We start from the raw sequence: 129518 nt of genomic DNA on the forward strand, positions 1-129518 counted from the left end.
TAATTCTTCACTGCGTGTTGTTAAACCTTCTGATCTATATAAAGTGGGACAGCCTGTTAGGCTTTAAGAATAAAGGAAAGATATGCACTTTTTTTTAAATTAAGGAAAGGTTTTACTCTTTCTGCATGAGCCATTCTCTTCATGCTGTGTGAAACTATATATAAACTTCTCCAAGTTTGGAAATAGGAAGGTTTGCCAACAGTAAGAAAAAGAAAAGTACAGTGAAAATCAAAAAAAAAAAAAAAAAAAAACCTCTCACAGACTTCATGTTGTCAGTGTCAACATCTAAAGTTCAGATTTAGTCCTGTTTTTCTGACCTGCTGTTATTTTTTGCACAGCCCCAAACAGTCGCACCGACAAAAGCATCGACCCGTCTTTCCTCTTTGAACTTCTTGAGAAATTCAGCATGAGATGTTTTGAACTTTCATGCAAAACAGACAGATGTCAGAGAAGTCGGAAATGCAGAAATTATTGTGAATTCAAAGAAGTGTTTTGTCTTCTCTTCCCTCACTCAAACTCAACAAACTCGGTCGCGTTGTTTCGGTTTAAAGAGGAAAGCACCAAGTGTCAGTGTGAGCGCTGGCGCAGCTGCAGTGTACCTGCAGTTGTTACCATAGGTGGCAAGGACGCACATCATCCTCACCAAACCTCCGCTGGCTCTTCCTCGAACATGAATGGCTTTGAATGTATTCAATGAATTTGAACGCGTTATCTAAAGACACACAAGTGACACAAAAGGAAACAGGGGTGATGATTTGATCGCTTCCCATTTCATCTCATGGGGATGGGAATTGCGCACTAGTGGACACTTTGGATGGACTGATCGCCTCCAAGCTGTCACTGAACGTCTTGGAGGTCGCCTTTTACGCGCACGCACCTGAAACGTCTTCAGCTCCTGCGCGCCTCGTCCCCCGGTTGATGCCGAGGATCATGACCATGAACGGTGACCAGCAGTCGGTTGCCACGGCGCCGCTGGATCTGCGCACCACTCACCGAGAGCGTGGGAGCGCCGGCCCGGGGACTCCTCCGGACTGCAAAGGTCGCGCCGGGGACGCTCGTGTGACGGGCGGCTCACCTGCACCTCCTGCGAGCACAGGGACGGACACTCTGGAGATACGCTGCCCGGTCAGAGGCGCACTGCCGGGCTCAGAAACCGGCGCTCCTCGCAAACGACCAGCGGACGGATCCTCCTCCTGGCTTCCTTTTAGGAAACGCCGGTTTCACGTCGAACCGGAGAGCCAGAGGCAGTCACCGGCTCCAGCACAGAGCGAGGATCGCTGTTCCCCTGCGGTCGGAGCAGACTTAACATCCAGGGAAAGTTTTCCCGGTCGAGCCGCGGATGAAAGCAGAGTCAGCGCAGCACCAGTGACTCCCAGGCGGAATGAAGAGCCAGCACACAGCCCAAATGGTTTTCCCATACGCATTTTGCACCCCTTTGATTACGGTAAGCGTTCATTTTTTGTGCATTTTAAGCCCCAAAATGCAACAAGAACAATGTCTGAACTTTGTTATGCTGCAGAGTTTTGCAGTGATTTCTATAAAGTTCTCATCTGATGTATTTTATTTGCTGTTTTCCAAGGAAACTCTTATTTTGTAAGAACAAATAATCTATCTACAGGTGACATTTATATGCATACATGGTGAATGGTAAGACTAAGTTAGAGACACAGTTGAGAGTTCAAAGATGAACACACATGCGCTCTCTACATGATATCTCTTGTATTACTTGCACAATGTTAAAGCTATTTTTACAACAGTCCAGCACAGCTCCCCCTCCCCCTTCCTCAATATCTTAAGTCATTAGTGTGTGACAGATGTAAGAAATGACAGTGGAGTTGCAGTTCATGTTGCAGTTACTCTACTGAATCAATGAGAAAATGTCCAGTCAGCAATTCTGCAGCCATTCTCCCTCAGTCAGTCTCCTGCACTAACAAAACTAGCTCACTAATAGCTAAATAGGATGCATGCACACACACATGCATGCACAGTTAGACAAAAAATAGACGTGCCAGCCTTTTCATTTATCATGCATCAAAATCATTTTCTTCTTTTTTTCTTTTTTTGTCTTCCTCTCTGCCTCCCACTTGTCTGTCTCTGCCTCTGTCCTCCTCAGGTCCCATCCCAGTCTACTGTTTGCCCCCCGTCCCAGAGCCGAACCACCCTCTGGCCCACCAAACCGAAAACCTGCTGGCGGGCATCGCTCTGGCCACACGTCAAGATGAAGATGGAGACACGTATGTTGATCTTTTTGGGTTGGAAGTTAGGACATCACTCTTCTTGGTGTATAATTTAATCACCTCTCACATATCCAAGCCACTGATGCATAAAGTGAACTTAAAAGATTACTGTGATTCATCCGCCTCGCACATCTTCAAAATCGTTTCATGCCGGGCTGCGCTGACAGGCGACACGTTGCACAATTCACACATCTGAAATCATCAATCAAATCACACATTCATAAGTATTCATGAGATTTCCCAGCTCACGTTTGAGCCACTGTACATAATGAGCCAGAGATTAATAGTTTTAGTTTAATGTGCACAAAATTCTGCTTGGAAGTGGTGACACACCAGTTGCAAACTTGCTAAATATGAAAGTGGCACACAGTTTAAAGTTGATGCTTTGCAGAAAGGTCAATTTCAAGGTCTAAGCTTGATGCATATTGTGTAAAAGGTCAGACTTCTGCTTTAAACTGAGATACATAACTATCTGTACCTTGATGTCCTCGGTGGTGGCAAGAAGGAATTGGATAGATGTTTTCACTACCATAAAGATGGAATGTGGATGTGAATAGCAGGACAAACAGATCTTAAACATACTACAAGGAACTTTTAACTGGTTATGAAACCGTCTCAATTTGACACTAATTCCTTTATTTGACCTCTTTAAGCAAACAAGGAAATCTGATAAATCATAGAATGAGAGCTGTTTTTCATGGTGGAGTGCTGAGGATGAATTGAGGAGTCTCACAGGCTGACGAAAGTAACTGCTCTGTAGTCTGCTGTACCGTACGGCACTTAAACAACGTTTTTGTTGGTGTTGTTTACTATTCGACGACCCCCTCCTGAGGTACAATGTGGCTAGGAGCTAGCTGGTTAGCATGCTAACTTCAGTAGATAGCCCTGCAACACAATACATAGACATAGAAAAATTATGTCTTCACATTCTGTTGATAATTTTATGTTAATTTTTGAATGTTTTAAACCAAAAATTGAACATATTGCACCTTTAACCTTCAGTAACATAAAAAAATGGCAGATTATATAAAATGTCAATATTTGTACAGTATTTCAGCTAACTTCCCAGTTTTCACACACAATGTGTGCTTGTTTGCCGATTCATGCATCTGGTAAGTGTCTCTGGAGCTGCATTCTCAAATTGGTCCTTGCATGAACCAGTAAAATACAGCAGATATTATGTCTTGTAGAAGTAGCAAGTGACAGAGACTGAAGCAGCTAAATGGAATTTAGGTATCAAAATTGGCGCTTTTAGGTCTTTGGCATGTTAAAATGTCCTGCATGAAATAGTCCAATGACATTTTAGTCTGTATCATAGCTTCTTACCAGCCAATGAAAGACTGTAAACTATCTTTTCAGGGGAAGCTGTTCCCAATGTAAAAATGTGATCAGACCTGTGCCAAGGCCAATAGTTGCTCTCCCATAACATTCAAATCTGCAAGCGCAAACTTCACAGCCAGAATTATGCTTGTTGAATTATGCTTGTTCCTGTGATCCTTCATCTCTCGTGAAGTTTTCCGGGTTTTCCCATGAATACACTGTCCCCAAGTGTACTACTTTACTAGGCCAAATGCCGTATCTCGCAATGTTAACAAAAGCACCCCGTGATTCGGATCTGCTCCAAAACTTAATGGGTCCTTCCTTGCCCCATGCTCCATCTTAGTTAGCATGAATATTGGAGCAGTATGTTTTCTGTAATCCTGACAAACAGACAAACCAAACTGAAAACATAACCTCCTTTGCTGAGGTAACAAGTGAATACAAGTGACTCATTGGGTTGGATCCAAACAGCACTAGTCTCAGCTAGTGACGGTCTGACCTCATAAACAAAGCGCTTGGCGTTGCATAACCTGGATGTGGTTTGTGAGACGTTTGTGTCGTCTGAGTTTATTTGTTATAATCTCTGTGACTCACCTGGTTCTGCAAAGTGAACAGGTACAGTCAGTGTCCCTCACATGCCAAACCAAATTCTTTCTCTGTTGTTTCACTTCCTATGAGGAAAGCTGGTGTAGGGTAGATTAGGAATGATTCCCCTGGAAACCAAAGCACTTGAGTCTGAGCTGCTTGATTAAATAGACATTGCATGTATGTGTGTGTTTGTGTGTCTTGAACAAACTATAATTTTACGTCGACTAGTATCGTAGGGTGTAGGATGGTTGGGGGGGGGGTTAGGGATGAGAATACTGTGCACAAGACTCTGGAGGAGTTTTCAAGACCACATGAAAATGCAAATATTAAACTTTAACGCATGATTACTTAAATCCACCCACACACTAACTGTAATGTCAAACTGATACAAGAAAACACACACACACACACACACACACACACACACACACACACACACACACACACACACACACACACACACACACACACACACACACACACACACACAATCATGTGACTGAAAACACAAGCATGTCCAAGAATTAAATGGCACTTTGATGTGGCGGTTTCAAAAAGTATCAGCATCATTTGCATCCATTTGACAAAAAACTCGTGATGACCAACATTTAGCCGAGCCATAAGTCCCGTGTTATCTTCTTCAGAGACTCACAATCACTGGAAGGTATCGGTTATTAACAGACAGAGATGAGTAAAGAAGGTGAAAGTAATATATGTTGACTCTTACTTTTTATACTGGCCAAGGTATGAATCTGCATATTTTTCAGACCATGTGGCGTCTTTAACACTGCTGCCCAATAGCCATAATTTATTTTTCATCTTCAATTGCTGTATCATTACAATTAAGTGTAGACACTCCACACTGGAACATTGTATAAAGTATGTTATCCAACTCGACAGTGTAAACATAAAGCTGAAATAAATAAATGATATAAACATTTTCTCATTAGCGGTTACAACAAGGCTGCAGTGCAGAGCCTTTTCACAAAATCTAACCCCTTTGTAATGAAGTCGAGAATGTGGCTAGCTTGTGTAGGGCCTCCTTGTTGCTTTGCGGTTGTTTGAAACTTTGTGTAAATTCTGCAGAAAGAAACATTATCAGCCCCCCTGTCTTTTTCACACTGTCTTTATGTATATGAGTGTATGTGTGCGTACATGCGTGTATGCATAATTTGACTGATGTTGTCGAGCACGCGCTTGCTGACGTCAATTCGTCGCTCATCCTCGGTTCTCAGCGTCTCTGAGCCCCTTTAGTTTCGGGAAAACCAGTGAGTGCTCAGTTTTTAAACACGATTGCGGTTTTTCTCAGGTGTCTCTGTCTCTCTCTTTTCTTCACTGTGTTTTTAAATGAATGGGCTCAAAAAACCCAAACATCCGCTCCTCACTTCCTCATTTACCGCTTTCTTTCTATCAGCTTCATCTCTCTCTCTCTCTCTCTCTCTCTCTCTCTCTCTCTCTCTCTCTCTCTCTCTCTCTCTCTCTCCATTTATGTGTCACTTGCACACACAGTCATTCGTACTTGTAGTGTGCAGATGTGTGTGTTCAGCTCCTACAAATGAATTTCTACATGCTTCCAGTCAGTCAGTGCATTTACCTGCACACGAACACTGAGCTAGCAAACAAGAGCCTGGGAGAAACATCTTTACTGGGTCATCATTTTACCTGCTGACCTAGATCATTTCAGATTACTATGGCATGTAGTTGAAATGTATGTCTATCAAAAATACTGTACAATAATCATAGTATTGGGTATAAATTGATTCTTTTACAGTATTTTAATTCTGCACATGTACCAAACCAGATGTAAACCTTCAACTTCAAGACCTTCAAGAAAAATACAAAAACAAAAACATGACTAAAGGTCTACAGCCACACTAGTGACTCTGTGAGGTTATGCACAGCCATAGTGATGCTTTGAACTGAATGCTAACATCAGCATGGTAACATGATCCCAATGATAGCATTCAGGTCATGATGTTTAGTGGGTAATGTTTTGATGTCATTCAAAAAATACACAAGACGCTGGACAGAAGCAAAAGTCAAAAGTAAAAGCAAGAGTCCGCACACTAGATAATGCTCCTTTTGGGCTTAAACGTCATTTTCAGACAGCCTAACGTCTGAAGACGGACTAGGGCGCAAAAGGTCACTCATGGAGGTAATAACTGTGCATGGGAGCATTATCCAGAGTGCTCTGTTTTTGTACTTTTAGCAGGTAATGTTTACCATGTTCACCTAGCGTGCTGGCCACATTATTATTATATGCATTTTTGATTTTGGTCATAAACCAAAGTAAAATGGTAAATGGACTTAGTTTACAACAGGCCTCTCATTCACACACACTCACACACTGATGGCAACAGAGCTGCCACGCAAGTCGCTTGCCCGTCCATCAGGAGAAGTCTAGGTTTAGTGTCTTGCCCAACGACACTTTGACATGTGGGGTAGGAGGAGCTGGGGATTGATCGAGTGGACGACTCACTCGACCGCCCTAGCTGCAACTTTCCAAAGGTTTTGGAAAAAAACAAAAACATTTTGGCATGATGGAAAGTCAGGGGATCACCAAAGTGATTCAAATTCATCCTGAGCCATTTGATAGTCAAATGCCGACCTCATGCAGCGCTAAAGAAAAAGTCAGGGGATCACCAAAGTAATTTGAATTCATCCTACAAATTCCATGACAGCCCATCCGTTTTGATCTTCATCAAGGAGGTTATGTTTTCAACCATGTCCGTTTGTTGGTTGGTTTGTCAACAGGATTACACAAAAACTACTGGACAGACTTCCTTAAAACTTGGATGGTAGATGGGTCTTGGCCCAGAATAGACCCTAATAACTTTTGGTGCAGGACGGATCAAGGAGTTTTTTTCTCACTTACTTAATGTTGTGAGATAAGGCGTTTTTCGACCTTTCCATTAACTTGAGTGCAATTTGATGTTGATTCTAGAACCGGTGAGCTGAAGCAGTCAGGGGTTGTTGAAATTTAGAGTGATACAGGTCTATCAGGTTTGATATTGAATTTGGCTTGATTGAATTAAAGAGCTGTTGGGCCGTGGCAGAGGTATGTGCTCTACTAGGTGACATTCTAGTTTGTAAAATGTCCTTCTCCGACATGTTTTGCTGTCACCCAACACCGTCCGACTGATGTTTGGAAGAGTGAACATGAGTCAGTACTAACTATGAACAGTATTCACTTGTGAGCCCAAGAGTTCTGTGGACCTTCATGACATGATATTTACAGATTAATGATTCATATCTTCTGAGCACTGAGCTCAACTGATCCCCCATAAGGGAAGCTCAACAAATAGTTGCTTTTAAATAGGAGCTTTGGAGTGGCGTCACAAATTCGACTCACTCAACTATGGGGCAGTGTTGAATAAATAAAGGTAAACAAAAAAAAACAATTGTCTGACTGACTCAAGGTTAAAAAAGAATGTGTTGCTGTAGATTGCACCATGATAGCTATATAGACTGTTGTAGATGTGACCCTTATGATGAATGTAGAAAACAGATCCCACAAAACAATAAACTGCTCGCTCCAGGTTTGCTCGCACACATTTCCCCCATGAATACCTTTATCCCACCATCTTTTTGCGACGAGTATGGCAGACAGTACAATGTGACCAAAGACGTCATTTCTTGTTAACTGGACTGAGGTGCGTCTGCTTCTCGTTTGTTTACTATTCACACACATGCACACACACACACACACACCGAGACATCACCTCATGCTCAGCTGGTCCACAGACCACAGGATATGTTAGGCTTCAGTCTGATCATGTCATCTCCCGTACCAAAAAGGATACCGCATGAGGCTGCCTTCTCTCTCTGGCTTCTCTTTTTTTCTCACTGTCTCTTTTCTTCTCTCTCTGTGTTAATGCTGCGGGCTCGGGACTCCTGTCTGCGTCAGTGCTGCTGTGCTTGAGGTTATCTGGGGCTGTGGTCTGCCCCACTTCCAGGAACTAGAAACAGTACAGTTTCAACTTAAGAGAAAAGGAGAGAGATGGATGCAGATAGAAGAGAGTATAACAAGAGAGAGAGAGAGAGAGAGAGAGAGAGAGTCATTTTAGGCCTCTATGAAGGCAGCTATTGAAGATGCTAATTGAGCTCAGTGCTCAGCAAGATGAGCTTTGATTCAGCAGTTGTTCACACTGAAAAACTACAGTACAAGTTGACTTTCTGTTGATCAGAGCATATAGTCATACCTGAACACCCTGCAACCATATCTGACTGTGGATAAACTGTGTCATGATCGGTCACTCCAATCACTGTAGGATTTATTGGTGAGACACTGGCTTTTTATAGGCTGGTAACATGTACAGTAAATTATGATAAATATAACTTTGATGATGCATATTCTGTCACTGTGCTGAGCTCAGTTACAGGAACAGGGACCAGCTGAGGAAAGGGCCACCACGCTCACTCCTGTTCCAATGTACAGTTCTGCTTTTTCTGCTGTTCGCTCTGGTGTCAGGAGCAAATCATATGATTGTTTATTGCAGTTGCAGTTCCAACATGCAGTAGCACATAAGTTTTTGTTTTATTTTCACACACACTGCAGAGTTGATGCCTACGCCTGCTCATGCATGTGCATAAAAATGCTTGCATGTGATTTGCATTTCTCTTTAATATCATTTAATTATATACACAGGCAGCAAGTTTTTTTTCCTCTGCAACCACCAAGCGAAGGTTGGCATGTGCTTATCCTTGAATTTAAGAGACCACAGGCATTATTCTGTTCATACTTGCCTTCATGAAGCTGTTAAAGAATTTGAATATAGAGATTGTGTAAGCTGTTTTTTTTTTGATTGGTGAGATGATTAGAGTAATGTGATACTGTGATAAGGTAGATAGAGAAATATGTAGATGCGTACATACATATGTGAAGAACCTTTCCTTGGACTGCACGCCAGTTTCGATAAATGTGCAGGAAACTGTAGAAAGTGTGTGACAATGTAGAACGTAGCATGAGTGTTTTCTCAGAGAGGTTTTATTAATTTTTTTTCAGGCAGGAAATTACCGTCGTTAATGACTCCATGTCACTGGGACACATCACTGAGAGGAAGTGTTGCAAATGCTTTTGTCATTGTAAGAACGTATTTTCTGACCTCAAATTCTGTGCAAGGGTACTTTTAACTTCTCTAGAAGCGTCCCTGTTTCCTGTCGCACGGTTGTACTGTATGTCTGATTATGACTTATCCATTGGATGAAGCTAACTGAGTGAACCTACAGAAAGCCCCTGTGAGAAACCATACAGCTTAATGGCTGGATTCTCACAGCACACACAGCAAGATAAAGAATGCAGCCATTGTTACTGACAACAGGAAGTGACATAAAACCAGTCGAGCTCTTACTGGAAGTTGCTTCTTCTGACAGAATGAAAAAGAAAAAAAATTAAAACTGCTACACTGTTTTCTATAACATGCCCTCCCCCCTGCTTTTTTTCTGCCTTTCCCTGTCCTAAACTTTGGCCTGTGTTTGTTCTTTCGCTTCACGTAGAGACCGCAGATAGTGGTTTCCCCCTTAGTCTTGATAAGGGTGTGATAAGAGCCCTGTGAGTCATGCCTGTACATCTGTGGAGCTACTTGGTACAACTGTCAGCAGGATCATTTAGATCAAGTGATTTCGTAGAATCTGCTGCTTCTGATCACAAAAAATGAAGTTTTTCACACGTTAAGTTTAAAGGCCATGATGAAAATGTGTGATTTTCATCTGAAATGAAAGTGAATAATGAATATTAAAGTAGTAGTTCAATAGCTGCTTAGCTTAGAATACCCAGAAATGGGGAGCTGGCCTGGCTCTGTCTAAGGTAACGAAATCCTCCTACTAGCACATGAAAAGTTAACTTATGAAAAAGGATTATGGGCTGCTCTCTCAGTGGTGGCAAACTACAACTCTGGAAAAAATTGAATGTGAAATACAAACGCCTTTATTTCATGAAGAGTACCCTTGTCTTAGACCATAGCCCTGGACATGTAGAGGACCAAGATGTTCGCCAGAAGTGGATCAAGACATTATTGATTAATTATTATTATTATTATTATTATTGTAATTTTGACCCTCAATTTGACCTGCACTTGGCATTTTGTTGCCTGGTGATTAATGAAATAATCTTGAATATATCTTTCCTGTGATGAGTAAATGCTGTTTTTGATTGACTATGGTAGCTATCTAGTACAGTAACATTTGTATATTACACACTTCATCACATGAAATGTGTCTAATATATAAAATCTGAATAATGTTCAGATAACCATACATATAAGGTACCTTCATCAGTAACTGAGGGCCACTGTCTAACGTCTTTAATCCAACTGCCCATGCTGCTGTCACTGTCAACAAGCAGCAGCAGACACTGAGCTGCCACTGCAGTAATGGTGGTGAAGCTAAACGTCGGAACAAACAAATTGTTCGGTAAAGTGTAAAAACGAAAAAAACAAACAAAAAAAAAACGTCACTGTGAGGTCGCAAGGCAACCAGCTGAGACTCCATGAAGTCTCTGCTTCGGGACCACAAACAGTCCAGCTAATGACCCCCGTATAACAGCAACCTGTAGTTCTTAGACTTGTTATTCAAAATGTAATGTGACATGGGGCGACCTGTAGAGCGCAACTGACTTTATTACTACCATAAGGGAAAGTTATTTGTAGTTCACTGGGTTCACAGCAGTTCACAGACATAAGTTTTGAACAAAAAGTATAACTGACATCGTCGGTCATGCAGCACATCCTCATAATCACATCACCAGCATCTCTATGTCAGAGATAGGTGACATAGGTCAGTCATTTTCTACTTCAGTCATGAAGTAATTTCCAAGAGTGTCAGTGGGTCACAATGTCAGGAAAACCTGTGACCCAGTTAAATACTGGTTACTTAATTAGTTAGTTAGTGGGAAATTCTTCATCTGTCTGTTTGTTTGTGTATTCATTACAGAGCTCTTCATATAGCTGTGGTGCAGGGGGAGTTGACCATCGTCTACAAACTGATCCAGCTCCTGTTGTGGGCTCACAGAAGCCTTGATATCTACAACAACCTCCGTCAGGTAATGCAATTGACAAATTTGTCACATTTCTGTCCATTGGAGCACAAATGCAAGATCTCACAGCTGCTATTATTACTTTTACAGATGCAGAATTCAAATCAACAGTTTGAAATTTGACGCAAAGTTTTGTTGTCCTTTTTCAAATGTGGCACCCATCCAATCCACAGAAAGATTTCTTCAATGTGTCAGTTCAATTTGTAACACGTATGGAAGAGGTCTCAGAATTAGTCAGTGTAACATTATGAAAGATAGACGCAGAATAGAAGAGCGAACGGGGACTTCTGCCCCGTCAACCACAGCATGTAAAACACATTCCCCTGCCTCACCCTTCTGATAACAGTAACATGGAAAAGAATGAAAGAGGAAGTGCCTTGGTTTCCTCCTTGCCTTGCAGCGCGTTATCGCATACTCTTACAGTCAGGGCGGTTGATGGTTATGCAGTGGAATTCACCCTTCCTGGTCTCTCTACCTATACTTGCCACAAGCCAAAGCCATACACATGCTGGGAAGGACTAATCGTCTTGTCCAGCAATCTGTTTTGTTTTGTACATGGTTTTTCTAGTACTCAGTGTGCCTATAGGAAGGGGTTTTTCAGGGTTTGCATGCTGGATTTACAATATTGTGAAATTCAAAGGAGAGAGTCAGGATGATTAAGCTGAGCAAACTCCCATGAACTCTCATGAACTCTGCAGTCATGTCTCACGTCTAAAACCACATGAACAGGATGGAAAATTACACGACAAAGGTTGCAAACATGCCACTTTTAACTCTACTCCAGCATATCATTTGCTTTTTTCTTGCATATAAACAGTCTGCAGTCTGACTGAAGCTCTTCGCCCAGGGCAACTTTGGCAGTTTGCAATGATATTAATGGAAAATGGATCCAATGGATTTAGACTGACTGAGGTGACTAATGTGACTCTGCCCTTCAGCTTCCTACATAGTAACCTCAACATAAGAGAGAACGCTAGAGTGGTGCTTTATGGGAATGTGTACAAGAAGTTATCTTGTGTTTCACAATTCAGGGCTCTCCAAACCACTGACATTAAGTCAACACTTCCACATTATCTCTGCCTCCATCATATCCAGTAGGTATGAGCATTTTTAAGCAATTTCCATATTTGAGTACTGGCATTAAATTATTATCAAGTACTTGACTACTCGCAAAAAAAATCCAGGGTAAGAATGGGGTCCGAAATGAACAAACAAGATAAGGGTTAGGGGTAGCAACACATCTTAAACACCCCTGTGAATAGTAACGGCAGCCTTGTCACCACTTTGCAGCTCAGCGATGCGATTTCCTCACACATCTTCTCATCTTGAGTAGATGTTTTTCCCAAGAAACACCATCAGCTCGCCAAGCAAATCTAAAGTCACCATTTCTATGCTGAGCTGGCTAATCTTCTCTGTCCTGGTGGCATCACGATGAAGCGTGCTAACATTCCTAGCAAATGAGTTGATGAGAGATTGCATGTTATCGGTCTCAGAGTTCCTGTTGTTACACGGTGGTCAGACATACACTGATTCCATAACTTGCCCACTGCCCCAACTGTTATTTAGCTTTTTTAAAAATCAATACTTAGTCAAACGACGGACATTACTATTACAAACTGCTGCAGGCGTCGAGTCAGTGCAGCAGCAGAGTCGCAGCACAGAGTAACAGTTCATAGTTCACTTGTAATGTGACGAAAGTGAGGAGAGTTGACGAGACAAAACGATGGCGGAAGATTTGTTGTCAGAGTGAAAAGCAAAAGCGCCTATTTGGCAATATTTTGGATTTAAACCTAGTACTAATAGGGAACATGATAATGCTTATGTGGGAAGCCTGTCGCCAGCAGCTCTTCGTCTAACAGCTCCTTCTTGTTCTGTTAGTCCCACAGACTGAAGAAAACTACAACCTGACACATTTTAGATTGAACCGCTGTCGACAAATGCGGAAAATTACCGTTGTTTTGCTCTGTAGACACATTTATAGACACATCCTGTGACTAGGCTACTTCAAAATAAAAGTCAAGTCGTGTTTCACCAGGTAACTGCTTTTAATGCGAAGCTGCAGCTGTAGGAAATGTTTAATTTGCATTTGCAGTACATTAACACAGCGCTCTACAGATAGTGAGTGTCTTTTCTTGTAAAAAGCCTGTGACCTAGCTCTTACCCTTGTTGTCACAAGCTTATTAGTCAGTGAGAAAATTTCAAACACAATGATACACAACTTTAATGTTATAAAGCTTGCACTGCACATTAATGGTAGTTATTTTGTTGAAATTATTCCTCAAAAAACTAAAACATCATTCTTATACCTGCTGGTTGCCATTCTGCCTGTAACAGCAGGTTGTGTGATGTCCGACCGAAAACGTTGAATGTTACTAAGCGCAGATCTATCATATTTTCTATATGGATCTTTGTGAACATTCATAGATTGCAGTTGGAGCACTGTGTCCTGTTCAGAAGGTGTAAACGTTTAATATAGAGCAGGGTCAGTTTACTTTTGTATTTATTATTTCAAAAAAATTTGATTACTCTGTGAGTTAAATGAATACTGATGTCCAAATGGAGTACTCGAATACTTGAGTAATCATGCTCATCCCTAGTCTCTACCTCCTGCTCTGCATTCTGCCAGCTTTCTGTCTTTCATCCTTCAACAGAATAGTACCTGAGCTGTGCAGAGCTTTAGTTCTCAGGGCTGGGGTTTCACACCACACAGGACACCACGGGCTCGCTTACCAGAAATAACGCTGGTGCTATCATCGGCTCTCGTCTTTCCTCATCTCTGAGGCTTGACAGCAAAGGCTTTTGATATCCTGTGTGTGAAAATGCATGCACGCGACACACATACACAGACTCACTTTTCACACACTCACATGTATTATGCCAAATGCAGTTATAACCAAAAAGGGAGATTTTCGGGCTCAGGTCCCGTCACAGTCATTTGCCTACCAGATAGTGTGGTTTTAGCTCAATACGAGGTAAAAAGACTTCATCAAAGTGAGGCCAGGGAACTTTTTTTTTTTCATTTTTCGAAACACAAAGTTTACCAGACGGACCCGAACACATTTTCTGGCACTGACCAACTTCCCAGAGACCAACAAAAAAACAAAATACAGCTTTTCCAATATTGATGACAAATCCTGAGTTTCTGTGGTTTTGCATAGGGAACTTTCTGACAGAGTGTTACTATCAGTACCGTAATTGAACAATAGTGCAAGTGTCAGTGCTTGATTTGCCTTCCACTCCGAGCACTACTATGATGATAGAGACAGCTGTTTGATACTCCCACACTGGTCATGCATTCAGTGTGGCTGCACAAACACACGCCGTAGTAGTTTTATTTTTTCTGTACTTGCTACAGCCTATTGTGCAGTGCAAGGCACTGACACTAGTTGCGTTTGGGGACTGAATCCCCAGGGGCCGCCCACACTAAAAGATGCACTAATGGTCATGTGCTTTAGATTAAAAACATTCACTAAATTGCACGTGTTACTGCTCCAATGCACTATGCAGATGATGCGCAACAATTCACTAACAGGAGAATGGTTCACTGTGCTGTTGAAATCTTTTAATTCAGATTCATGTCAGTTCATATGAAACTCTCGCATTGTTTATATGCATGCTGCTGGTGTGTGTGTGTGTGTGTGTGTATGTGTGTGTGTGTGTGTGTGTGCATGTGCATGCACAAGCAAGACATCTGTGTGTGTTTGTGTGTGCTTTAGTATCCTTGTTCCGAGAAGTCACATGACCACACCCCCCCCTCCCTACTTCGTTTCTCAACATACCTTGTGCTGAGGGTAGTTTACAGGGACTTTCCCTTGCTTGCGCGTGTCTCTCTCTCTCTCTCTCTCTCGCTTTCTCTCTCTCTCTCTCTCTCGCGCTGTCTCTCTATCTGTCTCGCTCTCTCACTACTGTCTCTTTTTTCATATCTCTCGCTGCATTAATCGTGTGAGAATTTAAAGTTCTTAACCATAACTGATGAACTGGCTGATGCTATCAGTCTAACTGTCAACAACACTGACGCATGAGGGTATGACGTTTATTTGTGCATCAGCACTGGCTTTACCTTGTAGTGTTCTCTGCAGAAGAACAGCCTCTGTCTCTAAGTGTTGCCTTCCACCTTCCTTTGTGTTTGGCACTGCTGACTGCCCCGGGCTGTTCTTCATGCCCCAAAAAAACCTCCTCTCTTCTCTCATCTTTTCACCTCCTTCATGTTGATCCACTCATTTTGCAGGAATGCAAGTGTGCGAGGACAGACCCAGGGGAAAGAGAAGGGATTTTCCCTTGTTATCCTGTCTTTCCCCTGTACTCCCCTCTGCCATTTCCGTTTCTTCCTCATTCCTCCGTCTCTCCACCCTGCTCCCCCCCTAACTCCCTTCCCAGCCTTCCTCTTATCTTTGTCGGATTTTTGTTTTAGTCACTCTGAAATCCTTTACAGGAAGCCACAGCTAGACTCTGCCAACTCTGAGAGGTCTATTTTGAAGGCCTTAAAAGGCCTTATTGTGGAAGGTGATTTGTTAAGTTCTGGAAATTAGGTAGAGGATACTACCATACAAGCTTCATTAGTGTGTTGTGGGGTCAGAATAGTAGTATGGCTTTTTCACAATGTTGGTTCAACAGTGAATGCTGATTATAGGAAGTCCAAAGACACATTTTACAGGGGAATGTGTGTGTGTGTGTGTGTGTGTGTGTGTGTGTGTGTGTGTGTGTGTGTGTGTGTGTGAGTCACAGGATTCAGGGAAACAGGAGCTGAGGGAGGAACACTGGCATTGACACACTGGAGGAATTCCACAAAGACGCTCTCCCACTATTAAACTACTTTTTTTGATAGTCTTTACTGGAACCCCTTACGCACACTCGCACACGCACGCACACACACACACACACACACACACACACACACACACACACACACACACACACACACACACTCTTGTACAGTAGCAATATAGCAAAAGTGAAACTCGGAGCAACTATCTGTTCCTGATTGCTGTGTTTATTGTGTAACTTGAATAAAAGCTAAAAAGTCCAGGTTTAAAGACTTCCCTTTATGATTCAACTTCTTTGTTCACCATTGCTTAATTTAAACAGCAGGTTGTCAATGACTCCATGGTCAGAGTTGACATAATTGTCAACAGGATGATACATGCTGACCTAACCCAAAGGAACATCCTATATTGCTCAAGTGATTTCATTAAGCTTCATCAAGGCAAGCACCCGGTGAACTGTTTCTTTCTCGGAGCAGGTTCCTCCTTCTTTTGCATTAATCACACAGCCTCATGCGAGGGTTGTTGCTGTTGTTTGCTTTGTGAAATACGGTGCAAAGGTCTCATCTGTGACAGTCAGTCACTTTGGTTTAATCGCTAACAACTTTGAATTTTGGCACTGTGTGTGTGCATGTGTTACTGTATATGTGAAGATTGGCACATAATACCTGTGCCCACACCTCATGATCTGATGTGTAATAACAATAATCATACAAGACACAGTTCCTTGTTTATTTTTGTTAGGCGTTGGCCCGTACTTACCGGCATTGTTTCTCTGACCTTTAACCCGTCAAACAGGTTGGAGATGAAAAGAGGATTTACTAGAAATAATAAAACTCTTCCTCCAATCTCAGTTACAAGATGTTGGAGATTTTACAAGTTTTTTTTGTTTATACCGTGCCACATTTCCTGTCAGGTATTCATTATTTTCCCCGTATGGGTTATGTTTTTGCAACTCTTAATTTGACTGTCTGTCTGCCAGCAGAATATCTCAAAAACTGAAACGCTCCCTCAAGTCAATAAAATTGTTTTTATTTTTGTCCCTACACTTAAATGTTAAAGTTTCACTGTGTGGATGTATGTGCAGAGTTTGACACTAGAGGGATGTGTTCACTAGGCATAGGACAATAGGAAAAGTTCATGTAACTGTTATCCTGACCAAAATAATTGTGATTGACGATATTATCAGGATAATCATTAACATATGCTTAAAACTCTGAAAAATGGCACAAAAACTAGAATCACCTTACCTTACATTACCTAAGAAAAAATATTTTTATTGTATGAAAGATAGGACACCCCTCCATATCTCAAAATGAATCAAGAAAGCAAGTCACTTCAAGTCACTCATGTGAGGATGTTAACAAATAATTCCGATAATGGAAATTTATAATAATGGCTAGAGATTGCTAACAGTATAGGACAGCTAGCATGGCTCATCCAGAGGTAACGAAATCCACCTGCGAGCACAGAGCCCAAAAATACTCCAGCAAATGATCCTGTAAAAAAAATGGTGAATTGTTGTTTTAATACATTCAAACAATATACAACGTGATAATTAGTGAGCTTTGCAGGTGCTAGTAAATTAATTTTGTAATCTTAAAACCAAGCCAGACCAGCTGTTTCCCCCTGTTTTCAGTCTTTATGCTAAGCTAAGCTAACTGTCTCCTGGCTCTTGCTTCATATTCACCATACAACCAATAGTGGCATCGGTCTTCAGATTTCACGCTCCATCAGATAACAAATAGGTGTAGCTCCCCAAATGTCAAACTGCTCCTTTGGGGAGTGACCAAATGATTAGATTTGGTGGAAATCCGGATCTGGGATTTCCACTATTAGATGAGCATCTTTAGTCAGAACAATGACACTAAAACAGATACTTATTTCGAAATAATGGCATCTATACAGGATACGAAATCTATTCATCTCAGATTTTAAGAGATAGGAATGATGTCTTTGATGGAAATGGTGAGTGGGAGCATTGTTCAACATTAGTTGGGGAGTTCACGCTTTGTGAATGCAGTGTAGTGTGTGCTGCAGTGTGAAAAATGAAAACTATTTTGAGAGACAGTGTATGGCTTTTTGTGGTTATGGACCTCAATACACTGTTTTGTCTAAGCTGCAATTTTCTCTCTCATCCTCCCCATCAGACGCCCCTTCATCTGGCAGTAATAACCCAGCAGGCAAACATGGTGGACACTTTGTTGAGGGATGGGGCCGACCCCGCTGCCTTGGACCGTAACGGCCAAACAGCGATCCACCTCTGCTGTGAATACGACCAGCGTGACTGTCTATCTGTTGTCCTCTCCCACTCCTCATCCTCCATATGCCTGGAGATCAGAAACTATGAGGGTAAGTTGTGGTCTGCTGAAGAAGCATCTTGGTATGTATTGTGTTGAAGATGTTATTGACAAAGATCTGGGATGACTCATTAGCTCTTCTCATGAAGTTATCGCACAAAGCCTTTTTATGTTTGTAACCATTTCCTCCTCAGTGATTTCCCTGTGATTAACTTGATAAATACATGTCAAGTCATTATCAAAAGAGAGTTTGGTACATTGGTATATAATAAAAAGACATCTCAGCATTGCTGACTTGTAGAAAAGAATTGTGTCCCAGTTTACATTTACATCTATTGCTTTTATAAGAGTTGTTTGCAATACATTTACAAGAAGTAAAATGATAAAATAAGTCAGCAACCATCAACATGGTGATCAAACCACTCAGACTGTTATAACAAAATGAATTGCTTTGAAGACAATGATCCTCTATCCAGTCTGGTAACATAATAAAGTGCTACAGGAATGAGTCCTAAAACCCGGAACCCTGTTAGCATTTTTGCACCTCCGGTTCCTGAGTGTCATTTTTGAATTGGTTTTTGGTTAGATACCTAAATTAATACCTATGTGATTGTCATGTTTTGTTCTGCAACATAAAATACATAAGTCTTATTAGTACATTAGACTACAGAAGTCGTAGTCTTCAGGGACATTAAACGTTATACAGCCTAACTTTGGCTTTCTACTTCTGGTGATCACATTTACGCTTCAAAAATCATAGAAGTGGTGTTCATAAGTGAAAATGATCTTCCTGATTATAATGTGTAACTGTCATAATCTTTTTCTGCAATAAACTGAAATCCAATGGAAAAATCTCACTTTGGTCGAGGGTACAAGGGCGATGCCAACTTCCAGGTTAGCCTACAAAAATATGTCATCCCTGCAGCACTCTATAACAACCCCATAGACTACCTTACTAGTGTTTATGCATAACAGTGTGTTGGGCGATATAAGAAATGTGAACCCTCTTTCAGGTACGTAGCTTGTTTTGGGTGTGTAGGCGGACAGAGAAGAGGGCACGTCCTTCCTCTGTGGTTTGGTGTAACGTCACATCTCAAATCTCCTTCGTGTATCTGAACAGGAGACATTTTTACTGTGAAAATAAGTGTGGGTACAAGAGAAAGCCCCCAGAATACACACAGGCTGTGTGTCTACAATGGGTACTGTCTATGAGTAGTTTTGGGGCTGAGTTGTATGAGATCAGATGTGTTAACGTGCCAGACACAAACAGAAATGTAGTTTGAGTGACAATATTCTGCAAATTCACTGGTATCTCAAAAAAGGACTGACAAAGATGAAGACAAATGAACATATCACACCATTTCTGAGCTCTCTAGACTAGCCTCCGGTGTGTCATATGACTGAACTTTGGATGCTCCTGCTGGTCTACAAATCTTTCAGTAGAAGACATCTCTCGGCCCCTCAGGTCATCTGCAAACCCACAAAGTCACAGAATTAAAGGGGGGACTACTGATGAGTTGATCAGGCACTTCAGGAGCAGTGTGTGGGAGAGAGGAGCTTTTGTAGGTGTGGACTTGGCCTTTTTAACTCTCAAGATCTTTTCTACCTACAGTATATAAAACCCTCAGGAAAAAAACCCTCCTTTAAATGTCTCACATCCTTTAATACTTAAGGAAAGACTCAAAGAGTATATACTTTGTGTGGAGTTAGTATAGTATACTTTATCGACAAACAGTATGTATAACCTTGTTTGTGTGTGTTAAAAGGTTCTGCTTTGTCACTGTTCTCAGGTTTGAGCCCTCTTCATCTGGCTGTGCTGCGTGGCCACAAAGATTTGGCCAGAATGCTGCTGGATGCAGGAGCTGACATCAATGCTATGGTCAGTCCCTTTGTTTCACTGACTCATCTCTGACTAAGTTTCACAACATCAACTTTTTTGTTTTACATTTACCGTCTTCGCATCCTCTGACTTTTCCCATGGTGCTTTTTTTCTAATCAGGACATCAAAAGTGGTCAGAGTCCTCTCATGCACGCGGTGGAGAGCAATAAGGCAGACATGGTCCACTTCCTCATTGAGGTAACAAGGGTGTGTGGGTAGGGAGGAGGGAGGGGAGAGACAGGTTGTGACTCAGCTCTATTTGATATGTTTGATTTTCTCTTTCCAGCTCATCACTGAGTTTGCCATTCTTTTCTAGTTTATAGATAAGACCTTCAAAGAACCGGAGCAAAAATATTCATACTTCAGCTTTATTATCAGAGCTTGGGAGACATGTTGCTCATGGGCAGAATTATCTTTTCTCCTTCTTTCATCGCCCTCTGATCTAAATCTCCTTGGATCTATCTTTGGTTTCACTTTCCATGCTGAAACTGCGTCCACTCTGGTTTTCTTTATGAATCACATCTGTGTCAACTTCTCTGTTTTTCTGTTGCAGAGTGGCTGTAATGTCAACAGCCAGTCGTATAGCGGGAACACGGCCCTGCACAGCGCCTGTGGCAGGGGGCAGGTGGACACGGTGAGGTTGCTGCTGAAGAGCGGAGCAGACAGCAGCCTTAAGAACTACCACAACGACACCCCTGTGATGGTGGCCAAGAACAAGAAAGTGAGCAAGGAGATGACAGAAAGGGAAAATATGCATTATAAAGCAGACCTGCATTATAAAACTACCACTTTTACTGTATTGTTTGTTTTAGTCAAAAAGCCTTTGAGTCTAGCCTTTGTGACCGTCTTGAAACAATGATGGAAAATCCCATTTATTTTCTACTTCACTTACATCAGAATGAATGCAAAGAGTTGCAAAATCTGCTTGACTCAGCTTTGATTAGAATAGTGGGAAGGAATAGTTACAGTCATAATTGGAAAGTAAATGTGCATACCCTTCCCTCTAGAGGTCAGACCTGGATGGTGCAGTGTTTTCTCCACTAGTAGGAGTTTTTAAAAAAAAAATTTTTTTAATTGTAGATCACTGTGACACACAGACAAGGTTGTAACAGAATGTAAATATTTTGCAGATAGCAGATGTGTTACGAGGGAGAGGCTCCAACCAGATAAGAGTTCAAGATCAACTCTGTGTGTCTGTCTCACCACATGGGAGTAACTTAACGGAAAATGGTAAGAGCATACACAGAAGTTCACACAAGGGGTGGGCGGATCAATCCCCAAAGTGTTCATACTACGGATATGCACTCTTGTTTTGAATAAAATGGATCCGTCACATGTTAAATCACTTTCTCTGCACGTGTTAACTCTGGGTAGTGCTGCAATATTTGCATCTCTGCTGCTGTTGTGTGTTGCGCACATTGATCGCTTCTTTAGTTCGGATAAGTCACATGACGAGCATTTGTTATTTATCATTAAAAACTGTCTTGTTAAAATGTACTACAAGGTGTTTTTTACTGGTCATGAAACAGTCTCAAATGAATACTCATTCCTGTATATTATATACTGCCACTGGGTTGGATAACTGTGGAAGCCCTAAATGGCCATGGGTCGAACATATTATTTCCTCAATTTTCCCCGTGATAACGAGTTAAATTTTAGTTTTCTTGTCTTTTTTGTTTTCTCAAGAGTTATTTGTGTCATTATCATGGAATATCAAATATTGTTGTCCTGAGATTACGAGATAAATTAATCCAGTGTCATGAGAAAACAAAGGGTCATCCCTCTTATTGCTTATAGGTTATTGTTTGTGTGATGTTAATGTTATCTGTGATACAGACATAAAAAAATGTTTTATTTATCACGGAAATCAATGGAGGAAAGAACATGTCTGACCCATGATGGTTTAGGGTTTCCATAGATAACTACGATCCTGGCCCTCGTACTCGGAGTCAGATCATAAAACAACTCTGTGGCGTGTCCACTCCTCGTTCACACACAAGCACACGGTCACTAAAATCACAGTATTTCATTTGTACTCTTTGTCTCTCCTTCAGGGTCCCCATCTCCCAACCATAGCCGTGGATGTTCGCCTCTGACCACACCACACACCCTTAATCGTAGCTCCTCCAGCTCTCCAAAGACTCCATCGCTTTTCCATCCATTTTTCTAGCGCAAAGTTATTGTCCAGCGCAACTCGCAACTACCTCCACACAGCCAACCACCAAAGAGGCTTCACTGCCTGAAGGGGACATTCGGGAGAGACGGTTCAGCCAATGGGATGAAAAGCCTGCACCTGGTATTAGACTTCCCTACACGCTGGCCGTCTTTTCCTGGGCTGCATGACAAGAGACAGTCATAGTTGGCAGCTCTTCTTGGGTATCGATGCCTGGACGGAGTGTGCCTGCATCCTGCCTGCTCATCCAGCTGCTGTTGTGGGCACTCCACTAATGACTGGGAGCAAACTGGTGACCTACAAGCTGCTGCAGCGATCAGCTGGATTTCTCTACATGGACCAGAAATGTGCCACTGCATGCAATTAGGGCTGAACATAGAGAACTGTTTTGGAACAGAAATGATGGACCTAAGCCCTTTAAAGTGTTTTGACCTTTACTTCAGTAGAAAGATAGAAGGAAATGAAGGGATTACATGCAAGAAATGTGCCAACGTGGACTAGAACTGGGAAAGTTTTGTCTTTTAAATATCCAGTCTGCTCACTGTGAGGCTTGCTGATGTACATAACTTTACATGCTTAATATTGCACAGTTAAATGCCTTTCTTTCTGCTATTTTTTATAATGTTCGTCAACATTATCTTCCAGGTCTGTTTGTGTGCATGCGTGTTGTTGTATCACTGTATAAAGTTGAAGATATTTTTATATAAAAGTCGTCCAACAGGTTCACTTGTGGCTTGTTTTTTTTGTCAGCTCGTCCCACAGGAGCGTTTGGGAATTTGAAAGCAGGGCTGTGATTGGTCAGTAGGAGGTCCTCGGGCGCAAACAGCCAGCCCAAAAACGAACGCGCGGCCATGTTGAATTTCCGAGATTCTGAAAGAAGAGACAAAAGAGCGACAACTCGGTGGATTTCTGGAAACAGCGAGTATCTACCAAACTTAATGAAACTGCCGATATAACATTAAGCAACGACACAGCGAGGAAGACTTTGGGTGGATGTAGCAAAGCGAATGTAGCATCTTACTCCGACTGGGTAAATAACCATTTCTCAAGCATATCGATTAGCGTATCCGTTGATGTTAGCACGCACGAGCTAAGCTAACACTAGCATGCTAACTTGGTCGTTTGGTCAGGATGAATAAAAAAGTTTTGAACCGACAGCCACGAACCGTGAATACCCAGAAAAGGCTGCTTTGTGAACAACGCCTCTCGGTTAACCGTCTGAAAATATATCTCTACCTCACAAACGCACGTAAGACCGAACGTTTAGCCACTTGCTAACGTTAGCCAGATTGTTAGAGCCACGTTGCTATGCACAAAGTTTTTAACGCCGCTTCCAGACATGCTAATTGACTTCTTTAAAGCTAACTTTGCTGTCGATCATTGACAACGAAGTGTTCATGAAAGAGTACCCACGGATTAATGTACTCATGATTGATTTTACTGTGTATTGTGTTCAAAAAGTTAAATGTCCAGTGGCTAACTTTCAACGTAACTCAAGTTGTCGAGTTGAGCTACCAAACGCTAGTCGTTAGCATAAGTTAGCATTAGGTCAAGCTAGCTCTCACCCGTGGGATCACAACAAAGCCACACTGGCAGGTTTTTAATCGCCATTTCTTGTCAATATTAGCATTTGTCTCGGTATTTTTCACTATTTTCATATTGCTGTCATAAAGCTACCTGGGTAACGTTTTTTGTTTTACTTTTAAAACTAGTTTTGTTGTTGCTGACATTTGATGGTTTGCTGAATATGCTTTTGTGTGTTTTTTAGTTTGTTAAAGGTGTACAAATCTAAAAGTGTGTTTTTGCTCTTCTGTGATTTTGACTAACGTTAGTTTATGTTGCCGATTGTGCTTTTTATTTATTGGTTCGCTTGTTAATGCTCTAAAATTAATTGTTTGTTCCCTGGCAGGTAACCTGGATTGTTTGTTGGACTGGCAATCCCCAAAGCACTTTGCAGCCTGCCATCTCAACTGTTGCTGCAGAAGAAAAGGAAACTGGAACAAGTTAACCACAGACATTTAAAGTGGGCTGTCCATGATTTCTGGAGTGATTTTTCTGAGCCAGTATTGAGCCCCAGCAAAGACATTTGAAGACTTTCAATGTCCAAGGAACAAATTATAAGAAAAGTCTGAGACGTGACCAAGCAGATCCTATTGCTTCTTGCTTCTCGCCATTTTGAATGTATAAACCTAGCACTGGGACTTAAAAAGCCAAGCAAAGATTCCTGAAGAACACAGCGACATTTCTGGATCATCATTACAGCAAGGATCAAAGGACTCTTGACAAACTATTTGAAATAAAATAAGAGGTTATTTTGGTCACATATTTGATTTATTTATTCATATGAATGTTACTTTCTCCCTTTTTGGAGAGTGGTCTTGTAAATAGACAGAATTCATACACAGACTTCTTCTTTTCAAGAGGTCTGAACGTCAGATTGTGTACACAATACATTCTTAAGAGAGGAAAGAGAGAGAAAAAGTTTTATTTTTTCAGCTTTTAGGGTTTTTTTACACACGGGTGCATTAATCAAAACAGTTGAAAGAAAAAGACGCAAATATAAATATAACACACTGAGGGAAAATTGCCAGTCGAGACGTTGAACCCATGGCTACAGCAAGAACAGCAAACCCAGCGCCAATGATTGGATTGAATAAACCAGCAAATGGGCAGTTCAGAGGACAGACTAAGCCAGCTGGGCAACTGCCAGGACTCCTTGCACCTGCCCAACAGCCCAGCGGCCCCATGAGAATGACCGGCATTCCTCAGAGCAGTGGGGGCATCAAGTGAGACACTGGTTCCATACATTCTGTCACTTCTGCGTCGAAAGAAATTTAGATTACCGTTAGATTTTGTGTCAGTTAATCACTTCTGCAGTTTCACTACTTACATTGGAAATCAAAATGTAAATGCAAATGTAATTCTTGACAAGATGACAAAGCTTCGAATAAGTATTTCTAGCACAAGAAAGTTGAACACAAATTTTGGGAAATTCCATTACTTGTGAAGCTAAAGAAAAATTGCTAACGCCTGTAGGGGCTAGCTTCCCAGGCTCTGATTTAATATACATGAAAAACAGTTCAGGGCTTGAAGACCCTTGAGTTTGTGGTTCAGTTATTTCAAAGCTGCTCTAAAAATGTTATGTTATTTATTGAGACTTGACGATGTTAATTCTTACCCTTTACCAAGGTTTGGTGATGACTGGAAGAAATGCCTGGAGCTTCCTCCAAAAGATACCCGGATGAGAACTTCGGTAAGCTGACTTGGATTCACTGATTATAAATCATTGTCTTTTGAATTGATTTGGATTCACTAAATGTGGGGTTGGCTGCTAATGCTGTCACATCAGCAAGGACTTTAGATCCTTTTAAACGGTACTCTCCTTTTCTGCTCTTGTCTACCAGGATGTGACATCAACCAAGGGAAATGAATTTGAAGACTACTGCCTGAAGCGGGAACTTCTAATGGGGATCTTTGAAATGGGATGGGAGAAACCCTCCCCTATCCAGGTAAATAAATCAATGAGAGCTGAGTGCAATCTTGATTGTGACGTAAGCTTGATTTGTGAGACACCTTGAGGCTGCTTTAAAATCTACCAACAAGCCATTTTGACTTTTGACTCATTTATTAAATTAATTACCATTGCTTTATTTCAGTTCAGGATTCCAGTCACCAAAAATATAGTTATTCACTCTCCTAAGACATTTGGCTATACTGCTCACCAACCACTTTATCTTGCATGTAGCAATGCTACACGGGCTAGATTTGCAGCATTCTCTAACCAGCCACAGGATCCTACCACTCCAGTTTAACAACATACTTCTCAATTTAATGGGGGAGCGTATGCTTTCCCTGTTAAATCTGAACAACAGTTTGCCCAATCTTATGTGGGGCTATAGATGCTGTGTGTGAATCTTGCTCATTGTACTAATTGGACTTGTCTGTCTGCCAAAAGGAGGAAAGCATCCCCATCGCTCTGTCAGGCAGAGATATCTTGGCTCGGGCAAAGAATGGTACAGGAAAAAGTGGAGCCTACCTCATCCCTCTCCTGGAAAGAATAGACCTGAAAAAGGATTTCATCCAAGGTGAGTTTCTGCTGCCTCTGCCAGATGGTGCCATTTTTGGAACAGTTGCAATGTGACAGATATACATTTCTGAAGGGCTTATTTTTGAGTGTTGTACTTGAATATTATATTGATGTTTATGGAGTAAATATTTTAATTTCCTTGTTCAACAAGCCGTAGTCCATGACCACTGCACTGTTCTACTGCATACCCAGTTCTCTCTACTGTTGGTGAAAAGGAACTGAAATGTAGTTGTGAGCATCACTTTAATTTCCCCCATGCATCCCACCAACCCTTGCATTTCATCAGCCCTTCCCATTTTTGTCTCATTCCAGCCATAGTATTGGTGCCAACAAGAGAGTTGGCCCTACAAGTGAGCCAAATCAGCATTCAGATCAGCAAGCACCTCGGAGGGGTCAAGGTCATGGCTACCACAGGTGGCACCAACTTGAGGGATGACATCATGCGTCTTGATGAGACAGGTACTTGTCGTGCTGTTTAACGTTCAAGGAATTGAACAGGGCTGTTTCCATAAAGAAGATTGTAGATAAGTGTTCATGGGATGTTTTAAATCTTGTCACTCTGGCTCATTTGCATTTTTCTTTGAAATTGTTTTTTGCTATATTTTTTTTTTATCAAAGCCATTTTTATGTCAACAGCATTACTCCACATGCAACTGAATGACAAAACCCTTGTTGACCACAGTTAAGCATAAGCATATGGAACTGACATGCTGTTTGTACCTCCTCCCTAATAGTGCATGTAGTGATTGCTACACCGGGCAGGATACTGGACCTGATCAAGAAGGGTGTGGCAAAAGTGGAGAGGGCCCAAATGATAGTGATGGATGAGGTGGGTTTGACTCTTAATCTCAGAATCCACTTTTCAATATGGTTGACTGTGTTTTTAACATGCCTTACTTTTAATATCTCTTCAGGCAGATAAACTGCTGTCCCAGGACTTTGTGGTCATAATCGAAGACATTATCAGCTTCTTTCCAAAGGAACGTCAGATCCTGCTTTACTCTGCCACTTTCCCCATCAGTGTGCAAAAATTCATGGTGAGAACTTAAAACAGCAATTTGATTCTCTGAAGAGGTGAAAATTATGAATCTTGTTTGCACTTCATGATACACTTTGAATGTCTTGTCCAGAGCAAGCACCTGAAGAAGCCTTATGAGATCAACCTGATGGAGGAGCTGACATTGAAGGGCATCACTCAGTACTATGCCTATGTGACTGAAAGACAAAAGGTCCACTGTCTCAACACACTCTTTTCGAGGGTGAGTGTTCAGTGCCTACCAGTTGCACACTGAGAGCCTTAAAAACTGCACCATTTTAGGGATTAACTCTATACCTGGCTGCCCTCTCTGGTTAAGTGATTTTATTCATACACTATTGATTTGAGTTTGACACCAAAAAAGTACAGAATCATCATAAAAAGATGGCTCTGTAAAACTGCACATATTGTGATTTTTAGTGATAGGACTCTATCATATTGCTAACAGTTGCAAAGTATTCTCTTTGAGAGAGATTGTCTGTTATATTAAGGCAATGATTACATACAATATAAATAAAACTCGATTTAAAAATCAAAGACAACAGAATAAGAAAAGTAGATCCACATGCAGTATATTCAGGCAAAGAACCAAGGATGTGCATGTGGCCTGCAAGCTGCCGTCTGGTCACCCTAGCATAAACTGTAGCTTTGGTAGACCCATAGGATGCCTGAGACGAAGCATAAAAAATGTATTATTCCTGAAGGCATCAATAATCATAAATCTATATCTTTCTATTACAGCTTCAGATCAATCAGTCGATCATCTTCTGTAACTCCACCCAGAGGGTTGAGCTACTGGCCAAGAAAATCACCCAACTGGGCTATTCTTGCTTCTACATTCATGCAAAGATGATGCAGGAATACAGGAACCGCGTGTTCCACGACTTCAGGAATGGATTGTGCAGAAACCTGGTCTGCACAGGTGAGTGAAGAGGGTTGTGCATTTTAGAAAATGAAGTGGAAATTTAAATCATGCGTGGCCAGCCGGTTTAACATTGTTTATAATTTTCGTAGATCTTTTCACAAGGGGAATCGACATCCAGGCTGTGAATGTGGTCATCAATTTTGACTTCCCCAAAAGCGCAGAGACCTACCTGCACCGCATCGGCAGATCAGGTGAGACTTAAAACAATAACTTTAGGTTACAGCTACCATATCAAGGTCGACTTCATGACAGTACTTAATACCTGCGTTATGTCTCTTCTTCCTCAGGGCGTTTTGGTCACCTGGGTCTGGCCATCAATCTGATAACCTCAGATGACCGCTACAACCTGAAGAACATCGAGGATCAACTGGTCACTGAAATCAAGCCCATCCCCGGCAGCATCGACAAGAGCCTGTATGTGGCAGAGTTTCACTCTGTTGACCCAGATGATGATGATGATGATGGCGGCATCGAAGATGGAGCCAAAATCAAGGAACTGTGAACAGTCTGAATGAATGGTCAGTTCTTCAAACAGCTCAAACAGCCATGACTGAAAATAAACTATTAAGATTAAGTGTTTTGGTAAACTCAATTAAACCATCTTTATTGTTGGTCACATCTTCTTTAGAGCAGGAGGTTTCTTTACTCTTCTTAACACCCGGTCTACACAGGTCACTACAGCTGCAATGATTTGTCGATTTTAAAATGAAAATGACTGCCAGCTGTTTAGATGATAATAATAAATCGTTTCAGTCATTTTTCACACAAATATATAAAACGTTTGCTTGTTTCAACATATAAAATGTAATGATTTACTGCTTTTTTGTCAGTCATGATAATAGATGTAGAGTCTTTGGGTTATAGACTGTTGGTTGGACAAAATAAGCTATTTGAAGACTTCCCTTTTGTGCTCTGGGAAATTGTTATGAGCATTTTTTACAAGTTCTTGACTAACAGAAGAAGGGGCGAGTTCTAGTTATTTAGCTGACCCAGCTTTATATTGCCAGTCCAGGAACTGCCTAGTGCGTTTTATGCTCATGAACATTCACTAGAAATATATAGGTTACAAGTTCATTATGTGGTACAAAGGTGAATAGTTGAAATTATAAAATTTAAGACAAACTGTTTTCACTACTCGGTTCTGACAGTGTTTGTGTGTGTATATGAATCAGAGCATTAAGTTTGTACTCAGTGTATTCATAACGCTGGTCTTGGGACTCCTGCTTGAAGGAGAGCAAATACTAGCAACCTTGCTAATGGATAATATCCTCTTTCATCAAGCAGATTAACTTAAGTTTCAAGGATTTAAGGGTGAAGGGTTAACCGTTGTCCTTGGGCTGCACAACAGCAGTCAACATAGATTTGTACAGAGCTGATCAGCACAAACAACCAGCTGTCTCCTGTGGGTTTGGTAAAGCTGTGACTCATTCACATGGTGGTGATTAGAAAGTCTAACTTGGCCTTTCTGGTTTGTTTTTCAGGTGAAACATGGCGCCTGGCATTCGTCACACAATACTTTTGATGCATCACACAAGATTCCAAGTGGAAATTTCTGTTCCCCACTTTGCCACCAAAATGGTCTAATTGAGATATCTTGTCATTTCCAGTTTGAGTTAAAGCGATCTCCAGTTCTGTCCGTGCATATGCTACTAAACTGCTATCTTCTCAACTGAAAATTACACTTACTAATATACTACTAATCAGCTTTACTTTCTGCCATGCTGCCAGAGATGGTCTTGTACATGTGGTATGGGCTACTGGTGAAACTATCATTTAACTCAGCAACTCTCAAAAGATGTATACTGTGATTAATGATTTTTGTACTACGCTGTTGGAATGATATGTGAAACCAAAGGTAGACTTGGAGGAAAAAGCCCGACTCATGTCCTTGCTCTGCAGATGACCTTAATATGGCCATGGTCACATCCTGTTAAAATGCCTTTTTAAGCAGATGCTTTAACAAAAAGAAAATCTACATTCAGTTGCTACTTTATTAGATACACCATTTTAATACTGGATCATAATACCTGGAGTTTTGGGGGGATTCAACAAGGTCCAGGAAACATTCCTTAGAGAGGCTGGTTTATGTTGACATGATAATGTCCTGCAGTTGCTGCTGATTTTGTTAAATCTCGTCTGAAATATTTTCTGTTGGATTGAGATCTGGTGACATGGTCGCCAACAAAAAGACTCTCGCATTTAAATAATCATCAGTTCGTACTAAATGGCCCAAAGTGTGCCAAAAAGATATTAATACCTTTACACTGCCACCACCAGCCTGAAATGTTGATGGATTCATGTTGTTTACACCCAATTCTGACCATACGATCTGTGAGAATCAAGATTTGCAAGACTAGGCTACATTTTTCCAATTTTCGGCTGTTAAGTCTTGGTGAGCCTGTCTCACCAGCCTCAGTTTTTCCATCTGCTGTTCAAGTGGTTATTTGTTACTGTTGCCTTCCCACTGCTCGAACAATCATTCCACAGTTGTAAGTCACTTGGGTCACATTTCTTCCCAATTCTGATGTTTGACCATTTCTGCATGGTTTTTATGCATTAAGTGGCTGTTTTATTTTTATTTTTTTTAGCTTTGGCTGTCAATTCTGTTTTCCCACCAAATTAAAATCCTTCAAAAGGGAACCAAAGTCGGAAGAGTAGACAAAGAGTTAAGTCAGAATATGAATGGCTTCAGACACCAAAATGACCAAGAGGGCTGCTGTGGTGCTCCAGCACAGATCACCAGAAACAGTGTTGCTGATAATGAACTTGCTAGTCTTTTTTGTATTAAAGTGTTTACTGCGGAAATAAGATATTTAAAGATGACAGTGTAATGTCAGTGACACTGTAGTGCATTTTCTGAAAGCACTGTTTGATATTGACATCAAGTCCGTATTTCTTGTTCCCTTTAAAGCCATAGCAAGCCAGGTCAGGTCAGGTCTTGAGGTTGTCGGTAATTAACATGACAGGATGAGCGGGGCGTTGGTTAGCATTACCTCAAACTGATCAACTTGTTCAGTCATGTTAATGTAGTTTCTGTGTCGCTGCTTCCCTCCAAAGTGCCTTAGTCTAACGTCAAACCTCTACATTGCCCAGGCTCTTGTCCCAACTTTGTGTTGTACTTAAAAATGGCACCCAATTAACCTTTTAGTTATTCAGTTGTGAAAGAACAGTGACAGTCTGAGATGTGAAGTTTTCCTCGTTTGTAACGGATGCATTTGTCTTACGAGATATTGTAAGTATGACCAGCTACAACTGCTCCTGGTCTCTGAATGTATTACAGCCTTGGTGTACTTGTCTGACCACAATGTCAGAAAAGATGTATGGCTCGAAGTTCAAGTATAACACATTACATAACTGCCATGCACCAGCAGAGAAGGGACCATTCAGTGTGCCCTCTTCTAAAGCATCTGAAGTAGTCGTTAGCCTGAACTTTCTTCATGTCTGACTCTGGAGCACCCTTTTTGATGATAGATTTTGGTTCCCCAATTATTTGGCCTCATTACAGGCGACACTTGAATGAATACATGTCATGTGATAGAAAAAAAAAATTGAACATTTTCTGAGTGGGTTTGTAAGCTGGGACCATTTTGTCACATCACTGCATTCTGGAGAAAGAAATACACTCATGACTTGATGACCAGGTTCTTTAAGTAGAAAGACAGACAGGCAAGAATTTTCTGTTAAGTGTGTCAATGCCAGCGCCTCAAACAAAATAAAGTCCAAATGACTTACTTCTGTGTTTTTTAATGTGTACATTTAGTAGGTAAAAGGTGACCCAATTGGAATTACTCATACACTGGTGCAGCTAAGGGTATTAGTCAGTGTAACAGTTGTGCCCTTTTTAGTTGGGGGTCATGTTTTGGGTTTAGGTTTTCCACCTAATTCAAATCCAGTTGACTTAATGTTATTGCTTGGTGAGACAGGAAACGGTTTGAAACCACTAATATTGCAGTTCTTATTTGCATGAAATTTAACATAGCATCTTATGAAGTATACTGGGGGTTTTGAAGATCTGGGACTGGGCCTCCCCTCTGACAAAGATCGGGAAAACATACCCTTTCATCTTCCCATAAATTACATTTAAATGTTCTCAGTTCCTGGATACGTCATTTGATCCAATAGACACTATTTTTGTGTGCCTAGATTATTACAGAATATTGCTGTTGAACGTAACGTCAGATTACACCAAATACATACAAAGGTCTGTTCTGAGGCTTTTAACAGTTTCTGTGAAAGTGAGAAAAGCAGTGGAATTCCCCCAAACTACTGCATCTCTAAACTATCCCATTAACTAATAATATAACCCAGGGCATTTCAAGTTAGCCACAGTTGGGGTCCTGTGGGGTTAGTCTATATAATGACGCCATAGTGAATGGTGTGTGACAACATTTTGCATTGCAACACAGACAAATCTGAGCACCAATATATTATTGGTCAGAGTAGCCACAACAAACTACAGTCAAAAACAGTAAGGCGATGAAGAGAGAGAGAAAAATGCCCCAGACTCCCTTATAAAATCTGTCAATTTTATGAGTTGTTCAGTTAGGAGAAACTTTATAAACTTTGTGAAGCGCTGTTTCTTACAAATTCTTAATTATCTGGGCCTTCTTGTAAATTCGGCATATGCCACAGCCTCGTCCCCGCATCCATGATATTAACTAGTGTAATATTTGTTTTCACTTCCATTCACTGAGCTTGGTGACCTGACTCCCAGTTTGAAAACCTCTAAATTATACCATTTGTTTAATCCAGTTGGTATAAATGGCCCTTCTCAGCTTTTAAATGGCCACAGAATGCACACGCATACTAAGCTTAATGTATATAATACATGTATATAATTTTAAAGGTATAATCACACGCTCCGGCCCCTGAAACAGGTGTACCCTTGGAATGTCATTCAGTAGGAGATTGAATGAAACGAACGGTAAGCGAATGAACCCCGTCACACGTCATCAGCAGCGGGACGTCCCAGCAGGTAATTCCAGCCAATGGCGTTTAAAGTTCGATGTACATTAGCCAATCCGCGAGCGTCTCACTGGAAGTAGGCGGGCGGTTGTCAAACTACGGTCACGGACGTTGTCGTGAACTTTACCGGTGTTGAACTACCCCTGGACCCAAACCGTAAACGTGAGTACCTAAACCATCATATTGCATGAGTACTTTTATAAGAAAAGGATAGTTGATGGTGTCAGTTCCTCTTTCGTCGTATTTATGATCACCGTGTTTTCCATATAACGACCAGAAGATCTCGTGGTCGACTCCACATGGCTACCTAGCCACCCAGCTAACCAACCAACCAACCAACCTACCCTGCTAGCTTCCATTAGCCCCAGGTTTAATAACGTTACCGCTGGCGCATAGTTGTGCCGGCTTCTGGCTAATTTCCAGGAGCAGCAAAACACAAGTTGCAGTTCAGTATATCTGGTGGCTGCCTGCTTGTATTGTTATGTGTTATATATGTCGAGAGTCTGACTACACTGGGCCTTAGCTACAACCAACCTACTGTTACTGTCAGGACAGTAGGACAGATCACTCACTGTAGCTAGCTAAGATACTGGTAGCTTAGCTGAATGCTTGCGAGTAAGCTAACTGAGCCCAAGTGCATTAGATATACCGTTTGAAAAGTAGGCATTTCTATGCTAAGTTTAACACTAATGCCCTTCTATCAGACCTTGCAAGTCATGCAAGTCGTTGTGTGTTAAATGACACCTCCAATTTTGACGTGCGCCTCTTCAGAGACTCGTTAAACAACCAGTAGCCCGCAGCAGTTTGATTATATCGCATTGCTATAATTAATTACGTAAATGAATTATTCATCCACTGACATTCATCTCTTTCTTAGTCTGTTACAGGCTCAGAGTATGGGCAGTGTGTTGGCTGCCGCCTCCCCCAGTCCTGCCCCAGCTGCGGCTGGAGGTAGTCAAGGGGTCCCAGGGTTGGTGTCTGTCCCTCCAGGGTTCACTATGCCCTCAGTGTCTTCCGTCCCTCCAGCATCTGGATCAGACACAGCAGATTCAGAATCCTCGCTCCCAAACCCAGGCACATATGAGGAGTGCCACCGCAAATGTAAAGGTAAGGAAATTTGTTAAATTACTTGATGCACATCTCTGACAATTCACCACCGATGTAGTTCATTCTTCACGTGTTCAACTCTCATGCAATAGCCATGGTATTGTAATAACCATGTAATTATTTTTATGATGGCATGTGATTAAATAACTGTCAAAAGTTGAGTTACATGGATCTCTTTTGTTGCCCTTTTGTTACAGAGGTGTTCCCTCTGCAGATGGAAGGGGTACGGTTAGTGGTCAACAAAGGCCTGAGTAACCACTTCCAGGTCAGCCATACTGTAACCCTCAGTACCATTGGTGAATCTGGTTATCGGTTTGGTTCCACCTACGTAGGCAGTAAACAGACTGGACCAGCAGAGGTAATGATCATTTTCGTATCACTTTAACAAACTCCTAAACTGAAGTTGACATTTTTGACCTTCGGGTTGTAAATCTTCTTGATCATGGTAGAAGTCTGAATATTTTCTGTTTTTGTATGTATCTGCATTTAAGAGGAATGGGGAGAAGGAAAGAAGGCATTACGCAGATATAAAACATTTCTACATGACTAATGCATGTGAAGGAGCAGGAAAAAAGAAAGGATACAGTATTACACTTCTCATTGGCGATAGTTAGTTCAGCTAGACTATTTTGAATTATCTGTTTTGTGTTCATCAAGGTTCAAAACTGAAAAACATACTTCAGTTTTATGCTTTGCCCACAAGGTGCACACACGCAACTGATGAATACAACTCAACAACATTTACACTGATAGTCGGGAAGCGTTGTAGCCCAAAGCTCTTAGCTTCTTTTTAATACAAATGTTAAGTTTTCAAATGTTATCTACATGAATTGAAAGCTGAATAAAGTGTGTTTTGTTCCCCCTAGTCATTCCCAGTAATGGTTGGAGATATGGACAATACTGGCAGTCTGAATGCTCAGATCATCCACCAGCTTACGTCTGCTGTACGCTCCAAAATAGCCATCCAAGTAAGTAGATATGTAGACGGAACAGCCTTTCAGATGTTTTTTTGTTTTTCAGCTTTCACAGTAAGTGTCACTGACACTGTTGTTGTTTAATTTTTTAAAGTTTCTTATTCTACTTTTTGTGTGTTGCAGACTCAGCAGCACAAGTTTGTGAATTGGCAGTGTGACCTGGAGTATCGTGGTGAAGACTTCACCTCCGCTGTTACGTTCGGAAATCCAGACGTACTTGTTGGATCTGGTATGATTATTTTCACAAAACTGTCATTGATGGTTTTGTTTAGCATGTGACTAAATCCTCATAACAAGTGTAGCAAATGGCTGAGAGTAACAACAGTAGTGGAATATAACGATTGTTTACAGCTGGGTGGTCTGTTTAATATTAGTATCACAATGTTAATAAGTGGGGATATCTGGATGAATTTTTGGCCCTGTTCCAAGCCCTTTTATAATATAGAGTATTTGTTGATCCTGAGTCCAATCTGGAACAAAAGGCCTACCTTAATGTTGGTTGAATATTTATGTCGCACATTGAAATAAAAGCTCTAGCTCCACTAAATCTGACAAACGTTATTTTTCACAAGCAGCTTGAAAAATATTAAGTTTGTAAGCTTAAATTACTGATATTGAATGAAAATTTAACTGGGAGAATACAATTCCTGAAACTGATGTGATGTAATCAACTAGAGAGACGATGTATCACTCTGTTGGAGTTGTTGGAACTACAGAAACGATGTGGTTGTACTGTAGTGTTACATTGTGATGATTTTTCCCTCTCAACCATCTTTGGCTGAGTACAAACCGCCTGCAGAGAAGGCTTAAACCTGACAGCTTCACTTTGGCTTGATGTTAAGTTACACGCGGACTTAGTTAATTAGCAACAGGTGATACGACCAGCTATCAGCAATGTTTGTCATTTTAACCGTTGACGGCTACGGTCAGTGTCGGCTGACAAAGAGAAGCAGCAACCTGAATGTTTGGTACACTGTTACACTTTGCTAATAAGAGAGAGACGGTAAAGATTCGTTAGTGTCGGAGGTGAGCAACACTCATGTGTAGTGAAATGCTGGGTGTGTAGGCACTGGTTGTTGTAAAGGATGGCACACAGCAGAACTAGCAGGCTGAGGTGGACAAGAAGGAGAGTGACTTTATTTTAAGCCAACACTGATCCATTAAAATGTGTTTGTCTGCCATCAATATACTGTGAGTCACATTATGGGAAATTCTGTTCAAGGCTTACATCAGTAAAGGCAGATGTAGCCCTATGTTGGACATTAACATCAAAAGGAAGGGATATGATAAGCTGATTAGACTGTATATATAATGGAAGCTCTTTTACCACTTTCCCTCAGGCATTTTGGTGACCCATTATCTCCAGTCTATCACACCAGCACTGGCTCTGGGTGGTGAGCTTGTGTACCACAGGAGACCAGGGGAGGAAGGAACAGTCACCTCCCTCTTGGGCAGGTACACAGGTAAAATCCACATGCTTAAATTCAGACTTTACACACTTGTTTTGTTCACTTTGTAATAAGATATGTACCCATCAATTGCTCATTTATTGTCAAACATATTTTGATTCCCTTTTCTGAGACAAAGTGGTTCCTTATTCCATCTTACTGTTTTGTTATCTGTGTGGCAGGTGACAACTACGTAGCTACATTGACTTTGGGAGGAGCAGGAGCTCATGCTACATACTATCACAAAGCCAATGATCAGGTACATAACATTAGTAACAGTGTGTGTGGATGCATTTCTGTGGTTTTGGTACAAATACAGCTGAACTTTGGGAGGAAGAAGTGAGAGAGGCCTGTGGACTGTGTCCCCCCTCTTTTATATGGACAGAAGAAAAGTAACAGCGACAACAAAATTCTTTCCATGTTTATATTGGCAGGGTCTCGAAGAAATGTGAATTTGTCCTTTTAACTTCTGTGTTTTATTACAGTTGCAGATAGGAGTTGAGTTTGAAGCCAGCACGAGGATGCAAGAGACCACAACTTCCTTCGGTTACCAGTTGGACCTTCCCAAAGCTAACTTGCTCTTTAAAGGTAAATAAATGCAGCTGCATGAATTAAGCAGAGGTGGAAAGTAACGTATTACATTTACTCCAGTACTGCAGCTCAGGTACTTCACTTGAGTGATTCCATGTTGTGCTCCTTTTATACTTCAAGTCCACCACATGTCAGAGGGAAATTTATACTTTTCACTTCAGTAGATTTATTTGAGAGCTTCAGTTACTTTTCAGATTTAAGATGACTAATAAAAACAACCAACCAATACATTTTGATATATTAGCACTTTATAAAGCATAAATTATCTCCACCTTTACTGTCATGATCATTTATATTGACACATGAATGCATTATAATTATAATCCAGTGACATAATGTATATTGTACTGTCAGTTACGGTACTTGAAGTGTATTTTGATGCTAATACTTGATGTAAATAAGTGAAATTTTTAATGCAGTAGTATTACATGTTACAAAATATTTATATACTGTGGTATTGATATTGATTTAGTACTAATTCTGCCACTGAAATAAAGTGACTATTTATTTGCACATTAAATTAACGTAATTATTTTCTTAAATGGAATTTAAAGTTTTCATCTTTCCTCTCCGCAGGTACCGTTGACAGTAATTGGGTGGTCGGGGCAACCCTTGAAAAGAAACTGCTGCCGCTGCCTCTCACACTGGCCTTAGGGGCTTTCCTCAACCATCGCAAGAACAAGTTCCAGTGTGGCTTCGGTGTCACCATCGGCTAGAGGTGCGGGCGCTGCCTGGAGTGAGCTCGCAGGCCACAGCTTGGACCGGCACAGAGACACACAGGAACCTGGACTAAGTTTTAGAAATTGGATTCAGAGACTCTCTTACAACTGTGATTTCTGGGGCAGACAGAGAGACAATGACAACTACCAAGGAGCCAGGACTGGCCAAGCCATGCCTACATTCTGTAGCACAAATGTCTTTCCTTTATGGTGTATTGGATATACCCAGAGGCTAGAGGGATGTATATCAGAGGGCATCAGTGATGCATGAGATCATGTGATGTGAAAATCAAAGTAAGTGGTTAGAATTAATATATGGTGATCATGTATGATGGATTGAAATAAATGTGATTACTTTTTGTAAAACTGGATGTTGTTATTACTTACAGAGGAAGAGTGTGCAGAGTTTGGACACAGTTTATTAAGTATAGACGAGTCCAATGTGACCCATACAATCATGCTACTTTTGTGAAGCTTGTAATGGGCAGTCTTAATTGAAACTGTCAGAAAGATGCTGATTTAACAGATATATTTATACCCAGCACACATAATTACACATTCACACCACTATTTAAAGCTGCTTTAATTAATATTTCCTTTCACTAACAATGGGTGAAATTCATTTCTTTAAGGAAATCAACATGAAATTACTTTATTTAAGATTATTATCTTTAATAATATAATATTTATTAATATATAATTGTCACAAGATAAGGGCATTGTGAACTCAAGTTATATAAGAATAAGATCTTTTGCTCTGCTCAACAGCCTTGACCAAAAAACAACCAAAGAACTAACAGAACAATGGCCAAGCGTCATGGAGGAGAAAACACCCACAAATTAAATTAATATAAATGCTACTTTAGTCCGGTGGTTCCCAACTTAAGGGTCAGGGCCACTCGAAAGTGTCACCAGATAAATCTGAGGGATCGTGAGATGATAATGGGAGAGGAAAGAAGCAGAAACAATCATTTGTATTCAATTATTTATTTTACTTTTCTCAAACCTTTTTTGCCTTTCTGTTAAATGTTTGATAGCTTTACCTTCAACAGTTATTTAAAAGAAGCCACTGAAGAAGTCCAGAGGGAAAATCAACTCATAAGTATCTGAAACATAACAAAATGCTTGGAAACAACCCATTTAATATTGAAAAAACTGTACTTTAAATTAATCTACTCCGTACTCTTCACTACTGGGAGAAAGTAAGGATTTTCAGTACTTATTTTCCACCGTCACGTTGCAAAGAAATCCATTTAGAAATCCAATTACCATGGACTGTCATATGTACGTCAGTCTGATCATCTTGCTTCAGGGTGTGTCATGGAGGGGATTCACTTAAGTGGCTGCTGTTGGCTTTACATTACATCCTCAAACGACGTAGTTTATTACAGCCCTGGAGGCTCAAACAGTCGTGTGGAGGAACACAGAGATCTCTGCTTGCTTTGGCTTCTTATTTAGACAGTGGTGACTCAGTGTTTGTCACGTTGAAATGCATTTCGTCAGTGGATGATTCTCTTCAGGTGGTGTTTGTGTCAAGAGACTGGAGCTACGAGGTTGTTGGGGCAATGTCCTGTCATTTCTGCTTGTGAACGTCTGTCTCCTACATGCCTGTGCACAATACTTTCATTGGCGTGAGGCTGTGAGATTCTTTGGTGGGTGACACATTTTTTGGTTGTTGTGTGGCAAGTGTATTATTATTATTTCATGTTTTTGATTGGTTGGTTTAGGCTGTTGTTGCCCACATCAAGTACAAAGAACAAAAGTTGCTTGCAAAAAGATTTATTTGAAAGTTTAAGAAGATTCAATACAAGAAGATCTCAGAAAATAGTGTCCCACTTCTTAAAGATTCATCCTTCCAACACAATCTTAAATACATTTAAACATTGTCTGATGGCCAGAAACAAAACCATGTAGGCTTTTTCTTTCATTCTTAAATAAGCTTCTCCTGTGAGTCAAGAATCACTGTACAGGAACAGCTATGAAACTCCTCAAAACACTGAAAACCACCAGTATCTATGTGTTCTTGATACACAAAAATAGGGGCTGACAGCAACCCTTCCTATCTTAAAGCCAGTTACAAAAGCAACATTTTTTTTCCTTTCTTCAAATGTCAAAAAAAAAGTACAATTTCAACATATATATGGTCACACCACCAAATCATAACCAGGACATCACCGGTATTTATTTAAATGTTATACATTCAAAAACTGCCCTGATTTACAGTATCAGCCAATAGTTCTTTCCCCTTTGCACCATCCTCTATTTAATAGTCTTTATATAATAGTTTATATAAGCAGTGAGACAGCAAAAAAAAGCTTAATAAAAAAGTTAAAATCCCTGAATTACTCAGCCAGTGGCAAACTTGCTGGCCCTGTCCTTTTACAGAGCTGAGATGTGCATGGGAGGGGTCACATGTCAGGTATCATCAGCATCAGCGCCAGCAGGAAGGTGAGGACGGGAGAAGCCAGCAAACCGGGAGAGAAGCCAAAAATGCTGCAGCAGGAGCAGATTTTGGATTAAATAAAATCAAACCGTGATTTGAAAAAAATGGCTCTACAGTTGTGGTCTACAAGCTAGACTTTTCAACACTGCAAGAGTAAAACGTGTGAGTAAATCTGATTACCTGCCATCGCCCTCTGTTGTTTCTATAGTTGTTGCTTCTGTTGTTGCCATGGTTGTTGCTTCTGTTGTTGCTATGGTTGTTGCTTCTGTTGTTGCTCTTGTTGTTGCTCTTGTTGTGTCTGTTGTTGTTGTTGTTGTTGTTGTCTGAGGAGGTGGATCGGAGGTGGGTACTATCCTGTAAAATGCAAAGCATCATTTGACAGAGGTATTAAAATCTAATCTCAATGCTAAATTGGACATTTTTCTTTAAGTTTTCTTTTAAAATGAGAAGCTGTTAATCTGATAACACAGTGTCCTACCGTGGCGAGCATGGGGCTCTATTCAGATCTCTCGGAGGATATCTAATGTCCACTGGTCCCACTTTAGGACATGGTAGAGCACTTCCGCTAAGTAGAGGAGTGAGATCTAGAAAAAGAAGAAAGTTGCAGGAGTGCTCTACAAAAAAACTTCCACTTTGGTGTAAAGTGATTTGTGAAGAAGTCGCAATCAAGTTTCGCAGTAAAAACATTTCTATCAGCTTACCTTGGAAGCTGAAGACAAAAACAACACTCCCTCCGTTGATGAACTGTCTTGTTCTCATTTCTTCCAAATCCATAAAAAAATTCCTGCCAGAAGCGGGTCCGGCGAAGATGGTCTCTTTGTTCTCATCGACAAACGGAGTTCCGACGACACGAGGATTGTCCCAACGCAAGGTTCCTGTTGACAGAAAGCGTATAGAACATTGAAGGTAGATAACCAGAGAGGAGCACTGTGACATTATATATACATTCATTAAAAATCCTGCCCTACTTATCTGCAGTGTTGTAAACTTACCATTAGAGATGGTGGATAGGTCAGTTGTGATACTCCTTTGCTTGGACATTTGCTGCTGGATGTTGGGGGTCTGATCCAGCATCTGGAAGGTCACCTGCCTCTGTGGGCAAGGCCACTGCAGCTGCTTGTCATTTATACCAGACAAGAGTTGCACAAAGACTCCGACGTATGTCTTGTACAGCTTAATCCCAACCCTATAAGCATAGCCCCCGCTGGAGTACTGCCGTGGGCTGGGTATGGTGGTTCCATATTTACTGGTGCTCAAAAGTTTCTCAATATCATCAAACTGCATGGTTACGTGTGGACACTCGACCTCGGACAGATTGATGTCATCGATTGAGAAGCCGCCTGAAGAGCTTCCTGCTCCTTTATGAGCCTCAAACTCCACCTGGAAGTGCTTGGTGGCGTTGAGGGAAACGTGATGGAGCTGCCAGTGGGATGTTCGTGGACCTGGAGGTAGAGTTTTGAGATGACTAATTTGCATTACTTGTATATTAATGGCTGTATGTGTCGCTTTCAAACATTCACAGGTCATCAGAGTCCTTAGGCCAGACGATACAGGCAAAAAACGTTTTTTTCATGCACAGGTCAGTTTTAAGATTTTGGGCTATTTTGCTTCCAGTGTCATGGTGATATTTTTTTTTCAACTGTAATGTCATGCCTTCAGTCCCATTTGGAGCAGATGATACTCATACAGCTAGCTTCACATTACCAGTGATCTGTCCAATGAGGCGGAGGGATCCCTGGGAGTCCCATTCATCTTGAAACTCTCTCAACCAGATGTTCAGTACGTCTGACTCGTTCCCGCTGTGGAAATAGTAGAACTGGAGACACTGGGTGTGACATTCCCTGTCGGAGCTCATCCTGTGGGTCTCGAGCCAGGCCGAGTCACCCTCCTTACCCGATGCCGTGCTAGCATGCATGAAGGAACTTGTATTTTGACCTAGAAAGTTGTCCAAAATTAATGTTATGAATGTCAGACAGACCTGTGAACATAGCTACATATAAGGTACATACAATTTTTCAAGATTTTCCAAAAGGCATTTATTCCGCTTAGTTAAACTTCTTGGCAAAAATCTGTACAAATATGGAAATACATCTTTTTCTCACCCTGATGATTGCTGTTGCCGCTGGGTAGACTGGTGTGGTCAGAGCTAGGACCCCCGTCAGCACGAGTTACCATTTCCCAGCCCTTTCCACTCCGTGAACAGTTACTCATGTGACACGTGGTCCCGTTAGTAAAGCCGCAGTACATCTTGAATGCGATGGTTGAGTCTGTAGAGGCGAATGAAAGACACAGGAATGAGGACCATTAATTGACATGTGAATATCAAATGTGCAAAGTGTGAAAGCTTCTCAGTTTATTTAAGTCTATGAAAGATAAATCAGTAGATGGTGATGTAGATAGCAATTTAATTGGATCCTTATTATAATATGATTGTTTCATTAGCTTTCAATGTATTATAGGCTTGATTTACATTGGCTGTCTCATACATGCCTCACAATCAATGACGCATTCACACCAGTTTGGTTTCAGCTGACGAGTAACATCCAATCAATCACACTTTTCGGTATTACTGACAAGCCGTTTGCTGCCGAAACACTGTCCATCACCACAACCTCCTTCTTATATGCTATATTTTTTGATATTGTTGATGTAGAAGAGGACCCGCTTCTTCTGTTGATATAAAAAGGCTCATTCTAAGTTCCCTTTTCGGCCACTACAATGATTTGTTGTAAATTATCAATACCTTAACAGGAATGTCTTGGCTATTTTATTGGCTTTGACCAGTTCACAGGCAACCAGCAGGTTATGTATGGATTAAACAAAGAAGATATAATGAGGGAACTTTAGAGGTGCTGGTAGGCGGATTGCTTTTCAGTTTGACAAAGCTAGAGGAGCAGTTTCCACTTGTTTAGGGGCTAAAGTGATATTGATCTTCTCATCTAACTCGCCACTAGGAAGCTATTAAGTGCATTAACACAATTCTTTGCTTTAGGTTTTATTTCCTGTGTCACAGTTCCTTCGGAAAATTTCTGCTCCTGAGGTTCTGCCGCCCAGGAACTGTTATAATTTACTGAATGTTAATTATTAGCAGCATTGCTTATTTGTTTAAAACTCTCTGGACCATTTAATGACCTGTGTTTGTTTCCTGACTAGGAAACTCTTGTGGCTTTGGCAAAAACTATTGGGAGTGAGGTCAGGGTGGAACAAACCATGTGATTTGCTGCTGTTTGCATCTTGTCTCTTACCAGCAGTCAATGTTAGCTTCAGTTAGCCATGACCACGCTCTTTTCATAACCCCAACCCAGTAGTTCCCTAAACCTGCTTCAAACCTTGACAACAGAGGGCTTTGAGCTAGAAATACTATAGTCGACACACTGATTTGACAGATTTTACTCACTGAAACAAACAATCCCAAAATGTTCGTAAAACTTGCTGTCAAAGCACTTACTGCATTTGTAGAGGAGGTTCAGCTCCAAAACATCGCTGGGACTCACTTCCAGTCTCTGACCAATAACTTCCTGGAAGGCCGGATCTTTGGTGATGATTGTTCTCTTACTGCTATTGCTGAATGCATATTGGCTGTAGTGCATCACTGACGAGTAGTCGTATGGGACTCCGTTGGTGGTGGTTTCGCTCTTGCTAACTATTCTAAAATTTCTCTCACGGCCTAGATGACATAAAAGCAACCATCAGTATATGGTATTAATAAACCTTGACAGCAGCTGATTAGAGCCTAATTCACTAATCACTGATTATACAATAAAATATAACAAAAACATCAACCTATCAATGAAAACATTATAAAAATGGATGAAAAGAATCATGTTCACGTTGATCTTTTGTGAGGCCAAATGTAGAAAAGTAAACTGGGAACCAACACAAACACTCATAATAATATTATGATATTAAGAAATCTTTTTGGAATAATGAAATATGTTAATAATTTCATTTAGCCATTAATAAGTAATTTATACATCATTTGATAAGTTGACTGATAATTTGTAAATACTTTTGGTAATCCTGCTTTTAATTTAAACATCTACTAAACAGATGATACGTTTATGTACTTCTTGTGATTCATTTATTCATTTTCAACCCCCACATTGACAACAAACAGGAATATTATTATCAAAGTCTTAATGAAACCTTCTCGGATGTTCTCGAATGCAATCGTCACAAAGGAATCTCTGTCATATCTGGACTGCTCGTGGTAAAAGCCAAAAGCGTGGAGGAACTCGTGTTCAACGGTGGAAATTTGATCACAGCCTCTTCCGATGGAGAGTGTCTGTCCGTTGGGTAGTACTTTCCCAATATACGAAAAACATCTAAAACAGAAGAAGCACTCATCGGTTACAGTCACATTGATACGTTTATGTCACTGACCTGAACAGGGGCCTCATTTATCAAAGCATGTGTAGAGCAAAATCACACCGTGATCAATGCTAAGGCTCATTAACACACAGAACCATCCAAGAATGCCAATTGTGGTCAAACACATATCTCTACACACATCCAGGCAAAAATATAAGGTGTGAGACAAAACAAATATATCACAGCAGAGCACAATGTAGAAACTGTTAGGCTCCAAATAAATAGATTGAGGTGTCATGACTGCCAAGCCAGTGACCGTAGTTTCCTCAAGACAATTTCCAGCCAAGTTTCAAGTTTACGATGTTATTCAAACCCTAACCAACAGTTTTTTTTGTGCCTAAACCTAACCAGAGCATAAGCACAGCATTGTGACGAGAGAGACATTGAAGATTAAACCTAGAGAAAAGTAAAACTGCAATATAAAGAAACGTCAAGTTTGGACTTTTCTGTGGTTTTGCGGAAATGTATGTTTGCCAAAATGTATTCTGGTTTTTGGATTGTTGAAGGCAATAGTTCGATTAACAAGCACGATTAGCAAAACGGATCTGCAGCCGTGTTTATTGCAACTAAAACAGGCAATTTAACCAAAACACAACGTTTTCCAATCCCTAACCAAGTGGGTTTTGTGCCTAAACCTAACCAGGGCATAAGCACAGTGTTGTGACAAAAGAACATTTTTAAATTTGACCTAAGAACGTAAAGTTGCAACATAAAGAAACGTACAGTTTTAACCTATCAACTGGGTTGTAGATTCTCTTGTAAAGGCAACGGTTAGGTCTACAACCAATGGAAAAAAAACAAAAAAACACAATCATTTCTTGTAGCATTAATCAGCTCAAATCACTGTCACCTGCCTGTCAGCAAGTAGCGGAGAAAAAACACAAGATGGCAATCACAGTACTCCTAATTCTATGTTAAAATTTGTCAAGATCTTGAAACGTTGCATTTACAAGAGAATTAAACTGTTTATCTGGAACCTAACAGTGAACAGACCTTTCTCCTTTCTGCCAAACACATACCTCTGAAAGTCTTAGGTCTGATGTAGAGTTAATTGAAAAACATAGAAAATAGGACAAATAAAAGAGACAATACATACCCGCCTAACTTTTGGACAGAAATGTAATAATCCTCAGAGTCCCTTGGCTTGAAGTCAATGCATGACTTCAACCTGAACTGGTCAAGGGCTCTCAGGATGACTCCTTTGGCATTCATCTCTTCCATTGTTCATGAGGAATTGTGTAACAGGGAAAAACAAAGAAATGACCATTTAAATGCCTTTCATGAATGAGGAAATCTTGCTTGTGTACATTATTCTGCGGCCATCTAGATACTCAGGTGGAGGGGAGGGGCTGTTTTTTACTCCTGGATGTTGACCTGAGATCTAGATCAGAGAGGCTTTGTTCATTACAATGTAACGCTGGTTTCGCTGGGTGCTGCTGAGTGGCAACAGCCTCCATCTGACTGAGACATCCAGGTGTACAGTCATGTAACATATTTCACCAACCTCCCTAAGCGGTGCAACAACTTCCAACAGGTGTACTCCTCCTTAACATGTAGAAATATTCCTCATTATTATGCAGGAACAATTATATTTACCAAGGCCTTTATCCAGAACATATGGGACCGGGGATGTCCATAGTTCGTCCTCATCAATAATGGCACTCCTTTGCAGGTTCGGTGACTAAGATTTATAAAAAATGTATTCAGTGACACAAAACATTGACATATACATGTGTATCATTTTAATAGTTTACGACAAAAATGCTAAAGTCACCTCCAGAATATCATCAGGTAATGATGACTCTACGAAGGAGCATAAAAAAGGAACAAAGAAATCAGTAATGTTACGAACATTCATATCAAATATGAAGTTGACAAAACAATCTCATCACAAGGACCTCATAATGATATGAGGATGTTTTAACTTACCGTTGTTTACATCCGTAATGTCCTTTTCTCCACCAATTTCTACAAAAACAGATGAGTACCATGATTTAATAAAAGTAATTGAGTTAAATTAACTTTATTAGATAAAATAAAGAATATTAAATACTACAACTTACCCTCTATCTTTAGTTCATCCTGTAAAAAAAATCATATTTGATGTAATGATGTAATTCTTAGATAAGCCTATATAACATGAAATATAAGAAACAACATGATCATATTCTATTTGTATTTTTTTTGACTTATATCACTGGTGTACAAGTAAATTTAACATCACATAGTTGCTATCTGTGCTCATGATTCCACAGTATTTTAAATGTATCTAACATAGCCTACAGTCCAAAATACAGAATACTTCATTAATGAATTACTTGAATAACCCTAATCCTTTATTGATTGATTGAAATATAAATGTTACAGCAGCACAAAGACAGAAATAGTACAGATACATAAAAATAAACGTACAGAAAATAAACAAATAAAAGTGTATCCAACAAGAATAGATTAAAATATAAATTACACACAAAACTAGAAATCACAGACAAATGCATTGATTAGAAAATCAATGTTAGTTTAGTCTGATTGCAGCATTAAATACATCATAATCTTTGAGAAAGTACAACAATAAATGAACTCTTACTGGGTTTATGGTGAACGCTGATGAAACTGCCAAGTTCACGACAATAAAAATGAGGCCCCTCATCCTTGTTGTGTGGACCCAACTTAAATCACACAACATATATCACATGAAGAAGCACAGAAAATCCAAAGATAGATATGTATTTCCTGAAATACAATAACGCTACTGTACATTTAGAATTATGGAAAATGCTCACCTGTAACCTTGTGCCAGCCTTACTGTCTGCACACGAGAGACTCTGTGACAGGTGAGTTTTAAGCAGGTATGAAACCCACTAAAAAAACAGGTTTGAAATATTTCTAAGCATTGTGGGTATGCACGACACATCATTCTTTGTGGTATTGTTCTGCTTGCAGCGCTGTCAAAACAAAGTGCTGTCTCATTGTCACATTGATTGTCAGAAACCTTCACGCCCCAGATTATTATCAGATTTTGATGAAATGCGAAAAAGGTTGGTGAGAAACTGCATGACTGTCACACAACTGTCCCCGCTCCAGGTCTGTTGAGGGTATTATTTATCAAAGTAAAATGAATTACTGTAGCAATGATGCTAAACTAAATCCTGCAGTCTCTGTTGTTGATCTTTTGATCTGATGAGCATTTTATTTTTTCATCATTTTCACCAGCAGCAGGACATTAGCTTCTTGATTGTTGTTGTGTGTCTCGCTGTGCCATTAAACTTCATGGTAAGCTCTCAGTATCAGTACCATCAGTATACTTAGAAATGCCAACTGATGTTAAAAGTTCCTTCATAAAACTTCTGGAGCAAGATCAAAAGTTTTTATTTCCACTAAGCAACTCAAGAACATACCACACACCTGTTCAACCAACATCATGTAACTTTTTTTTACCGTAAAATAACAGTTTCAAAATCATGTTGATGGTACAGTGTCTTGTAATAGTGTGAATGGTGTCTCCGTCTCAGCCACTCCACCCCCCCTATCACTTGTTTCTGTACTATGTAACTTCAGTGAGAGGGGAGGATCACAGCGTTACATACAGTACCTGTAGGGAGTGGCGCAAAATTTCATAAAATGCCAATTTCTACATAATGATGCTTTAAGCTGCACAACTTTAATGATAATATCTCTCTTCTGAGCCAGAAATATAAAGTTACAAATGTTGATCTTTTACATATGATGTGGCATTCCCAAATGTTTGCAGAGTTTCAGAAATATATGACTTAAAACTACCTCAGAAATTATGGATGACAATATTGAAGGGGCAATATGTAAGAAAATATAGTTGAAAACATTAAATAAAACTAAAATTATCAACAGAATGTGAATAATAGCAGATCTGACATGATGTCTCTGTATTGCGTTACAGAGGTATCTACTTAGTTAGCTTGCTAACCAGCAAGCTCTGGTCTGTCCTGGTCTAAAGCTTCTGCATTAGCGGTGTAAACACTAACACTCCCCTGGGTGCCTGAACTCCCAGCCTGAACTGCTAGCTGTACGGCTAACTGAGCTAACTAATTCTCTACTGTTGTCTTGTGCTTCATTTTCTTGTTTATTGTACTTAAATGCTTTTTGATTTATATGACGAAATAAACTGCTAATGACAAATATTGTCATAATGAAAAGAATACAAAGGAAGTATAATGCACAATAATGGAAAGCAAACATTACAAACATGAAACACTGAAAATATTAAATCTGTTTGCAGGTGATTCATTTGTTTTACTTGAGGAGGAAGAATGGGGCTCCTGTAGTGGGAGGAATGAAAGAATCTCCATTTGTTGATGTGTGTTTCTTGAGAAAAACAGGATACGGTAAGATGACAAAAAAAATTCAGATCAATTCGATAACGTGACTCAAATAAAACTTCCTGGTACAACGTTGATTTAGCGTTATCCTGTCTTTGTGTTCAACCTAAAGAATCACAAACATTAAGGTGAATAATGTACAGGCTCATTTAAGATTTCAACTGTATTTGGAAAATCTATGAAATTAAAAACATTTTTAAAACATTTTTGAACCTACCTTTTGTCACACGGGCCTCTTTCATAGTTTTTTGGGTAGGTGATTGTAGATTTGCTTTGTTTCGGACAAGGCAGAGATGTTTTATGCTGAAGACTGGAAATATCTGGAGACAATGTGTATTAATTTAAGATGAATTTGAACAATATGAAGAAAAATACTCATTTCAGTTTGCATATTAAAGAAAACAAGAATCACAGGTTCATATTTTTATTTTGGCATTCTAGTAGAATAGGTTTACATACTTCAGTTTTCAAAAAACACATTATTTTTCTCATATGGTGCATTGCTGCAGCATCCCTTTTCAGGCTGTGTCGTGAACGCTCCGTTTTAGCTACAGAATGAGACATGATGCCTCTGTTCAATCTTTGATGAGAGTTGCACATGTGCATTACTTAACGGGCAGGATGTAGCCAATCAGAGGCAGAGTAGGGCAGGTCATGCCAAGCAAGGTAGTGTGATTGAAAATAACGCTGCTACAGCTGGTAACCATGGCTGTGGTACAGATGATATATTTTATGATAAATATATAATTATATACATTTATATAATGGCTGTTACATAGTGACGCACATAAGTTAAAGAAGTAAAGGTCTCATTATAACCCAGTCACCTGAAAGATATTGGACATGTCCAATTCTGCAAACCGTGGATATGCTGAAACATTTCTTTAGGTTACATTGTTTAGTTACATTGTGACAATACTTCACTTGATCTGATTAGCATTAGGCACAAAAAACCTTGGTTAGGGTTAGGAAAGGATCATGTTTTGGCTTAAAATATTTGTTTTGGTTACCACAAATATGGCTGAAGATGTCTCGAGGTCTCCATAAAAAAATATCAAGCAGTGTGTCACTCATGTTGAAACACTGTCGCCAGGTTATAAACATGTAATACGAACGTGATATGACATGTTTGCTAGAAATGTTAACATGGTACGTAGCCTTTGGCATGTACAGAAAGGTTGCAGAAAGGTTACATGGCAACATTTTTATCATTACGGCCACACTTTGCCAGTATTTAATGACCTGGGAATGAGACTCAACAATCCACTATCTTTCACCGAAATAGCTTGGTCCACCTTCAATGAAATATTAGCTAAAAACTATATAATGTCCGCAACAGCCTTACAAGATGTACTCAATCGTGAATTTGATTAGGTAGAACATAAAATCTTACCTGTTACTGTAAATAGGAAGACGGCAGTGCCCCCCTTCAGAAAGTCTCGGCTCCTGATTTGCTCCAGGGAGAGAAATGATCTCATCCCATAACCTGGGTTCACATGTAAAGATTCTCCATGCCTTCGAACACTTTTTCCTACTATAAGAGGATTATCAAATCCACCTGGGAAAAACAGAAAATATGTCTCCTTACAGATACAAATCAGTAGTGACAGTTTTACAACAGGCTGTATTGACTGGTCAACTTATCAGTCACAGTAGAGCATTGACATGTCTCTTATATAGACTCACCGTATGATGGATCAGTGGTTATAGTCATCTGTTTGGACATCTGCTGTTGAATGTGCGGGTTCTGGTCAAGCATGATGATGTTCACCTGCCTCCACGTAAAAGGCCATTCCAGTGTGGAATCATTGTCACCTGACACCAAACGAAAATAAACTCCAAAATAGGTTTCTCGCAGAGCAACTACCACCTGGTATGCATAACCATCTGCGGAATACGTAACAGGGCTTTTAAGGTAACTGTTGAAGTCGGTGTTTGTCAAAAGCCTCTCAAAGTTGTTAATTTTCCAGACGTTGTGTGGACACTCGGACTCGGACAGGTTGATGTCGTCGATGGAAAAACCTCCTGAAGACTCCTTGTTTCCTTTACGCACCTCAAACACAACCTGGAATGGCTTGGCAGCATTCAGGGGAACCTTGTAAAACTGCCAGGCATTGGTTAGTTCACCTGGAGGGGAAGAAATTCATTTACCATTGAATATGATAGTTTTTCTTTCTCTGATTCTCTATAGATGACATGTCAGCCAGAGATCTGTCCACCATTTTGGTCCAGACTGGAATGTCCCGGCAACTATTGAAACGATCACCTTTACATTCAAGTGCAGACATTCTTACTCCCCAGGGGATGAATCCTATTAAACTGTGGTGGCCCTGTGACTTTTCCTCTAATGCTACTGGCGGGTTGATTTTTAAATTTTAGTAAAAGGTCTCGACAATAATTGCCATGAAATGTGGTACAGACATTCATGGTGCCCGGAGGATGAATCCTAATGAGTGATCTACCTGACTTTTCCTCTTAAAGTTCAACAGGAAATCTGGTATTTTCAAACCCGAGGTCTATATTCAACATTTTGGTGTGCAAATTACTCATAGTCACCAGAGGTTTAGGAATCTGTGCCACAGATTGCCTCACCAGCATGGCAGTAGACTCTTAATCATAGTTTATTTGATTTTTTCCCCCTTTAAGAGTAGCATTTCCATTTTCCTCACCAGTTATCTGATCCATGAGGCGAAGGTTTCCCTGAGAGTCCCTCTTATCCCGAAACTCTCTGATCCAGATGTTGAGCTGGTCCGATTCACTTCCGCTATGGTAAAAGTAGAACTGTAGACACTGGACATGACACTTCCTCGTGGGGCTCATTCGTTTGGTCTCCAGCCAGGCTGAGTCTCCCTCCTGACCTAATTTTGTGCTGGCATGCATGAAGTAACCTGGAGAGTATTTGGATTTGACATCTTTCAGTTAGTTATTGTAACTCTCATGATGTTTGTAATTTGCTGTTAAATTTAAGATTCCTTGTTTGCTCAGACTTGATCTTCAGAAAGCTAGTTGTTATACGATAAGTCGTCAGGCTGCTGTACCTCCTGTCTTGCCCAGGGTGGTGTGGTCAGTAGAAGGCCATTCAGCAGCATTACTCATTCTCTTCCAACCTTCAACCAAACCTTTTTTACAATAGCTCATCCCACAGATATCAACATTGGTGAAGTTGCAGTGCTCCATAAAAGAAATTGATCCATCTGTTCTCACGAGACAAACGTGTTCATCAATATATTTGCACATTTTCCAGCAAGTCTTTTTAAATGATATATAATTAGAGAAGCATCATGAGAGAAGTCACAACTTACTGCAATTATAAAGGCGATTCAGCTTATACACATCAATGGGGCTCATTTCCAGTCGCTGGCCAATTTTGTCCTGATATTGGGGCAGCTTAGTGACAATTGTGTTCCTCGAGTTTTTAGAAAAGAACTTTTTGCCATAGTGCATCACTGATAGGTAGTCGTATGGAGTATTAAAAGTTGTAGTTTTACTTGGAGATAATTTATGAAAGTTCCCCTTGTGTCCTGTAGACAAGATAGACACACAATGAGACATCAGTATCAGTGTTTTTATCTTCAGGAAAGGAAAACTTTGAAAAATTCTCATTTAAAATCCTCATTGAAAATTATACTGTATCAACAACATTCAAGTTTAATTGTTTCATTTTGTAAAAGGATTAGTTCACCCAAACATGAACATTCAGTCATTACCTACTCACTAAACAGTACAAACAGTGTTGAATTATGAGCTGTACGGAGCCATTTAGCGTTTTGTTTTTCTTTTTTCTGTTGTTTCTTTACATTTTAAAGTCTCCATCTACTTCAGTTGTTTAGGAGAATGCTGCAACACTGTTTTGCTGTGAAGCTCCAGAAATGTTTTGTGGACTACCTTCCATCAGCACAAGGGTGAGTCGATAATGATCATGATTTTTTAAAATTTTTGGGTGAACTTATCCTTTAAGGGACTGATGCAAAGGTTTCCATGTTCTTCCCATTTTCTTCACTCTCTATTATGTGAAGCAATCCTGAGCTGTACTTGCTGCCAGAGAACTTGTTTGCGTTCAAATGTAAACAGTGTCTTCTGGCACAAGCACAAAATTTGGATGAAGATCTGTTTGATTAAACTTGTCCATTAAAAGCAAACATGGATTATTTAAAAAAAACAGACAGTCAAACAGGCAAGACACAAAGTAAATCTTGTACCCTCAAACTGCTTTTGAATCTTGATATGTTTTAGAAGATGTGGATGTTCTTACCGGCTTTGATGTTATCCCACATGATGGTGATGTGGTCATCTCTGTCATATCTTGATTGTTCATGATGCAAGCCCAAACAATGCATAATCTCATGCTCTATTATAGCAAGACGGTCGCATCGATTACCAATGGAAACAGTTTGGCCATTTTTAACTAACCTTGAAACATAGGAGTAACACCTGCAGAGAGAAGATGAGGGGCACACAACAGACAGAATAAATCAACATGGGGTCAAGGGCCAGATTGCCACTATGGAGATTATGTTTGGGGAGGAAAAACAGATTTACCCTGGATTTTTTCTGATTGAAACGTAGTATTCATCAGACTGTCTGGGCCTGAAGTCAATACATGTCTTCAGACGGAAATGTTCGAAGGCCTGCAGAATGAGCCCTTTAGCGTTCATACCTGGACAATATATACAGAATCACAATGAGCACTCACCACCTCGGTGCGTCTTCTGATTTGTTCGTGCCTCAGCAATGTTTTAACAGTGATCATGGAAAAGGGCCTATTGAACGTCACTCACTGAGGGTTTCTTCTAGTACATAAGAAACAGGGATGTCCCACAACTTTTTCTGGCTTGTCAGAACGGCATTCCTGGCACGTCTTGTTTTTGTCTGAATGACCTTGGGTGGAGTAAAAAGGTGTAAAATTAATAGAAACAAACTCAACAATCTATTATACAAAAAAGAAGAAAAGACATGATTCACATTGCTTACTTCCATAATGTCTCCCTCAAATAGATCCAGACCTGGAGGGCAAATAGAAAGCATATCTCATTTGTCTACATTTTCTGTCTGTTTTCATCTATAGTATGTTTATATAGCTCCAGTGGAGGCAGTATATCTACATTTAAATACTCAAATTCATTGCTAACTATACAACTATGACCTCTAGTTTATGTTACCTTCGTTTATTTCATCTATATCCGGGTCGTCGTCATCATCGACGTCTTTAGAACAGAACACACAGAAAAGCATTTTTAGTTTTACACAAGCTCACACAGTGTACAGTATGTACATTTTGCTAACTGTTGAAGATTATTTTATAATAATTCATAATCTAATGTTAATTATTATGAAAATGACTTGAAAAAGCCTCACCTATCATCAATGGCTCAAGAGACTAGAAGAGAAAAGACCAGAGGTAATGAGAGGATTAAACTTGAGTCAATTCATCGATAAATATGTGCAAATTTCTGCAATAATACAAATATTTAATAAATATACTTACCATGGCCAGGTGAAGTATGCTCAGCACAATAATGCAGCGATACATTATTGTCAAAAAATCCTTTAAAATGGAAAAGAGCGATAAAAGAGGACGGTTGAAATATCTCAAAAGGTAATTTCCTCACAAATAAAGATCCTCAATTCTTGAATCTGTTGGTTTCAGATCTTTGTGCTGTTATCTCCTCCAATATGTGCGCCTTCTCAAACCATTTTAGAATTTTTCTTCCTGGATCACAAAGATTGTTTTTTGCCAGTTTCCAGACGGTACAATCTTCAGCTGAATGTGTCAAAAACTACACTTCTAAGACAAATGAAGGTGCAGACTTGTTTGGATACCAAACACGTCCTTCCACACACACCATCTTCACTAGAAAAACCTCCCTGAATCAACATGGTAACATTAGTATAGTATTCATTTCCCTTCTAGGCATAATTAGCATATGACTGTCTGACAAATATCAGTCCTTCTATATCCCAAGATGAGAAAGACTTTGAGACTTAATATCAAGTGAAAAGAAAGTGTGTTGACATGCGAGTATACAAATATCAATACACCACTTCTCAGCTCAGCTCCGTTAGTGTTTGCAGATCTCAGTTTACAGTTACAGCCCAACACACACACACACACACACACACACACACACACACACACACACACACACACACACACACACACACACACACACACACACACCATTACCTGTCTAGCAGAAATAATATTTACATACAATAGATTTGCAGTAGCAGCACAATATGTTTTGCATGCTAAAGGGTAAGAAAGTTGATTTTTGAGTTTCATTCGCAACTTGTCAAATACTGACGTTTGTAGGTTCGGCCGTCCGAACCTACAATCCCAAAGCATCAGTATTTGATGAGTCAGTATTTGAGATTCAACTCTTAGCCTCCACTTTCTTACAAAGTGGACCTTTGATACTGACCAAATTATGTTTCCTATTAACATAATGAGGAAATGTTGTCAATTAGTATACCTGGCAAGTTGCAAAAGTGTTAATGCTGAGCGTATCAGTAAAATGTTCAGTGACAACATATTTCATTTGTTTTTCCAGCATCCACTCATAGTCACTCCAGCATTATTCAACTTGTTGGTGGTTATGTTTAGGCAGGTACCTCATGGTTTGTTTCACAGACTTGTCTGGAAAGGAGCCGCTTGAAACTGTTTGGAAAAGGGCAGACACACAATTGTTGGCAGGTGACTGGAGGAACCATCTGTTATCACCCTCTGTAACCAATCAGATCAACAGTAGGAGAGCAGCAGCACCACCAGTGAAACCCGTAGGAAAGTCAAGCTCTTGCCAAAGCCAGCGGAAAGAAGAGCAAAAACATTTTAACCTCTAACAGAAATTACAATCTGTCCTTTACCTAAACCAACGTGCTTTTGTTGGCTAAACCTATCCACAGGCAGGAGTCTGGGCCTGAATCATGGCTTCTGGTGTCACAGCGCTGCACTTTGTACGCCCACCACACCTCCCTGCATCTCATTGGAGTTTTTCATTCAGTCAAGGAATCGTCTCTGCGCATAATCCAGCAATTACCTTTCCTTCAATACAAATGTGCTGTTGCAGATTAGTTGTATATGAATGTTATTTATAGGAGACCAGAGATTTCTGCTTCTTATAAATGAATTAAAGGTGCTATTTGTGAGTAAAGTTTATTTTTGGGTCTCATTCACAACCCGCCAAAACAAGGATGAGTCGGCCGCCATCCCAAAGCGTCAGTTTTTCCTAACAAATAGCACCTTTAACCGGGGTCAGACTGCACCCATGTAAATGTCAGTACATTGAGGCACAGCAGAAGAAACACAACAGTACACATACCAGCCTTTGAAACATAATAGAGACGTCTGCCTGCTTGACTTAATATGATCAGCACTGAAAGAATCGCAATGACAGATGTGTGTCTCAGAGAAGATCTCTTGGCTTTACGGGGAATGTGACCTTAGTGAGACTCTTGTATAACATTTTTTTTTAGCATTTTAGCATTGTCATTGTGACATTTTAGCATGGTAATGGATGTTAGCATTTAGCTCATAGTGCCACTGTGCCTCGGCCTTGCAGTTGTGTTTAAATGATAAGTTACCAGTTGGGGATGATGAAGCTTTTGTATAGCAGAAAACAAGAAAATAAATGCATAGCATCATTGCTCATGCTTTGTTGTTGTTTTATTTTTTACATAGTTTTTCCTAATTTAACTTAATTTTCACAGTTCTACAAGTCAAGCGTCAAATGAAACTGATCTGTAGACAACAGGGCTCTTTTTAATAAACCAAGGACGTTCTGAGGTAAAAAATGTTATATTTACAGGATCGACGCAAAGGCAACTGTCTGAAAGTTACAAATAACATATTATGATACTATTGTCTGCGGATCGATACTTCTGAACCAACAAGTTTCTGTTCTAAGGTCGATTTTCATATGAAAAGATCGATATCTAAACTCAGTGATTTGGGGTAAACGTGTACTGATACACTGGTCTTATCAACATAGACACGGTAGAAAATAACTGCGCTATCCAGGATCTAGTTTAAAAAACTGGTTCCTAGGAACTACTTCTCCTTCCGTTTGAGATTTAATCACAGTACAGAATGATGAGGTTAGGCGGCGGCGGTCTGGAGAAGAGGAGAACAAAGGTGCCACTAGAGTGAAACAGACATCTATCACTAAGTTCTTTGTCGCTGGCGGGTTTTATCCAGGTACACAGAGAGAAAGTGTAGCTGTATGTGACATTTATCACTGACCGTGGGAAATTTCCCCCACATTCTTAAAACAGCTGAATTTATTACACTTGTGTGTGTGTTTTGTTGTATTGTATTGGCATCAGCATTACCAGCCTGGGTTTTACTTGGTATCAGATTGGAAAGGAGATCAGTGGTATTGAACATCACCGTGAGATATTAAGCATGGACTTTTATATGGAGGTGGAGTAAACCAACACCAGCCAATCCCTTTCCATTTCAGTGATGCTCCCTCAAAACAGGCGTCCATCTCCTACTACCCTACTCAACCGTAATGTTTTTATTTTGAGAAGTTTGATGCATCATCTTAAATCTATGAAAGTATCACAAGTGGCATTATCAGTATTAGAGTGACCACTACTGGCACACGTGTTATTGATAAGAAAATGTCTTATGTTGAAATTTTTATTCATAATTGGAAAAAGGAAGTCAATTGTGAAAATGTCTCTATTACATGTGACATTATTTTCACGTTAAAATTTTGAAAATGTGAAATTCACATCTGAAGAAGCACATTTCACATGATTGTCATTTTGTGTTTCCAATACTAAAAATGTTTTTTAAACCACATGTGAAAAATGAATGTATTTTGTAATTCACATGTGAAAATGTCGATTTCACAGGTTGAAATTTTAATACATTTGTCAATAACACCACTCACTTGTAAAAAAAAAAAGTCCAATTCACATGTGACATCATTTTTACACATGAAAAAAACATGGAATACATGTGAAAAAAGCAAATCACATGATGTAATATTCAATATACTGTAAATAAGATTTTTTGTGACTGTGACATTTTCGTAAGGGCATGTTTGTAACTTGGAATCAACTTTTCACAACTGAACAATTCAGATTTATTTGAAACAAATGTTTTGTTGTCAGCGCTTCAGAGTGTCTGCAAACCCCAGGGATGTCTCTGTGTTGTACAGAGGTGCCGTGACCGGTTAATCCATCTTTTGTGAGAACAATGTTATAACACCACCTGCAGCACATCATCATTTTCCACTGAGCCGTAAAGCATGATAAGAGTGGCTAACAAGAGAATTGCAACATTGATGCTGGTTATCATCGACCAAATCACATACTTATGACAGAACCTGAGTAATTTTTTTAATTTAATTTTAGTAATTTAAAGGCCTTCTCATACATCTCAATGTAAAACTAACCGTAAAGGTAGTTTATTGGCAATTTTATGGAAGAAGAACTGGACTATTTTTCACTTTAACATTTTTTTTAAAATCAACTATATTATAATCCCTGACCTCTTTTGATATCAAGACCAAGCACATTTATTATAATACTGACAAACTCTATGCTGGTCTGGTATTTTCAGTACATACTAGGAACATAACATCACATGCAGACAACAATAACACATGACATGTTACGATACATGTACCCGACCGCAGTGATGATGGACAGATTGTGGGTTTGCCGTTTCCTGTGCTGTCAGAAGAGGTACTCATTGTTGCTGGTTTTGTTATGCAGGTGTTTCCACATTTTTTGATGCAGAAAAGACAAACCTTTCAACACATTCATTTATGTTTGTCGTCAGCTGCATCTCGCACGGCTGGTTCCGGCAGGTTTCATCATCTGTCTGCATCAGAGTCACACTGCTCAAGTTGGACCACACCCGAGGCTTAGGAAGGTCTGAGCCACCCATTCGAAGACTTGATAAATCTGTAAGTCCAAATAGAAATAACTGTTTCATATTTCTCAAGTTGTATCTATAAGTTTTTGCTCAGGCTGATGCCAGAAAGTGGGTAACCTAAGAAAAACAATGAAGAATGTAACAAGATTGACCTAAGATCATGATATTTGCAATTATCCCAAAATATTATTTTTCTATTTTCCATGTTTTCCTAAAAACATCAGCATTAAAGTCTGTTTTATTTAACTGCTATAACACAAACCATCTATGCTGAGGAGAAAGACCACACCGCCTGCTTTCATAAAGTTTCCTGACCGGAAAACATCAACAGACGAGAAAGTGCTGCAGCCAAAGCTCAGACCAGTGTGGTACGACTTTGTTGGTATGATTGACGAGCTGCCCCACCTTCCTGGGGTCATCCCACAATCCAAGTGTCTCTCCATTGACTTGATGTAATTACGATTGAAACACATGATTTGCACTCTCAATACAACCAAACATACTTTTCATTTCTCAAGACATATGAATAATTGTAACTATTTCAGTGTGATATCAGTGCAGAAAGGCACATCTCCATGCACATGGCCTCTGCCAGGTTATGAACCGTGAGCTTGTGCCAACACTCCTATTTGTTAGAGAGTCATCCATTTTGGATATCCCCAAACATGATGGGGACAAGCAGTTTCAGACAGGTTGATGTCATCGACTGAAACCATCCGTAACCTAATCAGATGTTGATTTGGTCTTCATTGCTCCCACTGAGAAAATAGAAAAACTGGAGGCACTGAACATTTCTTTTTGTATTCATTCTCCTGCTCCTCACTTTGGCACCATCTCCCTTCTTCTCCAGAAGCCGTGCTGCAGTGCATGAAGAAGCCTCCTCCTCCTCACACAATTAAACACTAAAGTGATCCTCTTTCCGTTGGAGCAAAAAAAAAAAAAAGAAACACTTTTCTAGCCCTAAAGTGACATTAGAAACCAACTTTGATCAGAAACTTCAAGATATATCACAGCTTTGAAAACTGGATACTGTTTTACTTTTCACAGAAAACTCACGCATTTGATTAGTTGTGGTAGTCTGTTTTTCTGTAAACAATGAAAATACAGCGGTATATCAGTCAATTTGTTGCCTCTGTCCACCTAAATGTACACTCCAATAGGGATAATTAAGTTTTAAATGACAATTTTCATGTAGGTTAAATAATAGGTTAAATTGTCCTTGCATCGGTGAACTCAGAGAAAATAAAAGAGGAATAACCAAAAATCAACCAGTGAGAAATACCACCATACTTTGACTAAATTACATTCTATGTAGCTATTTACCCAACAGCTTAATGACTTTAATGTAGTTTGGTTTCATCCTCCCGGGGTTTGGAGTCAATGCACGTTTTCAGCTGTATTTGTTCAAAGGCCTGTAGAACGACATCTTTGGCGTTCAGGTCTGTGTTTACAGGTGAAGTGTAATGTATGAGTCAACAAAAGAAACAAGTTCTTCAAGTTGTTTGACTTCTCAGATCAGTAAACACAGAGACCATTTATTATTACGGCTCTCATCCAGGACTGGTATCTCCCCCATTTGAACTGATCATCCAGAACAATGTTCCTGTTAGTAATATTTGAAACTATGCAGGTTACAGCATTTATTGTTACTTTTTTATCTGAAAAGAGAGAAAAGAGTGTATTGTTTTCTTGTTATTCTTAATCAGAAATTTGCTGTCTACTTTACATCACCTGCAGTACCTCCGACAGATGAAATTGAGATTGAATATATGTTTTTGTATTGTGTTGGAAGAGACGGTGCATACTATGCCTACATACCAGACAGTTACGAGACAAAAGATGAACTGCTCACATGTCATTTATATTATGCTCTGTGTCCCTCTTGTGCTCTTGTGCTCCTCCCCAGTCTGCTTTCCCTCCGCACCTGCCCTGTTCCCAATGTTCTCTCTAGCCTATCAGCTCCTTCCCTGTTCCTGTTCTTTTTCCACCCTCACCTGTGTTTCTCCGCCTCACTCCACCTGCACCTCATCCCCTCGTTAGTTTAGTTTGTATCCAAGTCCAGTCTTTAGTTCAAATTGTGTAGAGTGTTTACTCTGGTAAATAGACCACGGAGAGGTTAAGTACCAAGCTGATAAAACCATGTGAAGTATGTTTTCAGAGCTGATGAAGACAACACGTCACCTCCCTCTGAAAAACAGTTGAGCATTATTTATGCCAATAATTAATGAACAAATTATTTAATGATATTTCACTCATGTGATATTGTCGTCACGTCTACTGCATAGGTCGGAACATGAACACGTTTCCAGGCCAGTGTGATCCCATTGCAACACGCTCTCTAGTTCGTAAACTCTATTATCCCTCTTGTCTCTTTCGGAGTGACTGATATGCGACAAGAGGAACGGCAGACTCTCACGTGAAAAGGTGTATCAGGATATCAATGTCACCATCAGTAAATAAATGTTACATCAGCCTGACTTTGTGTCTGGTTTCATGCCTCAGTTCATCCTCACAAACATCATGTAATGCTTGACATTTCCTTTGTCGACAGGCATCTCTGATCCACATCACTTTGAATACTGGTAGGAATTAACGTGTCTTATACGTGTGATGTAACACACAACACTTTTCTCCATTTAATCAAATGTAGACATTTGACCTCAATCAATAATATAATAACTTTTTATTGCAACTTTAGTGCCACTGTTTCAGAAACCAAATAACACAAATAAAGAAATTTCTCATGTGAATGAACTAAATTTGCTAAAACCTGAGCAGAGCCATTTGTGTTCGTGTAAGACCATATCACTACACAGATTTGGAAAAAAGTCTACGTCTAAGACAAAGTGAGAAGCTGATTGATGTTTTTAGCCCTGAAACAATGTCATGCAGTAAATTACTGTGCCCTATTCTTTTGTCAAGCATTTTTTTGTTTGCTACTCCCGTCACCTCAAAATGTTAAAAGTTGTTGCTGTCAGTGGGTGACAAAATAGAAGCAGTCATCCGTAAAATTAAGAACATTTACGCCTCAGAGTCAATACTTCTTGGTACAACGATGAAAGTAAATTACAACAGACAAATAATTATCCATACCAAAAACTGCAGGGTTTCTATTAATCCCCAAATGTTTCCAACAATGATAAAAAAAAGAAAATGTTATTTAAAGTAATGGTGTGTTGCACTTGCCTGTCGCAACTGTGAATGTAATCTGACACCAAATAAAGTAGAGACAGAGATTAACGACCCAGTGTAAAAAACAATAAATATGATGAAACTATTTTTGTGGTGCCATGTATGATTTTTAGACAACACTTTCAGAATGAGCGAAACCAAATGTGACAGGGTTAATAACAAAAAATGTTTTTGATTGCAAATAAAGTCCAGACACATGAACTTTAAGTGGACAAGCAGAACTACCTGCTCACTCTTTCTAAATTTCCATTCACAACACTTTGGGACATTTCATTTGCAATCAAGCCTTTACACTGCTCTGTCACAGTTTGACCACTTGGTGGCGATGTAGTCTTTCCAATTTACAGACAGAACGTTGACAGGAATCCATTACCATACTTGTTCAATCATTCAAGTAAAAGTAGCAATGTGATGTGATGCCTGTAATATACTCAATTACAAGAATGAGCCCTCTAAAATGTAAAATGTATTTTAGTATTAAAAGTAAAAGAAGTCATTGTGCAAAACTGACCTGTCTGTATTCGGTATTATGTTTTTGGATCATTATAATGTGCATGAACATGTAAGCACTATTTGAATGTTGGCCAATATTAACTGACTGTTAAAGGCACTATTATTAAGAAAAGTTGATTTTTGAGTCTCATTCTCATTTTGAGACCCAAAAATCAACTTTTCCACACCTTTAACTATACATCTTAATTAAATGTAGTGCAGTAAAAAGTATAGTAATTACCTCTGAAATAAAGTGGAATAGAAGTATAACATGGAAGTATTCAAGGAAACTACAAGTACGTTAAAATCAGACTCAAGCAGTGTTTAATAAATATGTGTATAGTCACTTTTAGCCACTGGATAACCACTCTACTACCTGTTTACTGCTTTGTGGCACAGGGCCTCTATGTAACAGTTTGTGGCAATTAATCACATTTTTATTGCCCATATGCGAGCAGATTGTAATGTCACCTGAAAAATGAGACCTTCCCCGTCTGTCTCAGTTGAATGTACAAGCCTGTAGATGATTTATTTAAGTTGTTTAATGCTGCTGGACTGTGGATTTGTTTGTGAAGGACTCTGGTCAGGTTTTCAGTGACAGTTCAAAGGATGTGACGTCTCAGTGCCTCTCTCTGTCAACAGTAATGTTGATTTTACTCTTAGTGATTTTACTCTACCGTAGTGTACTTAAGTACTATCTCGAGGTATCTTTATTGATTGTCTCCATTTTCTCCTTTGTCATACTTCTAGTCCACAACATTCTGGAAACAAATATTGTACTTTTTACTCACTACATTTCATCACGTTAGTTACTTTCTAGATTGCATGCTGCATCACAACACAAGTAGCTCATTTTCAAATTCATTTATTGGGAATGGGATGAAAACACTGACTAATAATCAAAAAAGTGCTGAACATGGGATGTGATAATCGACGATCAAGCCAACAATAGGTTACAGCATACACTTACATGTAAGTATATGTATAATTTACTTTTATTTATAATATTTGAGTACTTTTATTGCCAGAAAACTATTTTTGATACTTTAGTACATTTAATATCAGATAGTACTTTTCATATGGCTGACTATTTTTACATCGTATCTTTTTTATAACACTGCCACTAACATAAACTAATGAGCGGCTCCCACAGTGCCCCTTGTTGCACCAGTGGAAATTTTTGTCTTCCACTGATTATCTCAAAGTTTCCCCCTTAAACAAAAGGTGGAAACTTCCTAAGACAGTTTTAACAAAAACACTAGTGTCACTTATTTATTTAAGAGCTGTTCTATTGTGTAATATTTAAGGTGTAGGATCATCTTTCCCCCCATCTCCTCATTACAGTCCTGTTCTGAAACCAGACCAGCCAATAAGGGACATCAAGGAGGAGCAAACAACATCGCCTGAGAGCATTTACCCATTGACGTGAGACGGCTATCTCATCTCTACGGGCACTGATCTGCTTATCAAACCAGCAGCAATAGTCTGGTAACAACCTCTTATCTGCATCAAAACAACACCGAATCTGTTTGTCACCACGGTGGTAAGGACAAGATGTGTCTTGCTCAAAGAAACGTGCATGTGTCGAACAACAACTCCCTCCTCTCAGTGCTCTGTGGCATAGAGTCTGAATGGGGCAGACATCAAGTCTAGCCTGCAGTATTAGAAAATGGCCGGTGGGATAAAGGCCTTAACGATGCCTTTTGGCTGTTTTGACTGATAATGCAGTGTGAACAGTTGTTCTGGCTGCCCACACAAGTGCTAATCAGGTATTAAAACAGGCTGGAGCATGACAATGTGATATCAGATTTGCATTTGTGAAGTCTCACGGAGCTTTGCAGTAGTTTGTGACCGAATGAGGTACTTTTAAATGCTGCATCACATCAAGGACGCTGCAAAAAGTTCTGTGCTTGCCAAGATTTAAAATCTGAGATTAGGAATGATTAAAAGTCATTTACTAGTTTCTATCTTTGAGTTCATGGTTCATTCTATCTTGAATTGACCATAAACGTGTCTTTCATGCCTCAATTTGTCCGTAAAACTTAAAATGGAGCCACTACCAGCCATTTGTGCTGGAAGCTGGTCGTTAGTTTATGTTATCAGACTCCACTTGACTGTTTAAATTAAGTTTGAAATCACCATAAAATATTTATGATTAAATATTTACATTTAAAAAAAGTAATCAGATCTGATCAAACAAGGGAGTTGACTGACATGTTATTGTTAATTTATCTGAACTATTTTTACCTAAAATTGTTTTTGAGGGAAATATTTCTACATCTAAGTCTCGTATGTTGATCAGAGTCGTGGCTAAAAGTGCGGATCCCCCATAAGATTTATCCAATTTCATTTTGGGCTGCATCATTCTTAAGTTTGGGAAAGGCTTATCATAGAAGTGGATGAATAACTGATGTATTTGATAATGATTTGGGAAACTCCCTGTAGCCGTCAGAAGAATCAGTCAAAAAAACCCCAAAAACTCACAAGGGTGAAGTTTGGATTGTACTTGAGTTATCTCAACGATGATCCATACATATTTCTTTCATGCAGGTTTTGCGGTCTGTTTTCATGGAACCAGGAAACAAACATGCATTGTGTGTTTGTGTGTGTGTGTGTGTGTGTCATTGTCATTGGACTCTGAACCTCCACGTTGGATGCTGGCAGTGTGTCAACAGGGGGAGGATAAGGGTTTTTGTGTCCTATACTTACAACAATAAGAGGTTGCACAATTCTTGTTTTTTTTATGACTGTGAATCCATAACTGACTTGTCTCGGCCCCCCTCACGTCATGTTGGTCACCCAATGTTTCTCACAGCCATCCCTTGATTTTGGTGTTGACACCAGGAAGGTTTGGTTTCATGGCAGGCATTGACAAGTGTAGGAATAGGAACAATAGTCTGGCTGAAAAAAAAAACGAGACGAAACTGTTACAGGAGCAGGGACATGTTAGGACACGGGAGATGAAAGCAAAATAATAGTTGCCTCCTGGGAAAAAAGCAGCATGTCCCACTGCGGCTTATGACCATAGTAGTCCCTCTTAATGTTGTACTCATAGATCAGTCAGTGATGTGCACTTTCAGGATGGCTTATTAATAAACTGTCTGAAATGATTCCCTGTGATTAGATCTCTTGTAGATTTTCTGCAGACAATACAAAGACAGGTCAAATATGTATTTCTTCAGATTCTTCTGTTTATTTTTTTTCCGATAACTTACAGAAATTACAACAAAGTCACAGCTTCCAGCTTCACAACGAACAATAAAAATGAAGTATATACATGTTCACAGAGGTGCAGAATGTGCACCTTGCAATAAATATTATTTTTGGGTATACGTTTACAGTACAATTCAGGTATTTAAATTATTTCGTTTATGCTTCGAACAGAGGTAGACCAAACAAGGCCGGCATATAAATGATGGAGCAGGTGGAGGTTGACTTAGTTGGCGCTGACAAAGGATTGGTAGAGGGACATGAGCTGAGCCTGGAGGTCCTGGGCGTAGGGGTCCAGCTTTTCCCTCAGGTCCTCAGCGTAGGGGGCCACCATTTGTTTCACCAGATTTGCTCTCTGACTCAGCTCAACCTGGACCTTGCTGGTCATGGGGGCCACGCGTTCCTGGAAGTTCTGCAGGTGCTGGTCCACCTTCTGCTTCAGGTCTTCGGTGTAGGGTCCCATCTGAGACTGCAGGTCCTTCACACTCTGCTCCAGGCTGGCCTTCAGCTCCTCGCTCTTCTGCATCAGGGTGGTCCTCAGGGCCTCGGAGTCCAGGGAGTCTGCGTAGGGGGCCAGCTCCTGCTTGAGCTGATCCACTCGCTGCTGGATCTGGGCCTTCATGTTGTCGGTGTAGGGCTCAATCGTCTCCCTGACTGTGCTCAGCTCCTGGGTCACACGCTCTCTCAGCACGTCAGCCTCTGTGGTGACTTTGGTGATCAGGTCCTGGGCTGCAGGGGGAAGCTGCTCCTGGAGGGTGACTGCGTACTGGCTGGCCATGTCGGCACTCTCTGTCAGACGGGCGCTAGAGGACAAACCAAGTATGTTAGACCATCAGCGATTGGTGTCATACCATAAGAAATCTTAATGTCACTAATTGTCCAAGTCAACATGGTCCTGTGTGTCACACAACTTACTTGACTTCCTGTCCGAACTGTGATTTCCTGATCAGGTCGAGGGTGTCATCAGCAGTCTGGGTGGCCTTGCCGATGTAGTCCCAGAAAGCATCAGTCAGCACCTCCAGCTGCGGCTTGGGTGCATCAGCATAGAAGAGGTTGGCATGACAGCCTGTTGGATGGTAACGAGAACAGGTTGAGAACAGTGCAGATTTTCAGCCATCAGGCTCATTCTGATTTCATTAACTGCTGAAGCTCGACTAACAACTATAAAAAAAAAAACCCAGCTAAAGTTAAAAACCAAAGCTTGCAACTCACCAGACAGCACTGCAAGGGCAAGTACAACGAACACCTTCATGGCTGCGTTTTGCTGAAAAACAATTATGATCTAGTTAGTTTTCAATCTGCATTCGAAAGTATCAAAACATTTATATTTGCCTCTCAAAGTTTTGTTTTGTAATGCTCACCTGCTTTTGGCTTGTGTATCTCTGAGCGTTAAGGCGTGTTTGTGAGTGTGTCAGGCTGGTGTGTCCATGCATATATATACACTGAAGCCAGTTGACAGTTGTAGTCAAGAGCGCAAAGTCCAGGAGTCTCTGCCATGTTGTCATAATGGCCCTCTTCCTGTTTCGGCTACTATCACATGACCGCCGAGGCAACAATGCCGACACACAGACACACATCTTCACAGTATGCGGAGGTTTTATGGCTTTTAGGAATGTATTAACTGTAAAAACCTGAGAAATATTTCGTTGGTTCTCCTCTGACCCCTTGCTAGAAAGCATTTAGGGTAATTAACTGTCCACGTTGTCCAGTGCTAACAGCCTGCAGATAACTCCAGATAACCTTGCTTACACTTTTGGACTTTGTATCGAGGCCATCAACGTGAATCAAACAGCACCAAGCACTAGCAAGTTTTTTTTTTATAGCTCAAAATCATCACATAATGTCAACTTTTGTCACCAAGCAGTAATGGAGCGACCTTTGCCAAACTTTCTTTCAAAAATACAGCAAAGTACATTTTTCCAGCTGGCTGGTGAAGTAGTCTTTCTGTGACACATTTAAATTTAAATCTGTTCAAAAATGTTCAATTTAATCTCAACAAGTGCAAGAAGCAGAAAAATAAGTAGAAATACTCAGACTTGATGTACTGGATATACTGTTCACAACCTGGACATCCAGACATTGAAAAAGAAACTGTTTGGGTCTTTAATTTGACTTTTATTGTAGTCTAAGTCTAAGTCTAAGAGTCTTGTACAGAGGCCCTGAGGGGCAAGTGAAGATTTTTTTTTTTTTTCTGGTGATCCATTTTTCAAGTCTGATCCAAACTGTTTTCTCTTTCGTGTTTATGAGTTGAGAACTGATGGAAAAAAAAGTTTTGCTCGGACGATCTCTCTAAGTTCTACAGAAGAGTATTAAAAAAATGTCAGGAGGAAGTTTTTTTATTTTCATTATTCACTGCAAGAAAAAAGTTGAAATGTCGAGAATAAAGTTGACATTTCAAGATTAAAGTCGACCTTTTGAGACTACATCACCCACATATGACTGCCTCAACAAAATGCCTTGTGTAGATGAACTGGTGAAACTGTACTTCAGAATCGGCTTTAGTAACAAAGAAATTATTTTCCCTTTTAGCTCATAAACACAGTGTAGTTGTCAGTATTAGGACTTTGAAGAGATTGTGCTGAAAACTTTGTCTGTTCAGAAGGAAAAACCACACAAGCATGGAAGAGGTGGCCGCATTCGTGCAAGCTGAAATTGAAAAGATGTAGTAATGGCAGAGACCGGATGCTCGGGCAGCTCGCATAGCTGTCAGTCGCTCCCAGGTCGCTCCCCTAACCGGATTTGAGGGACCAGAAGAGTTTACTTTATTCTCGACATTTTGACTTTATTCACAAAATTGTATTTCAACTTTATTCTCAACATTTAGCCTTTTTTTTTAAAGTGCATAATGAAAAAAAAAAATTCCTCCTCTCATTTTTTTTCCTCATCGCTGGCCCGAATACTCTTCTGTAAAGTTTTTTTCAACCTGTGAAAAAAAAATTAAAAAAAATTCAGGAGACAAAAAAAACTTTTTTTCCATGTGTAAATAGAGTGATTTTTTTCCTCCTAAAAAAGAAAAAACACTGTTTTCACACACATAAACACATAAACATTTTTTTTCACTCGATTTCACACATTGAAAAAAAAAAAAATTTCCATGTGTTTTCACAGATGGTAAAGAAATAAAACAGGAGAAAATTGGAGGAACCCAATTAGCTTCGGTGTGAATCCAGATGAATTGATGTATTCAGGCATTTTCGGTCATTTCCTAGGAAATAATGCATGAGTGTATTTAGGTGGCTGGTATGAGTGAATACAAAAAGGGACTGTTTTTGCAGAGGTATGCTCTCTACTGAGTGCCATTCTAGTTTTTAATGCTTTTAAGTGTTATATACGGAAGCCCTAAAGGGCCATGCATTCATACAATCTATTTCCTCTGTTTTCCCGTGATAACGAGTTAATTTCATGTGTTTTCTCGAGATCTCGAGTTATTATCTCGAAATAACAACTGCCGTTTTCCCGAGATAATGGGATAATTTTCTTGAGATCTCGAGATAACGAAACTTTGTTTTCCGAGATAACAATATAATTAAAAGAAAACAAATGAAATTAACTCGTTATCACGGGAACACGGAGGAAATAAAATGTATGAATGCATGGCCCTTTAGGGCTTCCGTAGTTATATGCTGTCATTAAATACAATATTGGTCTCTTGAAGGCTGCTTTAACCTTCAAACCTATACTATTCATCACTGTGAGGAATACTAGTAAGTTTGCACATTTACCAAACCACTTTTTAATTATCTATAGAAGCACACATCAAGTTCTTCTTCAGCACACATGTATTAAAGGCAAAAGGATGGAAATGTTTTTAATTAAATATTCCAGTTTCAAGATCCAGATCTTTCCTTGTCTAACAGACAAAAGGGGTCACTGGTCAACTGCTCCTCTTCAAATGTGGTGTCAGAGAAGTGGACTTTGGCACCTGTGGTGTGAAACAGCAGCTACTTTGTCCTTCAGGAGCTGACGGTGTTTGAGTCTGCTAACCCTTGGCCAGACACTGGCAATGACACAGAAACCAGAGCCGTGACTAACGGTGACGCAGGAGAAATGTTGAGCTAATAGCGACAATAAAACACCCACTGTAAATCTAATTGAAGCCGGACATCAAAGAAATGACGTGGAGGTTGTGTCTGCCTTGGCAGAAGGTTATCTGCAGCTAAGGAGAGCTAACAGCTAAGTGATTAAAGAAGGGCTGATGAGGACAAGGTTCATTTAAGGTGGAATGTATGTATTTTGTAACACTGACACTTTTGAGTCATATATTTAAATGATTACATCAGGCGATTATATCAAGAAAGGCCATAAAAGAATGCAGCAATATGATTTTGAATTAAAATTGGATCTTTGGCGGATGATCACAGCAGAATATGTACTCAGTGTATGTGTGGATTTGGCTGACAGTATGGGCTTGTGCATGTGACCTGCATGGTTTCTCTGACACAAGATGTCAGTAAGGATAGCAGGGTAAGGCAAGGTGACAGCAAGGCACGATCAACTGGACTTTGGGATCATTACAGTCTGGCTCGCTATATAAACTGCAGGACATCGCAGGCTGAACACAAGCACTGCTAACTGGAGCTGCAGAGACACTCAGAGAGAATCAGGTAAGATGATGGAGGACTGACTCAGCTGAGCAGTTGAGCTTTTCATTTCAGAAATACTTGTTCTTGAACATGCCGTGCTAACCAGCTTTGTATCATCTTGTTCTCAGGTCTGAGAGCCATGAAGGTCCTTGTTGTGCTCGTCCTCGCCGTTTTCACTGGTGAGTATGAGGAGAAGAAATATCTTTACTCTTTTTGGAGCATGACAAGATCAAGATAAAGAGCTGCAGGGCTAAATATGCATGAGGATCTCTATATGGATGAAAAATGTAAAGACCTGTTTTAACTGTTCCTGTGTCCATCCAACAGGCTGTCACGCCAACCTCTTCTATGCCGATGCACCAAAGACACAGCTGGAAGTGGTGACCGATGCTTTCTGGGACTATGTTGCCAAGGCCACCCAGACAGCTGATGAAACCCTCCAGGTGATCAGGAAGACTCAGTTTGGACAGGATGTGAGGTAGGCCAGACAGGACCATTGTGATGAAAGTGCAAAATTTGAAAATTCAAACACAAAAATGGTCAATCTCCACTAATCGTGAATCATATCACCATTGCAATATCTGTCAAAATAATTGCAATACCCTTGGTGACATGCTAATAATGTAAAAACTGACAAGCAATTTCTCCTAACTTAAATATGAACAAAACTTAAACTTTTGTTCTCTCTCTTGTCCAGCGCCCGTCTGACAGAGAGTGCCGACATGGCCAGCACGTACGCCGTCTCCCTCCAGGAGCAGCTTCCCCCTGCAGCCCAGGACCTGATCACCAAAGTCACCACAGAGGCTGACGTGCTGAGAGAGCGTTTGACCCAGGAGCTGAGCACTGTCAGGGACAGACTGGAGCCCCAGGCTGAGGAAATTAAGGCCCGCATCCAGCAGCGAGTGGATCAGCTCAAGCAGGAGCTGACCACCTACGCAGAATCCCTGGACTCCGAGGGCCTGAGGACCGCCCTGACACAGAAGACCGATGAGCTGAAGGCCAGCCTGGAGCAGAGTGTGCAGGAGCTGCAGAACCAAATGGGGCCCTACACCGAAGACATGAAGCAGAAGGTGGACCAGCACCTGCAGACCTTCCAGGAACGCGTGGCCCCCATAGCTGAGAAGGTCCAGACTGAGCTGACTCAGAGAGCCCAGCAGGTGAGAGACATGGCTACCCCCTACGTTGATGATCTGAGAGAGAAGCTGGACCCCTACGCCCAGGACCTCCAGGCTCGTCTCACCTCCCTCTACGAGTCCTACGTCAAAACCAACTAAGTCAACCTCCACTTAAACAGAAAGAAACTGCATCCAAAGAACTCATCCTCTGATCCCAGAAACATGTTGTCAACAAGCTCAAAGGTTCTTCAGATATATTTAAAGTATTAAAAAATAGATTCAAATAGATATTGAGTGTTGGTCTGTGACCTCACACTGTGTTCTCTTCCTATATTATGGAAATAAAGCAAATGCAAAATTAAAACCTACGAGTGTCTTAAGATTTTTACAAAGTCCTGATGAAGTTTTAAATGCCTGTTGGTATTGTTTAAGGATGCAAAATGTTTGGGGTTTTCCTGCAACTTAAAGGTGCACTCTGTAGTTTTGGAGAAGTAATTTTAATCAGAAGGGAAAAATCTTCAATGACATGAAATACACAAACTCTCTTTGTTTTCATGACTGAATGAACTGAATAAACACACTGACCTTTGAGGACAACACAATTTCATGCTGTTTCACTTTGTTTATATTTAGCGGACCCTGCCACCTTTCTAGCTTCAAGCAGTGTTCTGGAGACCTTATTTTCCTCTGAGAACAGCTTGTTTATTCACTTATGGAAAAAATACACATTTGAGTTTGAATTATTACCTCATTAATATTGAGGTTGAGGTAATACCTTCTCTGAAACGGCATACTGTCCCTTTAAAATAGATTGAAAAACATCACTTCCCAACTGTGGTAGTAAACAGTGTCTCCAATGTGGTTACTCACACTTACATTATTAAATGTAAACAAGAATACATTTTTTGACATTTTTTTCTTTTGAACTACTTCACAAATGTCCCACACATGAAAACATAAAAACCGGACCGGATTCAAAAGAACTAGTGCCATCTGGTGAACATACAGAGTCACTTCATCTTACATACTCGTGCAGATGTGGGCGACAGAGTGACCAGCCAATTTAAATGCATGGATTTTAAACGTTTACAGTTGTAAGAAAGCAATAAACTATCCATACTAACGCCACACAAAAATCAGTTGGGAATAACACCGTTCTTGTTTGTTCAGCGCCTGGTTGCAAAATCTCGCCCCCCCTGCCACGCCCCATTAGTTGTGGGTCTTGAACGGGACATGTTCAGGTTTGTCCTTGCAAGTCTGGAAATTCATCCTGCTTCCACCTTGTTTTTTCAGTTTTCTTTTTGTGCCTCCATCCCCGCTGCCAGATCGCTCCCACGCTGCCTTACCCAGTGGCAAACAACATTCCTTCTGTTCTGCCCCCAGCCGTCACAGACGACGCTCACCGTTAACCCTCCGAGCACACAAACACACACACAGTTCTGATTTCTTATCCTGTCCTGTTGTTTTTTGTGATGTATATAATGTTATATAATGAATCTGTTTGTTGGGTTTTACTGGATAAAGGACCCAACTTTTCCCCCTTTCTCTTACTTTTCCTATCTGGTTTTCAGTTATTTTGACTTTCTGATTTTGTACCTGTAGCTGTTTAAAAATAGGATTTAGTGATTGTGAACCAATTTATTACATAATCATCTAAGTAAACAGATGACAAATATACAGTGACAAGTATGAAAAGTTTGAAAAATCAGACTTACTTCATAGATCCTGAAAAGCAAAAAAAAAAAAAAATCTAATTTTTAGGCATAATACAACCAGACAGGAGATAATGGGCAGAAAAATGAAAAAGAAATGAAAACCCACTATGAGCCACACTGAAATACATTACTTGTCATTATGTGTCAGTTCATTTTGGTTGATTTTGGTTGACTGAAAGTAAGAAACTCACGTCTGTGACTATAACAAAACAATCTACTGTTTAATCCTTGTCATTCTCCAAATTCACATAATTCTCTAAAGATCTTGGGAAGATCGATGATTTATTAAACCGCGTAATTGTTGTTGCAGACTGCAGTCTACTTTCGCCTCATGTTTTTCAGCTGTCTGAAAATATATTAATGGAAATACATTAAAGGAATTGCTCAGCATTTGGGGAAATGTGCTTATTGACCTTCTTGCTCTGAAAGATGAATATACCACTCTCCTTTCCTCTGCTCAATGAATATGAAGACTGGAAACATGGGGAAACAGCTAGCCTGCCTCTGTCCAAAGCTAAAACAGAACTTTATTTACATGTTATAACTGAATCTGTAAAAGAGGAAGTGTAAAAACATCCAGCTATTATTTCACAGAGGGATATGTTTACGCATCGCCCCAATGGTGAATTTCGTCCGCCATGTTCCAGCATTACATGTCGGCAACTCGTGTACCATAATTTTGTCCGACTGTCCGAGTTGTTGTCCCGACTTGAGGGGGCATTCACGTGAATTTTTCCAGACATGAACGCAGAGAAAGACTCGCCATTACGCCAGTTTTGCTATTTATTTTTTTACTTTTTTTACACCAAACACTCCAAGTGTTGTGGCAGTGTGTGATTTTTAGAAACATCCTGGCATTCTGGAAGCGAAAGAGCAGTGTCTTGTAAAACTTTCACTTTTCTTTCTATGTTTTGCTCGTCACAGCCCTGTGCTTATGGTCTGCTTACATTTAGGCACAAAAACCACTTGGTTAGGGTTATAAAACATCATGATATGGCTTAAAATAGCCTGCCTGTTTTGGTCGCCACAAAAACAGCAGGAAATCTCTCCACATAGTTGAACTGCAGTCACCTGCTTGGCAGCCTTGTGGCTTGTGGCGACGCCGTTTACACTGATTTAAAATAATCCTCTATTGAATAAAAGATCCGTGAATATGAAATGACATTTTTCCAACCACCTCCTTACACAAGGCTGTTGTCCTTGAACCTAAAAGGGTAACTAGACCGTTAGCTTACTGGCTCACCCTGAACATCATTAGAGCGAATGACAGCAGCCAGACTGTCTGACTCAAGGTTACTTTTGTTGATAGACACGCATTAACTGCTGAGTGCATTAAACGTGTGACCCCTTCATTACGGGGCTATAAACTCAGCAGACATTTGGCTCCGTTGGCACACGGCCCCATCAGCTGATACCACTCTGACTCAGAAACAGATGATTGGGGGATGTGCTGCAAGAAAAACACCCAATTCTGAACTTGAGCACCCAGTTCAACAACTTTCAACCCACAGCCGTTAACTCTAATAACCTTGCTGACTCGTCCTAACAGATGTTTCCCTGTTCGGAGGAGTGAGATCATCCAGACTTAACCAAAAAAACAACTTCTAACCAGAGAACAACATCATCAGGCCGGGGTTACTGCCGTTCACAGCACCTAAAGATGCCCTCTCACGCACCCTCGCCTGATAGACGTTGGACATTGCCTCTGTTGCTGTGGAGCAAAAGGAGAAGCAGTTAAGATGGCTGTGTCAGATATTTTACTGTATAACCTCACGGTTCTTCTCTGTTTCGCTTCCCCAGTCTGTCCCTTTATTCAGCAAAGGAGGGCACGTCATTGTGGGTTTGTGTATTCTGGCCTGTGACCTCTGTTAAACTGTTGTGTGTAGCTGGGTCACTGCAGTCCATCACCTCTGCACGACACAAACACATGTTTATTCTACTTTAGACCTCTACTCAACTACATTTCGGATGGAAATATGCTGTGATGGAATGTAAAGTACATTTACTCAGGTACTGTGCTGAAGTACAATTTTGAGGTACATTTTCTTCTACTTTATACTTCCAACGGAGGCAAATATTGTACTTTTTTAATGTTTATTTGATAACTTTAGTTACTAGTAATTTTGCAGATTACAAAACACCTCTACTCAACTACATTTCAGAGGGAACTATGCAGTGATGGAATGAAGTGTAACCAAGTAAAAGAGGCGCTGTACTTAAGTACAATTTCGAGGTGCTTGTACTTTACTTGAGTATCTCCTTTTCCTGCTACTTCAGACTTCCACTCCACTACATCTAAATAAACTTTTTACTTTACTGCGTCCATTTGATTACTTTAGTTACTAGTTACTTTGCAGATATAATATAATTTATATTACATATTTTTTTTTTTTTTACTCTTCCAATAATCAGAAGAATGCTGAATGTTGGATCAGATAATCAGCCGACCGACTGATTTACTTTTAAGTATTTAAGTATTTATGGCAAGAAAATTACTTTTGTTGCTAAAGTACATTTAATATCAGATATTCAAAGGCCTTTAATCAAGTATTATTCATATGGGTGACTTTGACTTTTACTAAAGTTATCTTTTTACATTTATAAAATATCTAGATTATATCTGTTATCTCCAGACTGGAAATACATCTGAGTCGTAGATGAATGTTTCACAGTTTAAATATCTTCCTACAATCTTAAATAAGACGGAAAAAGAAAATCCTTCGTTAAAACAAAATAAATAATCGTGTGACGATTATGTGATCACATCACTGACCGAGATTTGTTTGCGGGTTTGACTGGACTGGACCTGTTATCTACCTGAACACACAGTAATGTGTGCGACACACCCGCTGCAGTGACACAAACGCCTGTCGTGGAATACCGAGGTCAAAGGTCTTTCGTTTCCAACAGAAAAGTGACAACTAAAGGCACCAAGTTATACGTATTATGTACGTATTATGTATGTACGATTCTATTTCTATTTCTTACCTTTTTATTATATTGTTAATTTTTTACTATTGTTATTGTTTATTGTTATATTGAACTGTCCTTTGGCTGCTGTGACGCACACATTTGCCCGTTTGCAGGACTAATAAAGGAATTCTGATTCTGATTCTGGTTATCTGCGTCACTTCACTGTCAATTGATTACGCTCAGAAAAGAACATTTTAATTCACTGCAAGATAGCAGAACTATTTGACTTGTCACATAGCTGACACCTTTGGGTTATCACACACTGTTGTTATCATGTCCTCACACTAATTATCCGACCAGCCCATTTAAACTTTGTTCCTGTGTAAAGTTGGATCTCTGTGAAAAAGATGACAAAATGGAGAAATCTCTTAGGTTGACAACGAAGTGGCCAAGCTCTAAAGGGCTAAGGTCATTACACATGGACAGTGACGGAGTCCGAGTATGAACTTGTTAGAACAACCGACACTGGTGTGCTTCTTACAAAACAAAACTGGGAGAGTCTGACAAAGGAGTTACACAATGTTTTCCCTACTTTTAATATTGGCCACTCTTGACTGATGCTGGTAAAACACCCACATTCATAGTTAAATTCACAGTTTTGTCCACTTCTAGCTTTTAGTCAGGGTTTTGGGCTGAATTCAGTGTTTGGATTTGTCATCACTTTTGCTTTTGAGGTGAAGCTTTTCCTAAGAAAAGGGAAGTGTGTGTTGGACTGCTGCTAATGCAACTATAGGCTTTTTTAAAACCTTCACTGTAAAAATAACAGGTCCTGTCGGGACAGTTATGTTCTTACACTGACTGAACAAATGTAGGTTGCGCAATAAGTTCAGGTAAACACTTTCTTTTTGCACCAAACATTCCCTTTCCTGTGCCAAAATGTCAAAATCCTGGAAGTTCCTTGGAAATAACAGCCCTCTGTGAAAACCTACAATGTAAAAACAGTTTTTTTTTCAGTTCTTGTATATTTTGTTTCTCCTGTTCAGTGTCTGAACATTTTTTAGGGTAATAAAATAGTTTGTTTTCTCTGTATTTTATTACCAGTAATCCTTCTTTTGTGCAGTGGCATTGCTGTTCTTGAGTGTCCCCCAAGCCTGAACATGCCCATGTTGTAGTGCTGACACCTTTTTTTTTTTTTTCACTGGTAATTTATATCTCTACTCATGCTACAGAGTACAGCAAGTACAGAACATAACAAATGCAATCTGGTGCAAAAGTTACATGTGCTGCATTAACCATTGTAATCATTAGAGTGGGGTTGTCATGCAAAGATGCCATATGTGCAGGGGGTTGTGTGTCTGTAGGGGGTGAATAGGTGTCAATGGTCAGCCAGCGCTCACAGATCTGAAGGCATGTGTGAAAGGCCAATTTACATCCTGGTGCCAGGAGGATTACATTCAGATCAGAACACCCGGTGAGGGGAAAACCTGCAAAGTAGTGATCATTAACACCAAACCTGCAAAAATCAGTGGTGGAGAAGGAAAAAGTGGCAAAACCACAACTTTAAAAGTGAAGGAAAAGTACAGAAACAGAACTAAAAATACAGCTAAAAGTACCAACAAACAGTTAAGTTATATTATTGGTGCACATGGCTGAGATGACTTTATATATGTAAGTTCAACATGTTCTATACAAAATCTAAATCTGCCAAATAATTCAGCATTCAGATAAACGTACAATATTTCACAACAAAGATGTAGCGGGGTAAAAGAAGTGGTGGGCTGTAACTAGGTACATTATTTTAATATTGTACTTACGTACATATGAAAGGTTATCATAGTTTAAATAAGTGTTTTCATCTTTATTCTACTTTAGAAATCTACTCAACTACATTTCAGAGGGAAATATGCTGTGATGGAATGTAACTAAGTACATTTACTCAAGTATTGTGCTGAAATACAGTTTTGAGGTACATTTTCTGCTACTTTATACCTCCACTCCGCTACATTTTGGAGGCAAATATTGTACTTTCTACTCCACAACGTTTATTTGCGACTGTAACTATAGTTACCAAAAAATTTGCTAGATTACATGCTGTACGGAGCCATTTTTTTGTTTTAAAACGCACTTTAACACACCTCTACTCAACTACATTTCAGAGGGAACTATGCAGTGACCGTACTTAAGTACAATTCAAGGCGCTTGTACTTTACTTGAGTATCTCCATTTTCTGCTACTTTATACTTCCACACTGCCACATTTTGTAGGCAAATGTTGTACTTTTAACTCCACTATGTTCATTTGCTAACTTAAGTTACTTTGTAGATTACATGCTGCATCAGAGCCATTTTTTAGTTTGTTTTGGAGCTCGTTTCAATTCACTGTAATTTAATCAATTTATAGGCAACACAGTGAGACCCACAGTAAACACACACGTAAGTATGTGTATAATTTACTTTCACTTACGCTTAAGTACATTTAACACAAGAAAATTACTTTTGCTACTTAATTAACTTTAATATCAGATACTTAAAACCTTTTACTCAGGTCTTATTTGAATGAGTGACTTTGTAAGTCAGATTTTTACATTTTTACATCTTCACTTTTGACTTAAGTATGACTTCTGGGTACTTGATTACCTATTTTTTCAGCCAGAGTTACTTTTTACTTTACAGGTTTTTACACACAAGCCCTCATCAGCTTCTTAAAATATGAAGCTCTGTTATAATTTAATGCTATCCCAACAGTATAAAAAGAAGCTCACAGAAGCTTTTAAATCTCCTGGAGCTCTTTCTTGTTTTGGAGTATTTTAGCAGCGAGTAGTGTTCATGAAGCCTTTAAGTCGACTGTGTGAAATTTACAAAAACAGAGACATTCTGTATTTTCAGATGTTGAAACTTTCCCCCAGTTTTATTCTCGTCACAGACAAATTGCTCAACCGACAGAACAAACCTGTGAGAACTTCGGACACAGAGACACAATCATCATCACCACCACCACGTGGACCCACTCCCCCTCCTCCCTCTCCTCCTCCCCCTCCTCCTCCTCCTCCTCCCTCCTCCCTCCTCCTCCTGACTGTATAAAAGCCCTCAGTCACCGTCCAGGCAGCACGGAGGAAGCTCAACCTCTCAGGTGAGTAGAAGAGCCGCGCACAGAGAGCCTCATGTCTTATAGAGACTACTTTCTGCAAACAACTTGATCTGCTATCTGCTGATAGTGATAGACTGTTAAATGGTTTTATTCACATCTGTGTATTTCCTCAACCCATTCCTGGGTTTAACTGTAGTTTTCTGAAAAATCTCTTGGGAAATTCTGTTGCATTACATTGTTTGCTCACCTTTCTCCTCTTTCATTCACAGGTGTAATCTGTCTGTCTATCAATCATGAAGGCTGTAGCTCTGATCCTTGCTCTGGCGGTCATCACTGGTAAGCAAATTGCTAGTCTAGGATTAAATATCCTACAATTTGGTTTTCAAAATGTCATTCTTGGTTTGTATATGTATCCAATCTTCCTATATTTGCCCTCGACAGGCTGCAATGCCCGTGTTGTGCGCCAGGCTGATGCCACCCCAGACCCCTGGGTGGAATCCGTCGATCGTTTCTGGCAGTACATCGCTAGTCTGAACCAGCAAGCCGATGGAGTCGTGGAGAACATCAAGTCCTCTCAGCTCACAAGGGAGCTAGAGTAAGTGATTTTTTTTAAGGAGGCATTTATCAGTCCTGTCATACCTTACCGACACGTTCCTGTGCTTGCTCCTCTGTTTTCATGATCTCCAGTGTCTCAACTTCACACTCTCATCCCTGCACTATGCTCACAATCCTTACATCTTCTCCTTGCAGCACTCTGATCACTGACACCATGGCCGAGCTGAGTACATACAGAGAAAGCATCGAGACCAAGCTGATGCCCTACACCGAGACTTCCACCGCCCAGCTCACACAGGACCTGCAGCTTCTGGCCAACAAACTCCAGAAGGACATGCTTGACGCCAAGGAGCGCAGCACTGAGTACCTCGGTGAGCTCAAGACCATGATGGAGCAGAACAGTGATGACGTTCGCGGCCGCATCAGCACCTACACCCACAAGCTGAAGAAGCGCCTGAACAAGGACACCGAGGAGATCCGCAAGTAAGTGGAGTAAAGGCTTTCACACTTATTCACTTCAACTCTTATTTAAAAAGCCTTTGTTGGTATGAAACCTAAATGTCTTTTTCTTCTCCACCCCAAGCACTGTGGCCACCTACGTTGGCGAGCTCCAGTCCCGCACCACCCAGAACCTTGAGGCCGCGAGGGAGCAGGTTGAGCCCTACGTCCAGCAGGCCAGTGAGACCGCCAACCAGAAGCTGAGCGACATCTCCACCCTGCTGAGGAGCCAGGCTGAGGGCTTGGGCCAGCAGCTTGAGACCCAGGCTGAGGGAATCAAGACCCAGCTGGAGGCCACCGCCCAGGAGCTGCGCACCTCCCTGGAGGGCAAGATCGACGAGCTGACCGAGCTGCTCACCCCCTACGCCACCCAGATCCGTGAGAAGGTCGAGGGCATCGTGGACAAGGTCAAGGAGGCCACCATCGCCTAAAAAGAAAGACTGAGTGTTTTTGAAGGGTTTTAGATGTTTGTGCAAACCACTGATTTCTTAATACCCCGGCAGAAAGGGGAAAGGGGAAAGTTAAGGGTTATGGATATCTTCATCTGGGTGCTCTGCTGTTTGGGGTAAGGGGGTTGATGAGATGAAGAGAACAGAACGTCTGCAGAGTCGCCCTTTCTTCTCTCATCAACTCGCTTCACCGAACACAAGCACAAGCGATAACAGCCTTTCATACACAAGCAGGAGACAATTATTTGCAATATGCTTTGCTTTTATACTTTGAATTAACTGTTCTAGCTGCCTATCCACTGCCCCCCAACCCCCCCCAAACAAGTTTTTGGTCTCAACTTTCCTGCATTTTGTTTGGTTGTAAATATAATAACTGCAGAGTTTGGATTCCAGACTGAAATACACCAAACACAAGTGTCTTTCATTTCAATAAATGCACTGAATTTTTCTACTGAACCACTAAAGTGCCCTTCTGTATTGTCTGCATATCTTGTTGTACACAGAAAAGTGGAATGTAAAATGCAATAACGACAAGCAGTCTTCAGTCTGACTAAAAAGTGTCCCTTGTGTTTCACGTGTCATACGCCCTCCATGCGGCTCGCTGTAAATGCACTTCCTGCGGCTACAGTGTGCTGAACAGTGCTGAGTGAATAAAGAACCTAGAAAAGATGTTCTGTTTCTGCTGTTTCTTCCTCTGATCAATCATTGAAGAGTAATCTATTATTCAAGATGAGCTTCAGTTACGCCAACAAGTGGAGACCTCGCAGGCTGTTGGTGTTCATAGCACTTTGAATATGTTTTTACAAATAAACTGTGATCAGCTTGTAAAATATAATGCATTTTAATCTAAATCTACTGAAGAGAATATAAAGTAGTTCATAGTAGCTTAATCTTTACTTATAATGGAGTATTTTGACATAAAGCATTTAAAGTAGACGACCCCAAAGACTCCCTCAGGTTTAAAATGCAACTTCTGCAGTGATTTTCAACTTTCTGCAGCGACACATGAAAGTTATGTGAAAAATATGAAAACAGAGGAACATGAATGTTGACACTTTCATCCCGTTATATCCTCGTGACAGTAACAGCCAGATTGCTCAATCAACAGAACAATCATCATCATGTGCGAGCAGTTGCTCATCCCAGCATCAGCAGCACCGTTGGACAGTATAAAAACCCTCAGTCAGTGTTCAGGGAGCTCATCCTCTCAGGCGAGTGAAAGGCCCGTGCAAAATCTCTTGAGAAACTGTCGCATTACATTGTTTGCTCACCTTTCTCTCTTTCATTCACAGGTGTTATCTGCCTGTCTATCAATCATGAAGGCTGTGGCTCTGATCCTTGCTCTGGCGGTCATCACTGGTAAGCACACTGCTGATTCAGGATTCATTATCACCATTACAATTTTTTTTTTTATTAGTGTTTGTATGTTTATCCAAGCTTTCCACATGTGCCCTCAACAGGCTCCAGTGCCAGAGCTGTGCCCCAGGCTGAAGACACCGCACATGAGGTCTGGATGGCAATCATGGACCAGGCCCATGGGTACTTCTCTAAACTTGACCAAAAAGCTGATGGGCTTGTGCAGAAGCTCAATGTGTGTCCTCAGTGTGCCTCTCAGATCAGCAGGGAGCTAGAGTAAGTGAGTCAAACTTTACCTATAATTACAGCAGCTGCTCCTCTGTTTTCCTACATCTCTTTGCTAGATATACAATTTCTCTCCAAACCTTACAGCTTTCTAAATGTCACACTCTCAGCCTCGTATTATGCTTACAATCTTAATATTTTCTGCTTGCAGCGCTCTAATCTCTGACACCATCCAGACCAAGCTGATGCCCTACGATGGGAACTCCCCTGGCGACTTTACTCAGGACCTGGAGCTTGTGATCAAGAAATACATGCAAGGCCATCAGCTGGATACCCAGGCTAAGGAAATCAGGACCCAGCTGGAGGCCACCAACCAGGAGCTGTTCGAGCTGCTCTCCTCCTTAGCTACCAAGATCCGTGAGAAGATCAAGAGCATCGTGGACGAGGTCGAGGAGTCCTCTACTGCCTAAAGTTTCTGAAGGGTTTAAGATGGTTGCTGGTCTGATGTTTGTAGCAGCAGGAATGTGTAAACCCTTGATTTCAGAATATCCTAGCAGAGAGGGGGAAGGGGGTTAAGAGTTACAGATGATATCTTAATTTGGGTGCTCCACTGTTCTGGGTAAGCGGGTTGATGAGATGAAGGAAGGAGGATGAGGTGCGTCTTTAGCCGAACAATCAGCAGATAAACATCTGTTTAGGTTCGTCGGTCGCCCTTTCTTCTCTCATCAACTCACCTCACTGAACACAAGCACCTCAGCAGATAACAGCCTTACATACACAAACAGGAGACAATTATTTGCAGCATGCCATGCTTTGCTTCTCTACTTGGAAATACATGTTCTAGCTGCTTATCTCCCTCAAACAAGTTTATGTCTTGAGTTTCCTGCATTTTGCTTGGGATTCCAGATCTAAATGGACCAAATACAAGTGTCTTTCATTTCAATAAATGCACTGAATTTTTCTACTGAACCACTGAAGTGCCCTTCTGTATTGTCTGCATTTCTTGTTGTCCCTATAGCAGTTGAAAATATTTAAAACAATCTCTCGAAGAATGAGAAGAAGTCTTAAAGGCTTTTTTTTTTAAGTTTGAGAAATGTCTCATTAAGCCCCCTACCGCCTCAACCCTGAAAATACACCCCTCCTGTTCTTGCATAAGGCTACAGGGGCTAATTACATAAGGGGAATTTATCCGGAGCACATCTGCCCCTCCGGACACTTTTTCAACCACCCCCCTGACACATGAACACAGTGTCCCACCTCTCCTTCTTTGCAGAACTGTGGTGTTAAAGTACTGCTCAACCAGGAGGTAATTCATCTTAAAGTTATTATTTGCTCTCCCTCCCTCGGCCTACCTTTACTCCACCCCAATCCTCTCCCTTTCTCCATTTGCTCTCCTCACACAACCGCCATCCCTCACAATCTCCGTGGCCAACCGTTTTTCCAGTCCAGACTTGTTAAGATGTGTTCCCAGATTCCTTTCTCCTGATCCCAGCAGGCATTTGGGAACATGCTGTGCCCCTGATTGAATTCTCTTCCGCGGTGACACTAACGTTTCTACCTTTATCTTGGCCCAGCTCACGTATCACGCATCTGTAAATATGGATTTGCTCAGACATGCCGATAAGAAACATTCATACGTGCACAGATAATGTTTGTAGACGGCGTGCGCACATGCAAATAAAGGGGGGCCATTTGTTGCATTTCATCCGCAGGCTTCCTGTTTGTCTCTTCACTGTAAGCCCTCCAGAAATCTTCAGAAAACTTTTAGTGTGTGTCTTACAAACAGTAACCTCATTATTGTGGATTAAATAACACAAGATGCAAAGGATAAAAGTCCAAATTTAGGATTTTCAGCTCGCTCCACATCTGGGCCGGCCTGAGGGTGAAAAGATGGTCATGATTGTCCTAAATTCAGATCGCTCACTCTTCCAATAATAATAAAAAAGAAGTTGAAATTGTTATGCTTATTAAACTCAGCAGGATTTTCCCTTTGAAGTGCAGAGCAGAGGCCAGTAGAGGACACCATTTGTCCCTTGTTCATCTCCTCTCCTCTCCTCTGACCCCTCCACTTGAATCCATGCTGCACGAAGATGCAGCTGTGTTTTCTTTTTTGACAGATAAAGTAAACTACATTCGGCTCATAAAAAAAAAACAGAGGTCCGTGAGTTTAAAAGAACGGAACGCACATATGCAGGGATTCATTTGAATCAGGGAGGTGAATCACTGCTCCAGATTAGAAGGATAAAAGAGTAAGATAAACTGACAACTCAAGAATTTGTGTAATGTGATTGACGCCTGCGATATGCCTTAAAGGTTAAATTCACCTAAAAATGGAAATTTGGTTATAATCTGGTCACCTTCATGCTGATGGAAAGTCAGGTGAAGTTACATAGTCCACAAAACATTCCTGGAGCTTTACAGCAAAACAGTGTTGCAGCATTCTCCGAAACAACTGAAGTAGATGGGGACTTGAAACTTCAAATGTTGAATAACAACCCAAAGAAAATCATAAAATGGCTCCATACAGCTCGTCCGGCATAATTCAAGTCTCCAGAAGCCCCAAGATCGCAAACTGATCTGATGTTACACACTTTCTAAGCTGAAATCTTCACTGTAGCTGCTAAGCTAAAAGTGTTAGCGCGCACCCTGTCTGAAGTGGGCGCACAAGCTCGGGTTGTAAAAAACATAATTTCAGCTTTAGATCTCAGGTATTCTGGAGAGTTGGATTACGTTGAACGAGCTCTATGCAGCCATTTTCGTCTAATTTTTCCTCTAAGGAGTCCCCATCTACTTCAGTTGTTTAGGAGAATGCTGCAAAATGTTTTTTCTGTGAAGCTCCGGAAATGTTTTGTGGACCACGTAACTTCACGAAACTTTCCGTAGGCTGGAGGGTGAGAAGATTATGACTGAATGCTCTTTCTTCTGGGAATTTGTCCGTCAACAGTGATTTTGAATAAAGGTGCCATGGTCGCCTCGGGGTGTTTGACGTGCAATACATACCCATAACGGTATGAATCAGAGCAGAGACCTTTGTTGCAAGTCATATCCCTCTTTGTGCCCACATTTCCCTGCTGTATCAGAAATAAGGGTGAAATGAACAACAATGGTCTTACAACAGTGTGGTTTTGAACTGCACATATATATATGTAGAGTAATATACATATAACTGTACCTTTTTTTGTTCATTTAAGCCTTTTCTTTTTTCTACAAATCAACCTCCTTGTGTCAAAACAAAACATGTTTACTCATTCTATCTGTGTTAAAGGGCATTGCATGTAAAGTGAAAGAGTGACTAACAACATGACTAGGTGTTGGTCCCCTATGATATCACTCCTGTCAGGAACCAGTGTTTATTTAGAAACCTCCCCCTTTAACCGACAAGTGAAACTCCTACAGTAAACTGTTCATTAGGAACAGTCATGGATGGTAAAAACAGGAAAACCACAAGCATCCTGCCACTTCAGCACTTCTGCTCCGTCTGCTCCTATAGGGTGTCTGCACTCTGAGCACTGCCCAGCAACAAAAAAAGTCCCTGCACACTAGCAGGTGCTAGCAAGAATATGACTGCTAGTTACCCCATCCAAAAACACCCCTGTGGAGATTTTACCTCCTAATGCAACCCCCCTCTCCTCTCTCCATCCTCTCAGAGCTGGCACACAACATCAGTCACCACAGGAGCCCTTGGCCAAACACAAAAACAGCTTTTTTGTGAGCTTGTTATTGCAAATTGGGAGCACGCAAGGCATGCACTTTCACGCCCTATGCCTCCTACAATCATTCAAGAGGAGCTTATATGCACGCAAGCACAAGCTCATACATAAACCCACTGGCCACTTCATGACAAAAGAGATGGAGATTTAGTCTTTCGGAGGTAATGTGTGAGTGTTGAGGCATGCGAAGGCTCATTTAACTCAATTGTAGGCTATTCATCATGGCCGTAGCACCTTATAGGCCAAGTCATCAGCAACAAATGGGCATTTGGCCCTCTGCAGCAGACTGCTCGGTGTGAAAACAGATATGCTAAGCAGCGATGAAGCCTTCAAACAGTCAGACACAGACTTCCTGGCTCTAACTCAGGTCACAGTTGTAATGAGGGGTTACTGCAGTTCAACCGACTGTACTGTTTTTCTGTTGCATGCTAACTTTAAAGGCTTTGTCTGACTCACTTCCCTGTTAAGAAAAAAAGGAAGGTCTGGATAACGGGGACATCGGATGAGGCAATTACATGGAAAAATACACCAAAACAGAAAAGGAAATTGCAGAATAGCAGTCTGCTTGAGAGTGCATGCCATCAGTTACTTCTGCCCTGTAAATCAAACACACAAGGCTGCATTAAGTTTAAGAAAATTAATTAATACACTTTATGAAAATGTAACCAAGAGACGATGGTGGAAAGTACATGCACATTTACTCAAGTACTGAACTTAAGTAAACTTTCAAGCTTCTTTTATTTTAGTATTTCAAGTTAATGCTACTTGATACTACAGTATGTGTTCCTCCATTCTACAGCCATAGTTACTGGTTACTATTATAATTAATATCTACATACAAAAAATACAATCATCTTAATGCACTGTTTTATCTTTAAACTGCCCTGCACTATGGAAAGCAGTTGAAATTAGCTCCAATTTGACTGAGTACAATATTTAAGTACTGTTTTCATGTTGATTCATCAATCATGGTGATTGAATAATACAATAACACAGACACTGGTCATTCTGGATAAAAACTTTTGTTTTCAAAGATTATGAATCAACCTTATTGTATAAAATGACATCAGTGCACTGGGAGAGTAAACTTTTTCTACATTATGTACTCGGCCCATATTGCTGATACCTACATATCTGTGATAAGCCAATATCAGCCAATAATATCGGCCCACCGATATATCAGTCAAGGTCTAATTTTGTTTTTTTTAATAAAAACTTTAAATGCAGGATTTTATTTGTATTGAAACATTTATAGTTTGTCTTTGCTACTTTAATTCAAGTAAAGAAGAAGATAATTTAAAAATAAGTTAATAAGTTAATAATAAGATAATAATAAGTCAAAACACTTTATAAATATCAGTATTGAATTGTAGGGGGGAAAAAAATAATGTTATTTTTCAGGAGATCTGCTTGATGTGAAGAATCTGCATCACGCTCACAAACCAGAACAGTCAGATGTGACCCTGTATCAGTCCAGTTACTTGATCTTAAAATCTTGATACTAATCCTCAATAACTGTAAGGCTGTTGGACACAGGGTTTGTGCTCGGCCAACACTTCAGGTCCAAAGGAGCTTCCATGTATCTCAGGTCTATTCAGCTATCAGTGCTGAACTCTGTTCCTGTTACATTACATCCCACCTTATCTGAACTTAACTGACATCGCTGTTGCTAAAGGATAAACTCTGATCCTCTCAATGGCCCATATGACTGTAATACTAACATATATCATGTAATTAGATCATTATAACTCCTGCATTTATATGACAGCAGGATTTTACTGTTGTAATTGGTTTTAGTTGAAGCTCTTTTTTTATAAACTATTTTGTTCAGGACTGCAACTTATGATCATTATAGATTAATCTGATGGTTAATTGTTTTTTTTTTGATAAATCAATTGACTCTTAGGTTTGTAAAAATGAACTGAAAACAGCGAGAAATGCCTTAAATAATTAAAAGGAAAAGCAGCAAATCCTGACACAATCTGGATACATGACATTTCTTTTGCGTGACAAATGACTTAAAAATAATTAGTTCATTGACTAATTTCTTCAGCTGTATCTGTATATTCAGTGCATAAATATCTGATTTATATTTATTTTATGGGAACACTTTTCCAATACTAAAATGAGCCTTCCACACTCTCCTCTTAGTAAATATCTGAACAATAATCAGATACTTCACACAGAGTCAGATGATGACTTTTTTCCACATTCACCTCATCAGCATGCTGCAGTATTATCACACACACTCCTGCAGCATAATGCAATCAGGCACGTAACACACAGCATTTCTTCATGAGGGAGGCTGTTTCTATAGGTGGCTTCTTTATCACAATCAGTGTCTTTTAATGCAATCAGGTCGGTGCTGCTGCTGGTGAATAAAGGGGGCAGTGACACCAGCAAGGTCACCACGTGTACATGTTGACTTAAAGTCTGCTGGTCTGCATCACCCTCCTAGACACCGAGCAGGCTTATAAAGAGGACCACACATCGGAGCTCCAACACACTTGATTTTTTTTCTCCTTTCAGACGGAAAACAGGTACGTTTCACATTTAATTCGCAGTTTTTTTTATTAACTACGGAAGCCCTGAGGGGCAAGTGAGGAATGTTTTTTTTCATTTACATTCTTTACTTTTTCATGTGTGTAACAGAGTGAAAAAAAGTTTTTTCTCCTGAAAAAGAAAAGTTTCGCTCTGTTTCACACATGAAAATTTTTTTTTTTTTTTTCACTTTGTTACATACATGAAAAAAAGTTTTTGACATTTGCCCTTCAGGGCTTCTGTAATTAACTTTGGTGCACTGCGAATGAAATTGAGAGCTAAATAACAAAATATCCTCAAGTGATGTATTTATCCACAAATGTTGCAATAAGCTGAGGTGACTATTGTTTTCATATTGGTATCTGCTTGTTAAAAGTAGTGAACGTGTTTAAAAAATATACAAAATGGTTTGAAATTAAGTTTTTGAGCTATTTGAGTTGACTGGAGGTAAAGGGAGCTGTCCAGTCACGGTGGTGCTGATGTACACGGGCGCCATTTTTAAAGCCAAAAACAACATTTAATGCTCTTTGAACCATGTTGTGAAACTAAACTACCACCTATCTTTATTTATTCTGCAGAGTCAAAGCCAAGATGAGACTGTTCCTTGCAGTTGCCGTGCTGATGCTGGCTTTCGTCGCATACACAGGTAGGTGTCGTGTGTGAGTGACGCCCTCAAAGCTACCTTTCTTCTTCTTCTTCTTCTTCTTCTTCTTCTTCTTCTTCTTCTTCTTCTTCTTCTTCTTCTTCTTCTTCTTCTCCTCCTTCTGTGTTGTATAACTTCCTATGTCTGTTGCTCTCACCTGCAGAGGCTCAGGAGGAAAGCATCGAGCAGAAGTTCACAAAGTTTGGCGAGCAAATGTCTGCGGTGGGCCAAGACCTGGCTGAGAAGGCCAAGACTGCCTTCGAGAACATCAACAACAGCGAGTTTGCAGTCACCTCAAGGTATATACAATTTATAGCGCAATCACAGATAATCACACACACACCTTGAATATATCTAACACACATTTTCTCCTCAGGAACTGGTTTGCGGAGAGGCTTGAAAAGCTAAAGAACAGGTTCCAGGACAACTCCCAGTAGACATGCACAACCTGTCCTCCACCACCTCCACCTCCACCTCCACCTCTGACCTCCTCATCCTCCTGATAGGATGCTGATACATCACATGACACATCACTCTGCTGACCAGACAAAATGGATCCATCACCTCTCCGTAGAGATGTTTTTATGTACATGTAATCAGAGTGTAATCTGTGCATTAAAGACATCAAAAAATAAAAATGTTTTTTATATAAACGCTGTGTTAGCATCAGTATTTCTCAATGTAAAGGAAATAACAACGTCTTAGTGTACTGAATTGAAATGGAAGAGTCTGTTAACGATGTTTGATATCAATAAATGAACAGTTCTGGTCAATGACAGTATGGCCTCCATATGTTTTATAAAACACTGCAATTCACTTCCTTCCTCACTGTTTCTAAAATCATGTTTAAATGGATAATGAGCAAGAAAAACAAACAACTGACGGGTTGAGATTATTTAAGGGTCGGATTTCTTCTGTTTTGTCAAATAAAGATATATATATTTTTGAAATTCCTCAGGTAAGTAAACTTTTAGATAGATAACTTATGAATACATAAATAAATACATCTGAAAAACTATATCTATACACAAATATATAAACATATATCATTTTATAATCAAATATGTCCTGCTTAATATAATTTAATTTATCAACCAATTATCTTATGCATTATAACTTATGTATTGATTTCTTTTGTCTTCTATAAACATGTACTACTCCCATAATTAATTATATGTGCTATAATCATTTAAGTATGTATTCTCCAGCACCCACTCACCCCTCCCTATCTGCATATTTACATATTTTTAATTGGGTACTCTGTTTCCTGTAATAAATCACACATCTAAGTCCTTTAATTCCTACTTGTTAATTCAAGATGACAGAAAAACTCTGCTTTAAATGTGACCCTTTACATTGAACCTATGTAATGGAATTCAATGGACAATTTACATGTAATCAAAACACTTAAAATAACTTTTACTAGTGTAAATAAAAGTAAAATGTAACGTACAAGTACTTCAAACTTCTGCTTAGTTACATTCCACCACTGCCCTTGACATCATCACCAGGCTCAGATCTGTTAAACATCTGGCCTTTATTTTTAAACACATTTCTGATACTAAACTGAGCCTTCCACACTCTCCTCTCAGTAAATATGTTTGAATGATAATCAGATACTTTTACCTAGAGTCACCTCATCAGCATGCTGCAGTATTATCACACACACTCCTGCAGCACAATGCAATCAGGCACGTAACACACAGCATTTCTTCATGAGGGAGGCTGTTTGCATCAGTGGCTTCTTTATCACAATCAATATCTTTTAATGCAATCAGGTCAGTGCTGCTACTGGTGAATAAAGGGGGCAGTGACACCAGCAAGGTCACCACGTGTACATGTTGACTCAAAGTCTGCTGGTCTTTATAAAGAGGAACACACATCGGAGCTCCATAACACTCAATTTATTTTTCTCCTGTCAGACGGAAAACAGGTACGTTTTACATTTCATTAGTGGGTTTTTTTTATTAATAACTACAGAAGCTCTGAGGGGCAAGTGAGGAATGTTTTTCTTCTGGTGCTCCATTTTCTAAGTTCTAAAAAAAACATGTTTAAAAATATACAAAATGGTTTGAAATGAAGTTTTTGAGCTGTTTGAGTGGACTGCAGGTAAAGGGTGCTGTCCAGTCACGTTGATGCTGGCGTACACAGGCACCATTTTTAAAGCCAAAAACAACATTTAATGCTCTTTGAACCATTTAATGAAACTAAACTACCACCTATCTTTATTTATTCTGCAGAGTCAAAGCCAAGATGAGACTGTTCCTTGCAGTTGCCGTGCTGATGCTGGCCTTCGTCGCATACACAGGTAGGTGTCGTGTGTGAGAGACGCCCTCAAAGCTACCTTTTTGTTTCTTCTTCTTCTTCTTCTTCTTCTTCTTCTTCTTCTTCTTCTTCTTCTTCTTCTTCTTCTTCTTCTTCTTCTTCCATGTTGTGTAACTTTCTGTGTCCATTGCTCTCACCTGCAGAGGCTCAGGAGGAAAGCATCGAGCAGAAGTTCACACAGTTTGGCGAGCGAGTGTCTCAGGTGGGCCAAGACCTGGCTGAGAAGGCCAGGACTGCCTTTGACAGCATCAGCAACAGCGAGGCCGTGACCAATACAAAGTAAGCGCGCACAAAAGTGCATTCATATGATCACACTTACACCCTGAATGTTTCTAACACACCTCTTCTCCTCAGGAACTGGTTTTCAGAGCACATTGAGAAGCTAAAGAGCCAGTTCAGCTCCAAGTAGACATGCACAACCTGCCCTCCACCACCTCCACCTCCACCTCTGACCTCCTCATCCTCCTGGTAGGACGCTGATACTTCACATGACACATTGCTCTGCTGACCAGACAAAATGGATCCATCACCTCTCTGTAGAGATGTTTTTATGTAAATATAATCAGAGTGTAATCTGTGCATTAAAGACATCAAAAAATAAAAATGTTTTATATATAAACGCTGTGTTAGCATCAGTATTTCTCAATGTAAAGGAAATAACAACGTCTTAGTGTACTGAATTGAAATGGAAGAGTCTGTTAAAGATGTTTGATATCAATAAATAAACAGTTCTGGTCCATATGTTGTATAAAACACTGTGATTCATTTCCTTCCTCACTGTTTCTAAATCTATAATTGAGTTCTAAAATCATGTTTAAATGGATAATAAGCAAGAAAAACAAACAACTGATGGGTTGAGATTATTTAAGGGTCAGATTTCTTCTGTTATGTCAAATCTATATATATTTTTTTGAAATTCCTCAGGTAAGTAAACTTATAGATAGATAGATAGATAGATAGATAGATAGATAGATAGATAGATAGATAGATAGATAGATCGATAGATAGATAGTCCTTTAAATCCTACACATTGATTCAAGATGACAGAAAAACTCTGCTTTAAATGTGACCCTTTACATTGAACCTATGTAATTGAATTCAATGGACAATTTACATGCAATCAAAACACTTAAAATGACTGTTTTAGACATAAACTTTTACTAGTGTAAATAAAAGTAAAATGTTTCTCCCTGGAATTTAGTGAAGTAGAGAGCAGCATGAAAATAAAATACGCAAGTAACGTACAAGTACTTCAAACTTCTACTTAGTTACATTCCACCACTGCCCTTGACATCATCACCAGGCTCAGATCTGTTAAACATCTGGTCTTTATTTTAAAACACATTTCTGATGCTAAACTGAGCCTTCCACACTCTCCTCTCAGTAAATATGTTTGAATGATAATCAGATACTTTTACCTAGAGTCACCTCATCAGCATGCTGCAGTATTATCACACACACTCCTGCAGCACAATGCAATCAGGCACGTAACACACAGCATTTCTTCATGAGGGAGGCTGTTTGCATCAGTGGCTTCTTTATCACAATCAGTATCTTTTAATGCAATCAGGTCGGTGCTGCTGTTGGTGAATAAAGGGGGCAGTGACACCAGCAAGGTCACCACGTGAACATGTTGACTTAAAGTCTGCTGGTGTTTATAAAGAGGAACACACATCGGACCTCCATAACACTAAATTAATTTTTCTCCTGTCAGACGGAAAACAGGTACGTTTTACATTTCATTAGTAGTCTTTTTTTTATCAACTACAGAAGCCCTGAGGGGCAAGTGAGGAATGTTTTTCTTCTGGTGCTCCATTTTCTAAGTTCTAAAATGTTTCTTTTAATGTGTGACACACATGAAAAGAAAATGTAGAAGTTTGAAAAAAGAGCACCAGAAAAAAAAACATGTTTAAAAATATACAAAATGTTTTGAAATGAAGTTTTTGAGCTGTTTGAGTGGACTGCAGGTAAAGGGAGCTGTCCAGCCACATTGATGCTGACGTACACAGGCACCATTTTTAAAGCCCAAAACAACATTTAATGCTCTTTGAACCATGTCGTGAAACTAAACTACCACCTATCTTTATTTATTCTGCAGAGTCAAAGCCAAGATGAGACTGTTCCTTGCAGTTGCCGTGCTGATGCTGGCCTTTGTCGCATACACAGGTAGGTGTCGTGTGTGAGTGACGCCCTCAAAGCTACCTTTCTTTTTCTTCTTCTTCTTCTTCTTCTTCTTCTTCTTCTTCTTCTTCTTCTTCTTCCCTGTTGTGTAACTTTCTGTGTCCGTTGCTCTCACCTGCAGAGGCTCAGGAGGAAACCATCGAGCAGAAGTTTACAGAGTTTGGCGAGCGAGTGACTCAGGTGGGCCAAGACCTGGCTGAGAAGGCCAAGACTGCCTTTGAGAACATCAACAACAGCGAGTTTGCAGTCACCTCAAGGTATATACAATTTATAGTGCAATCACAGATAATCACACACACACCTTGAATATATCTAACACACCTCTTCTCCTCAGGAACTGGTTTTCAGAGCAAATTGAGAAGCTAAAGACCATGTTCCAGGACAACTCCCAGTAGACATGCACACCCTGTCCTCCACCACCTCCACCTCCACCTCCACCTCTGACCTCCTCATCCTCCTGATAGGACGCTGATACTTCACATGACACATTGCTCTGCTGACCAGACAAAATGGATCCATCACCTCTCCGTAGAGATGTTTTTATGTACATATAATCAGAGTGTAATCTGTGCATTAAAGACATCAAAAAATAAAAATGTTTTTTATATAAACGCTGTGTTAGCATCAGTATTTCTCAATGTAAAGGAAATAACAATGTCTTAGTGTACTGAATTGAAATGGAAGAGTCTGTTAAAGATGTTTGATATCAACAAATAAACAGTTCTGGTCAATGACAGTATGGCCTCCATATGTTGTATAAAACACTGCGATTCACTTCCTTCCTCACTGTTTCTAAATCTATAATTGAGTTCTGAAATTCTGTTAAAATGGATAATAAGCAAGAAAAACAAACAAACAACTGATGGGTTGAGATTATTTTATTAAACACCTATTTCCATAAATTATTTACATATTTACAAGACACATTTCGAGCAATCAGGATCAGAATCATGTTCATTGTCACATACAAAGAATTTCCCTCGGTATTTTGGTGCATAACGATCACAATCAACACAATAAGAGAACAGAAAAAGAAAGAAGTCCTGCAAGACATGAATCTTAAAAAATTCAATATAAATTCAGAGTTTAAAACAAAACGTTTAAAAACCTGAGCCACCAGATGAGGTACAAAAATAAACAAAGATCAGTAAACACAACTTCCAGGCTTGCGGTTTATTCAAGTCTCCTCATCAGTGTTATATTAAACCCAGGTGTATCTATGTTTCATCGCACTAAAAACCTAATCATGAAATGATGTTTGTGAGATTTTTCTTCTATTTAAAAGAAATCTAGAAGAGAGGGAGATATTAAATCTACTGTCTCGTAGAAGCTAACCAAAGCTGTGAATGGATGTGAAAGGTGAAGGTGCCTTTAAGTTCTGCTGATGTATTTTTTGACACATTAAATAAAATAGTATGACAACACAAGTTTGCTTTATCAGTTTATTAAACATCCAACTGCAACCAAACTAATTTAAAGTACTTTGACCAAATAATTAGTTTATACTCAGCTCAGTATCAATAGCCTGCAGCAGCTGAAGGGTTATTATCTGATCGTTTATTTGTGTTAATAACTGGTACCAAAGGGCAAGTGCCAACATGGCTGATTTTCTGGGATTTCACAACTCCCGGGCTAAAGTCACTGTTTATGCTGGGTTAATAATCCACCAGTTGTCCCAGTTCAGGGAGATCTGTTTCTGTGAAGAGAACAGAGTGACAGAGGTCAGAGGCTGGTGCACAGAGGTCACACGGTGCGTATCTTAAACTAATCACTTTCACTTCCATTTGTTTAAGATGTTGAGTAAGCACCTTCTTCTTCATTAGTTATTAAGCACATCCTTTAAACCCTTTAAACAAATTAGAGAAGGCATTAAATTCACCCCAATATCAAAATTCAGTAATTATCTAATCGACCACATGTTGATGAAAAGTAGGGTGAAGTTGAAGGTGAAATCTTTGATTTCTTTTTACTTTGGCGGCATCAGGAAGTAGATTTTCCTCCAAATCCAACAGTTGAAGTGTCGACGTTTCATGAAGGAAAAGGAAAATCTTCAAAAATGAAGATTTACATCTACTGAGCCCCATGTTGATGGAAGTTTCATAGTCCATAAAACATTTCTGGAGCTTCACAGTAAAACAGTGTTGCAGCACTCTCCTAAAAAAAACTAAATATGTTGCTCATCTGGCTTAATCTAAGTCGCCAGAAGCCCTGAGATCCCAAATGGATTTGAAAAGACGTTAGTTGCACTTTTTTTTTTAACCCAAAATCTCCACTGAAGCTGCTGAGCTAAAAGCGTTAGCGACACCCTGTCTGAAGTAGGTGCAAATAACATCTTTCAGGTTTTGGATCTCAGTGCAGAGACTTTTTTTTTTGGATTGTTCTTTTAAGTTTTAAAACAAGCCCCCATTTAATTTAGTTGTTTGACGAAAGCTACGACGCTGTGAAGCTCCAGGAATGTTTTGTGGACCACAACACTTCACCTGACTTTCCATCAACATGGGGGTGAGTGGATAGAATGAATCTTCATTTGTGGGTGAACTTTTCCTTTAAGAAACGTATCTACCTCCTGATTTGCCTAAACTAAAAGCAACTCGACCCTAGAAAATCAAAGATGTTAAAGCAACATTATGTAGAAAATTGGCATTTTGTGTTATCTGGCACCCCCCACAGTTCCTGAGTGTAACACCAATGTCATACATACAAATCCCAGGTCTGTATGAGTTTGTCAGACGTAGTGTAGGTGCTAACTACAAACAAACTCATTAAAACATAAATAAAAATGTATGTAACACTGTGATCCAACCCTCTCACTGAAGTTACATAGTGCAGAAACAAGTGATAGAGACACCATTCACCCTGTTACAAGACACTGAACAATCAAAATGATTCTGAAGCTGTTATTTAAGGTAAAAATGTTACATAATGTTGCTTTAAGTAAAAATACTAATGCCACGCTGTGAAAATACTCTACTAGAAGTATTCTAAAATATACTTAAAAGTACTCATTGTGAAATAACATGTCCCCTGCCAGTCTTTTACTATCATATCTGATGTTTGTGGATTAATATTACTGCTGCGTTAATGTGAACGTTGCATTTTACTGCGGTGGATGTTTATGGTTGAGCTCATTTTAACTACATTATGTGGTTTAATCCACAGCAATGCATCATATTCCACAAGATCATCATACAGTATGTTTGTAGTTGTCCTGTGAGGACCACAAAACTCTTCATGGGTTTCTCAACCCTTAAAGGAATCCTTATTTCTTCAGTTTCTCAGAAAAAATCTAATTTTACAATCATCAAACTTGGAGAGATTTGGTTTTCAGTAGATAGAAGGGGTGTAAAACTGTTTAATCTGAAAAGTAGCTAGTAACTAAAGCTGTCTGACAAATGTAGTGGAGCACAAAGAACAATATGTACCTCTGAGAAGTGGTGGAGATGAGGTATAAAGTAGCATACAATGGAAACACATACCGAAGTACAGTACTTGAGTAAATGTACTTAGTTACATACACAGTTACTTTCCACCACTGTGCAACCTGTTAACCTTTCACACTCTTGTCTTCTTAGCACACAAAATACATGAATTTAAAATAAATGATATATTCTGCCTATCATTGATTCGTATTAATTCAATGTCAAATGAATCTAACTTTTATGATGCACAGTTGGAGGCTGCAGTCCTGTCAGACACACACGTGCACACACACACACACACACACACACACACACACACACACACACACACACACACACACTAACACACACATCTTTAACTCTGCATCACAGTACAGATGTTTAAAATTTGACACAGCATTGAGAAACGAGGACAGATCTTGATCCCGTCTGTTTAGACAGCTGTGAGATGAGGTTTGAAAGCGCGACGTCGCTATGAACTCTCATTTCAACATCTGTGTTGAGCTGTTCCCATTCAGAAACATGCTTCAGAGCCTGAGCACTCACAAGATTAAATTGATTTTGTGGTGGACTCTGCCCACAGAAATGCTTTGCTGGGCTGAAAATGTTTATCTTTCTTGCAGCCGCCTCCGGTCTTTACTGAAACCCATATCTCTGTTGCCAGAACAGAGACTTTGACTAGCCTGTATACATATCAGCCCCCGCTAAATGGGTTGAGATATCTGATCCAAAGGGCGCTTGGACAGTTACTGAACTCAGCTAATGTTGATCTTGAAAAGATATCAAGAGTTCAGGTTCTGCAGATTTGAAGCACAATGTGTCTTAACTTGGTCACCAACATTAACATTGCAATCCAGCTAACCCTAACCCATTTAACAGGGGAAAGAAAAACTAATCACACCTAAGTACATAAGAAGATTAGGGCCATTTTGACTTCTGACTCTTTTTTTCTCCCCTCAATTCTGACACTTTTTTCTTCAAAATTCTGAGAAAAAAGTGTCAGAATTCAGTATATTTTTTTTAAAGTTCAAAAAGTTTAAAGAAAACTTCTTAGTACATTTATCTGTGCACTTTCTCTGTGTGTCGTGTCCATGTCTAAGTTTTTTCCTATTTGTGAGAGTGTCATATGCAAATAACAGTTATTTTTCATTTAATCAATTAATCTGCTGAACATTTTCACAACGAATCCATTTATTTATTTTTTTGTCTATTAGATCTAAATAATACTGTGAAAATTGCCCATCACAATTTCCCAGAATCCAAAGTGATGTATTTAAATTTCAAAAATAACAATAGTCCAAAACCCAAAGACTCTTTATTTGCTATCATAAATGGCAAAAAAGCAGCAAATCTTTACATTCAAAAAGCTGTTACCTGCTCTAAGACTGACTGAAATTGACAATCTATTGACAAATCAGTTAATCAACTCATCATTGCAGTGCTACAAAACTGTATAAGATGCAGTAAGACAGAAAGTAGACCCTTACTTTGTTTGTTTGTCTTGTTGTTTTGCTATCTCTCACAGTTTTGTCAATAAAACAAAAAAAAAAAAAAGAGGAACACGTTGAATGATCACCCGATCTAGATCAATGTACAAAGCTGTTGCGGTCACCCAATACAAATAAAATGGCTCAATAACACTTGTTTCATTCAACTTCTGTTGACCAGAGACAGAGGAAAAGGTAAAAAACACCCTCTGTCACTGCTTTGCCTGTGTTTGTTGTGATGTTAATGAACTTGTGGTCAAATATTGTTTTGAAATTAGTGATTTTTTTTGATATTGTGATTTTATAGCTAAAAGGGGACAGGGTTTCTGAGCAGACAGGATTCTGTAACATAACGTGCTGAGAATACCTTAAGTGGTAGTTTAATTACATCGCCTGATCGATGATTTTTAACATTACAAAAACAAACATTATGACACATAAACTGCTGATGGTGTTTCTCTCCTCTGTGGTTGTGGCAGATGCATGTGAAAGAGCTTGTTCTCGGTCTCATCCTACTGATGCAAGGTACGTCTTTAAAAAGAATAGTTCTACATCTTCAGTCTCAGTTCCTCCATTTCTAAGTACTTATTGTAAGTCGCTTTGGACAAAAGCGTCTGCTAAATGCCCTAAATCTAAATCTAAATCTGCTTCCAGTTCTGTTTTTACTCTTCTTGTCTGACAAACATCCTCCTCTGCAGCATGTGGCCCACTTTTGGCCCAGACACCGGCACCAGTACTCTCTGAAACTCCAGGAATACTGCAGAGGCTGACGGAGAAAGCCTGGTATTTTCTGCTCATCGTCATTAAGTTGTCTGTTAATGATTGCCAGTTATCAGAATTGCTAAAATATTGTGTGTGTGCACGTTTGCATGTTTTATGTGTGCTTTCGCATCTCACAGGGAAACCAAAGCTAAAGTCCAGGGTTTAGGGGATGCAGTGCTGGGCTTTGTTGGTGCTTACTATGAGGACCATATCCAACCAGTGACCAACAGCTATACTGAATGGGCCTCGAATGTCACAAGCTCTGTGTACGAGAAGATCCAGACGACTATTGATAACTATATGCCACTGAACGCAAACTAACCCATCTGATGTGCCAATAAATTCATATTCTTCCCACATGACATTTTAATAATTCTAACCACTTATCGCTGCACTGATCATGTCTTGAGGTTTCACAAGGCTTTACTGGTTATGTCAAATACAAAAAGAATCAAAGTTGAAAATAAAGCTCATATGGCTCCACTTCCCTCTGTACTAGATGTTGCTGTATGGTCCCAGCCTGTGCTGCAAGAAAGGAGCTAAAGATCATAAGAGGGAATATCTAAAAGCAGCAGTGAATACAATGATTTGATAAGAAGTACAACCTGACTGATGCTTGTATTTTTGGGGGGCCAATGCCAATACCGATATTAGGGCCTGAACATTTCCAGTATCGATAAATCGATATACGTGTTTTTTTTGCAATGATCCCTCAAATGTGGTAATCAAACACTTCTAACAAAGAAATGCAGCGGAGGAAGGATATTTTACTTTATCTTCTAAAAACACACGCATAATCTGTGATTTCCTCATATTAACATGCACTTTTGCTGTAGATATTTCCATAAAAAGATACTGAGTGAATGAGCCACATTAAGTTCTGCCATTGAATAAATCAATCTAACCATTTGCAAAAGTCTAGATGAAAGCAGGAGAACAATAAATGAATAAAAGAGGGAAAACCTTAAACTCTTTCTGAAATGATCAGTTATCCCCCTGCCTGCTGTCTGTCTCATGGCATCAGGGTGAAAGGTGAAAGCAGAAATCCCAGCATGCACTGGTCTGGCCTCAGCACAGTGTGTCTAGACAGGTCCTGGTTTATCGACCTGCTGACCATTTGACTCTGATCTGAGCAGACATTATTAAGTGATTCTGACTCAAAGAAATGCTGATTAGCAAGAGCTAATCTGTTTAACAGTGTAATTTATAGCAGCAGTTAACAGAACATGAGCTGCCTTAAACCTTTTTTTCCTCCCACATGGGACAATTATGACACACGGTACGTGCACTATGAATTTTGCACACCACTTATGCAGTATCAGGAGGGCTTCGAGTGCATTGTCGTACGACTACAGATAAAAATTTACATTTGAGGAACATTGCATAACCACTCCGGCACATTTCAACATACAGTATTTAAAGTGAATATCATGAACGCTGGACTTTGTTTAGGTGAACATGTGTGTGCGAGCGTGCATGTGCGTGCGTGTGTGTGTGTGTAGGTGTGTGTATGCTCATCAGATGACGTTTGTTTGCAGTCCCCCCCTATATCATCCGGGCCAGATGTGAGCTCCCAGTTACAGACAACTCGCCTTCAGAGGAGACTGTCACTTCTTGGATCTGTACATCCAAATCATCAGCAGGTAATCACTCTTCTGAAGCTTCTCCTGAGTAGATTTATTTTTATAAAAAGTTAAGGTATTTGATTTTTGCATTCTGTGTTTGCAGCTTTATCAACTTACCAACTCTGCTAATGTTAAAATGTCAGATATGGAAAAATAATTAGAATTTACCAAACGGAGAGTTCAGTTTTATTTATTTTCTTCCTTTTTTCCTTTGTTACAGAGATGCATGCAAAATACGCCCTGGCACTGATCTTCGCTCTGCAGGGTAAGGCAGCACACCGGTGCAATCTGAACGTGTATGGATTTGATTTTGAACTAGGACTTATCTGCAGACAGAGAGCCGTTTGAACCAACTGCCTTTAAATGCAACTGCTTTTCATCTTTAAGACTATCTGCATTCCATGTTGTTGAAAAAATGATTCAGTAATTTATTGCATTCACATGTGTTGCTATGATTTTTTAGACACTGTTGCATGGCTGGTTTTTACACTGCTTTATCTGTGGTTGACATGCAAGATAAAGACTAATCCTTAAATAACACTGTTGCCGTAGACAGTATTTTAGTGAACACTGGTCAAAGAAATCTTATTTTGGATAGAGAAAACAAGATATGCTGAGGCAGCTTTTTCTTTTTGTCCTTAAAGGCACATTCACACACAAACCCATCTGTTTTTTATGTATTTATTTTTTTTATTTTAACACTGGTTCTAACGTAACAATCCTACCATTCTGATTTCATTCCAGTCTCTGTGAGCCTGTGTGAGATTCCTGATCCACCTGAGGAGCTTGTTCAGAAATATAATGAGTACAAAGGTACCTTCTACAAGAGGCTGCTGAATCTTCTTACCCAGGTTCAGACTGCTTCTGGTCCTATGGTGGAGCAGGCCACTCAAGATGGGCGTGGACAGGTTGCCAGAGAATACGCCGAGAGTCTGCAGGCCAAGCCCGAGTTCCAAGCCATGGTCAAGATTGCCACGTGAGTGAAGACCCTTTAAATTGGTTTACAGGCTAATGTTGAGAAATGTGTCATTTGTAAATATGCTGTGAAATATAACCGATATATATTATTACGTCACAATTTCTATTGAAAATATCACACAAACAGAAACCCAAAGGTAGGTGATGACTCTTTTAACCACTGATATGTCTTTAAATAATTTGTCTCCTCTGGTTTGTGCAGTGCCCTGGGTGAGGAGGCATCTCCCCTGGTGGACAAGGCCCGCTTAAAATTGCTGGGTGCTTACCAAGCGTACCTCCGCCCCTACGTTGGCGAATGGCTGGCTGACACCATCACCGAAGTCAAGGTCCACCTGGACAAAATCATGCCCGCTGAGTAAAGACGACCAACTGGAGCAGACCACCTGTCAGCAGCCTGTAATAGATGATAGCTCATAGAAAGTACACCAGTTTAGGCTGAGAAAAGCAATGCACAATGCAAATACAATCCTTTGCCTCTTTTCATCTACATCCTCGCCAAATCGTGCAGAGTTAAAAGCAGGGCAAACACGTCAACACCACCTATGCAAATTGTGCATGTACAGTATTTTTTGTTTGATACACTAACCAAAGTGTGACTGTGTATGTATATGTGTGAGTGCGTTCATGAATAAAATGAACTGGAAACTATTTGAGATGTGCTTCTTCCTTCGGAGACTGATGGTTTACTTTCACAGCTAATATCATAAAGCTTCTGGCACAAGTTGTCCTGTCACAACAAAAGCTGTTCAAGACTCCACCAATCACAGAGTTATTTAATTATATTTAGAAATCTTAATTAAGTGAAAAACTACTGGAACTCCCCGGGTATAAACAGACACAAGACATTAATTTGTGTCATATTTTTAGTAGTACATAATAAATAAAGATTTATATAATAAATAAACAATGTATCAGTACATTTTGTCATCTTTGCTCTGAACAGAGCTCTTCAATCTCAGGCTCATTTTGGTCCAACTTTGTTCCCACACTGTGGCACACTGTGGTGGTATTATCGTGTCATTATGAAGTAAAATGTTGATTGCACAATGTAATGGCTATAGACCGACGACACCATCTGTGTTTGGATTGGTTCCCTATAAACCGCACTTTCACTGTGCTGTGCTGTTCTGTCTGCCACGGGGCACCCAATCTGCCGGGAAAATGAAGCTGACTGGTGATCCAGTCAGGCTGCTTTCTGCTTTCGTTGTAGACTGAATGAATGATGTTGTCTGTTTCCACTTTAAGTACAATGATGTGAGTATTAAATAGGCTTGATGTAACAATTTGTAGCAATTTACTTATATTAATCACCTTCTTATTGGCCATATGCGAGCTGAGTGTAACGTGACATGCTTCCAGCAAAGAAGTTCCACAGGTCCCCCTTTAATATCAACATCTAGTTAGATTAACAGAGAAAAAAGTATTCATTGTTCAGAAAACTGTCCCTGCCAGTGTTTAACTCTTATATATGATGTTTTTTTTGTTTTGACTAATATTACTGGCACAGTATGTGTGTGGGATATTTTGGGAGAATTACCTATAAAGAAACACTTTAAAACACGGTTTAGAAACACAGTTTATCAGAAACATTTGCATTCAAAATCAGCACATTTTGAATGAGACCTGGTTTTCACTGGACAAGAAGCGTATGAAACATTGTAATCTGAAAAGTAACTAAAGCAGGGAAGATAAATATTAGTGACGTAGAGGTATAAAGTCTCATAACATGGAAATACTCAAGAATTAGTTAATCTTAAATGATGGCATTTTGAAGTGATGGATGTAACTAAGTACTGCACTTAAGTACAATTTTGAGGTACTTGTACTTTACTTGAGTATGTTTGTTTTCTACCTCTTTGTACTTCCACTACATTCGGAGACAAATATTTTACTTTTTACTCCACTACATTTATTTGATAACTTTAGTTACTTTGCAGATTACATGCTGCATCAGAGCCAAAGTAGTGCATTTTAAAACATATTTATTTTAGCAGCAATCAGATTAAAAAAAAAATCCTAAAATGTAAAAATGTATGAGTATCAGATCCCATAATTGGCCAGGCCGATAACACCAATGTCAAGTCAACACTAAGTGTACAGTTTATACATCCAGTACATGTAAATGCATGTTTAATGTACTTTTACTTGTACTTTTACATTTATTGCCAGAAAATTACTTTTAATACTTAAGTACATGTCATATCAGATACTCTAAGGCTTTTACTCCAGTACTATTTGTATTGGGAACTCCCACTTTTTTGTATTACTTAAGTATTACTTACTCTCATTTGAGACTTCTCAAACATTTTAGCATTTTGATTAACTACACATATCTCGACTGTGTAACTGCAGTGTTCGAGACGTGACACAAAGACAACAGAGAAGACGGCTGATAGAATATCATGTAATTGTTTCTGTGAGCACCGTTACACAGCTTAATGCCATCTGTAGCAGAGACGAGTCATCACAGCACCAAATCAGCTGGATTCAATCAAAAGTTTGAATCCTACTGCTGCCCGCAGCTGTCCTCAAACCGACCTGAGCTCTCGGGTCACCAGCGACATGACATGTGAGGCTGGATCACATGATCGGCTGGGATGTTTACTCAGGACTCGATCAACATGGAGCCGTTACAGAGAAAATGACTTCTAAAAGCCAAACGCATGAGATCAAAATGTCAATGTCACTCTTTTTGAATACACACAATGAGGCACACAGTTGGCGGAGGAGTTAATCGACTTCTTCTAATGAGGTTTAATGATTCTATCCTATTTTATTTTGCATTGCTCTGATGTGATTTTTTGTGTTTTTTGTCGCTTTTGTTCCTTTTACTTGTATATCTATGTATATGTACACATATTCTTGTTTTAACTTCTCCTTATCTGAGCTTATTATGACCCATATTAATGTTTGTTGTGGTTTTTTAGTACAATGTTGGTATACAGTCCAGTATATTTTGCACTGAAGGACTTCTAGATGGGCAATGCTGTTTTTCTCTTCTCAACCCACCAAAACGGTCTGCACTTTGTACTGCCAGTTTCATATGACATCAAATCACACAAAGGAGGAAAAAAAAACTTATTATTTTTCACCTGCAAATGCAAATCCTGTGCTAAAACATGTTATTTCTCCATTTTTTTTTATTAAGAACCCAGAACAGAAGCAAGGAAGAGGTTCTACTTCTCCTAACAAACAAAAAAAGCAATAACCTCACGTAAACTTTCATAAAAAAAGAGCTGGAAGTCTTTTTACTGCGCCTCAATAAATCTAATCCTGCTGGACGAAATATTTCATAACCCGAACCAGCTGGATGACGTGTTCAACTCCAGATAAGTCACTCCAGACTTATGACCAGACTTAGGACTATTGTAAGGTGACACGAACGCATCACCACCATTATGCAAGTTACCTTCTTACAGAGGTTGTTAGCAGGGCAAGGTGTAAGAGTGTGCTGCAGTAATGAACTGCTAACCTAATCAATTGAAAATAATTGATTTTTGTGTACTCAAAAGTTAGCGTCACACAAATAGTGGAAAATATCAGCGTGAGGCGCCCTTCAGCCTCTGACATCTAATCAGACTAAATCCCTCAGTGGCTTTTGATTACATTTAAAGCCCCTTTTGATGCTTTATTCACATCCTCCTGTTTACAGAGATAGCAATAATGTGTTTTTTTATCAAAACACAATGTTACACATACTCACACAAACACGCAACAGGCGACAGCACTGGTTTATCTACCACACAGTGCACTTTGGCTCTGGGAGCGACAAGTCAACACATCGCTCCTATATAAACAGGTCGGGCCAGTGGTGCCTCTTACTCTGTTTTCTTCACCTCAGTCATTTCTGGAGAGGAATATAGTAAGTACTGACACTTTAACTTCAAAGATCGATAGTCTTAGAAATGCATGAATGTTGGACGTGAGAACATTTGAAAGATTTTGAGAGAAAAGCTTTTTGTCTCCAGCAGAATTGGAAGTAAGTTTCAAGTGAGAATTTCATGCTGGAAGGGGTAAAAATGTATGACAATGTCTCACCCTGGTGGATACAGCGAGGAAAGTTTTAAATTCTCTCTCCCCTCAGACACGAGTGACACCATGAATAAGCTGCTGGTCATTACTGTGCTGGTTGGACTCCTCGCTCTCAGTAAGTACATTTTTAGATCATTAGATGAAATCGGATCAGAAAAGGACACATTTTTCGATCGATTGACCCCTCTGACCTGTTTTCGTGCAGGCACCGAAAGCTTTCGCATGCCGAGGCAGGTTGAGGAGGAGGAGGGGACCATGTCCAAGATCACAGGCACCATAAAGTCCTACTACGACAGTGCCGTCAACACTGCCAGTGATTACATAGAAAGCATCAAGGGCCTGAAGCTGGAGGAGAAGGCAGTGTAAGAGATTTTAAATGATTTATTGAAGCAGTCAAAAAAAAAACTGTGTGGATTCATTTTTAAACTCGTCTCTCTCCGTGTGTCGTCCACAGGAATCTTTACACTGATACCGCTGAAGTGGCGAGCACCTACGCTGCCATTATGCAGGACCAGCTTTACCACATAATTTACTCCCAGCAGTAAAGAAAACAACTGATTTCCAATTACCTTAGAACAAGAACTTTCACCCTCAGCATCTGACATTCTGAACTTATCACACCTCAGTAAAGCCTCAAAACCTTAAACAGCATCAGAAATATTGGACCCTGGTGTTATTTGTGGTCATTTTTTGGGCCCGTTCAACACAGAGGAACTGGACAGAGCAAAGAAAGAAGCACACAGCACCTCATCATGTACCAACACAGTTCTCCACGGGTCTTGGAATTGCAAAAGCCATGAAAAATTGCAAAAATTAACAATCTATCGCCACCTGCTGGTGTTTTCATTTCATCATCGCTGACTCCAACAGTACTCCCACCTCTGAATAATTTTGAATGTTTGTGTCATATCTTGAAATAAAATATTTATACAAAAAAAAGATGTCTGTGGCTCATAAATGAGGGTTTATTCTTTGTTAATTGTGCACAGTCTCTTTGTGCAAGACCTGTGTTCCACTTTGATGCCGCTGATGCAAAGGATCGCATGTTTGTGTCTGAGTGAATCTGCGATGAGGCACCAGACTCTTTATCAGCCGAGGCAGCACCAGAACAGAGGCTTCTGTTGCAATTAATAATGGATTAAAAGAAACAACATGTAAAAATGTGAGCGCAGACAGAGAGAGGGGGAGACAGAGCGACAGAGATGAATAAACAGCAAAGGCTGTGATGTTTGTTTTGTGGGTTCTGACAAGCATTGATGCAAGGCTGTTGTGATTTTTAATTAATGCATAAATCTACAACATGCGGCTGCTGCTGCTGAAGCTACAAGCAACACAGACAGAAGAGATAAATTTGCTTTCAAGTCTCATTTTGTTCAGTTGCTACACAAGATCCATCTCCACCAAGACAGACATAGGACAGACTACACATTTGTATTTCAAGGACGATGGTAATCTAATACTTCTGTTGCTACGGGTTCTGAACAACTATGATGTAACTATGCAGACGAATAATTTAGATAGAATGTCACATGCAGATTCTTGTGTTTGAAGTCAGTTGGTATTTGTATCCCGACTCTGTTGAATTTGTCTCTCAACTGACAGCTGTGATCAAACCTTGGCTTTGACACCAATGGGATTTCATTTGTGGGCATCCGCAACTGATGCAAACTCTCTACATCACACCGCAGGGAAGAGGATGCTCCGGCAGTCACAACTTACTGTGGCCAAGTCTTTGATCAGCTTTGATTGGGGTGCATTCACATCTTTATTCAGAGCTGTCCACCTACCGCGATTACAGACGTAACAACACATTTCCATGGTGGTACTGTAAAGTGATGTTGCATTCACATGCTCCTGCGAGGTGATTACCTAACTTGTTATCAGGGCTAATACATAACTTTTCTATCTAATTCAGGTCATTCTACTTGAACAGTTACCTAATATTATATTATAAAATACAGTTAGTTTCATTATTCTGAAACAAGATGCCCTATGTATGAGTGCATACATTCAGTGGTTCTGGTAAGGTGTGAGAGAGCGCTTGAATCATATTATTTTGCTAAAAATTGAGCTATCAAAATCTAGTTTGACTTACTTTTGACTTGTCTTTGTCATGTTTTCTCGTTGATGAGATCATTACGAATTACAAACGATGTTCAGTCAGTTCTGTTACGACTGTGACAAACGTTGAAGGCCTGTCATCGCTCCCTGTGAATTTATTTCTCCTGAGACAGACGATACTAATAGCAGACTAATTAAAGTTGCTGCTCTATGTCTCTCCTCCCATATTAAACAGATGTTTCATGAGTGGCATATTTTCATTTCAGTGGAAAGAATCCAAAACAATCCAATTTTAAATGGCGAAAATGTTAACATCAATTCAGGGAACCAGAGATCTGTATACCAGACAATATAACTGACCCCGTGTTAACCTACATATGACTAATAACCTCGACGCAAACTCAACTGTGAATCTGCAGTGTATTACTCCAGCAATCAAGGGTGATTAGTTAATTAGTCTTGAGTATTGTTAAGATATTTGCCCACCTGCTGTGAATAAAAAGGACCTCGACTAACTTCAATTAGTCCAAAATAAGACTTGTTTCATACTGTACAGATGTTCCTGATATGCATAACAAACTCAGTTGAAGCCAGATGACATATACAGTCTGCTTGTTTCCATGACAAAAGCAATATTTTAGAAGAATAGAAACTAATATATGACTGAATACAAATATACGTACATAAAATGTGTTTTTCTATCTCTTGGAGTCTTATATTTGTGAATATTATGGATGTTTTTGTGCTTAAATGTAGCTTTATTGTTGTAATTATTAGCTTTGCCTTAATTGTGATTATATTATATGTGGTTATTATTGATAGTTTTGTGTCTCTATTGATTTGGTTGTTTGTTTTATCTATTTTTTTTTATACTTCTTCTGGATCTTGCATTTTCAGATTCTATGGATGTTTTATTTTCATTTTGTTTTAATGCATGGACCCAGGAAGACTTGTAACTGCTATGAAGAAGATGCTTATGGGGATGAAGTAAAATAAGAAAAATAGACCAAATTTACCTTTTAGAGAAAAGTATCCACAAAACATATGATCATGTGAGAAATGAATCCGTTCACCTGCCCGAGTAACATAATTCGTATTTCAATCAATGAGTCTTGCCGCGAAATTGGAGCTCAGTTTTGAAAATGTAAAAGTCAGAAATCATTATTTCTAATTGTTTCTACAGAGACTCAAAGGGAAAGAGAGTTATATTAGCAAATAGTCTGGTTTCCCAGAAGGGCACTCTGAGTTGTGCAATCCTTGATATTACAAGACAAGCCTTTTAAAATTGCATCATGGTAAAATATTAACTTTATAAACAGCAGCGGGTTTAATATTTCCACTCTTATCTCCTTTATTATTACTTCTCGCAGTGTTACCAAAGCTTTGTTCATTTATCTATGACGCCATTGTTCATTTTAGAGGGCACTTAGCACAAATCCACCATAAAAAATGGTTTTAATATAGCCCGCTGAGCCAAAAGAATCTGTGCACAGCAGATTTTTGCTCTCTGAAAAAACACAAACTCCACCAAAACACAAAAGCTGCAAATTGAATGTATTATGCCTGAACAAATCTCTCACATGCTGTAAATGAAGGACAGCTTTGTCTTAAGGAAAGGACTGAAGTGTGACTGTATACAAGGTGTGTCGCTCTAACTGGATGTTCTGTTAATTGGAGATGTTGAAAATGTCTCTGATAAGGTTATTACAAAGGTTGCTGCTCTACTGGAAATGATGCTGGATAGTAATAAAGCAGTTCCTCCCACAGTCCTCTTAAAAACCCGACTTATCACAACAGCCATCACACACTATCAAATCTGCAGAAGAAACAGCACTACAACATGAATCTTCTCCTTCTGGTTATTGCTTTGGGGCTCGCAGGTAGATATTCACTATTACTTTTGTGTCTAGAATAAAATAAATTAATGCAAGAATAGACATTTAGTTTCTCTTCGGTCTTGTTGGTGTGTTACAGGAGCATCTCCCCTGTCTACAACTACCAAAACCCCGGACTACAAGGTGTGCCAGCCTCACTCCAGGCCCTGGCAGGTGCGTCTGCATGGTGCAGGAGTGACCTGCAGCGGAGCTCTCATTAATGAATGGTGGATAGTGACTTCCTTTGAATGTGCACCCAGGTAACTACGACCGACTGTGGCTGCTGATGTTGAGTGAAAGGCATCATTTTTAATGTCTTGTTCCACGTGTCTCATCACATTTAAAGTAAAATTATGCATTTGTTTTTGTTTGGGCAGTGTTTTCATCCTAATAGCAGCATTGCAATTTATTTTACATCCAATGTGCCCAAAATATCGGCAGTACGATCGCATGTAAGCTTGGAAAAACCTGGCTGAGTTGCTTGATATGGTTGACTTTGCCAGAACTCCCCCATGTATTATTCAAGTCTAGCAACTTTTCGTGCTTTAATTCAAGGGCTGCAGCCTTTGCATGACCTTCAGTCTCCAGCTCCTCCAGTGTCTCGCTCAATTTTTCCTGACATAATCAAAAAGTTGAAAGTTTTTTTATTTTTTTGTTGCCCCAACGAAAGTAATTCATGAATAAGTCGAACATCTTTGTCAGCTGTTTTTAACATTTTGTAGAAGTGCAAATGCCACGATGTTATGTCTAATATCTTATCATTATAATCGGAAGAGTCAATCAAGGGTGTCGAGGTGTATCTTAACTGCATAATAATGCTCTTCTTAGGCAAGAAAGTTTGCTGCAGGTTTGTCTTTGTTCCTCCAGAAACTTTGAACTGGATTCTGATAAACGGCATGAACATGACAAAAGTGCCCTTTAGGGTGCACTTTGTCATATTCATGCCATTTGTCAGAGTTTTGTCCACTGGAAGGGCACCCTAGATGGCGCTTTATTATGTTTTCTCCACTGGAAGGGCACCCTAGAGGAGGCTTTATTATGTTTTCTCCACTGAAAGAGCACCTACAGGGCACTTTATCATGTTTTATCTTCCATAGGGGCATCCAAGAGGCCACTTTTGCCTCCAACATGGGCTAAACAAAAGTTTACTATGTTTGACCATCCTCATCTTCAACAAATCATCAACAAAAAAATAAAAGTTGTGTGTAATTGCTTTAATTAAACCACATTCAATAACCTGCTGTTCGTGTCTGATTAGGGCTTACTGTTCCTCGGTCACGGGCCTGCTTCTGCCTGAGGCCTGAAAGGTGCTGAATAAATCAGAGTCCTTCTTTCCCCTTGTCCTTGCAGACCCTACGAGAACATTGCATCTCTTGGGGAGCATGACATTACTGTAGAGGAGGGCACAGAGCAGCACATCGATATTGACCTCGTAATCCGTCACGGCCCCTACGACTCTACCCGCTCACCCTTTCACAGCCTCACCATGGTCCGTCTGGCCTCACCCGCCCGCTTCAACCAGTTCGTCCAGCCCATCCCTCTGCCCAGTCGCTGCGCACAGCCTGGAGAGACCTGCTCGGTCAGCGGCTGGGGATCCACCATCCCAAATCAATGTAAGTGGACTCAAAGGTGCCACTGTGGCTTTTACACCTCGTTAACTTGTCAACACATTAGAATTTAGTATAATCGCAGCAAAGCCAGTTTCCATAATCTGGTCTAAAAGTATTCCCTGTCCTACAAGGTTTGAGATTTCCCATGAATATCTGATTTAACTGGAGCTTCTATTACAGTTTTACATTTAGTGGTTCTCATCAAAAGCCTTGTGTGTGCCTGGCAAACATATTTAATGCATTTTTTGGGGGGGGGATGGCAATGCCACAGTGCAGAATGCACTCAAAATGTTCTTTGAGTAAAAGTACAAAAGTATAACCATCAAAATATATAAAAACTATAAGTACTGATTATGCAGAAATACCCCCTTCAGGGTAAAATATATTATATTATTGAATTATATATAGTGTAAGGTTCATTTTAATGTTGCAGCTGGCAAAGGTGGAGCCGATTCAAATTATTATTAATGGGTAGCTTACAGCACTTTAAGATAATACATCATAATTTATTTGTTATTTATATATTTTTTTTATTCATGATCTGAATCTGCAAAGTAATGTATATCAGAAAATTCTCAAGTGAGTTACAATTACCTTATATACTGTATTCAGGCCTCACTGTGGAGAGTTTCATACGGACTTTTTCTTCAAACGAAAATGTTCCCATCAAAATTGGAGACAGTTAATTTTGTGGGTCATCTATTCAGCTCCATTGTATTAGGGACGGATTCTAAGAAGAGATGTTTCATTTAAATCCTTTATTAAAATGTGCTGTGAGCAGCAAATTAAATTCCATTAATCTAAGGTAATTTGGGTGAAGTCACTCTTTTAAATAGCTCGGAGCGAGAGAGGCTGCAGTGTGTTTGAGGGGGAAAAAAGTTAGTGTCCGCGAAGTATAAAGTCCCACAACAAAACAATACCCTCAATAATTATTATACATCACGTCATATACATAAATATATCACACGTGTCCTTACTCACATGCTTATAGAACAAATTACAATGATGTAAATACCTGCACAACAACAACCGATGAGAGAAGCATCCTGGAGCAGCTGACGGTGCTGCAAAGCAACCGTAAAAACTCTAACTCTTTTGTTTTGGACAGGATTATAAAACTGGAAAACTCCTATCAGCTCCAGTGTGTCAAATTACTAGAAAACCCCATTATTTTTGTTTTACAGCACAAACAAGAACCATTTATTTTCAGGAACTACACAATTAAGTGGACTGAAAACCTTTGTTCACATTCAAGTCAAATAATGCAGTGCTATTGGTATCTTTAAAACAAATGCTCATGGAGTGAGCCTTCACACCGGGTAACAATTATCGAACATTCAGCCTTAATTAAGAGAAAGAAATACAAAATGTACTACTATTATTTGTACACCTTCACCGTGACTCAGGTGGATGCTGGATTCTGGTCAGCAGGTGGGTATGTACTTGTTAAAAAGATAATTAATATTCTGGTCGTCGCAGCTGCAACAAGGCATGAAAGTTCTGTTTTAATAATGGCTATAAATGGCTTTCTTTAATCAGAGGAGGTTCTAATTGGCTGTCAAAATGCCCGGTCGGTGATCAACGCTAATTAAAAAGAGGTAGGCCTTGAAAACAGTACTTACCCAAGGTTTAGACTTCACGCTCCAGTGCGAGGAGTGGTAATGGGAAGTAATCCATAGACCTGCTGAGGGAAAGAATGAGAATGACTTGCAGATTAATGAGTGATGGTAGAATATAGCGACTAAACGGTAGTAACATCACAGATGGTACTTGGATGAATCAGAGTAATAACCCACCTCCTTCCTCTTCAAAACAGATGAGCCTGATCAGCACCTGAAGTGTATTACTGTGCCTGTTGTGGATGACCAGACCTGCATGAACACATTCCCTGGTTACCTGCACTGGAGCTGGTACATGATCTGCGCTGGTCAAGCAAACACAGATAACTGCCTGGTGAGCATGGTCACAACAGAAATGAACTGTGTATCAGACTGCTGTATTTCTTGACCCTACATCTGTCTCTCCTTCCTCATCCTTCTACAGAATGATCGTGGCGGTGTGATGGTGTGCGATGGACAGCTGCAGGGTGTGCAGTGGTTCGCCTTTGGCTGCAGAAACCCAGCTCATGCCAGCGTCCACTCTAAGATGTGCCTGTACAATAACTGGATCAAGAGTGTAATGGACGCCAACAAACCCTTTACGTCTACAACTCCAAGGGCGACGACGAGGCTGCAGAGAGAGATTTAGTCACAGATTACATGTATGGGGTTGCTCATTCAGACAACTGAAGATGAAGTGTACCAGATTTAGGGGGATCTATTATAGGAATTTAATATTGTATTCATAATTATGTGTTATGTTTTCATGAGTGTATAACCACCTGAAAATAAAAGTTGTTGCACTTTTGTTACCTTAGAATGAGTCGTTTATATCTACAGAGGGAATGGGTCGTCTTCCACGGAGTCCGCCATATTGTGGTGCCATGTTTCTACAGTAGCCCAGAACAGACAAACCAAACACCGGCCCTAGAGAGGACCTTTTGTTTTTAGTGGCTACAATGGTTTCTCCTATATGCCTTTATAAGATACAGCATAATCAGTTGGTTGAGACCTACAACCTCACTGCTAGATGCCACTAACTCCTACATGTGTCCTTTAGAGAAACAGTTTGTAAGAAAAGGCCAGAAAGTTAGTTAGTTAGTCCTGTCTCGTAATAACACTGTACCTGCAGAGGACCTCATAGCTTCAGCTGGTAGATACGTATGTTCTAGCTGTTAGTGTAATAAATTAACAAGATAAACTCACAAAATATCAAGAAATGAAAATACTTACTTTACTTACCTTACTACACAGAAAAATACACCTTCTGAATTCAAGTTTCTCTCTTTTACTGAAATAAGACTAATGACTGAAATATGAGTAATTTCCTCGACAGGGCTAACTTGTAGTAAAACACACTTCATGCAAACTGGACATAAACTAAATAAAACTCACCCAGACAGTCTTGGAAATTAATCCTACCTGAGCCATGAGCTAATTAGTAAATGACAGCTAGCTATAGCCAAGGAAAGCTAGCAAAGAGCAGCAGTTGTCGTTACTTTGGTAATATGCTGCCCCCTATGTTTTTGGCGCTACCTTCGAATTCTGGTCATATTCTACAAATTACACATTTAAGGAAGACACAGTACTGTTGCATTTCATCAAAGTGATACTCTAGGTGAGATTAATTGACTCGTGAACATTATGCAGCAGTCTCAAACACCAATCTCATGCTAAAAAAGTAGATGCAAACAACTGCAAAAATAAAATGTCATGTATTCTGAGAAATCATGCTTTATTCATGACAGCCAGTCAGTACACCCTTTACTCTAATGATCGCACCATTTTACTCATTGAGTACTCATACTCGTTTGCCTGAGCAAATCATTAGGCTAATAGCTGCTGCTAATTAGCTCAGCTGTTTTCCACAGTACATCATACATTTCACACACGCTGCCGTGCATGCGACAGTGATGATGAATTGGACATCGACAGAGAATGTGTGATTTGTTGTAGATGTTCACTACTTAAACCACTGAATCCGGTGAAGAGGTGGGTGAATATCAGGCTTGCATTCATCAGGTGGCCAGAAACACATGTCCAAATAAATTACAGTGTTTCTTCATTTACTTGATGTGTAAATTGGCAACTGTTTGCTAACACTTCTGCCATATCAATAGTGTCAGTGTTATGGTTATGGCTTGTTGTGCAGCTCTAAAGTTGCAAAAAATATATGCAGGTTTGATAGAAAATAATTGTAAAATGAAACTAATCTTTATATTTTACAAGGGTAGATTGCAAATTACAGATATTGCAATAGCCAATTTAGAATGAAACACTTCATTTGAAATTAAATGGCTCTGGTAATGGGATGCACAACCTGACAAAGTGTGAGCAGCATTAATGTGAAGCACCACTAGATGGGGGTAAAGCCCAATAATAAAGAAACACATTGTGCCAAACAGAGAGGAGAGAGAGAGAGAGAGACAAACATCATGACAGCAGTGTGGACAGGTGACATGAATCTTAGATTCCTTGCGAGGTTTTGTGTGAACTCTGATCTGGGATCTGAGCGCTGCCGTGACACCAAAATGTTCGCAAAAATATGTTATAGCAATAAAAGCACGGATCTAATGTGACATTACCGAGACGCTCCGAGTACAAAGGAACTGGTGAACACATGGGACACACACACACACACACACACACACACATTGCATATATACACAAAATCAAATACACACATGTGCACACACACTTACATGAAAAGTGACTGACAGCTGTGTCCATAATCACCCAGGCAGCTGAACATAGGGGCCACTCCGCCATCTGTTCTCAGCATTTCTCTCCCGTTCCTCACCCCATCTCCCCCCTCTTCTACCACCTCAGCGGGAGACAGAAGGCAAAGTGAGGGGCTGACTTTGGGAATCAGGATGTCACTTTAGAAAGCAGTGTGATATTAATTGGTGTGGTTTCAAGAGCTGCTACTTGTGTTTGTTTTCTCTCTCAGTTTGGAAAGTCATTGATTATAATTCTGGAGGATTTGACTGACACCAATTTAATCTAAAAGCTACTGTGTCAGTAATTTCCAGTGTTTGTCATAGATACAATGGATACTTCACTTGTTCTCTCAGGCAGGATACATAATAGAACAAGCCAGAAATCCTGTGGGACTTCTCTCCAAATACCTTCTTGGTCTCTTTGTATACTGTATCCCAAATGATCTGTAGTTTGTTACAGCTAGTTATTTGGTCTACTTTCCATCACAGAAGGGCTTGGTTCCTGGTTTTGCAAGGCTGCTTTGGAGATCTCCCTAATAAATACCAACTGAACTCTCGGGTAATTGAAATGGGTTATCTCATGTGCTTCTGCAAACAGCACAGCCCATTTCTTCTCTGTAATTTCTAGCTGGAATTCAACCTCTCATTTCCTCTGCAAATAAAGTGAGTCAAAGCCATTCAGTGAGGTTAAACAGTGATATGTAGTACAGTTGGGGGGAGGTGCCTGAGGTATAACAGACAACAGGACTAAGAGTCTATAGGCTAGAGGCTCTGTGAGGATGTAGGCACTGTGGTGTCTTGTGCTAAATGCTAATGTCAGCAATTATTGTTAGCAACATTTTAACCAGATGATGGCACTAGAAGAAAAGTTAGGGGATCCTTGAAGTTATCAGTTCATCCTGAGAGGAACATGATTCCACTGCACCTTTTGCTGCAAAATGTTAGGAATATCTGTCTGTCTGCTACCAATTTTTGGCCAACGGAGTTCAGATGCTGGTTCGGAGCCAGTGCCTACTCTGGAAACAGTTCTTTGCATTTTGACAGCCAAAGAAATAGAGTGGCACCAACACTTTGCTGGTCTAGAACAAAAAAACACTTTCGTAAGGGCCTGGAGGCAGGACCGAGGACCAACTAAAACTGTTCATGACTGCCATTTTGAAAAACCACAGCTGGTATAGCGTGTTCTGACTAATCCATGGGGAAAAAAACCAAAAGATTTTCACTTATTGAAGCAACAGTAGTCCGAGGACTAGTCATGTTCGGATGCCAATGACGGCTTGCAAAGTCAAGAGCAACACCTGTAGAGAGTCGATTTAGTCCACCATAGTTGTTCCTGGCAATGCTGCTGAATTGGAGATGTATACAGTGACTGAATGATGTGACTTTACAGTGGCTCTCATGCCCGTGGAAAAGCAAACCAGTTCTTAAAATGTCAACAGGTTGAACCAAACCAGCAATAGCACCAGCTCAAGAACCCTTCACCTGATCGATTTTACACTTGGCTGGTGTATTGCTGAGGACCCAAGGAAGTGCAGTGTCAAGTGTGAAGTGGTTTGGATCAGCGGTTCTTCAGAAAGTGGCAAGCAGCAATATAGGAGGTCAAGCAGTCGTCCTCTTCTGAATAGGCACATTTTGAACGTGCGCTGCACTAGTTTCAGGGAGGGAGAGTCAGGGGATCACCGAAGTCTGTAGGATTCATCCTCTTAGATCCACGAATGTCTGCACCAAATGTAATGGCAATCCATCCCATGGTTGTGTACAGCCTGGACCAAACCAGCTGACTGCCTGGTTAGGGCAGTAATGTTTTCATTTTGAGTCACAAACCAAGCAAGATACTGTCACAGAACTCTACAAGTGTGCTGTTGTGATCAAAATGAAGGGTTGAGTTCGAAGATGGGTGTCATCCAAGCAAAGCCTGAACTAGGGAAGTAGGAGGTAGGAAAGGGACCATTGCAGAAACACCTTTTCTCAGCTCCCACTCAGAATTTAATGGACCAACACAATGAAAAGTTATAAAGATAAGATGCCCTTGGTGGTCGGAGGAATGTTTATGCCGTGGAATAAATTCTAGACAGAAGTCTGACTCCCACTGAGTTACTCTTCCTTCTCTCCATTTCTGTTGTTTCTACCCTTCAGACAAACATGCAGATAGACTGTGGAATCCTCTCTCTCAGCCCAGTTAGCTATAATACACTTACCTTTATTAATGGTTAACCATCGCTCCTTTCCTGCCTAATCTACTCCCTGCTTCTAACGTACTGTAAATTATTTCCCAATTTCTAAACGTCCTCCCTTCCTCCTCCCCTCTCTTCTGGCTTTCATAACTCAGGCATGCATGCACGTCCCACATTGAAAACAAATATCATCCTAAATAGCCCCAACGCCGTGGCATAAACTGATTAATGAGGGAATTAAAATGAACGATGATCCATAGGGGGAAATCTTTCTTCCTGGGGTGTTACAGTGCTTATCAGCGGTTGGTACAAAATCTGTAGAGTAAACGCGAGGCATCTCCCTCCCCTCTCCCATCGCCCTCCACTGCACTGTTTCCCTGGCAAACTGTCGCCATCACTCATCGCCGACTTACATTCCCAGCATTCCCCTGTGGCACCTGGCTCATAAGAGAGGAAAAGTGACAAACGCACACTCAAAAAGCCCATCCACAAACAGAGAGTGCACACCACACACCGCACACACTCATACTCACACTTATCCCTCCATATTTTTTCTTCCTAACAACTGACAGGTCTTTTCACAAAGATGTAAATTAATATGGGAGGCTGACTAACATTAGCACCAGGCTGTGTGGGAATATACTGTATGTGTGTGTGTGTGTGCCTCTGTTCACTAGGCTAATGGCTCATTGAGAATAGCACAGGCCAAGTCAATCATGCAGGATCTCTCCCCGTCGTCCCATTGAGACCTGTGGCTCATCAGGGGAGATAATTAGCCTGAAGAGCTTTAATGATACTAGCTTAATAGCTACAAGAGCACACTGAGAGGCAGCGGTGTGTACATGGGTGTATGTGTGCATGTATGTGTGGGATGCACTGTGTGCAAAAGTGTGGGATGAGACTCTGAGAGGCAGCGAGTGAGTGAATAAGAGATTAAAATCATGTTTTGTTAATACGTGTGTTTATGACAGTGTGTGTGTGTGCATGGATGGTGATAATGTGGAAGCTGATGGGATAATGAATACTGTGGCTAACAGCCTCCAACCCACAGACACACACACATACACACACATACACCATCCCTATCTTAGTTTTGCCCTGCTTTTCTCCCACTTCCTCCATCATAGTTAGCACTACAGTGAGTTCCCTCACACCCGCTGAATAATCCAACCATAACAGACACAAACACACACACATCTCTGAGACTGTGTTTGTGTGTAGAGATTGAGGTGGGGGAGGCATTATGCATTCATATCGAAAATTGCCGTGCATTTAAATGAGAATATGCACTTTAGATGCAAGCTGTTTAGTAAATGCAGTTACAAAGTGCATTGCAGTCCCATGAGTGCATAAATATAAGGGGGTGGACACAATAATGGGAACATTGAATGCCACACTCAATGAATCAGGACAAAAATGATGACAGAGCTACACTGATCCTCCTCGGACACAGCTTGAACATAACAATGAACGTTACGATATAATAATCATTATATCCACAGACAGTATTTTCCCATATAAACGTGAATGTTTTTTCATTAAAATCATACATAGATAGCTTGTAGACCTGAATAACTTCAGTATTCTATAAAGTAAAGCCAGTGCAACAGAACAAAAAACATATTTTGGGAGTATCAAGAGTGTACACATGCCTACAGCAGAGAGAATAAATCAAAAGAAAAAACACAAACATAGCCCAAACTTTTTCCCTCAGAGGACCAAAACTGAAACATAATAGTGGGCATCGAGCCCAAAAAGCACAGATTTTATCATTTTGTTAGGATACAAAATGGTGCTAGGATCCCAAGTTTCCTCAATTGACTGACTATAAAGAGCAGGCTCTTTTTGAACTCAAACCTTTGAAACTTTGATATTCAAGAAGTTTTGTTGCCTAAACACTGACCAAACTAAGACAGAAAACTGAAAATAAAATGGTGAATAATAAGGGAAGTTCTACTTGCATTAATTATGATGTTGCAGGAACGACACCAACACAGAGATATCAGATAAACCACCTGACAAATCATTTAGTCATTGCTGTACTTAAGGTGCTCCAAATTATTTGGAGTAAAGTTTTGTTGCTGTTATTAAGCAAATATTATTGTATTGTATCGTAATATATTATATTGTTTTTATTTGCTGCATTTGAGGCGGTACTGTTAAGGCACATTCGTTGTTTTTGGTGGGATCAGGTTGCACTATTGCACCACCAGATTGGGAAAAAAGAAACATTTCTTTTATAGCTTCAGGTAGCAGTTTACTTTTGTCAGTTCACACCTTGACTTTAGGGATTGAAGCAGGAATAAAGCCTTGTAGGTGCTTTTGTGCCACAAAGAGCCCCTCACAGAGAGGGGATAGAGAGAACACATACACTCAAAACCAAAATCAAGCTCCCTCCCTCAGCCACACACATAAGAGCACAGACACACACGTGTGCATTTCAGTAATGGTTTTCTGAAAAAAGGGGCCACAGCTACAAAGAGGTAAGCCCCACAGGGAATCCATTTGCCTTTCCTTGCAATCATCATACACTTCTCTAAAAACACCATGGACCGGTGCCGTTGCCATGGATACATGCCGCTCCATCCCTCTCTCGTTCGCTGTCATTTTTTCCCTGTGTATCTTTCTTTCTCTGGAAGGCCTGTGCTCCCCATGGGTTGGTTAGCACTCACGCTACATACCTGAACATGTTGTTTCCTGCATGTAAGTATGTCTTAAAGTGTTTGAGAAAATGTGTGTGTCTGTGTGTTAGGAATGCAGTAAGTAGGTTTCACCTGGGGCCACACTTTACTTCAGGGAGAGGGGAAAATTAAACCCAATGATCGCACACAAATATACACAGTGTGTAATGCTGTTTACAGCTCCTCACTGCTGTGAATGGGCGATGTTGAATGAGTCCTGTATGTTTTCTCAACACACACACAGACATTCACACACATACACACACAAACAAGCAGAGAGAGATGTCCCATTGCTAACACCAGGTAAGCCTGATAAACCCCCCTGAGCTAAGCCGGGACTTATTGATAGGTCTGTCACACAGGGGAGAGAAGTCGACTCATGTATCAGCGCAGACATGGAAACTCCCCGCCTGCAGGAAAATGTCATCCACAAAAATGTGAAAATGCCACAATGCCACAGACAGTGTTACTTTTCTGAGAGTTAACAAAAGGCATGTTGGGTGAACGGCTGGCTGATCAGAGTTTATTTCATCCCAGTGGTCCTGTTGTAGCCGAGTTTTCCTGCTTCACGCCTGAGAAGCATAAATAATACATCATATGGCGAGATTCTCTCTCTGAGCGTTTGATTTCTACAAATAACCCAACCTTTAAAAGTATAAAACTTTTTGGAGTTTGAAGAAAACATCTGTGATGGAATGTCTGTCTTTAATACATTTTAAGATAAGTCATGGTTGTTTGTTTTTACAATAATGAAAAACATTTCAAACCATGATAAAGGTTAGTATTGAATTCAGCTTTTACCCTCTCACAATGTCACAATTTGAGAAATAAGATGTGGGAGTGATTTTATCGCTTTACCAAAGCTGGTACCAAATAGGTTCAACAGGAGCAGCTGAAACTGCTCATAAAATTGATACAGTTTAACACAGTGACATTGAATTAAATGTTATATCCACCATTGTGTAAATGTGGTAGTAACTCTAATTCGTGTTAAAAAAAAATACACTCATGGTGAAACATTTGCTACTACACGCGAACTACAAAGCAATTTTTTCCAACTTTTACACTTTTTATGATTAACAAACGGACATCCTGAACAGGGTGATGGAGATTTGTCTTCTTCTTGTTGTCAAAAATACATTAAATAAAGTAAAAGTAAAAAGAAAAAATATAATAGGCACATGTACAACTAAAATCTTTATTCTAGTGGATCATTGGGACTTATCAGTGAGAGTGATGACATGCTGATAATTTGAGTGTTAAACATACACACTGGATAAGATGGCTCTCAGTGGATTTTCTTTCTCTAATAATAACTGTGTCTGTGCAGCTATGTACACTGTCACCTTTATTAACCAACTTCTTCTTTTTCTATGTATTTTAAACAAACTGCTGCCACAAGGGTTAGTACATCATTTCCTGTGCCGGTGACCGGTTTTCCTTTGCCCCCTGAGGGCGAAAACAGCAATTCGAAAATATTTCATGAGCTGGGCATAGATTCAGTCTATACTGCGCTACATCTTTTGCCAATAGAGCAAATGTAGCAAAACTAACACTGATTTATAAGGGCATTGTCATGGATATTATTTCGAAATATATATTTTTACACTGAGCTCATTCAAGTGGAATCCCAGCTGGACAAATGTCCCTTGGTATGACCCCTGACCTCGTTCTTACTGTAGCCTAACAGCTCACCTTTGAAACATAAAACCTAACCTCCGTTCTGACCCGTTGTGGCAAAGGTCGAGTTCACAAACGCGTGTCTTGGCAAAACTATTCTGCACCACGAAGCACAAACACAGACATAACACACACATATTGAGGGCGGGGAAGGCATGGGGAACACATGCAATTAGTGAGGAATGTTAGCCCCTCTTACTCCACCCATGCTGCCCCTTACCCTGCAGCGTGTGGCGCAGTAAAGAAGCACACCCTCACAGGACTTTTCATACAGTACAGGTCGTGACCAGAGAAGGAGAAATATTTCTTACAATTCTCCGAAAAGTAGTAAGTCAGGGCAGGTTTGTGCAGCTGTACAGGGGTCAAAGTTGTAGCCATTAAGTACAGGACGGACATATATATATTGCACATTTATATATAGTGTGTGTATGGACATAGCTTGGTGGTAAGAGACATACACAGCCAGGCACTGCAAGGAAGAGGGAGGAGAGTCTGGGGGTTTGGGAAGTAAATAATTTACACTAACATACACTTACAGTAGTTGAGCATCTGCAAAACATCTCACACAAAAACCCATCCCCTCTCTTTCCTCTCTCACACATACCTTTTTTCCTCCTCCTGTGTGTGTGAGGTTATGCAGAGCTATGTCCTCTGATCCAGCATCAAATAAAGTGGACAGGTCTGATAAGCTGATAAGGACGCAGCTAAGAGAAAGACCAGGGCGCCTTACTCACTCACACACACAAAAAGGCGACGCAGGAGAAGGAAAACCTTGACACAGGTAGAGACACACAGGCACAGCAGCTGTCAGCGACTAAACGCTGTGTCGTGTTTTCTATTACTGGACAGAGCAAGCTTGATAAGACCCCTCGGGCCCTGTAATAAACCGGGCTCTCTCATCACTAGATAGCTTGTAGGTTTTTCCATTACGGCAAAGGAAGTAGGGAAGGTCACAAGAGTGAAAGAGAGGAATAAAATAGAAACTGGAGACAAAGGGGAGATTGAAAATGGAAAAGAGAGTATAAATGGGGGATAAAAGACCTCCTATGTGTGTGTCGCCCTTGTTGAACAAAACAAGCAATACACACAAAAGATCTTGTTTATCCCGACAGCAGGAGAGACAAGGGTGAATGTGTGAGCGACAGAAAAAAAGGAGGACAGGATTGGATATAATAGCAAAGCTCCATTAGTAAGTCAGTGGAGCATATGATAGTAATTATGAGGTGTACTCTTGGGATGCCCTAAGTCGCTCTCACTGTCACTGCTATTGCTGCTCCAACATGAGTGGGAAACAAACACATTTCACAGTGTGTGTGTGCGTATGCATAAATGTTTGTGTGATGGGAATTAAAAGAAGAGACTTGAGGACAGTGAGGGAGTTTTATAAGGTAGCATACTGAAGGATGATGTAAACGCTCCGGCTGTTTTTCTTGGCTTTGTGTGTGTTTGGCCTAAGGCAGGTATGTGTGTGTGTGTGCGTGTTTTAAGGTATGTTTTCTACAGCGAGAGTTGGGCAACAAGGTCAAGTGCAAAGAATGCACAACCATTTTATTAAACATGCTCCGAGGTATGTGTGCCATTTCAAGAGTCTTGTTTTATAACACACACTCACATTTTCACATCATACCTGCGTTGTGAGGACATGACTGGTTTGTGGGGACATGACTGGTTTATGGGGACATTTTGCCAGGTCTTCACAACTTCAACGGGTTGTTTGTGTGGCAAGACTTGGTTTTAAGGTTAAGCTTAGAATTAGGTACACAGTAGGTTCAGGATAATGTGAGGGGCAAAGGAATCCATAATGTCAGCGAGGGTCCTCACAAGTAGTGCAAGACAAACGTGTGGATGTGTGCGCGTAACTTTATTATGCGTGTGTGCCGATGAGGGGATACTGCGTCTCTGAGTGTAAATCATCACCAGAAACATAAGTGTGTGAGTATGTGTGTGTTTTATCCTCCGGGCAGCTGCTGTGCTGTAATGTTAGCCAATGGGGGAGGAGCCTGTTGCATGTACAGAAGTTCTCCGAGGAGCAGCATTCAACAGCTGCTTTTCAGCTCCTCCGGGCCCGACTCCCTCTCTCCACTTCTTCTTTTAACGCTGACTTTCTTCTCTGATGCTCTCTCTCTCTCTCTCTACTGGGCCCCAGCAGATTTTTTTTTGCCGTTGGCTGTAAATTCAGCATTCATGGTGGGTGACTACATGCAAACACAAATGCAGCTTTAATGTGCAGTATTGTATCATTCTGCAGTATTGAATAAGATTTTACTATAACGTTAATCTGGTTGATGGTCTACTTCTCATCATGTTTTGTTCTTTGATTGGTCCCAAGAGTCTTTTAACTTTAAACACCCACTCCACCCCATACAAATTAAAGTAAATTGATTATTTATAATCAATAGACTCCTGTAATGAATTAGGACATAAAGCCTTACAGGACTTTCAGCCCTGCTTTAATTGTAGAGAGACACATTTTTAAGGTTTCTTTTATATGACCACAATGAATATTACATGTTTGTGTAACAAAGGGGCAGATTTATTGTTAATTAAACTGTCAATAATAGTCATTTCACTGTTAACAAATTATAGAATGCTTTATAAACCTTTTATTGAGGCAACTGATTAATAAATACAGTGTAGATCATCTATAAGCATTACTTGGATGGCCATTAGAAAGTTGCAACTGATTTTTATAAACACAGACAACTGCTTTATAAATCATTTCTAAAGCATTTCATTGTTTGTTAACAGTCACAAAAGTGTTTAATTCACTATAAATCTACCATTCATTAAAGATGGTTATTTACTAATGTTTGTATTTATGTCACTTTTTATAATAGCAGCAGTTTGTGAAAGTCATAAAACTATATGTGGCAGCATCCTGCAGGTGGAAGAGTCAATGATTGAAATTCATCCTGATTTGACTAAAATCAATACTTCAGTTCATTATTTAATATATCTAAAACAAGTACTCCAGTCTCTATATGTATTATGTATAACAGTAGCTTCTGTGAACGCTAACACAATATTTGTTATTTCCTATGATAGATGATCGACTAGAAGTAGGTGGAAAAACATGACTTTTGTATTTCCACTGTCCAATCTAAAATATGAATCACACTCAGATGATAGTTTTTGGATTCTTTGCTCATGTTGTCAATCAAATGTGATCATGACACACAAGCACCGACCAGATATATCAGATTAAGTCGTGTTTTTGAGTGTTGAACTGTTATTAAATTATAACTAAAGATTTAAGAACAGAAGAAAACATTTGTAGCAACTTAAATGCTACAAACTCTAAAAGGATATCCAACTAACTGGTAAATCAACATCAATCAACAGAAATGAGAATGTTTGTGGGTACTAGTTTATCATAGTCTGAGAAACCCATTGTAAAAGAAGAGTGAACGTTTTTTTGTTTTCTCAGCTACAGTAAGCTGCACTGTACTCTGGTATATTGCTGCTATTGTGTCTGGGGGAACGGAAATGATTTCCTCTTCTAATGGTGGATATCCTGCTGTGTGATTGTTTAACATTGGTCGCAACAGTTGTTGACCAAAACCAGGTTTTCCCTGATGTGTTAGACCACTATGGGTTTTTTTTGTCACCCTTTGCTGTAACTGCACAGAAAAACAAAAAACGATTTTTTCCCCCTGAATAAACCCATGGATCCATAACAGAGCTTGTTTAAATTTTTGACTGTGTTTGGTTGGTACTGGTTCAAAATGGTGCCTTCTGGTTTCACACTTGACACGAAGAGTGGTCTCCTGAATGAAAGTCCTGTGCTTGTTTAACCTGACCGTCCCTCCCTGGCCTCCTCCCTATACTACTTTTACTCACGTCCTCCTTTTCTGCTAATAATCACAACAGCAGCTAGAGGTTGGCATCTAACAACAAACATAATTACATAGGTCGTAATAAGCTATTTCCATTTTAGACCCGTATGGTCCTTTTCCTGATGAGGACAGGCTCCTTTTTAATGGTCAGTTTAATCTTGGAGTTGACCTCAGCCTGTCATGGTAAATTTAAGTGACCTTGGACCCTTGCGGATTGACCACATCATTCCTTAGATGAACTCAGAGGGAGTGGCGCACATGAACACATCTCTCAGTCTCCCAATCTCCCATCACATTTTCGCTTCTACACATCAATGGCACGTATTTATTGCTTCTTCTTTTTTAAAAACAACTCTTTAACTAATAAACCCTGCTGGAAATTTGATCTCCCTCTGTGGTATTTGCCTCTCATTCCCTCAGACACAACAAAAAGTAAACCTAACCAATTAAAATTAAAGCACACCAAGCTGTGCCTTAATAACCAAACATCCCACAGGTAGTCTGGCTATGAATGACACACACTCACACACTTGCTGAAGCCCGGGCAGCGGGAGATCGGCCGTCACTCGGCTTAATAGCACGCTCGCTGATACAATCAATGAAACAAATCTTCATGCTGCGAGATAGTTATCAGAAATACAGCAAATAAATGTAGGCTCACAAGGGTAGGTGTAACACACACACACACACACACACACTGAGAACACATGTACCAACTCTCTGCTCTGTCTTTCATAATCACACCCAAACAGTAAACACATTCACTCCTCACAGGATATTAAACCTCAGGACTGAGGGAGATAAACACATTTATCACACAGGCACTCTTTCATTCTTTATCTCTCTTCACTTCTCTGCTACACACCTTCACTCCCTTCATCATGACTTTCTTCCTCCCTCCCTTTTATCACTCTTTTTATTTCTTTAGAGCTTAAATCCCGGAGTCAATGCGGATTTATGACATCTTAACAAGGCATCTTCTGTACTGTCCTTCGCCACCAATCACTACTCTCATTTCCTCTCATCCTGACAGTAACCCCTCCTACGCTACATCTCCTCCACCTCCCCATCTTGCCTTTAAATCCAGTTACCCCATTTAGCTTTTTCACTTTTTCTTCTCTGCCTTTCCGAGACTCTCTATTAATTATCTTCTTCCTCCCCTTCCTCCCTTGACACGACCAGTCCTCTATTATCTCCACATCCATGCTGATCTTCTTCTAGCGTCATTGCACTTGGGGTCATGTGCGCACTGCATGTGTGTGCTGATTATGTGGGATGATGGAGCACATATTGTCAGCAGGGCTGTCACCAGAGCCTTGTTTAACCTGGATCCATCTCAGCAGCGCTGCGTACAGAAATGTGTCTGTTTCTGTGTATGAGCTGAATCTGAGCCAAGTGCGACTGAATAGCCATCAGATCCGGGTCGAGCAGGCGGAGGGGACAGACAGTGGCTGTCATCCCTCAATAGTCTGACACTAAATGGCTAAATCAGTTTAAAGCTACTGTAACTAAACCCAGTGGAAGCAGCAGGAAAACTCACAGGGGGTTGAGGGGAGGAGGAGGAGGAAGGAAGGGAAGGACACTGTGAGGAATGACAGTAATCCCCTCTCATTGTTAGCAGCACTGAAAAGCACTGATCCTCTCATTCTTTGTAAAACAAAAAATGGGAGGATCACACACTCACACAAAACAGCAAGATACACAAACACACACTTACTCAGTATACTCTTGATCCACACACTTAAAGCCTGTTTTCACTGTAGCCTACTTATTATTACATTTCATACATTTTCTCATCATTATTAAGACATCACAGAGAGTAAACGCTTAAAGTGAAGCTTTGTTATTATTAAAAGAGGAAATAACAAAATTTTCCACTTTGAAATGAAATGTATATGCAATAAAAGACACACTTTTTCAATTCAGCACACTCTGAGGGTTTTCTGCTACAGCCTTACTTACCAGTAGCATGTAGTGGCTAATGTTAGCAAACTTTGCACAGCTGTATACAGTATATAAGCCTAACAACGCTGAATCAGTTCACTGACCAATGTTGTTAAGAGTAACCAAAATTCATACTTGAGCAAGAGTAAAGATATCATGTTAAAATTTTACTTTGGTAAAAGTGGAAGTCACCTTTATGAATAGTTCTTATAAGTATCTGATATAAAATGTACTTAACTATTAAAAGTGTCTTTCTGGCAATAAATGTACTTTTAAAAAAGTATTAAAAGTACAAGAAAGAGTAAATTATACAGATATACATATATATATGTATGTACAGTGATGGAATGTAACTAAATGCATTTACGGAAGCACAATTTATGAAGTACGAGTACTTTACTTTAGTATTTCCATTTTCTGCTACTTTATTTTTTCACCTCACTACATTTTGGAGGCAAACATTGTACTCATAAATCTCTAAAGTAATTACTCAACAGTAACTTAATTATGTAACTTGCAGACCCCTGCTCACAGAAAAACAGTGACATATTCGTCACCAGAGTAAACACACCTCACCTTGTCGGTTGTTATGTGCTTGTGGCAGGTGATCTTTATGGAAACAGACTCCAGAAAATACTGAAAAAAACTGAGGTAAATGTTCACACTTAATCATCGGTAAAATATCTCAGTTACCGCATACAAGTTTCAGTTTATTTATGTTTATTATGTAAATAATATGTAAAGGGCAGCACGGTGGCACAGGAGTTAGCACGGCTGCCTCACAGCAAGGTTGTGGCTCATCAAAACATGTACATTAGGTTAATTATCCAGTCAGTGCCCTGGACCCCGGGCGCTATTCATCAGCTGCCCACTGCTCCCTCAGGAGGGGTTAAATGCAGAGTACATTCTATGATATGTGATAGAAATAAAGATTTTTCTTTTTCTTCTTTTTCTTCTAAATGTTTGCATCTGACCAGCTGTTTGATAAAAAAAACTTAACATCTCTATGATTATAGGTTCTGCTCTGTTTCAGAGAGGCTCAGCAAA

The 129518-nt window shown here is 40.0% G+C and overlaps 15 protein-coding genes across 18 annotated transcripts; 12 read left to right on the forward strand and 3 right to left on the reverse strand.

Annotated features, from left to right (window-relative positions):
- The first annotated feature begins 584 nt into the window (after positions 1-584).
- On the forward strand, positions 585-23016 carry bcl3 (BCL3 transcription coactivator). Its single transcript, XM_073484720.1, has 9 exons — positions 585-1444; positions 2114-2234; positions 11076-11184; positions 18089-18290; positions 20029-20117; positions 20238-20315; positions 20671-20838; positions 21248-21347; positions 22172-23016. The coding sequence occupies exons 1-9, from the start codon at positions 919-921 to the stop codon at positions 22285-22287; spliced, it is 1509 nt and encodes a 502-aa protein (XP_073340821.1). The 5' UTR covers positions 585-918; the 3' UTR covers positions 22288-23016.
- Positions 23017-23154: 138 nt separating this feature from the next.
- On the forward strand, positions 23155-32069 carry ddx61 (DEAD (Asp-Glu-Ala-Asp) box helicase 61). The gene is made up of 13 exons (XM_073485098.1): positions 23155-23320; positions 24200-25076; positions 25480-25543; positions 25695-25799; positions 26246-26375; positions 26690-26836; positions 27112-27206; positions 27292-27414; positions 27508-27636; positions 28155-28335; positions 28428-28529; positions 28626-28856; positions 29820-32069. Exons 2-12 carry the CDS (start codon positions 24898-24900, stop codon positions 28838-28840), a joined length of 1470 nt encoding a protein of 489 aa, XP_073341199.1. The 5' UTR covers positions 23155-23320; positions 24200-24897; the 3' UTR covers positions 28841-28856; positions 29820-32069.
- Positions 32070-33392: 1323 nt separating this feature from the next.
- Positions 33393-38508, forward strand: tomm40 (translocase of outer mitochondrial membrane 40 homolog (yeast)). Of its 2 annotated transcripts, none has more exons than XM_073485314.1 (9): positions 33393-33465; positions 34181-34410; positions 34608-34768; positions 35277-35378; positions 35508-35613; positions 36725-36847; positions 37015-37091; positions 37318-37420; positions 38000-38508. In XM_073485314.1, exons 2-9 carry the CDS (start codon positions 34200-34202, stop codon positions 38137-38139), a joined length of 1023 nt encoding a protein of 340 aa, XP_073341415.1. In that variant the 5' UTR covers positions 33393-33465; positions 34181-34199; the 3' UTR covers positions 38140-38508. The 2 variants fall into 2 exon arrangements, with proteins under 2 accessions (XP_073341415.1, XP_073341417.1); XM_073485316.1 differs by lacking the exon at positions 33393-33465 and adding an exon at positions 33606-33671 and having other exon boundaries at positions 38000-38404.
- A 2042-nt stretch (positions 38509-40550) lies between these two features.
- LOC141011480 (meprin A subunit beta-like) lies at positions 40551-50156 on the reverse strand. Its single transcript, XM_073484642.1, has 11 exons — positions 50139-50156; positions 46553-46637; positions 46053-46170; positions 44732-44910; positions 44034-44252; positions 42688-42852; positions 42290-42520; positions 41578-42027; positions 41287-41460; positions 41064-41169; positions 40551-40635 (listed from the first exon to the last, which is right to left on the reverse strand). Exons 1-11 carry the CDS (start codon positions 50154-50156, stop codon positions 40551-40553), a joined length of 1830 nt encoding a protein of 609 aa, XP_073340743.1.
- Positions 50157-50983: 827 nt separating this feature from the next.
- LOC141011481 (meprin A subunit beta-like) lies at positions 50984-54841 on the reverse strand. The gene is made up of 8 exons (XM_073484643.1): positions 54797-54841; positions 54667-54688; positions 54471-54515; positions 53851-53968; positions 53564-53742; positions 52614-52832; positions 51981-52199; positions 50984-51438 (listed from the first exon to the last, which is right to left on the reverse strand). The coding sequence occupies exons 1-8, from the start codon at positions 54839-54841 to the stop codon at positions 50984-50986; spliced, it is 1302 nt and encodes a 433-aa protein (XP_073340744.1).
- Positions 54842-66055: 11214 nt separating this feature from the next.
- LOC141011566 (uncharacterized) lies at positions 66056-67504 on the reverse strand. Its single transcript, XM_073484740.1, has 4 exons — positions 67456-67504; positions 67307-67358; positions 67010-67160; positions 66056-66897 (listed from the first exon to the last, which is right to left on the reverse strand). Exons 2-4 carry the CDS (start codon positions 67344-67346, stop codon positions 66321-66323), a joined length of 768 nt encoding a protein of 255 aa, XP_073340841.1. The 5' UTR covers positions 67347-67358; positions 67456-67504; the 3' UTR covers positions 66056-66320.
- A 3108-nt stretch (positions 67505-70612) lies between these two features.
- LOC141011567 (uncharacterized) lies at positions 70613-72394 on the forward strand. 2 transcript variants are annotated; one of them, XM_073484743.1, is made up of 4 exons: positions 70613-70698; positions 70806-70856; positions 71005-71155; positions 71375-72394. In XM_073484743.1, the coding sequence occupies exons 2-4, from the start codon at positions 70817-70819 to the stop codon at positions 71949-71951; spliced, it is 768 nt and encodes a 255-aa protein (XP_073340844.1). In that variant the 5' UTR covers positions 70613-70698; positions 70806-70816; the 3' UTR covers positions 71952-72394. The 2 variants fall into 2 exon arrangements, with proteins under 2 accessions (XP_073340844.1, XP_073340843.1); XM_073484742.1 differs by lacking the exon at positions 70613-70698 and having other exon boundaries at positions 70724-70856; positions 71375-72156.
- Positions 72395-79526: 7132 nt separating this feature from the next.
- Positions 79527-81678, forward strand: LOC141012650 (uncharacterized). Its single transcript, XM_073486177.1, has 5 exons — positions 79527-79549; positions 79777-79843; positions 79949-80102; positions 80258-80545; positions 80646-81678. Exons 2-5 carry the CDS (start codon positions 79801-79803, stop codon positions 80989-80991), a joined length of 831 nt encoding a protein of 276 aa, XP_073342278.1. The 5' UTR covers positions 79527-79549; positions 79777-79800; the 3' UTR covers positions 80992-81678.
- A 585-nt stretch (positions 81679-82263) lies between these two features.
- On the forward strand, positions 82264-83559 carry LOC141012651 (apolipoprotein Eb-like). The gene is made up of 3 exons (XM_073486179.1): positions 82264-82368; positions 82470-82641; positions 82802-83559. The coding sequence occupies exons 1-3, from the start codon at positions 82326-82328 to the stop codon at positions 83058-83060; spliced, it is 474 nt and encodes a 157-aa protein (XP_073342280.1). The 5' UTR covers positions 82264-82325; the 3' UTR covers positions 83061-83559.
- A 5204-nt stretch (positions 83560-88763) lies between these two features.
- Positions 88764-90262, forward strand: LOC141012652 (apolipoprotein C-I-like). Its single transcript, XM_073486180.1, has 4 exons — positions 88764-88840; positions 89420-89487; positions 89648-89783; positions 89861-90262. The coding sequence occupies exons 2-4, from the start codon at positions 89433-89435 to the stop codon at positions 89919-89921; spliced, it is 252 nt and encodes an 83-aa protein (XP_073342281.1). The 5' UTR covers positions 88764-88840; positions 89420-89432; the 3' UTR covers positions 89922-90262.
- A 1045-nt stretch (positions 90263-91307) lies between these two features.
- LOC141012655 (apolipoprotein C-I-like) lies at positions 91308-92550 on the forward strand. The gene is made up of 4 exons (XM_073486182.1): positions 91308-91417; positions 91725-91792; positions 91953-92088; positions 92164-92550. The coding sequence occupies exons 1-4, from the start codon at positions 91323-91325 to the stop codon at positions 92216-92218; spliced, it is 354 nt and encodes a 117-aa protein (XP_073342283.1). The 5' UTR covers positions 91308-91322; the 3' UTR covers positions 92219-92550.
- An 893-nt stretch (positions 92551-93443) lies between these two features.
- LOC141012656 (apolipoprotein C-I-like) lies at positions 93444-94726 on the forward strand. Its single transcript, XM_073486183.1, has 4 exons — positions 93444-93534; positions 93908-93975; positions 94112-94247; positions 94325-94726. Exons 2-4 carry the CDS (start codon positions 93921-93923, stop codon positions 94383-94385), a joined length of 252 nt encoding a protein of 83 aa, XP_073342284.1. The 5' UTR covers positions 93444-93534; positions 93908-93920; the 3' UTR covers positions 94386-94726.
- Positions 94727-100912: 6186 nt separating this feature from the next.
- Positions 100913-102909, forward strand: apoa2 (apolipoprotein A-II). The gene is made up of 5 exons (XM_073486181.1): positions 100913-100937; positions 101197-101301; positions 101504-101548; positions 102028-102259; positions 102464-102909. The coding sequence occupies exons 1-5, from the start codon at positions 100928-100930 to the stop codon at positions 102618-102620; spliced, it is 549 nt and encodes a 182-aa protein (XP_073342282.1). The 5' UTR covers positions 100913-100927; the 3' UTR covers positions 102621-102909.
- A 3138-nt stretch (positions 102910-106047) lies between these two features.
- Positions 106048-107232, forward strand: apoc2 (apolipoprotein C-II). Of its 2 annotated transcripts, none has more exons than XM_073485138.1 (4): positions 106048-106123; positions 106346-106408; positions 106499-106655; positions 106748-107232. In XM_073485138.1, exons 2-4 carry the CDS (start codon positions 106360-106362, stop codon positions 106836-106838), a joined length of 297 nt encoding a protein of 98 aa, XP_073341239.1. In that variant the 5' UTR covers positions 106048-106123; positions 106346-106359; the 3' UTR covers positions 106839-107232. The 2 variants fall into 2 exon arrangements, with proteins under 2 accessions (XP_073341239.1, XP_073341240.1); XM_073485139.1 differs by lacking the exon at positions 106048-106123 and adding an exon at positions 106161-106240.
- A 2962-nt stretch (positions 107233-110194) lies between these two features.
- LOC141011482 (trypsinogen-like protein 3) lies at positions 110195-114085 on the forward strand. Its single transcript, XM_073484644.1, has 5 exons — positions 110195-110234; positions 110329-110488; positions 111579-111841; positions 113655-113791; positions 113882-114085. The coding sequence occupies exons 1-5, from the start codon at positions 110195-110197 to the stop codon at positions 114083-114085; spliced, it is 804 nt and encodes a 267-aa protein (XP_073340745.1).
- Positions 114086-129518: the final 15433 nt, after the last annotated feature.

This window comes from Pagrus major, chromosome 17, assembly GCF_040436345.1.
Source record: "Pagrus major chromosome 17, Pma_NU_1.0".
Taxonomy (NCBI): domain Eukaryota; kingdom Metazoa; phylum Chordata; class Actinopteri; order Spariformes; family Sparidae; genus Pagrus; species Pagrus major.

What these genes read in the sequence shown, in the direction of transcription:
- bcl3 (XM_073484720.1), top strand. Translation starts at nt 919, where the DNA reads ATGCCGAGGATCATGACCATGAACGGTGACCAGCAGTCGGTTGCCACG. An exon ending in TTTGCACCCCTTTGATTACG is followed by an intron (nt 1,445 to 2,113) that starts GTAAGCGTTCAT and finishes TGTCCTCCTCAG; the next exon opens with GTCCCATCCCAGTCTACTGT. An exon ending in GGAGATCAGAAACTATGAGG is followed by an intron (nt 18,291 to 20,028) that starts GTAAGTTGTGGT and finishes CACTGTTCTCAG; the next exon opens with GTTTGAGCCCTCTTCATCTG.
- ddx61 (XM_073485098.1), top strand. Translation starts at nt 24,898, where the DNA reads ATGGCTACAGCAAGAACAGCAAACCCAGCGCCAATGATTGGATTGAAT. An exon ending in CAGAGCAGTGGGGGCATCAA is followed by an intron (nt 25,077 to 25,479) that starts GTGAGACACTGG and finishes CCCTTTACCAAG; the next exon opens with GTTTGGTGATGACTGGAAGA. An exon ending in AAATGATAGTGATGGATGAG is followed by an intron (nt 27,207 to 27,291) that starts GTGGGTTTGACT and finishes ATATCTCTTCAG; the next exon opens with GCAGATAAACTGCTGTCCCA.
- tomm40 (XM_073485314.1), top strand. Translation starts at nt 34,200, where the DNA reads ATGGGCAGTGTGTTGGCTGCCGCCTCCCCCAGTCCTGCCCCAGCTGCG. An exon ending in GCTCCAAAATAGCCATCCAA is followed by an intron (nt 35,379 to 35,507) that starts GTAAGTAGATAT and finishes TGTGTGTTGCAG; the next exon opens with ACTCAGCAGCACAAGTTTGT. An exon ending in AGCTAACTTGCTCTTTAAAG is followed by an intron (nt 37,421 to 37,999) that starts GTAAATAAATGC and finishes TCCTCTCCGCAG; the next exon opens with GTACCGTTGACAGTAATTGG.
- LOC141011480 (XM_073484642.1), bottom strand. An exon ending in CGGCAACAGCAATCATCAGG is followed by an intron (nt 42,521 to 42,687) that starts GTGAGAAAAAGA and finishes ACAACTTTCTAG; the next exon opens with GTCAAAATACAAGTTCCTTC. An exon ending in TTTTGTCTTCAGCTTCCAAG is followed by an intron (nt 41,170 to 41,286) that starts GTAAGCTGATAG and finishes TTCTTTTTCTAG; the next exon opens with ATCTCACTCCTCTACTTAGC.
- LOC141011481 (XM_073484643.1), bottom strand. Translation starts at nt 54,841, where the DNA reads ATGTATCGCTGCATTATTGTGCTGAGCATACTTCACCTGGCCATG. An exon ending in GCATACTTCACCTGGCCATG is followed by an intron (nt 54,689 to 54,796) that starts GTAAGTATATTT and finishes TTTCTCTTCTAG; the next exon opens with TCTCTTGAGCCATTGATGAT. An exon ending in TATAGATGAAATAAACGAAG is followed by an intron (nt 53,969 to 54,470) that starts GTAACATAAACT and finishes TATATTGTCCAG; the next exon opens with GTATGAACGCTAAAGGGCTC.
- LOC141011566 (XM_073484740.1), bottom strand. Translation starts at nt 67,346, where the DNA reads ATGAAGGTGTTCGTTGTACTTGCCCTTGCAGTGCTGTCTG. An exon ending in TGCCCTTGCAGTGCTGTCTG is followed by an intron (nt 67,161 to 67,306) that starts GTGAGTTGCAAG and finishes ACCATCCAACAG; the next exon opens with GCTGTCATGCCAACCTCTTC. An exon ending in CAGTTCGGACAGGAAGTCAA is followed by an intron (nt 66,898 to 67,009) that starts GTAAGTTGTGTG and finishes TTTGTCCTCTAG; the next exon opens with CGCCCGTCTGACAGAGAGTG.
- LOC141011567 (XM_073484743.1), top strand. Translation starts at nt 70,817, where the DNA reads ATGAAGGTCCTTGTTGTGCTCGTCCTCGCCGTTTTCACTG. An exon ending in CGTCCTCGCCGTTTTCACTG is followed by an intron (nt 70,857 to 71,004) that starts GTGAGTATGAGG and finishes TCCATCCAACAG; the next exon opens with GCTGTCACGCCAACCTCTTC. An exon ending in CAGTTTGGACAGGATGTGAG is followed by an intron (nt 71,156 to 71,374) that starts GTAGGCCAGACA and finishes TCTCTTGTCCAG; the next exon opens with CGCCCGTCTGACAGAGAGTG.
- LOC141012650 (XM_073486177.1), top strand. Translation starts at nt 79,801, where the DNA reads ATGAAGGCTGTAGCTCTGATCCTTGCTCTGGCGGTCATCACTG. An exon ending in TGCTCTGGCGGTCATCACTG is followed by an intron (nt 79,844 to 79,948) that starts GTAAGCAAATTG and finishes TGCCCTCGACAG; the next exon opens with GCTGCAATGCCCGTGTTGTG. An exon ending in GACACCGAGGAGATCCGCAA is followed by an intron (nt 80,546 to 80,645) that starts GTAAGTGGAGTA and finishes CTCCACCCCAAG; the next exon opens with CACTGTGGCCACCTACGTTG.
- LOC141012651 (XM_073486179.1), top strand. Translation starts at nt 82,326, where the DNA reads ATGAAGGCTGTGGCTCTGATCCTTGCTCTGGCGGTCATCACTG. An exon ending in TGCTCTGGCGGTCATCACTG is followed by an intron (nt 82,369 to 82,469) that starts GTAAGCACACTG and finishes TGCCCTCAACAG; the next exon opens with GCTCCAGTGCCAGAGCTGTG. An exon ending in CAGATCAGCAGGGAGCTAGA is followed by an intron (nt 82,642 to 82,801) that starts GTAAGTGAGTCA and finishes TTCTGCTTGCAG; the next exon opens with CGCTCTAATCTCTGACACCA.
- LOC141012652 (XM_073486180.1), top strand. Translation starts at nt 89,433, where the DNA reads ATGAGACTGTTCCTTGCAGTTGCCGTGCTGATGCTGGCTTTCGTCGCA. An exon ending in GGCTTTCGTCGCATACACAG is followed by an intron (nt 89,488 to 89,647) that starts GTAGGTGTCGTG and finishes TCTCACCTGCAG; the next exon opens with AGGCTCAGGAGGAAAGCATC. An exon ending in GAGTTTGCAGTCACCTCAAG is followed by an intron (nt 89,784 to 89,860) that starts GTATATACAATT and finishes TTTTCTCCTCAG; the next exon opens with GAACTGGTTTGCGGAGAGGC.
- LOC141012655 (XM_073486182.1), top strand. Translation starts at nt 91,323, where the DNA reads ATGTTGACTCAAAGTCTGCTGGTCTTTATAAAGAGGAACACACATCGG. An exon ending in TCCTGTCAGACGGAAAACAG is followed by an intron (nt 91,418 to 91,724) that starts GTACGTTTTACA and finishes TTTATTCTGCAG; the next exon opens with AGTCAAAGCCAAGATGAGAC. An exon ending in GAGGCCGTGACCAATACAAA is followed by an intron (nt 92,089 to 92,163) that starts GTAAGCGCGCAC and finishes TCTTCTCCTCAG; the next exon opens with GAACTGGTTTTCAGAGCACA.
- LOC141012656 (XM_073486183.1), top strand. Translation starts at nt 93,921, where the DNA reads ATGAGACTGTTCCTTGCAGTTGCCGTGCTGATGCTGGCCTTTGTCGCA. An exon ending in GGCCTTTGTCGCATACACAG is followed by an intron (nt 93,976 to 94,111) that starts GTAGGTGTCGTG and finishes TCTCACCTGCAG; the next exon opens with AGGCTCAGGAGGAAACCATC. An exon ending in GAGTTTGCAGTCACCTCAAG is followed by an intron (nt 94,248 to 94,324) that starts GTATATACAATT and finishes TCTTCTCCTCAG; the next exon opens with GAACTGGTTTTCAGAGCAAA.
- apoa2 (XM_073486181.1), top strand. An exon ending in ACTGATCTTCGCTCTGCAGG is followed by an intron (nt 101,549 to 102,027) that starts GTAAGGCAGCAC and finishes ATTTCATTCCAG; the next exon opens with TCTCTGTGAGCCTGTGTGAG. An exon ending in GCCATGGTCAAGATTGCCAC is followed by an intron (nt 102,260 to 102,463) that starts GTGAGTGAAGAC and finishes TGGTTTGTGCAG; the next exon opens with TGCCCTGGGTGAGGAGGCAT.
- apoc2 (XM_073485138.1), top strand. Translation starts at nt 106,360, where the DNA reads ATGAATAAGCTGCTGGTCATTACTGTGCTGGTTGGACTCCTCGCTCTC. An exon ending in GGTTGGACTCCTCGCTCTCA is followed by an intron (nt 106,409 to 106,498) that starts GTAAGTACATTT and finishes GTTTTCGTGCAG; the next exon opens with GCACCGAAAGCTTTCGCATG. An exon ending in AAGCTGGAGGAGAAGGCAGT is followed by an intron (nt 106,656 to 106,747) that starts GTAAGAGATTTT and finishes TGTCGTCCACAG; the next exon opens with GAATCTTTACACTGATACCG.
- LOC141011482 (XM_073484644.1), top strand. Translation starts at nt 110,195, where the DNA reads ATGAATCTTCTCCTTCTGGTTATTGCTTTGGGGCTCGCAG. An exon ending in ATCCACCATCCCAAATCAAT is followed by an intron (nt 111,842 to 113,654) that starts GTAAGTGGACTC and finishes TCTTCAAAACAG; the next exon opens with ATGAGCCTGATCAGCACCTG. An exon ending in CAAACACAGATAACTGCCTG is followed by an intron (nt 113,792 to 113,881) that starts GTGAGCATGGTC and finishes ATCCTTCTACAG; the next exon opens with AATGATCGTGGCGGTGTGAT.